The sequence below is a fragment of the Mugil cephalus genome, chromosome 8 (assembly GCF_022458985.1).
Source record: "Mugil cephalus isolate CIBA_MC_2020 chromosome 8, CIBA_Mcephalus_1.1, whole genome shotgun sequence".
NCBI classification, from domain to species: domain Eukaryota; kingdom Metazoa; phylum Chordata; class Actinopteri; order Mugiliformes; family Mugilidae; genus Mugil; species Mugil cephalus.
Window position 1 is genome coordinate 18,723,482 of NC_061777.1, and position 139,023 is coordinate 18,862,504.

The 139,023-nt window shown below is 43.0% G+C and overlaps 12 protein-coding genes across 15 annotated transcripts; 5 read left to right on the forward strand and 7 right to left on the reverse strand.

Annotated features, from left to right (window-relative positions):
• Positions 1–1,936: 1,936 nt before the first annotated feature.
• Positions 1,937–23,237, reverse strand: mfsd3 (major facilitator superfamily domain containing 3). Of its 2 annotated transcripts, XR_007113311.1 has the most exons (7): positions 23,152–23,237; positions 21,849–22,671; positions 12,179–12,326; positions 8,419–8,519; positions 5,907–6,016; positions 5,535–5,655; positions 3,490–3,636 (listed from the first exon to the last, which is right to left on the reverse strand). XR_007113311.1 is itself a non-coding variant. In XM_047592778.1 (6 exons), exons 2-6 carry the CDS (start codon positions 22,546–22,548, stop codon positions 3,430–3,432), a joined length of 1,266 nt encoding a protein of 421 aa, XP_047448734.1. In that variant the 5' UTR covers positions 22,549–22,671; positions 23,152–23,237; the 3' UTR covers positions 1,937–3,429. The 2 variants fall into 2 exon arrangements, 1 of the variants encoding a protein (XP_047448734.1); XM_047592778.1 differs by lacking the exon at positions 5,535–5,655 and having other exon boundaries at positions 1,937–3,636.
• Positions 23,238–24,126: 889 nt separating this feature from the next.
• Positions 24,127–28,603, reverse strand: anxa1a (annexin A1a). Its single transcript, XM_047592661.1, has 12 exons — positions 28,457–28,603; positions 27,809–27,889; positions 27,115–27,205; positions 26,775–26,869; positions 26,576–26,689; positions 26,222–26,312; positions 25,969–26,048; positions 25,345–25,489; positions 25,137–25,232; positions 24,969–25,027; positions 24,765–24,887; positions 24,127–24,654 (listed from the first exon to the last, which is right to left on the reverse strand). Exons 2-12 carry the CDS (start codon positions 27,866–27,868, stop codon positions 24,595–24,597), a joined length of 1,014 nt encoding a protein of 337 aa, XP_047448617.1. The 5' UTR covers positions 27,869–27,889; positions 28,457–28,603; the 3' UTR covers positions 24,127–24,594.
• Positions 28,604–34,487: 5,884 nt separating this feature from the next.
• On the forward strand, positions 34,488–40,729 carry LOC125012384 (kinesin-like protein KIN-14E). Its single transcript, XM_047592311.1, has 18 exons — positions 34,488–34,638; positions 34,715–34,837; positions 34,975–35,067; positions 35,189–35,249; positions 35,338–35,483; positions 35,737–35,913; positions 36,010–36,170; positions 36,596–36,708; positions 36,815–36,918; positions 37,100–37,199; positions 37,291–37,483; positions 37,684–37,864; positions 37,954–38,191; positions 38,544–38,704; positions 38,784–38,888; positions 39,044–39,141; positions 39,229–39,307; positions 39,407–40,729. The coding sequence occupies exons 1-18, from the start codon at positions 34,558–34,560 to the stop codon at positions 39,455–39,457; spliced, it is 2,265 nt and encodes a 754-aa protein (XP_047448267.1). The 5' UTR covers positions 34,488–34,557; the 3' UTR covers positions 39,458–40,729.
• Positions 40,730–41,436: 707 nt separating this feature from the next.
• LOC125012274 (cytochrome P450 1A1) lies at positions 41,437–46,693 on the reverse strand. The gene is made up of 8 exons (XM_047592129.1): positions 46,519–46,693; positions 46,099–46,406; positions 45,389–46,006; positions 44,591–44,714; positions 44,393–44,482; positions 42,601–42,724; positions 42,423–42,509; positions 41,437–42,309 (listed from the first exon to the last, which is right to left on the reverse strand). The coding sequence occupies exons 2-8, from the start codon at positions 46,387–46,389 to the stop codon at positions 42,027–42,029; spliced, it is 1,617 nt and encodes a 538-aa protein (XP_047448085.1). The 5' UTR covers positions 46,390–46,406; positions 46,519–46,693; the 3' UTR covers positions 41,437–42,026.
• A 4,464-nt stretch (positions 46,694–51,157) lies between these two features.
• Positions 51,158–59,528, reverse strand: tmc2b (transmembrane channel-like 2b). Its single transcript, XM_047592315.1, has 20 exons — positions 59,391–59,528; positions 59,218–59,259; positions 58,595–59,000; positions 57,261–57,407; positions 56,438–56,528; positions 56,262–56,343; positions 56,059–56,165; positions 55,852–55,950; positions 55,399–55,541; positions 55,158–55,305; positions 54,730–54,924; positions 54,463–54,642; positions 53,988–54,146; positions 53,731–53,859; positions 53,209–53,276; positions 52,768–53,007; positions 52,410–52,535; positions 52,046–52,124; positions 51,829–51,958; positions 51,158–51,736 (listed from the first exon to the last, which is right to left on the reverse strand). The coding sequence occupies exons 1-20, from the start codon at positions 59,434–59,436 to the stop codon at positions 51,513–51,515; spliced, it is 2,841 nt and encodes a 946-aa protein (XP_047448271.1). The 5' UTR covers positions 59,437–59,528; the 3' UTR covers positions 51,158–51,512.
• A 2,943-nt stretch (positions 59,529–62,471) lies between these two features.
• On the reverse strand, positions 62,472–70,468 carry tmc1 (transmembrane channel-like 1). Its single transcript, XM_047592409.1, has 20 exons — positions 70,432–70,468; positions 69,369–69,392; positions 68,756–69,200; positions 68,459–68,662; positions 68,279–68,369; positions 68,105–68,186; positions 67,817–67,923; positions 67,610–67,708; positions 67,368–67,510; positions 67,145–67,289; positions 66,867–67,061; positions 66,003–66,182; positions 65,773–65,925; positions 65,000–65,128; positions 64,823–64,890; positions 64,427–64,666; positions 64,228–64,353; positions 64,038–64,116; positions 63,421–63,556; positions 62,472–62,835 (listed from the first exon to the last, which is right to left on the reverse strand). The coding sequence occupies exons 1-20, from the start codon at positions 70,466–70,468 to the stop codon at positions 62,615–62,617; spliced, it is 2,904 nt and encodes a 967-aa protein (XP_047448365.1). The 3' UTR covers positions 62,472–62,614.
• A 9,002-nt stretch (positions 70,469–79,470) lies between these two features.
• On the forward strand, positions 79,471–86,208 carry zfand5a (zinc finger, AN1-type domain 5a). 2 transcript variants are annotated; one of them, XM_047592091.1, is made up of 6 exons: positions 79,471–79,789; positions 82,545–82,706; positions 83,246–83,348; positions 83,462–83,547; positions 83,993–84,121; positions 84,248–86,208. In XM_047592091.1, the coding sequence occupies exons 1-6, from the start codon at positions 79,777–79,779 to the stop codon at positions 84,394–84,396; spliced, it is 642 nt and encodes a 213-aa protein (XP_047448047.1). In that variant the 5' UTR covers positions 79,471–79,776; the 3' UTR covers positions 84,397–86,208. The 2 variants fall into 2 exon arrangements, with proteins under 2 accessions (XP_047448047.1, XP_047448048.1); XM_047592092.1 differs by having other exon boundaries at positions 79,474–79,721.
• A 3,044-nt stretch (positions 86,209–89,252) lies between these two features.
• On the forward strand, positions 89,253–101,374 carry snrnp200 (small nuclear ribonucleoprotein 200 (U5)). Its single transcript, XM_047590813.1, has 44 exons — positions 89,253–89,536; positions 89,757–89,920; positions 90,397–90,568; positions 90,669–90,861; positions 90,957–91,012; positions 91,126–91,224; positions 91,346–91,498; positions 91,601–91,700; positions 91,791–91,927; positions 92,013–92,090; positions 92,217–92,390; positions 92,554–92,691; positions 92,784–92,939; positions 93,053–93,223; positions 93,311–93,504; positions 93,613–93,736; positions 93,862–94,011; positions 94,100–94,342; positions 94,423–94,611; positions 94,701–94,898; positions 94,993–95,145; positions 95,249–95,329; positions 95,475–95,558; positions 95,763–95,869; positions 95,958–96,076; positions 96,178–96,332; positions 96,415–96,604; positions 96,701–96,874; positions 96,967–97,127; positions 97,261–97,488; positions 97,601–97,792; positions 97,898–98,076; positions 98,181–98,332; positions 98,425–98,533; positions 98,622–98,730; positions 98,820–99,009; positions 99,111–99,275; positions 99,393–99,514; positions 99,628–99,771; positions 99,863–100,039; positions 100,131–100,291; positions 100,390–100,471; positions 100,557–100,649; positions 100,748–101,374. Exons 1-44 carry the CDS (start codon positions 89,492–89,494, stop codon positions 100,895–100,897), a joined length of 6,411 nt encoding a protein of 2,136 aa, XP_047446769.1. The 5' UTR covers positions 89,253–89,491; the 3' UTR covers positions 100,898–101,374.
• Positions 101,369–103,789, reverse strand: ciao1 (cytosolic iron-sulfur assembly component 1). The gene is made up of 7 exons (XM_047590814.1): positions 103,302–103,789; positions 103,018–103,166; positions 102,819–102,930; positions 102,646–102,734; positions 102,367–102,568; positions 102,211–102,277; positions 101,369–101,840 (listed from the first exon to the last, which is right to left on the reverse strand). Exons 1-7 carry the CDS (start codon positions 103,438–103,440, stop codon positions 101,606–101,608), a joined length of 993 nt encoding a protein of 330 aa, XP_047446770.1. The 5' UTR covers positions 103,441–103,789; the 3' UTR covers positions 101,369–101,605.
• Positions 103,790–103,951: 162 nt separating this feature from the next.
• On the forward strand, positions 103,952–106,488 carry tmem127 (transmembrane protein 127). The gene is made up of 3 exons (XM_047590815.1): positions 103,952–104,714; positions 104,810–104,974; positions 105,064–106,488. The coding sequence occupies exons 1-3, from the start codon at positions 104,480–104,482 to the stop codon at positions 105,372–105,374; spliced, it is 711 nt and encodes a 236-aa protein (XP_047446771.1). The 5' UTR covers positions 103,952–104,479; the 3' UTR covers positions 105,375–106,488.
• Positions 106,489–107,122: 634 nt separating this feature from the next.
• gatd3l (glutamine amidotransferase class 1 domain containing 3, like) lies at positions 107,123–111,101 on the forward strand. The gene is made up of 7 exons (XM_047592293.1): positions 107,123–107,346; positions 107,427–107,479; positions 107,558–107,671; positions 107,762–107,893; positions 108,005–108,097; positions 110,208–110,373; positions 110,483–111,101. Exons 1-7 carry the CDS (start codon positions 107,230–107,232, stop codon positions 110,615–110,617), a joined length of 810 nt encoding a protein of 269 aa, XP_047448249.1. The 5' UTR covers positions 107,123–107,229; the 3' UTR covers positions 110,618–111,101.
• Positions 111,102–112,337: 1,236 nt separating this feature from the next.
• On the reverse strand, positions 112,338–138,386 carry igsf9b (immunoglobulin superfamily, member 9b). 2 transcript variants are annotated; one of them, XM_047592291.1, is made up of 22 exons: positions 137,835–138,386; positions 132,625–132,720; positions 130,542–130,748; positions 123,768–123,914; positions 122,568–122,719; positions 122,260–122,377; positions 121,796–121,937; positions 121,363–121,508; positions 121,073–121,215; positions 120,181–120,321; positions 119,962–120,078; positions 119,729–119,879; positions 119,531–119,642; positions 119,273–119,448; positions 118,940–119,178; positions 118,762–118,846; positions 118,513–118,683; positions 118,384–118,420; positions 114,752–118,141; positions 114,414–114,583; positions 114,029–114,242; positions 112,338–113,838 (listed from the first exon to the last, which is right to left on the reverse strand). In XM_047592291.1, exons 2-21 carry the CDS (start codon positions 132,683–132,685, stop codon positions 114,043–114,045), a joined length of 6,105 nt encoding a protein of 2,034 aa, XP_047448247.1. In that variant the 5' UTR covers positions 132,686–132,720; positions 137,835–138,386; the 3' UTR covers positions 112,338–113,838; positions 114,029–114,042. The 2 variants fall into 2 exon arrangements, with proteins under 2 accessions (XP_047448247.1, XP_047448248.1); XM_047592292.1 differs by lacking the exon at positions 114,029–114,242.
• Positions 138,387–139,023: the final 637 nt, after the last annotated feature.

Genomic DNA, 139,023 nt, shown 5'->3' on the forward strand with positions numbered 1-139,023 from the left:
ACTGTGGAAAAGAAGGTGGCCCCCTAGACACGCACTCTCTCCATGGGGGGTTTCTGCCAATCTGGCAACCACAGAGGGAGGTCTTACTCTCATCAGCACCGTAGGAGAGACCACTTACCTTCCATCCCTCAGTCTACACGGGCTTCAAAAAAAAAAAACAGCTGAAAAATGACGTAGCTGCAGTGAACACATTACCTCATTTTATTTTGTGTATTTTTCTGGAACTCTTTTCTTCACATGGAAGCAATGTAAACGGCTTACAGTGAGCTCTGAGGATCAGCCTAAGTAGTAAGGTGATTGCCATGTATCAAAACAAAATGCTTTTTTCTTTCTTTCTTTTTTTTTCAGTTCAATTCAGTTCAGTTAAACACACTTTAAATTATTTTACCACGGAGCAGAATTCAGTAGACCCCTTCATGGTTTGTAAACAATGTGACGTTTTTTTGAGGGGCGGGGCTTAACTGGATGCCAAATATCTCAAACACTATAGCTTGTAAACGGCGGTTAGCATACGTTAGCGTTAACATGTAGCAAGAATCCCCTAAATAATTGTCACCTTAACGTAATTTCCATCCAAATCATCCATTCAGTGAGTGATGGCCGATTTGGCAGGACAGGACATGACATTTACCCACACCTAATTGAGAAACCCAGTGTCTAAAGGCATGCAAATGTCTTGAATGGACGTGTAAGATTTGCAATTTGAATGATGACATTTGTCCATGCTATCACAGAGGGTCTGTCTTTATCAACTGAAGCCTGTCCAACAAAATATATTACAAGATGCAAACGGAACCACTGTGGAGAGTAACTTAGAAAATGCAACTTCTGCTTGGACACCAATGAAACATACAACTAACGTTGTAATTACCTAGTGGTTAGCATTAGCCTTAACATGTAACAAGAATCCCCTAAATAGCGATTAACTTAACGTAATTTCAGTCATGATTTACTCTAACCCATAAGGTTATCCAGGCTGAAACTGATGATGCATTAGATATTAATCTGACCTGATATGAAATGTGTCCTGTAACCACTGTTGATGATCGTCTCACTCCAATCCTTTCTTTTAATCACGCTCATCAAAGTTTGCTACATCTGGCAGTGGCTGTTATGTGATGAAACTTCAAGTTACTGTTTTTGATTTTTCGGTTTTGGCACCAAAATAATACAGCAAGGAGGCGTGACGTCACACAGACGTAGGCCATGAAGGAGTCCGTTCAAACTGAATATAATATTATATCACTTCCCTAAATCCCTAAAGAACTGAGCAAAGGATCTGCCGAGGAAGATGGAATATTTTAAAAGCACAAGAAAAACTATTAAATTAACCTTGTGATGAGTCAAAGTCACCAACATGTGGGCAAAACAAATACTATTAAATATTACATGTTTAGACCCAAGCATTTCAAGGCATGATTCAAGGATCTTTGAGATGTTGAGACTCTGAGACAAAGTCTAATTTGCAGAGAGAAAGAAGCTGGAAAACTTTGAGCTCGTGGACCCGCTGCTCCTGGTGCTCAGTCTGACCTAAGAATCGGGGAGTGGGTAAAACTTAAGCCTCTTTTCAAGCCCTCCCTCTCTATGCCGCTACACAAACAAAATGCTCTAATAATGAGGCTGGGTGAGAAAGTGCAAAGTGGAGGTGTATTGAGGGGCCGTGTAAGCTTGCCTAATCCTCCTTCACAGCGTTTGTTGTGTCATTAGAGCTGTATGGGTTGTGGATCCTGTGACACAGGCCCTATTCACTCCTGTAGCCCTCAGCCACTACACTGCTGAGAGCCAGCGTTGTGTTCGCAGCAGCTATAAGCCACGTCGGATTCTCAAAGGTGGGAGTGTCCTAGAGGACCACACAGGACCTCTCCCCTGAGGAGAGAAAATGTGGTAAAATCAGCTGAGAAGAAGTAAATACCACACAATGAACCAGACTCCAAGATTCACTTAGCAGGTTTATTTTTGTGCAAATCTCAGGCAGTAGCTGAGGGACAAGAGACTTTGTAAGTCTTGGCATGACAGAGGACCTGGCTACATGAATAAACCAGTAACAGTGTCATATGGCATCCTTGTATTTATTATGGTCTTGTAAGCGGGGTGACCAGCTAACTTAGTCAAAACTTACTTACTCACTCACTTTATTTAACTCAGTCACTCCTCGTCTTTTTGCGCTTTCTGTCAGAACTAGAATCGGTTTCACGACTTAATTCTATTAATACATTCACCTACATGGAGGCCACGGCTTCATTCTCACAGAGACTGGCGAATAGAGAAACAAAACAAAACACTACGCTGCCATTTCATTTATATTTTAGGCCTGGAGAAAAAAAGATGTTCTATAGGATACAGTACCATGGAGAGTTACAGTACAGTCTATAATACATACTGTATTATACTGCAGATGACATATTTTAAACATAAAACACAAAAGTCATACGATAATAGCAGGAGCCCCAGTCTCCCAGTGGTATTGATCATTCAAGTTTTATCGAAAACTGGGTTTGTAAATGAGATAAGATGGCACTGTGCAGTATGTAAGGCTGAGGTTTCCTACATATATCTGGGTTAACCTATTCAGTTACACATGGATGGGGACTGTGCTGTGAAAATAAGTGTTCAATGCTCCTCAAACAAGAGCTTTTCTAAGCCCTCGTAGCTGCAAACCCACTTTGGCCGCGTGTTTTAGCGTAAGTAACATAGCTACTGTACATTCGCCTCCCGTGTATCGTACCATACAGTGCTGATACGAGGTAGTAGAGATTTAAACATTGACACCTGTAAACCATACAACTGAGAAGAATGACCAACAAAATATACAGTACAGTATGACAGAACAAGCATCATAATGCAGCGGTATTGCTTTTGGCTACAGCTCTTATTTCTGCTGTATAACAATATTAAAATGGCTCAGATGATTAAAACAGCTTTGATTATAGTTCCCTTTGATCCTAAGCACTCAATACCTGACTATATGTCACTGTCTGACAGACCTTATTAAATACAACCAACCAACTAGATCCAACTATCCCATTCTGCTCAGATTACTCGACACGCTACTCTTTATCTACACAGTATTTTCATCAAGTCACTGTACATACAAGTTAAGACTTCCGCAAACATTTCAAAAGCAAAATGATATAAATGTAAGACCAGTTTTGCCAGTGAAGTTACATTTGGAAAAAAAAAGCTCACTGCAGTAAAGTACTTAACCCCATGGCTGATTGCTCCTTTAAGAAAATGGCTAAAAGTCTTATTTAAGATCTTTTATATTGAAATGATTTGCTGATGTCATGAGTATTACATTTAAGAGGATTTAAGAACTTACAGTGTGCTTAAATACTAATAGTATTATCAGTTTTTATATTTGACCCCCTTTTTTTTTTCTTTTTTTTTCAGCACCTTCATATGCCCTAAATCAGACTTTTCATCCTGATCTCATTTGGGCTGCTCTTTGAGCTGGTGTTCCCTGAGGGCACCAGTGAAAGTCGCCGTCCACACATGCAGGGCCGTTGCAGCGGAGAGGGTGAGGAAGAAGAGGAAGGCAACTTGGAAACCAAACCAATCCACCACGCCTCCAGCCAGAGCGCTGAACGTCAGCTTTCCCAGCACCTCCAGAGTCGCCAGGAAACTGTAGTGGGTCGCCTGGAGGGAGAAAGGCAGCCGGGACGTCGGATGAGTGAAAGAGAGGAGGAGGAACGATGAGAAAAGAGATTAAAAGGAGAAGGTAAAGGAGAAGGACGTGAGAGGAGCAAAAAGGACAAGGGGAAAGGAGAGAGTTTGGGAAAGAAAGGGACATTGTGAGGAAAAGGAGAGTGTAGTAGAGTGGAAAGTCGACGTGGTAACAGGGGTAGAAAAAGGTGACACACACTAGAAGAACTTAAACTCTACCAACTCTACGACATTAAAACGGAAGAGTTAGCCACAGCAGACAGAGACACGAGGGAAATGTGCGACTCGAAATCTTCAGGAAAAAGCCCTTAAGTGCCAAAGAGAAGGGGAGACTGGAAGTCTGAAAGAGAAAGCGTGAGATCACGGCCTGAGACGATGGAACGAGGCCAAACGAAGAAGACTATCTGATCTCAGCCATGAGGCTTTCAGGACGGAGTGAGAGAGACGGAGAAAGACAGAGACGGACATTACCTAATGTAGCCAAACCTCCTCTGTCAGGAGCGGGTAACTCCGACAAGCACAGGACTCTAGTGAGACCTAGGCCACTGACTGGACAAATTAATTCATTAGACTTCTTTTCTTCATCGTAACAAATGCTCTCAGCCCTGCCACTAAACACAGTCTTAATTAAGCCGGAGAGACATCATTCTCAAGGGAATTTTCACCTAATGACTCTTCTGTTTTACTGACAAACAGGAAAATAAAGTTAAACTTATAAGAAAAGTATTTTGTAAACTCCGTGTTGTGAATTCTACCTACCAACACTACTACATGCTTTCCTGTGTAACAGTTCTATGACCATTTAAAACTAGAACTGCAGCAACTACTCAAGTAATAATTAGCTTGGATGTGCTTTTCTCTGGTATACATCATTAATTGTGTAACTTTTGACTGTTGGTCAGGTGAAAGAAGACATCCGCAGGGGACTCAAGGTTGAAATAACGAAACGGTTTAAAGATAATCTGCAAATGAATCCATATTGAATCGTAGCCCACATAAATATCGATTTGTCAGTTCCCAAATTTTATGGGAAATAAAAACAATCACACTGAGTTATTCTCACAGGAAAACGAAGGGGATGACTGACGATGAAGTGGCGAGGAGCTACCAGGGAGCTATTGCTGTGGTCCGTGGGCTGAGTGAGAGAGCTCTGAGAGCCTGTGTGACCACAGCTAAGTGGAGTGTCTTTATTCTGAGCAGCTTGTTTAACAGATTCGGTTTCTATCTCCTGGGGATCGTTAACAAGCACTCACACTATCAGCTTTCTGTTACTGGATAGTGCTACCTTCAATAACACACACACACGCACACAACGGGCACAGGAGGGCTAATGCTCTCCCCATCCGCGCACGCACACACACATAATGATTTGCTCGCAGACACACTAAAAAGCAAACGGTATATGTGTCATGAGAACCTCTCAAATTTACTGTTGTTCTCGGCCTAGCATGTTGTGATTGTTCTCCTCCTATCATTTTATTTCATTCAGAGCCCCGTTCCCGAAAGCTGCGCGCGGGTTCTCCCCACTTTATTCGGCACTTTAAGACTGACAGCAATTTAAATGATAATTTGTCACCTTCAGAGATTGACATCTGAATGACTGTGTGAACAGCGATCACCTCCAGGCAGCGATGGCCCAGTTACGACGGGGACAAAAGGAGTTATGTCAAAGAGGAGAAAACGAGGGAGAAGACGGAAAAGTCGGTGGTGGAAAAGAGAGGGAGCGTTTAAAGGGCTACGGAGTGACAAAGGAAAAGAGTGAGGTGGTGGGTTAGACAATGCCAGTGGAGAGGAGAAGAAACGGAGGGAGTGGGGGGGGGGGGGGGGGGGGATGGGGGGGCACAGTGAACAGAAAATGGGTCTGCTTAGACCTTTGAGATTTTCCAGGTGGAAACAGCTGATGAGAACAGACAGGTATAGGTGGCGCTAGGTGTGGCTTGTGTGCCGAGGATTTCCCTCTCCGGCCTCCTTTTGACAACCAAAGGAAATGACCTAACATTACGAAATAGCACAGTTAAACCAAGACAGGGGAGAGAAAAGACGGGAAGGATTTAAAGGATGCAAAGAAAAGAAAAACTGCGTTGTCTGTCTGTTAAGCCACAGGAGATGACCTAACAACAAAACAACAACACAATTAACACACACAAAAAAAAAAGAGATAGCGACAAGAGACACGAGTCGTTACGTAACAGCAGCCTGGGGTCACTACAATGAGCCGGTTGGCTGCTGGAAGTGAAGTTTACCTGAATGCTTTCCTCGGCCCGCTGGGTGCAATGCATCATGGTAGTGAAGGTGAGCGTGGTGATGAGACCACCCAGGAAGTGTTGAACGCTCATGCTCAGGACTGCCATACCTGAGGAGGTGAACACATGCGAGCAGAACGAATCAAAACCAGTCAGACACATCTGAGTCCGACTACAGTAAGCTGTCAAAAAGCCAAGGAGTTTTTTTTTTCTGAGGGAAGGCAGAACCCATCAGTTTTACACTGTTTTCTGCTCTGCTACATTTCTCACTATAATATTCTCTGTAGAATTCAAAGGGGGAAGACAAAGCAGTGAGAAACGGTAAGCAGCTCCCAGTCCCAGTCCCCAAAACACATGTAGTGTATCCTCTGAGGGGAAGTGGCAGAGCAGTGTTAGTGGGGGAACACAGAGGAACCACAGAGCCGATCTATCTCTGCTCCCCGCTAACACTGAATTATTCACTCAAGCCGCCAGAGTTTTTGCCGAATAAGACTCTTCAGTCAGCGACACAAGGCTGTCGGAGTCACACAGATGCACCGACTGATGAGCGGGAAGCGGAGGGTTATCATGCAATATTGAAAAATCTGAAACTGAATGTTTTTCTGTTTGGGTTTTTCTTTATTGAGTTTTCCTGAAATCTTTGTTCTGGGTTTAAAATGGAGGGGAGAGAGAGAGAAAGGGAGAGAGAGAGAGGCCTCAACTTTCAGTCTGAGAGGTTTGATATGGGAACAGACAACTCTGGAGGAGATGAATGGCATCGATGTGAATCCCAAATGCTTTGAGACTGGCTGTGCGAAACAATCGGATGTGTCATTCAGATATTAACAACAGAATAGCTCTCTGGAGAGACACCTCTCCTGTCTATCAACGGCCTTTGCGTTGTGCACTCTTGTGCTGTATAAATACTGAACATCCCGCACAAATGCTTGTAATTTAGACCACTGGTTCCCAACTTTTAGGGTTTGTTGGACAGTCTAACAATGATTTACTGCCCTCGACTGTGTTTTTGCACCATGTTTACAAGAAGAGTCCATATAAAGAAATGTTCAATACAGTGCCTATTAAGCTAATATATTTCAGGTTAGTTGTTTTGTTTTTTTTTATAATATAGTTTTATAATATGTATGAGTAAAACACGGATATACAACGGCCTCATCCTCTCATCATGCTTTTAAATTTCCTGGGCATAAGCCTGTGATCTGTTAGCCTTTGTGGCTCCTCGATGCCAACAGTTGCCTGGTAGCAGTGTTTTCACGACTAAGTCAATGTTACCACTTGAAACCAAGCATTTTGTGTACACAATTTTCCATGTTGTAACCATGTTTCATTCAGAGGCAGAATTAAATTGTATTGCATTGAAATAAAACCACTTCCTGACCCGGAGACCGTGATATGATTCTTTAAATGCTATGAAAAAGTGCTTAATTTCTTCATATCTTTTGTTCAGCACAGGACACACAGCGAGAAGAGATAACGCCATTGTGTGACATAATATTCAGTCATTCACAAATACAAACGATCAGCGTGATCAACATGAGACACAGATCATGAAAGTTATTGCTGGGTTTTCCATCTTATTGTTTAACACTGGCATGTTTACGTGTTTTGAACCGACACCAGTATATAGTTGTCTTATGTGAAACACCTTCTGAGGTAGATTTAAATAGTCAAACTGTCAAAGTGAAGTCAACATTTTTGAATAACCTATGCTCAGATCGCATTATTTGCGAAGGAATGTCCTCATTTTGAGCCTGGTTGTGTTGCCAGCCCTTATGCATATCATTAATTACTCTCTTGTCTTAAAAAGGTGAAACATTTCTCCAAGTTTGTAGAACGTGGATGAAACAAAACCGTAAGAATATGTCTGGGATGTATCCAAGATGTGCTTTTAGTAGTCCAGACACATGTGGCTTATCAGAACAGAAATAAAAACTTACCTCAACCATGTTAAATATTGTGCATAAACTGGTTTACCAGCACCTTAGGAAAGCAAACTAAATCTCCTCTACACATTTGTTGAATAAAGACCCCAAAAATGTTTTTGTTGCTCTAAGATTAATTTATAGGCCTCAAAAGGTAAAGGTTTACAGGAGAAGTCCCATCCCTATATTAAAAACATACATACGTTATAGTGTCGACAAGTTGTTTTGCTGTAGGTCGATCTCAAATTGGACATTGAAAAGTATTGATGATGACTGCACATCTATGACCTAGAGTGTTGCATTAACATGTTCCTGCATGTTAGTCAACGTGTTCTGTGTGTTTATTCAAGGCACTAGAAGGTCAAATCAGTGATGTATGTGTCTGGGATCAGGAACATTTAAACATGTAAATCTGAAGAACTGAATAAACAACAAGTGGTTCACTCATTCACCAGCATGGACCAGTGGATTTCCAACTAACAAACTGGACTGTATTCAGCAGAATAAGAACAGCTGGTAAAATGCAACTGGTGAATACAAAGTTTATGACTGCAGCCTTGTCTTGACCGTGGCCGACTCCTATTTCTCACCTTTCATGAGAGGTGATGGTTCCAAAATGGTGAGCAGTGAACTTTGGAAGACCATGCTGACGGTTCGCAACACAAACACGCGTCGCATCAGAGCCCCGATGCTGAGGAGAGAACAGCAAACAAGCTGGTTATCAGAGAGATGTTCACTAACTTTTAGGTACGATGAGCAGTGTGATATGTGATGACAGCGACTCCTGGGTTCATTAAATTTAGAGATGTGTTTCTTTTCATGCCGCACACAGTTACACACACATACACACACACGCGCATGTTAAAGTTACATGCGTGCACATGCTTAAGTAAACAAGTCTCCAGACGCTAATTGATTCCCTGTTAGTGCAAGAAAATCATCCCCCTGTGGGTTTGGTTTATGACGTAATCAATAACCTAAGGAGATCCCCAGCATGAGGACGATAATTAATCACTGTTAACATACAGTACATGCAAACACACACACGAGTGCACTCGCACGTTAGGGATTAAGAATGCCAATCACTCAGAGGACGCCTGCCACTCAAAGGGTTCTGCGTGTTTGTTTGTTTTGTTTTGCTTTTTTTACACGTAATTACTTATGCGTAAAAAAGGTTGCGAGGAAGACGGGGTCCATTACACAAAGCAGGATGTGTGGTTTAATCAAATAAGTGAAACACACCTAACGAAACCCTTTTGAGCTGCTATACTAGGTTTTACAAAAAGATCCCTGAACAGTCTTGATTCCTCTAAACAATGTTTAAATATGTCTGCTCACATTTTTGCAGGTGGGCAGTAGTGATGTGAAATAAGGAAAAAAAAGATGTCAGAGAATTTATTATGTCATGAATTTGATTCATTTAAACCGTTTCATTTTTAGATTTAGAGTAAGACGTTTCCCTCTCTCACCCTACCTCACCCTCTGTCTCCTCTCTGCCCAGCCTTCCCTTACCCCTTTACAGGAAAACCAATCCTGCATCATTCACATGCTAAAGACATTCTTCTCTCTGCTGCTCCTTTAGCTCCCTTCTCAATGACAGCCTTTCATATCACGCACTCTCAAGAGATGCTGAGGGGTGTGCGTGTGCCTGTGCGTGCATGCGTGTGTGTGTGTGTGTGTGTGTGTGTGTGTGTGTGTGTGTGTGTGAGGGAGGGAGGGCTGGTGGGGGAGAAAGAGAACCTGCCTGGCTGCCACCTCACACGGGCCAGGCCCAGATAAGAATAGCCATGTTCTCGGGTTGACAGTGGCGGTTGTGGAGGGGATCACTCACTGACCACTCAGGCGTTTCTGATGGAAGGAAGGATAAACCTTCCAACCGAGCTTTTAGAGGTGGGACAACAGCCTACTGGACAGCCCTTTCTCTGTGTGTGTGTGTGTGAGATGCCGTGCTGTAATTTAGCACTCTTAAGCACTTCATTTGGCTTCTTTCTAGCCCTATGCAATTAACTTTGACTAATATTCAAAACTACTACAAAAACTGTTCCTAGTTTATCCCTCTTCTCTGACCACATGACTGTCGGGCCAAATCAGGGCGAATTTTGATCCATCATAAATATGAAAATCCTTAAATTAGTGTCTTCACGCTCTATAATTACTTATATTACACACACCAGCCAAACAGAGGCGATCCACTTACAGTTCAAGTAAGGTGTCAGACGTCGCGTTCCATTTTACTGGGGCTGTTTTTTTTTTTTTCAATGTATGGATCTCATTGTATCATGTGTGTAAAAATGATCCATTGGCAAGAATCCAACTAGATCAGGGCATTACTTCATAAAAAGACTTAGACATTAAGATGACGCAGCCCAGGGTGTTCTCTCCGTGTGTCTGTCAGCGTGTGAGTATTTTTCTGCCTTTACAAGTTACAGAGTCTTTAACATGTGAGACAGAGAAGGAGAGTGAAAGATCAAAAGCCACAGAATGACAATGGCATCTTTTCAAAGCGCTTTCACCTCAACAAAACTTTTGCCTTGGGAGGCTCCTTCTGTGTTTGTTAGTGTCACTAGACGAGAAAGAAAAAACCTGGGAAAAGAAGAAAACAAAAGCACGAACGGACTGACATCAGGAAGAGCACTAAGTAAATGAAACACGTTCGCAAATGAACAACTAAGTATTGCACAGGTAGCGACACATAAGAAAAACCTCACCTTCCACTACTAGACATTGGCTCGATAGCAGAAAGCCTTCTTCAACAAATGACATGAAGGTCTGAGTACAGGAACGCACACAGTGGGAAGTAATGCACTGTCCTTCATGAAGGCATTGTTGTTATTTATAGTTCTCATTACATCACACTGGCCATAGGCAGGGCTGTGCTATAACGTGATCCTGGTATTAGCAGACGGAAAGCTTTACGCAACAATGGTCAGGTGCAAATATCGATTTGCTGGTGGGGAAAACATGAAAATGTTGAACACAATTATGTTTAAAAGACAGAAACGATTTATCATTATTATTTATCAAAGCTGGATTCCCATCCCAAAATTACTTTGTATCGATTGTAATTTACTAAATTTTTTTTATACAGATTGCAGATTTGTGATAAATTATTCTTAAAACCCTAAAATCTCCAGAAGTTCTGAATTTGAATTTGTCTCAAAATCCTGCAGCGTTTACATATCAACTGCCTTATTCTCTGCCTTTCAGTCATCTGTGAAGCACCAGTGTAAAAAGTGCTGTGATGTCTGATCTGCCGATTGTTTGATTTATATAAAACAGAAATGATCATTTTAGTTTTCACAAAACTTCAACATATGCGACATCTATGTCGTGTCCCTATAATATTTCAAACATAAAATCTAACATATTATTATCCGTCTGTAAATGTGACAATTAAATTCAGCTAGGTGCATATTGATTCAATGATCAAACCTTGAGGAGCATGTGTGTGTGTTTGTGTGTGTGTGTGTGTGTGTGTTATGTGTGTATTAATGCTGCTCATGCTGTTCTCACACCACACACCACACGGGGGGTCCCTGAGCTCTCAAACAGGGCTGTGTTTGCGTAAATTGCCGAACACTCAGGCAGACAGGAAACAAAGACACACACACACGCAGCCTCTGAAGATTAATACTGTAAAACAACAACGGGAAAAGAGTGATGGAGAAGAGGTGAAGGAGAAAAACTTGGAAGGTGGAGGTGGGTGAGGAACATGATGACGATGATGGTGTTGGTGATGACAGTAGATACCCACAGCACAATGTACCTTATTAGTCTTATTTCTTATTTTACTCTGCTGAAAACTCACAACCACCCTCACAAACAAATGCTGGTCCCATTAACTGCTTTTTATATTACTTGTCGCAATTATAATAATGCCAACATTTTCTTTCTGTTTAAGACAGGATGTACTCTAATTTACTGTAATGATTCTGCCAAGGGATATCACAAATCATTAATGACTGGGGGCCACTTGGCTCCATTAAATGTTCACATTCAAGCGTAAATATTACAACAGAAACAACCATTCTATATATAAGTCGGCCCTGAAAGTCAGTTTTGGGAAATAATGGCCAAAGTTATCCGATTCCAGCTTCTGAAATGTAGTTTTGGTTGGATAAAATAAGATATTCAAAGACGGCTTTGTGGACTTGGAAACTAAAGCAGACAATTTACTGAACTTCTTAAGATTCTCATATGTAAAATGACTTGAAAGAATGTGAAGAATGAGGCTGTGATGGCATTTTATACATTTTTAAGAGCTTTTTACGCTGTGCGCGAATTGAATTTAAAAGCCTGCAAAATGACACCATTGACAAGCCTTATTATTATGCTGTTGATAAAGGCTACCTGAACTGAGCGAGCAGCAGGCCTCCCAGGGACGACCCACAGATGGAGAAGCCCATGGCGATGACGCCGTTCCAGAAGCCGAGCTCCCGGGCGGTCATGTGGTGATCCAGCAGGAAAAGAGGGAACATGGTCACGGCACCCTGCTCACCTGTACACAGCAGAGACAGAGGAGAGAGGAGGACAAAGAGGAAGAGAGTGCATATTAGCATATTAGCAAATAAATGTTAAATGGTTACGTGTCTCAAACTTCCCAAACCAAGGACATAATACATTAAAAATAATGCTTACACGTTCTGGCACAGCGCCTCCCTCAGGGCCTTATATACACATACACTCACTGGCCACTTTATTAGGTACACCTGTTCAATTGCTTGTTAACACAAATAGCTAATCAGTCAATCACATGGCTGCAATTCAATGCATTTAGGCATGTAGAGGTGACCAAGACAGTTTACTGAAGTTCAAACCGAGCATCAGAATGAGGAAGAAAGGGGATTTAAGTGACTTTGAACTTGGTATGGTTGTTGGTGCCAGATGGGCTGGTCTGAGTATTTCAAAAACAGCTGATCTACTCAGGCTGGTGGTGTAATGGTGTGGGGGATATTTTCTTGGCACACTTTGGGCCCCTTAGTACAAACTGAGCATGGTTTAAATGCCACAGTCTACCTGAGTATTGTTGCTGACCATGTCCATCCCTTTATGACCACAGTGTACAATCTTCTGACGGCTACTTCCAGCAGGATAATGCACCATGTCACAAAGTTCATATCATGTCAAACTGGTTTCTTGAACATGACAATGAGTTCACTGTACTCCAGTGGCTTCCACGGACATCAGATCTCAATCCAATAGACCATCACCTTTGGGACATGGTGAAGCGGGAGATTAGCGACTTAGATGTGCAGCCGGCAAATCTGCAGCTACTGTGTGACCAAAATCTCTGAGGAATGTCTCCAACACCTTGTTGCCAATGTATGCCACGAAATAATTAAGGCAGTTCTGACGGCAAGGTGTACCTAATAAAGTGGCCGGTGAGTGTATGTCCTGGATGATCCAATGATAAAAAAACAAAAACAAAAAACGTCTTGCACCCTTTGCCGGCAACAGAAGAGGAAAACACAGGTGCTTCTGTGAGTGATGGACGACCAGAGAAGGCAAAAGCAAGATATGTGTAATCCCATCATAGAAATGAACAGCATTCTTGTAGTTTCCTAATTAGCCATGTGTTCATCTTGATGTGTGCAAAGATGCCATGGGAAGTGAAGTTGCCGTATTTTCTCAAACTGACTTTTTTTTTTACCTTATTTCTTCCATTTCTATTTTTACCTTTCACTGCTGTAAACAGCGAGCGAAGCAGTAGCATTATTGTGCAAATGGACGACTCTGGGGTTTCAAGTTATAAACCGAGCTTTGTGTGGGTCTACTGTCAGAGGCAGAAATAAACAGATAAATTACCCTAACAGGTGTGCTTTCGGAAACTTTACCGCTCATTTTGTTTTGCAACACTTTCCCAGCAGCCATTTGTAGCATCATGTCGTTGCAGTGTGCTTGGCTCCAAATCACACAACAGACAACAGAGGTCGTGGTTCTGAAACAGCGGTAGGCAGCCATCACTTCAAGACAGCCGAGGTTTGTCCAGTACTCTAATCTGCCTCTCATGACGTATGCGTTTATTTTATTAGCACGAAATTGACCTGGTCACTTGAGACTCAGGTGGAGACGCACTAATGTTAATGTCCGCAATGTGATTGTAAAAGACAATCACAACACATCATGTACCGCGCGTCTCTGACTAAGCATTACTCTTTCTCCCCTACAGTAAATAAGCGTATAACCTCCTGAATATACACGTCTGTTCCAATCACACGACGACGGTGTCGTATCACACGGTTTAGGCTGCAACACCGAACGACATGGTTATCCTGAGATGACGACTCCAGAATCAAATGGAGCGCGCCGACATGCGGCACACCTAGGCCTATTCCTGGAAAGTGTCAATAATAGATGCCTGACAAGAAAAAGAATACCCTCAGTCACTTTATCAAACGGGGGCCTAGCACTTTTCCTAAAGCGCAAAAAGGAAAACACAACAAAAACACAAAAACTTCCACGGATGAAACAAACCTCGCAAAGACCTTTCAGTCAAAATAAAAAGTTTCTGTCAGACGGTAAGACTTTCTCTGTGTGGCGTTGAGTGTGGGGGTAATGTTCTGCTGAACATTACAGTAAAATATTCAGTGGCGCCGACTCTACGCCATTATTATATTAATGGAGACTGACTTCAGAAAGACAGTGGGACCAAGGAGCTGCGTGAGTGACAGCTTGGCTCCCAGACTGCTGTCAAAGACGACGCAACACAACCGACGACTGACTCACTCAGTCAGTCAGCCAGGAGACAAACAAAAATAGAGGAAGAGGAAAAAAAGGCACATGAAACAGACTGAAATGAAAAAAATAATAATAAGAGAAAGCTGAGAAGCTCCCAGTGAAAGGCACTGCAGCAGCAGACTCAGAGTGTCACCGCTATAACAGTGGTGTGACAACTCAACAGAAACGTGGGATAAGAAATGTGGATTTGTGCGTAGGAAACACTTGTCCCTCACTTGTGCCACTCGTGTCTGGCAATTTACACGTGCTTAATACAGACTGTGTTCAAGTTCCTCATGAAAATTAATTTAAGTAATCAGACAGAATTCCCTACAAACAATGTACTAATGGATAAAAGCTGGGAAACAAGCTAAATGTACTGAATTATTATGACTCTGCCACCGATATATTTTGCTGTTATTGTGAATCTGTACAGACAGAATCGCACAAACTGAACTCAGAGCTTTTTACCGACAAATAACAGTCCACCAGACATTCAGAAATAAAAGATTATTAGGAAAAATGCATTCTTGCACATTCTCCGATCACAGCTTCACCAGTGTGAGAATGGAAGCTTTTCTTTGTCGTGAACTTTCTTTGGTTTTTAAACTTCTGTTGTTAAATATGTCGGGCATGTTCCACTAAAATGTTACTTTAAAAGCTAATTATGAAAAGAACTGAAAAAAAAACAGCACATCTGTAAATATGGATATTATTTTCTGTTTACAGTCCTACAACATATATGTCTGTGACCATATCATTGATCCTGATATAATGAACCCAGTGACATAAGTAAAAATGATAAATGACTTAAAAGAGTAAATTCATGTACTAATGTGAATCACTGCATCTGAGCCAACGGAGTAAACACGAAGACTTGTATTAATCTTCAGTGTCTGGTTACTGGTTCCACAAACACTGTAAAACAGATTTGTGTGGGTGAACACCGTGTTGGACGGTAATTTTACAACAAGTAATATTTCTCTGTGGTCAGCTGATGCTTATAACACACGCTCTCCGTCATCCTCTGCGCTGAACGGTTCTGAGATGCATCCACTGTGGTAACCACATTAGTCATAATAAACACTGGCAGAAGCAGTAGCCACGGTGCCAGGGTTGTTTACCCGGGGAGCTGTGCTCCCGTGCTCGTACGTCTGTTGTTTAGGCTCTGAGCTTTCACAGTCCTGCCTTCAACTAATTATTTCTTTAAAGAAGGGGTGGGGGAGGGCACGCAGACAAACACAACAAGGCTGATTATTCCTTACTATAAATATTCTCAAAGCAACTATTGTCCATTTCAGCTGGGATTTCATTAGACATCTACAAAGATTAAACAGAGGAGAGTGTAACGAGAACGGAGGGGAAGGAGAAAAAGAACAGAGCGGGGAGGAAAAGGGAAAAGTGATGGCGCTCGTGGTAATGACAATGAAAAACAAAACAAAACAAAAAAAAAGCTGTAAAGAGAAAGAGAGCGGGTGGTGAAAAGTGTTCAATGATCATGCCGTTGCGAATAAAACGGCGCGGGTTAAACCCGACTGGAGACACAGGACAGCAGCCAGGGAGCCGGGGATGGAGACAGCTAGAGACAGAGGGGGGAGGGAGGAGGGGCAGATGAACAGAGACATTGTTAGCGAAGTGGAGGTTAGTGAAGAGGAAACAGAGGAGGGGTGGCAGGCTCAAAGGAAACCCTGTTTACAGACAGCGCGGAAAGACAAAACTATTTATCATTAACAGGGAAAGTGAAAGACAAGGCAGGTGGTTGTTGGTTGATGGACAGTTATTTAAAGGAGCTTGAGGACAACAGACCTTCAGCTTAATATAAAAGGTCCTGAAAAGATTGATTCTTTAGCACCGGGGTCAGTATTAGTGTTTCCAATAATGTCACAACAAATCTAAAATTATCATTATACAGGAAAAGTGAAACTTATGGCAGAGCTGTTGAATTAAATGTGAATGGATTTCACAGACACACTTAATAAAGTGGCTACTAATTGCATTTCTGTGTATGTTTCTGATTAGTTTGATGTTAATTTAGCTGGACAAATATATCTCTCGTCTTGACCAGTCTCAATTTAACCGGTCTGAATTAAATTATTATTCTATAACGCACCATAGTGATTATATATGAGAGCTGATTCTATAAAGTAAAAAAATAAATAAAAAAAAAACTGGGACAAACCCACTGGCTAATTATCAAGAAGTTCTGATTCCTTCGTTCTGGGTCTTTTAATACATAACAACAAATCCATACGCTCATTGGTATTTTTAATTAATTACTTTCAACAAGAAAAACAAATGTGTAGTAAGGTAAGATCTTGAGGTTGAAGCAGCCATCGTCTAGTGGTCATTCAAGCTGCAACTTGTAATAAATCCACAAACGTAAATTAAATAATAATCTGTTTAAGAAATGAAGAAATCCACTCACAGTGATCAATTCGACCCGGACGAACGTGATCACTGTTAAGCGGTTTCCAACGCAACAGAAGGAGGCTGCGGCGTGGAGCGGGATCACAGCGGATGAGGTCGAGCTGAGGGTGAGAGGTCAACAGGGGCGGGGGGCTGAAACCCTGACGTCCCTGAGGTCACTGAGGACACGCAGTCGCCTCGTAAGAATGACATTATCAGCCCCTGCTGAGAGCGAAGTAAACAGAGAGAGGTTCAAACTGTCTACACATCAGGGCTCAGCACAGCACACACACCTATGTGCATACACATACACACGACTGCACAACATCCTATAAATATTAGTGTACTCACAGACACACTAAGTGTCCCTGCCAATCACTGCACATGTCAAGGAGTTCTCTGTGGCCTTCATGAACATGAGAACACACACTTCATGACTAGGCAGACGGACGACAATCACCATCTCCATATGCACTGGAAATCTGACACTGGGATGACTGATCCCTCATTTAGGGATTTTTAGCAAATATTATTTCACTGCAGTATTTTTACAGAAAACACATCAAAAGTATCAAATAATGCACAAACCAGCGTTCTACATTCATTTACCTGCGTGATGTTTATGTAGGTGAGGACCACAATGATCCTGAACCTCGATGCATTAACATGGATTAACATGGTTGTTGGATCAAATGTTAGATCCATTTTGATCTTTGCTTCTCATGAGCTGCCATGTGGTGGATGTTCATTAATTCATCCAGTCCTTCAGCCTCTTTCCCTTCCTGCACTGATTTTTCCTTTAGGAAAATATTCCCCACTTAGCATGCAGGTTTTGTCTAAAACTGTCGGATAAACTGTGAAACTCTAGAGGTCGACTTTGTGGTTCTTCTGGATACCAGAGGCACCATCACCTGTGCCATTGAGCCCCATTGCTTTATAGTTTATTACTTTGCTTTCCACGTTGATATAGTTTATTTAACCTCCATGCACCTGGTTTATTCCCTAAAGAAAGTCACCATCAGGGTCCACCTGATGTTCTCAGCATCATTTACATGTCAATGTCAAACACAGAGGGCTTCTGACTCAGAACTTTAATAATGATAATGAAATGTTGCCCTAATGTGCACACAACTGCACCACTTCCATCAGACATGTGCAACTTCTTTAACAACAGCAATGTGGCAAAACAGAGCATCTCAATGTAAAGAAGCCAGTGTGTTGACACAGATAGCAAAGATGAAAATGAATGACAGTATGTTGATCAAAATATGAAATTACAGTAATTACGACTTAACTTAGTTAACTATACATCTGTAAAATTATTAGTGTGTTTAAATAAAGATGAAAAAAAAATAAACTTCTGCTTGGCTTCTTGATAACTGCTTCTCTGGATGAATCTCCACCATTGATTGAACTTGCCCAACCATCTGAAAAGTGCGGGACTCACAGCAAATACTGGGGACACAGACACTTAGTGATTGTTCGACACCAGCCAACCGTCAGCTCGACACAAGCAGCCACAGCTAGGCCTGGGTGGTGTGACCAAAAATGGATTTCACAGTATTTTTTTCATGCATAATCACGTGTTCACAACATTTCCTACTGATAGACAGGAATTAATGCAGTAGATTGACTAAGGATGGAGTATGTTACTCTGATGATTAGTATATATTGCAGAATAATCCCACTCTAGCAGTAAAATAGGTTTGCATGGCACCAGATTAGCAGCTCAAGAAAAAAATTTTAAAAAATTAAATGTTATCAAGATGAAATGAAGAAACGACAATTACAGCTTCATTTATTTTGACATATTTATTCATATTTAAACATATTTAAGCGTGACCGCCTACTGTCATAATTGTGGCCTACGCGCAATATTCCTTTTTCTCATTCATAAAGCTAAAATTGGGGACATTTTCGGGGACAGCTTTTAGCCGCGGGGCACGTCATCCAAAACAGGGACTGTCCCCAGAAATCGAGAGTGTCTGGTCGCCCTAAAAATAAACACCCAAACAACCGACGCGGCACAAGTCTCCTCGCTCTGCTGCTTCGTTATTCTGACCTCTCCGTCTTCACCACACCTCGCAGTGAGTATTTAGAAGCGCTACATTGAAAATGGTCCGGTCTGAAACAGTGTCACGTGGCGCGACGTTCCAAATGCTGTGTAATCAAATGCACCGGTATGTCAGTATATTTAAAAATTCATATCATAACTGAAAAAGATACCAATATTTGGTATGAACCGATATACCGCCCAGCCCTGGCCACAGCCCACTACGTTATTTTCACATGGGCAAAATATTCTTCCATCAGGCAGCTGGTATGCTTTGGATTACCACCTCACAGATTCACTTGGATTGTTGTCATCTAAGTCCTTAGTACCTTTCAGTTTTCATGACTCCAAACGCTACTTGAACAATACCACTGGAAAAAAAAAAGCCTCAAACTTTGACATTCCCATCTCCATTTCCATCATCAGACCCGAGCAGGTTAACATACAGTATCTAACACACGTCTTTAAAATCGTCTGTTGTTTAAAATGTAATCGCAATTGAATTAATTTCTACTCAGTAGTATCATGCAATTGTCTTTATCTGTTTAATTTTTCACACAATTACCTCGTTTCCTGTGCCTGCTGCGTTTATTTATTTATTTATTTTACTTTTAGACGATATACAAAACTGTAGAGGATAGAGAAGGTTTTAAGTGCCATTAACATTTCTCTTACTCTCACTTCACTCGCCTTTGCCAGTTTTGCTTTTAGCCAACCAGGTCCAAGGGAATATATAGCAGATGTATGAAGTCAATTAGCCTCAGGTTCACACAGGCGCCCCTGCAAGAGTAACTATCGGTGTAGTTCATCACACTAACGATGGAGATACTCCACTAAGATGGCCTGTCTCTAAATAATTTATTGTTGCCATTCAGATGTAGCGTATGTTTTTTTAAGTGACAAGATGACCGTGCTAAATGTTTATGTTTCTATGGCTCAAATACAAACTCATCACACATTTTATGAAATAACCTCGGAACCTCGTGGAAGTTTAACCGGAAAAATACGTTTTTGGGGAGAACTGTATGAGCACGGGATTTTAAAATGCTTCCATCCAAGAAAGATTTGAGCTTATTTGCAATTTGCAGCCTCCATTGTGTGCCCCTTTCCTGGCTTTTTTCCCATTTTCCACCCCCTCACGTCCCCCGTCCGTCCCTCTGAGTTTACCCAGACAGTACTCCCATCATGCCTGTAGCCTCAGATGGCACAGAGGGGTCACGGTTCAGACACGAGGCACCCAATGATTGGCCCCAGTGTTGGATGCGGTGGAAACTCGGAGTTCATTAAGGATAGATGAGGGAGAGGGGCCTGTGCTCGTGCGTGTGAGAAGTGGGGGGTTCAGACAGGCAGATTACCGGTCTCACACAATCATACCCACATACCCCGTGAACAAAAACAATACTGTCTCCCATAGGCAATTATGGTGACACATCTAGGCCTGATCTAAAACATTAGAAAACCTTTATTTTGCCGCAAAGGTGGGAAATATTTCACTTACTAACAACGAGAAAAGCAAAAAACTGACATGTATCTACAGAGCTCAATCGCGTCACTGAAACATGAAAAGTAATTATCTTTGTAATTGTGGGCATCAACCAATAGTGTATGCGTATGTGTGCTCATGTGACACAGAGAGAGAGAGTGTTGTTGGGGGGGTGCTGCCTAGACAGATTAGGGGGTCCAGCCAGCCTTCATATTTTGTCTAGTAGTGTTGTCTGCTGGGGCTTATCCGATTACTGAGCCACCCTTAACACTCTCTCAAACACACACACACACACACACACACACACACACAATTTAAAAAACAATGGCATATACATTCATGCACGCACACACGTAAAGACAATAACATACTTCCCGCCACCCACGTAAACACAATCATATAAACACACACATCAACAGGATGCGCCGTCTTCCATTTCAGTTTCTGAACGCCACAGACACAAAGACACTCTAATCCTTACATAATCCCCTTCTGCTACCAAACACCAAACTATGGTCATATCAACTCTCTCTGCCCACACACACACACACACACACACAAACATCATCAACTATTTCAAAACTACTTTAAAATTTTAGCTTTTTTCTGGAACAAACCTGTTCTTATGCAAAACTTTGCGGATGAATTCACTGTATTGTCATGTAAAAGCCTTACATTTGTACTTTAGTTAGACAATAAAACGAGTGATTTATGGGCCCAAAGTTTTTATTTTCCAGCGTCCATACAAGATGTGCAGAGACACGATAAACTGCCTCGTAAGGATTACTTCCCAAACTTCCATTAACTCCTTCCAGTCCTTATGGAAAAACCAACAGAGACATCTAGTGGTGATCTCTGGGTGCTACATGCAACTAAACATGTTCAGTGTTTTAAAGTTTCAAGAAATACAGCGCTTTATTGCTTCTTATTTTAAAATAGAAACAAATAAAAATAGACAAGATGCAAAACTGGTGTCCCACGTCTAGGTACATGTGCATCAATTTACTTTTCTTTCTAGGGTCCACCATGATGATTTGAACTGTGCAAGTATAAAGTCAGTCCAATATGAGGATTCACTTCCTTTCCGTTTTTTTTTTTTATACATGAAAACCTTTTGCTTTTTGAAAGTTGCATGGACGTTTGTTGTTGGATCAAGGTAAAACAATTAGTGACAGAAGTAACTGACAAATTAATTAAAATTAAAATATCAATTGTTGAAAAAACTGGTAAAAAAGTTATGATAAGTTGTGATAAAAAAAAATGCTGTAGCTTTCCACTTACTACTTCCCTACTGTCATTGTTTAATTTTGAAGTCTATACATTTAAATGTAAACAAGTGCTCGTGTATTAATCACACTTACCCAGTTTGTATGTGAGCACATACAGGACTGTCCAAGATGTGCCGGGTACTGCCAGCAGTTTCCTCCACACCCTCCATGGCCTCAAAGCGTCTGCTCCCTGCCCTCCCTTCCTGCTGCTGTCGGCCTGCTGGCCCCTGACGGTCTCCTCATCCAGCACAGGAGCCCCCCACACAAACAGAGCCACTCCGACATACACGAACGTCAGCAGCATGAACATCCAGCTCCATCCAGCCACGTCGATCACAGCCAGGAGCCCCCCTCCAGCGAACACCGATCCGGCTTTGTAGCCCACGACTTGGGCGGTGTTCCCCAGCCCCAGCTCCCCGCGCCCTTTCAATAACCCCACTGCGGCCCCGTCTACGGCGATATCCTGAACTGAGGCCAGGCTGTTCATGGCCAGCAGTGTTCCAGCTACTCCCCAGATATGCGACTCCGGGGCCAGGGCGGCACTGGAGAGGCATGTCAGAGCCAGCCCCGACACTGTGGCCACCAGCCAGCGCCGCTTGCTGCCCACTCGGTCCACGAAAGGGGCCCAGAGAACCTTGAGGACCCAGGGGAAGTAGAGGATCTTGGTGAAACCGATTCGGGTGAGGGAGTGACCAGCTCCACGCAGGTAGATGGGAAGCAGGGAAGACTGGAGACCATAGGGGATGCCCTGGACAAAGTATAGCAGGCCCAAGAAGACTAGTTTGTCATTCATGATCAAAGCCCAAAAGTAGCCCCGTGGTTGATCTGGCACTGCAGTTGTCCATTGGTCAGGTGACTTTTTTTAGAGGAGTAGGCTACTTCAAATGTGCAGGTGGACCCAGGTGAGCTGACTGAGCTGAAATGAAAGACAGGAGTGCGAAATCCGTGGTTATTGATAGAGGCATTAGACTCTTGTTATATAAATACTGTTTAGCTGAATACTGTCACAGCCCATACAAGCCTAAAGCCGAGCCTTAAAAGGACGGTCCCGTTTTATTGCCTACCCAGCTCAGTTACCAGTGGCATTAACCCGGCTAATGAAGGCCCACTCAAAGTCAAATGGCATATGCTCACCAACATTATCATTAGCGTTGTTAAAACACGAGTTGTCCTGATTTATTTTGTATCAAACATAAACAAGCGTTGACACTTAGCAGCAACTACAACAATTCTACCTGTCTACCTAGCTACAGCTAGCGACCGAGCTATTTAGCCATGCTAAATAGCTTTTAAAACACATTTACGCAGCATGCCATTATTATCTGGAGTTATGTCGCAATCCGGTAGTGATAAACAGTAGTTGTGTTTTTGCTGTGTGCGAAATCTTTACACATACCGGGGGTAAGAAAGTTGGTTAGCCTAGCCACGGCTAACCTGGAGGGCGCTCCGCTTGTTTATAGTTGGGGTCTGATGGTGGGGACGATACTGAAATATCGATACTTCCGATACCAAGACTTTATACTGAAATCGATTTTCAAATCTAAATATCGATAGTTTCGGACACAGTGGATGGTAACTAAACTATTGTGTTGTGGCAACGCAACGCAACAAACCTCAACACAGAATTAAGACGCAAGATTTCATTTTATAGTAGTTTTTAATGGTTAAACAATCATTTATTTTAATTGTCTTATTAGTGTACTTGTTTCTTTTTCAGTGTTTAAAGCAGAATTTTCACGTATTTTGTATGACTGTGTTCTCTGTTTATATTATTAGCTCGATATATGGTAAATGAGGCCGTTACTTTGATATACTTCCGTGTTTAAAATAAATTGCTCTGATGACTTTTTTAAAAAAAAAATTTATGAAGCTATGTTCTGAAATACACTACTTTTATGTTTTAGGTTTACCAGACACATTAGGGTGCATTTACACAAAGTATCCGTATCGGATCAGTATGGCCGATACCAGCCTGAATTTTACTCAGTGTTGGATCGGACAGGAAATCGGTGGTATCGAACATCACTACTGGCTGAAAGGTTGCCAGGTTCCGAGACATAATCCGCCTTTTGTAGATGGCAAACCAAGAAAAGTTTCTCCTTATGACATTTGTGACGAAAAGCTGAAACGCTTTCTTTATATTGATCTAATAAATGAAGCACCAATTTAATGTGCAGTTAAAAACTTCTATTATTTGAATGCAGAAAGGATGCAAAATATGTACCAACCTGCCAACACATATTCCTCTAATCACACATCAAAATGTAGCTATTCACTCTGCTTCTAACATATTGTTCAGTATTTAATACGGTATGTATAATTATTATATGAATTTATGAATTTGTGTTAATGTGCAAAGAAACCAGTCAGATTCATTATAAAATGCTTTTATTTGCAGAATTTCAAAGCTCCTTCAAGGGTAACGCAACCAGTTTGTTGTTGTTTGGCACATATGGATTTGCATAGATGAGCTGCACTGTGATCTCTGACATCAGCTTTTATTTGAGCATCAGATAAAGAATCTAGTGACCGCGACGCAAAGTGTGTATAAAGTGATGGTCCCCTGGAATTATGTTATCAGATCTATGCTGAAAAGTGCTGGAATGGACAGGAATTACTTGGAAAGGAAGTATTTGCTGAAGCAGTATCAACTCTCTTCACTCTTTGCTGCTGATATTTTCTAAATATCATGACACTCACAAAAAAATGACAGTCTTGTCAGTTCTGTACTAGCACATAAGGTACAGCACATGTCGAGAAGTAACAGGCTATTTTCCACAGATCACATTGCAGAGGATCTTCGGCTGACATGAGCTTCAATCCCAGTGACAGTGAGCTGTTAGTTTTCACCTCCACAGAGAGCGAGCAGAATCTTCTCATAATCTCCTTTTGTGTCATCCTAAAGGGGGGTGGAAAGTTAGTTAACGTTTAAATGTATTTATTTGCTTTTTTTGTGAATATGCACAGCCCACATTTGGGAAGAGCCATCACCATCAAGTGTTCACTCACCAGAATATCCTGGTAGAGAGTTTTTCCGTAGGTCTTCTTGTACTCTTCTTTGATCCGTTTCAGGTCAATTTCAGAGCGGCTCACCATGATGCGAGTCAGGATGTTTTTGCGGGTACCTTTACCCTGATGGGCAGAAATCAGTCAGTCAGTGAAGCCCTCTGGCAGCAAGCACAGGCTCACAGTTGTAGCTAAGACATACTCTACCTTCATGGCCAAGTTGAGCTTCTCAGCGAAGAACGCAGTCCTGCTCCCAGCACACTTCACTGTGGTTATTTAAAAAAAAAATAAATAAAAAAATTAAATCTGGTCTGCCCGTAAGTACCAATTTAATCCTCAAATAAAACACACTGAGACAGATATTTGTGCCTTTACCTACTGCTGTGAGACAACTTTCAATATCTCCCTTCATCTCCAGGTCGATAGCTTTGGCCACATCCACTTTGCTGTACTTTGAGTACCTGTCAAATACTGGGGATAAAAAAAAAAAAAAAAGTAGAGGGAGAGTGTTAGATCTGAAAGGGATAAAAGGTAAAAAACAAGTTTTACTCAAGATGAGCTTCAGTAAAACCAGCTAGCTTACCTTTGCGGAGATGAGGGGCACTCCTGGAGGTCAGGATGTCAATGAAGACAGAGCAGTCTTTGCCCTTCCTCCCCTCCCCAGCCTCGTACAGAGCCCTGGCATCACTGTCAACCAGCTGTTCACTCACTCCTTCAGTCCTGCTGGCCTAGGACATACAGAGACATGGGAAGGTCACTGCTGTGAACCAAACCTTTTTTGTACGACACTGAAAAACTGCTATGAAAGAAAGAGTTGGCAAGCTTTAACATGCAGGACAATAACTGAACATTTAAATAATAACTCGGTTTCTCAGAATGTATTTATCTCTATTGCGTCAAACTGCCCGAAATGCGTTGAGAGAGACGTTCACAATGAGCTGACTGCACAGCCTGTTGTGATGATTGAGCAACATGCCTAAATGTGCGTGCACATGCCCAAATTTGCGTGCACATTTGGGCATGTATCACAGCAGCGAATCTATTTATTTTTCATAATCCACAAAGCTGAAGTAGGGAGTGTTATGTTGCTCCAGAGATTATGGGTGTCGTGTCGCGAGAACTGAAAAATGGATTGCTGTAAATGTGCGTTTCACCACATAATACAAAACAGAGTGTAGTATGGAGAAATGGTGTGGAAATAAGGTACCTTGCAGAGTGTAAGGAGGGCAGCCCTGAAGTCTCCACTGGTGTCAGACTTGATGTCGTCCTCCAGGTCCTTCTTGTAGTCTTGGCAAAGAAACCATCAAGTTATTATTACTGATTATGAAATTATCATTCAAATTTGAAAACTGTCTTTTCTCCATTTCTTACATCTGACCAAATTCCAATTTACTGCTTGTATTTCCAAACACTTGCGTGCTGAAAGTGAAGTTTGTTGCTCAAATGTTTTTGCCACGTACCTTCCTTGTAGGCCTTCTTAATGTCCAGGATCTGTCTGTTGGTACGGGAAGCTAAGATCTCAATGAGGGTGTCCTCATCTGTTCCCAGACCCTGAGAAACGGATAACGGTTGGATGGATTAATTAGAGCCCTTATTCTTTACAAACCTAAATCAAACAAAACACAGCCTTTAGCCTCCCACTAAGAAAACAATGGATGAATGTGTGGAAGTGGGAGGAGATCAGTGCACAGAAAAAGCAACAGATGTTGGAAAACCTAAATCATTGGCTACCGATGTTTTTTTTAGTATCGAAAGGTTTGAGGAGTTGATAGCTTTATGCCTTTATTTGTGTGTGCGCGTGTGTGTATGTTCACCTTCATAGCCAGTTTCAGCTGCTGGGCATCGTACTGGGCTGGTGTTTTCAGCAGAGCCAACACCACATCCTCCAGATCTCCCTTCAGAGCGCTTTTCAGGGCTGATTCCAGAGGCTAGAGGCGAAAAACTACCGGTGAACATCGCGAAAACCGCACACCTATGCATCTTTCTCCTACACGTGTATGTGATTGCCTTTACCTTGCCGCCGCTCTGCTGGTAAGCCTCTTTGATCTGCTGCCTCTGCTCGTTGCTCCTTTTGACCAGAATTTCAATAATGGTGTTCTCATCCACACCTGCAGAACCGGTTTAAAACAATAAATATTTCTCCGTATCACAGTACAGGCTGTACTTGTACCTGAGAGTGAGGCGCCCACAACCGACATCAGCCCCATATGTAATGCTGCACAGTGGCCAGCAGAGTGTGTTAAGTTTTTTTTTTTTTTTAAACACAAGAGCCAGCACTTCAGAGAGACACATTGCAAAACCAAAACATGTCCACACATGCACCAAAGCATCCCTGTGTCCATTTTAAGTTCACCTTTTGTCTTGATGGCCTTCTCCAAGACAGCTGCATCTCCACTGGGGCTGAAGTTAGTCGCTGGGGTTACAGTTCCCTCATTCTGTAAGACCTAGGAGACACACCAAAAATTATCTTGTGTTTGGCAAATACTTGACACTCAGAGGTTAGAACGATGATTTATCCTTTACACATTCCCTACATCTCTCCTTAAGTGACAGACATTAAAAAAAGAGATTTGTGACTGGCTGGACAAGCCTGAAAGTTGACCAAGAGTTGAAAAGCACAGACTTAAGTCATGCAGGTTAAACATGAGTAATTTTCTCTCAGTTCACTTAAAGAAAACAGAGAAAGGAGAAGTAGCATTTTGTTCAGTTTGCAGAGTTTATAAAGGGAGGGGCACAAATTCCTGCTTCTGTGAGTCACACACTCGAAAGACTTAGTATGGTCATCTTTCTCATCGCGCATAATCTTTACAGTCTAGCGCCGTTTCACTTTAATGACATCTTATCTCCGCGCTCTGTCTCACTCCCTTTCCTTCCCCTCCTTCACCTTTAAACTCATTCATTCTGTTCCCTCGCCATGTTCTCTCCTTCTCTCACTCTAAACACCGCCTGATCATTTTTTCCACCCCAACATACCACAGGAAGAGAAAAAAAAGGAAAAGCAGAGTGGTTGGCCTTAGCAACTGGAACATAATCACAAAGTTACGTACTGACTCATCGGGCAAGCCCAGATAGACCGTCTGTTGGAGAAAGGCTTGGATGAAAGACATGTTGGGTCTGCAGGAGTCAGTCTGGAGGGGAAGAGAAGAGAATGTCAGGACTGATGTGATCCAAATACGAATGTTTAATATCTCAAGTAGCAAGAGTTTGTCACTTTTAAATGAATAAGTAATAGTTATTTTTATCCATTAAGCTTGTCAACATAACAAAGTAAGAACCCGTATTTGCTTTTCCTTATTCTGGAGAGCACAAACGCAACTCTGCATATTTACAATAGGTTTATATTTTTTCTCTAATGGCAACCATGTGTGAACTGGCCACACCCACACTCAGCTCTGATACGGACACATAGATTACCGTAGCCTACAGGTATTACAGACCCAATCTCCTTTCGTGACATTTAATACTGGTGCTGAGCGTCAAATCCGCTGCGTAATCTAACAAGCTCAACACTTTGGTCAAACGCAAAAAAATCCCCAAACCTTGTCTCCGTTATTTTCCCAACCACACCCTCATAAGTTGCATCAACACACTCAAGAACAGAAGACGCATATAGTTCAAAGCTCAGCTGACCTGGAAAAGGTAAAAATCGGAGCAGAGACGTGTGTGATTTCTTTCAAAGAAAGCGCAGGACTTACCGTGTGGCCGTAGAGGAAATAAGTTTGTTTCACCGAGTGTTCAGGGGCGTTGCAGTGACAGACACAATATATTTATACTGCTACTAAACCCCACCTAGTAACGCGCCCGGCCCATCTTCCCCACCCTCCACAGCTGCCATTGGACTGAAACGATCCGTTCTTTCCTCTACGGCAGAGCGCAACAGATTTACGTCGACTACGCAACGCCAGGATTTGATGCGTAAAAACTAGGAACAGCTTGTCCGCTACACCGAAACAGCTACGACGCTTACTTGAAAGCATATGCATATGCTGATCAAGCGCCAGCTCGTAATCTTCCTTAAGAATGTGGATCTCATGGAAAATCACTACTGTGTACACCTCCTTTACATCTGGGACTGTAGGAGTATGCGTTAGTTTAATAGTTTGATTACTCATCTTATTAACATCTGGGAATTGTTAGTTTCTCTTAATTCTCTTAATATTTCTTGGGATGGTTTAATGTTTTGTTTCCGATACACTTAATTGTATAAAAGTTGAAAGTTTAAGCACTTAGTGTTGTTATCCTTCTATGTTTGTGCATTGGTTTTTATTGATGTGTTTGATGAAAGCCCACTATGCTATTCATAATTTATCTTTAATCAACCATTTAAATAGTTTGGTGCTCCGGGTTTTATGTAGAGACATAACGCAGGTAATTTCAGTGGCACCGATTCGTAGTGCAGTCAGTTTGGGAATCGTTTGCATTTTCACTTGTTAGACTGACGTTTATCTATCTTTTCACATTCCTGCTGTTATCTATCTCTCTTGTTCTATTATCGGCAGGTTGCTTTAATCACAGCCTAGTTCAGTGGATCGACTGCTGCTACTTCTGTCTCTATCTACTGTGTACTTTAGTTTTACAACTACGGTTCAAACACCACCTTAAATAAATCCTGAAAAGAGTCCACCTTTGCTCTGATGAGGTAATGAACTGTCTTCAGGGTGTGGCGTGTTGTCATTACAGCCCTGAGCTGGGCCTGACTCTACCTGCAGGCTACATGTCAGGACAGGTGCTGGATGCTTTCACACAGCTTGGGCTGGTGACACATTAGTTCAATGACGACCACACTGGTGAACACAGATTTGGTCATCACACTAAACAATCAAAACTTTGTGATGTACATAACAACGTATGTGTTAGTGTTTTAATGTGCGTCTTTCTTTCCATTGTGTTTCTTTTGCAACTAGTTCACACCTGTTTAATGACACCATCTATATTTGACAGACTGACACGTTGTATGGTCAGAGTATGGTTGGGATCGTAAGAAAAGGAAGGAGGAGGCAAAGCTGTATTTTCATTAAAGTGGCATCATGGCTGGATTTATCCCTAAGGTGTGTTAAACAGATGCTGAAGCTGTGGTCCAAATGTTTCAAATGAGTCGCTTGGTCTGAAAGACAAAGGAAATCCTCATTGAGGGGCCTGGCCAAGAGCAACAGGGCAAAAGGTTGAAATATTTTTAATCAGCAGAAAACAGCAGTGACCACGTATGCATCACTGCAGTAAAAAATATAATGTCTATACGGTAAGCTAGATGATATGATGTATTCTTCATTTCAACAAACCTGCGTATGCATGGGAGCTGTGGAATAGTGGTTAGACAAGCAGCTTCGGATTGGGGTCCATTTCTCAAGGCTTAGGTGCCTTGATCAAGCACTTGGCACACACAAATATGCGGAGAAATCATTTCCCCATGATCGATCAATAATAGAATAATTCTAATTTTACATGTTCCTGATACTCCTCTGAGAATGGGTGTAAGCATTTTAAGTTTTGTTCCCCTGACCCCGAATGTGTAGTGTCCAGGAAAACAAACACAGACACAACTAGTGTGTGTATGTGGTGTGTGTATCAGTGTGAGAAAGCATCCAGTTACAATCTCAATCTTACACACGGGAAACCTGAGGACTGTTTGGGGCATCTTTTTACCAACAGCAGCCTCTGTGGAGTTTCAACCAGTACCTGGTGAAACTCCATCTCTGTGGGTTTAATATTTAAAGACCATCGAGAGTTTGGTTCCCCTTAGAGATCAGGATCAACCCGTCCTCGTCCTCCTGGTCAGCATAGGGGCTCCCAGCGTGCACTGAATCACACTGAAGGCATCTGATCTACTCCAAGAACCAGGTAAACGTTTCTACACTTTTTGAATCACATATGTCTGATTCACTTATGTGTATATTTTTTATTTTTGTGTGCTCATTTTCTTTTACAATTTTGCAGATGATGTTTCAGAAGATTCAATAGTAATCAGTAAAAATAGTGCCTGGTGTCAGTTTCTGCAGTGTGGTGGAAAATGTATTTTCACACATCACTCTGAAATAAGGGGCAATTGAAAAAAAAAAAAAAAAAAAAATCAAAGTTAGGGATTTTCATTTTTTCCTGTTCAGAATCATGTAGCTTATAGTAGCTTGGGGAGGCTGACAAAAGGATTGCGCTCCCTGAGTGAATCTGCTGTGTGAGCTTTTCGACATCTGCGGATAGTTTGAGGGTTGAACGAGGCTCCATAGAGACGATTAAAATATTTGGGGATTTAAATTGTATTTAAATTAAAAATTTTCATCTTTCTCGGCTTCAAAGTGATTTCGACCATCGTTTCCCTGCAGATTTTGAACTGGTCGAGTAGCACGTGCTAACTTACCGAGAACAGCGACAGCCAACGCTCAGTTACAGACAGGATGTATGTGAACCCCTCTGGAGCCCATGGATCTTATTCGCTGACCTTCCTGGGAAAGAAAGTGGGGAGGCATCACTCTGTGGCCCCTGCAGTCAAACAACGTGAGTGTCAGGCAAAGTAGCAACCAACAAACAAACATACTTTTACTCATCATCATGGTGATGTCACGGTGATTATAGCAGTGTTTTTACGCCATCTCATATCATATTATACGTCCCAGAGGAGGCTGCTCTATGTGCTGAATGCCTTTCAGGCAGGCAGGTGAACGTAGACAAGGTTTAAATATTTCAGCTGCTTCACTGCTCCGTTTGTGAGGCAGTGGAGCAGACAGTGTATCAGAACAAACACATGCTTTCTGGCAAGGTCTGGTTGGAGATCTGGATATGAAGGCCAGCTGGGGCCCACTTGAACCCATGAAAATTACAAAATACTTAGAGATAAAGTCACCGTGTGTCTGTCATCTGTAGAAGAAATAGAAACAGGGCTGTGTTTATGACTTGAGTGCAGGGACCTTTAGGTTCATACAAGGTTTGCAGTATTATAATGTTGGTTTAACGTCACACTGAACATCTGAATCTTATTTTGTCTCTCAGTTGCCTGGGAGACAACTGCCAGGTCTCCTTACCCTGAGGACAATGCAGTGTCCTTGAGGGCTGGTCAGGTCCCGCTGGAAGCACAGGTGCTAGAGGACCTACCAGGCAGCGTGCCGGAGCTTAAAGACGAGAGGCCACGTCCAGTCATTCATAACACGCAGCTTGACCATCACGCGGACAACACAGCAGGTCAGACCACAGACTGATTCGCTCTCTTCCGCCTCCTTGTCTCCTTCGGCCTACCCTCGAGCCCTGTCAGAAGATAACCTGCTTGTGTGTGTGTTTTGTGATATTTCTGCCATCCTTTTCCCTAATTCCTGACATGATTTCTGTTTCTCTGCTGAAAGGTATTTCTGGGAGGAAAGTAACAGCATGACGACACGCCCACATTCCTGTATGAGGAAACACAGAGGGGAGAGGGCGGGATGGGTGCAAGAGACAGGGAATGATGAAACAGGGCCATTTTATGCAAGCCTCAGTATTTAGATATAATGAGTTCATGGAAATAAACAGGGACTAACTACTCTGTTAACTAGAATACAGTTATTTTAATCATCTACACTATGTAGAAGTGTAATAACCAGAAATGTAAATATCTATTAAACTGCATGTTCATCGTGATAATAAAGATGTAAGGCATATCTTATAAATAAATCAAATGAAAGCAAAAAGATTCAGATTTATGTGTTTTCTTTTCCCTGATGCTAGATCCATGTAAGTAATTAAACAATCATGAATGTATTATAAATAAATGCACTCATAGGTCATTTTTTGTCATTGGCTGGAAAGGGACTGAGTGATTTTCATTTTGAATTTGCTCTATGATTGGACTGATCAGTGAAAATCCATCTTTAATCTTGACTTGAGCAAAATCCCACATCTAAACCAAGGAAGCAATTGATAGAATCTAACTTCTATTATGCAACTGAATCTTTGCAGCTTTAGTTACGGTATCTGGAGTTTAATTTCCCCTCATTGCCTAATTCTTATAAAAACCATCTCAGCTATAATAACTTAAAACTCTCATATCCACTGCGGTGTAACGTAACACGTACAATCTGAGGTTTTATCTGTCCTTGATGTCTCCTTAATCTGATTCCAACTGGCCACCAACATTTGCTGCGTCGTTCAAGCCATCAAAAAAACCCTGTGGATGAGGAGGTGGGCGGCGTTCAGGCGCTGGATCAGCACAGACCGGAGGAAGAACACAGGACAAGAGGTCAATCGAGGTGCTGTAAAAATACAAGGAAATAAAATGTGGAGGAGGAGGGGTGATAGTGATGCAGCATGAGTGGAGGAAGTGTTCAGATTCTGTTGTCCACTAAGTGGCAGTAATGTACCAACGCAAGAATAGTACATAGGCATGTATTAACACATTTATCTAAATCAAAGTCATAAAATCACCAAAGTGAAAGTCCTGAAGAAGTTCTAAGTTCTCAATGCAGAGTCATTTTATTATAAAGTGCATAACATTATCAGATAGTTGATCCTGATCCACTGGGGTTTAGGTATTTAGACATTTACTGTTAGTAGTTGGTAAACTAGTCTTAGGGTCCGCACCTCTAAAATGTCACAAGATAATGCTCATCTAATCTAATGGGTAAAGAATGATGAAAAGTCAGTGGCTACTTTTACCTCTGTGGGTCTTAGATAAAGCCTACAGTTTGCTAACACCTTAGAGATATTTCAAACCTTCCAAACGGACACCCGAACTATGCAAGAGGTCAAAAGGTAAAATATTTTGGAAGGATGTGTTTTAAACATTTATAGTACATTGTGTCCAACCATGTTTTTGTTCATTTCGGCAGCCCAGTGGATTTAGATAAGCTCTAAAATGTACAAACAGTATAAAGAAAATTCAAATAAGCAAAGTAAAAGCACCACAGATCTATTTAGTTATTTGTTCCATGCATATTTGTGGTCATGACTGAGGTATATACGATGCCATGTGGTGGGATTTGACAAAGATAATGCTGGTATTTGAAAGCTGCGCCACAAGATGATTTTAGTTAATCAAAATATACCCTAAAGGCTACAAGTGGGTTTTAAGGAAGTAAATCATGACGAGGCAGGGGAGCATATTTATGTGAGACCAGGATGTCTACATGACTATGAATCAACTGCTGTGAAGTTTGCATTGTATTAAAAAAAATAATAATAATAATTAAACATGCATAATAAAAGACAAGACAACAAAACTTTACTGTGCAAAATCCTCCTGAAAGCTTGCTAAAAATAAAACACTGAATGAGTCATAAGTAGTCTCCTGTGAGATAAACGATAATGTGCAGCATGTTATTCCTGCAGGCTCTGAATCTCAGCTGCCACACAGTGGTGATGCAGATCAGGCAACAATAGCTGAGAGGTCGCTGGATGCCAAGATTTACATCCCATACGAGGCAGCTGAACTCTGCATTGCTCAGGTAAAAGCTAATGAGCATCATCACAGGAGGAGGAACGCACCGCAAATGCTTCACGCAACAACACACTGACAGAGGATCCGAATTTACATCATTAGACGCAGCCTCTAGGTCTACATCAGCGTAGCAGGGCGACATGTTCAGAGCGGATAACAGCGAGCGGTAAACATTTTTCAGACATGTGACTTATTGCTGTGCCCAGCGGTTCAGTGAGAGGACAAGTAGACACACAATGAAGTCAGTGTCAGACACTGTGTCTCACCAACACTCACATGCTGCCCTCATGCTCCTGCTGCTGTGGACCTAGAAGGCATCTGATCAGCAGAGTAATAAAATGATAGCGTTTATTGCATCTGAGGTCTGTTGGTGCATGTGTCAAACAGATAGCTGAGGACATGGAAGCAATGAGGAAGAGACACCTGGAGGTGGTCCAGGAGCTGGAGGAGAACTTCCAGGTCACTGCGCGGGAGAACCAGGTGAAGAGGTGTGTGAGAGGGAGAGAGTGCACAAAAATATACTGTAGCGGTAAAGCAAGTTCTGTTGTGTTTTCAGGAATGGACTGTGCAGAAGATCAGATCTCATTACCAGAACAAGTTAAACACTCTGAGGAGGTTTCTGGACCTGTACCAGGAGAAAGTGGAGAAGAAAAAGTCAGAGTGGGAGAACAGAGTTGAGGTCAGAGTCAAACACAACCACCTTCCTGTCCTGCTCTCTACTATATTGTTTTCATCTGAATTATTTTACCTGCTGTTTTCACGTGGTGCACTTTTATCTCTTAATTGTCTCTCCTTGACTGGTCCTGTTTTCTAAAGGGCTTGACAGCACAGTATGAGCTGTTGCTGGAGGAGCAGAGAGCCGAGAAGAGGAGAAATAAAGAGGAGGCCCTGCAGTGGCACAGGGAAAAGGTTGGAGAGCAATCTGGCCTTCATTCACAATCTCTCACAGCTTTTGTCTTCAGAGCTGGAGAATACTCTTGCGGCCTTATCGCCATAAGGATTATGACACAAACTTTGCTGTGTCTATTAGAGCAAAATGCTGGAACTGTTCTCCACCAGGCTGGATGTGCTCCACACCCACCAGGCCTCCAGTGAGTCAGTCTACAATCATGAATATTTAGGACCTCAAAATCACTGACCTATACACATCAGTTATTAATGCTGTATTACACTAAACAGCTTTACAGGAACTTCAGATGGCCAGACAGGAAATAGGGAAAGTCCAAGAAATGATGATGGTTTCACAACAGGAGCAGCAACAGGAAGCAGCAGGGGAAGGTGAAAGCCCAGAGGACAAAGACCTTTCAGCACAACAACAGACCTCTGTGAGTTGGAATCAGTTACCATAACAAACTTCTGATCATGCACATTTTATGTTGCACCATAGGCCTTTGAGGAAGGGAATTTCAGTCCTGGATATGTGTTGCACATGTCAGAATTGACAATAACTTTGACTTGATCTGATATTAGTACTGCTCTCAAATGACAGTAGATGTTTCAGAACTTGGTGTTTGGTTCATTTTGTGTGTTGTATCCTTTTTTAGCTCTGGATGTCTGACCATTTCACTTTATGCACAGGACTGCAGTGACATAGATCGACCACTTGAGGGAGCTAAAGCTCGTCTAGAGGAGCTGAAGGAGAGTCTGTACCAGAGGGAGAGGGAGATCACTGAGTTGCTGGAGGCCGAGAGGACACCCATCCCTCCTGTCCCTCAACCACCCTGCAGCGTTCTGCTTCCCTCTGTCATACACAAGGTATAATGTGAAAAATGTCAACCCATTGCGAACTGTGTGTGTGTCGAGTTATTTTAAAGTATGACACCTTCTGTTTTGTGTCCCTTTGTTTTGTAGGCTCATGAAATTTGCAGTGCCGTGTTAGAGACCAGAGCTCTTTTGGACCAGATGATTGAGGAAAACCGTGTTGCTCTGATTGAAGCCAGAAATAAACTGGAGTGTCTGCAGAACGCTAAAGAAGAAAACAACGACACGGAGACGGCTGCTGACCAGGAGGGGTTAGAAATCATGGAAACATTTTTAAAAAAATAAATACATGACATATGCTTTCTTATTAGTTGGAATAGTCAGTTAATATCAAAATATAAGGTTAAACTGAACTACCTTCGGGACAGCCAAGAAATTCTGAGTTAACGGTATAAAGATTTTATTTAATATTGTATGTGAGATGTGAGTCTTGGACAGTTGTAGCTAGTGTTAACATTATCGCATTAAAGGCTAAGACTGAGCTCAGTATACAAAACCCAACTGGTGTAGCTACTAGTGGCAGTGAAAGAATGCTGGAGAGCTGTTTGGGATGAGGAGTGTCATGAGTCTTACAGAATCAGGAATGGAGAAGGACTTGGGAGTGACAGCGGATAAAGATAGTCTTACTAACTCATGCTGAACTTAACATGTAAATTCTGTTTTTATTATGTTACAGGTCACATAAATACGAGTCAAGTCTGTCTCTCCAACAAGAAACAGTGAGGAAGCATGAGGTCTGTCAAATTGCATTAGACTGCATCAGAACAGGAGAGAGCCCTGTTATAAATGGTAAATGAACATCTGAAGTTGCACTGGCTGCAGCTGTCCTTTAAAATGTAATCAAACATGTAATCAATCTAATCAAACATCAAACAAACATTTATTCTCCGAGCAGACTGTGCAATCTCTGAGCTGGAGGCCATCCTGGGACAGGGGACGATCCAAACCACAGATGGAGTCAAGAGTGTTGGTCAGCAGCTGCTCCTGCTGCAGGATCAGGTTAGCTTTTAGTCACACGGGTCAATGACTCAGCTCAGATCCTAGAAGGTCGAATACAGAAGTGACAGAAAAGAGAACAAAGCATTAGTGTCCCAATTATTATAGCACAAACACAGTGCAGGACCAAAAGTGGAACAACATTATTATTATTATTTTTTTGTGTGTCATGATTTACTTCCAGCTGAAGCAAGAAAAAGAAGAGAAAAAGAAAATAGTTGAGAACTACACCTCGGAAAGGACACTGAGGAAGAAATATTACAATTTGGTGGAAGACATGAAAGGTAGACCAAGACTGTTGTACAACACACATTTTCAGATTTGGGCTTGAGTCTAGATGCATTCAATGTCTGTTGCTTTCAATGTTTTCTCAAGGTAAAATAAGAGTGTTTTGTCGGATTCGACCAGTGAGCCGGGCCGAGGCTGCTCAGGGTGGAGTCGTTGTTGTGGATAAAATAGATGATTACTCTGTCACCGTGGAAACCCCTCGTGGGCAGAGGGAGTTTCAGTTTGACAAGGTGTTCAGTGCTGAGGCCTCTCAGGAAGAACTGTTTCATGACACAAACAGGTGAGGGCGGATACGCTTCCAGTATATGATACAAGACGTAATGTGACTGAAATGTGTCCTTTTGAGCCACTACTGAACATTGGTACTGGTTCAACCTGAAACAATGTTATTTATGTTCTATCATAATCAAGTGACTGCCTGCGATTAAAAAATGTACAGACACTGTAATCTCAGCAGCTTTGAAAATATGTTTGATGCAGGCTGATCCAGTCAGCCATGGACGGCTACAATGTCTGTATCTTTGCGTACGGCCAGACGGGCTCAGGGAAGACCTTCACCATGGTCGGGGACAAGGAGCAGAAGAATCCGGGGATCATGCCGAGATCTTTTAATGCTATATTCGATATCATGCGGGAGAACAGCTCTAAATTCAACTTCAAGGTAGCGGACAGCAAAGCAAGTTTTCTTTGATTTTACCGCCACTGAAATGTCCCCCTCTCCTCCTCTGTTTCTTCATCGTGTTACCTCAGGTTTCGGCCTACATGCTGGAGCTCTACAATGACAAGCTGCAAGACCTCTTTGTGAGCCAGGTTGGTGAGGCCCATGCACAGCCTCAATCCCATGGTCAGGCCAGGCGGGTGGAGATCAAGAGGAACAGAAAGGGGGTTGTGTTCGCCCAAGGAGCGGAAACAAAGGAGGCTTCCAGTGCCCAGGAGCTCTACGCTCTGTTCCAGCAGGCCTGTGCCAACCGACACATCTCAGCCACCAGTGAGCTCTCTATGTCGTGCAATACCACTCAGTTCAAACAGGGCCCTGCTAAATGGTTTGGATTAATCCTGTTACTTACAGTTAGTGAGGCGGGTGGCAGCTAAGTGCATCATTACTGTGCATTGTGTGATGAATGGCGGAGTAACTCAGCTGTAAATCAGCATACTGTATGGGACCAACACTTGTTTGTACAAACTGAGGCTTAATCAGTTGTGAACACTGTTGTAGTCCAGCTACATTGACTGCATGTGCTGTTCCGTGGGGCCTGTTTGAGAGAAGCCTCAACAAGACACAGCGTAACAAAAGTTGTTATTGTTTTTTAAGCTGTGTCTGTTTGCATATTATTCTCAAGAGATGAACGTGGAGAGTTCCCGCTCCCATCTCATTGTTGGCATCATGGTGGAGAGCAGGAATCTGACTAATGGGAGTGTGAGTAACGGGAAGCTGAGCCTCGTAGACCTGGCAGGCAGTGAGCGAGCTGCAAAAACCGGTGCCAAGGACCACCAGCTAAAGGTTCAATGTTTTAAATGTATATTGTCAGATATCTATCACATGCTTTTTAAAGTCTCTCATCCACTCTGTTCATCTCCAGGAGGCAAACTCCATTAACAAGTCTCTGAGTGCATTGGGTGACGTGATCTCAGCTTTATCTGCTGAACTGCCCCACGTACCATACAGGAACAGCAAACTAACACAGGTAATCATAAAAAAACACTCTCACAGGGAAGGAATTAAAAATACAAGAACAGTAAACACTGCAGCACTGATCAGTAACCTGCTTGTGAGTTCTCATGAAATGTAACCTCGCCTCCTTTAGCCATGCAGGTCAGTCACACTGTCCATTTTTCTTAGGTGATGCAAGACTCTTTGGGGGGAAATGCCAAAACTCTCATGATCGTCAACATCTCCCCTTCAGAATTCAACCTTGAAGAGACTCTCACATCTCTCGTGTAGGAAACAGAGCAAGAGAAATTGGTGTTAAATCATTTTAGTTGGAGAATCTACTGAATTTAAGATGAACTTCTTGAATGTTCCAGCTACGCAACAAGAGTGAAGGCCATAACCAACAACGCTCAGAGAAACGTGGAAAGCAAAGAGATTGCCCAGCTGAAAGAGGTGCATAACAAAATCCCAGCCTACATCGAAAAACTAAAATAAAAAGTTGATCTCAGCAAAGGTCAAAGTAACTTATATCTGTTGTTTTATTTCTAATAGGTGATCGTGAAGCTGAGGTCGGGGCAGACAGTGGACGAGGAGGATGTTTGAACCGTGGTGAACTTTGATTGTTTGGACCATTTCTTGGTCTCACGTGTGTATGAACTCGCATATGTTTCATCACATGGAGGGATGTGGGACATCCCAATGGGGACACTGCGTTCAGAGCATTGCGTGCGAGTTTCTTCATGGCGGCTTCGGTCAGAATGAGGCCCCCACATTACAGGACAACTGAAGAGGCACATACAAAGTCACTTAGTCATTCAGTCTGCACTTCTATTGTCCACAACCCATAATCTGCCCCTATACTCACACATCGATTGCAGGGAATAGACACTCGTTAGCACGCAATGTTACATTATTATATGGTATATGTGGTTTCTCATCAGAGATGGGCTCAATAAAATTACAACTTCATGAAAAAGGTAATCACTGTAAACAGCTCTTGGAGCTTATGTGCAGGATTTAATCAATCAATTAAACTCTATGGTTTTATTTGCTACATAAATATTTATATCACGGTTTCTTATAGACTTATATCGATTGTGGACAAGACAATAATTGGATTGATTCTGGTGTTTGTTGGTTTGTTGGAGTCGCGGCGCAAACCAGTTGAGTCAAGGTGGCATTTCCGAGCAGAGGGAGGGACACCGGGTTCTATAAGTAGACTACTGCTGGTTTTGTCTGCGCTTGGACTAATTATCTGTGCTGCAGACCTCACAAGTGGTCCTCTTTGTTGCACCACACTAGAGCCTGGCTTTGCATGCTATAGTTCACTGGCTGCTTTAGATCAGAGCATGCTCAGCACATGTTGACTCTGGTTTGTTATTCCTAATGACGGCCACAGTTTAAATCATACTGTGAGATCTGTGCACTCGAACAAAGTGAGGGACAAAGACACAGTGAGGTTCATGAAGCATATGGAGAAGGAACGGGGGCAATGAGGGCATTATCTCATCCTATGGATGTGTTTTATTAATAAATCATCATCAGCTTACAAAAGATTTGTGACTACATAGAGAAAGATGCCTTTAATACAGTAATGTATGTCTTTCTATATTTGTGTTCCTACAATTACTAAACTATAGACCAACTTATCTGTCAGTGGGTCTGCTTAGGTGAAATGTGGCCGGGTGGTTTGAGAAGTGGATTTGGAAAAGCTGGTTCTCTACACCCATGTCTGGCCTAACTTTGAGCAAGGCACCGAACCCCTAAACTGTTTCCGTAGGTGATGATGAGGCTGCCCACTGCTCAAGGCGTTCCCTGCTCTCTCTGTGCACAAATGAACCATTCTTTGTATTCTGTACACGTTTGGTCAATAAAGCTGATCTGGATTTAAATTATTTATTTTTTTAATGAGTATATTAATAAATTCTGTATAAATATAAATATATATAATATAATCTCATCTCATCTTCTACTTCTACCACTTATCCTCACTAGGGTCACAGGGTTTACTGGAGCCCATCCCAGCTGGCATCAGGCAAGGGGGCGGGGTTCACCCTGGACAGGTCTATCGCAGGGCTTATGTATATTCATGTTTATATGAAATTTCTGAAGAATACTGAGCATAATATTTAACAAAACTGAGAAGATATTGTCTTTGGGGATATTGACTAGCATCCTACACTTTTTATTGATGTCACAGGTGAATTAATTATTAACTCTCTAACAAGAACCATACCTCAGTTGATGCAAGGAAAGTTTACTGGTTGACTGGACCTGAGTAAAATAGATGAGGGGCGAGACTGATTGAGAGGGTGGGGGTCAAAGGGATGAAGGAACCCGGGGAACTCAGGGTGGGAACGTGTCTCATGGAGCTTTGGCTCCTTGTCCTCAAAGTTCTCATTCTCTCATCTTCTATAACTGCGTTGCTCAGCAGTATAACTCAGTTTATAAGTTATTACTGTTACAAAGATTAAGCAGCAACAACAACAACAACATATAGAGGAGTGTGTGTTTAGTTCAGTCGCTGACTGAACCTTTAGGTAAATATGACTTGAATAAAAACAGCAGTTCATTCATTCATATTCAGAGATTAAGCAGGTTATATTGTTTTATTTTCATATTACATGTTTTCACCAACATTATTTTACACAGCGTGATATTAGTGCTTTTATGTGAACTAGATTTAGTTTAGTAAAACCTTTACATGGGTTAGGCTTTACAGTATGTGCCATTATTTCACTAATTACCATTTGTTCAATAGTTTTTACTTCAAAATAAAAAAAAAAAAAATAAATAAAAAGCACTGTATAATGGCAGTGTGCTCAGTGACATTTAGTAGTCTAGGTTAGTCTGGGTTAATATTTTAAAGAGGTAATTGAAGATTTCTGAGATTCTAAATGAATGAAAACTGAATACCTGAAGACCTATGACAGGTACAACAGAAAACAACTTAGCTCAAAGTCAGTGTTAACAGCACTTTACAACATTTCAGTTCATTCACTAATTCAGGATCCACACGACAAACAAATGAGCAAATATAAACCTTTATCGTTAAGCTGAGAAAACAAACTTCTAATGTCAAAGTGAAAATGCAAAGTTTAATTTCTGACATTTTTTGAACTTTTGAAAAGACGGGGGAACTTCTCTACCTTAATACGGGGTTTCAGAGGGTCTAAAACCTTGAGGAGACAGTAATCCTGTATGGACGTGGTTTCATAGTCAAACCAAAATCAGTGCTGAGATCCAGCTCCTGCCCTGATACATTTTCAATCCGCAGCCCGTGGAGCAGCGTGGTGAGAAAAATAAACATCTCCAGTCGTGCAAATCCATCACCAAGACAGCGTCTCTTCCCCATGCCAAAGATGAGAACCTTCTCTGTCAGGTCCTTGTTGAGGAGTCCTGATGGAAGCAGGAAACGCTGTGGGCTAAACGTGTCCGGATCACCCCAAAGATCACTGGGAGTGAAAAAGATACAAAAATAAAAGCAGGAGATACATTCTTATGATCTGAAAAGCAGAAGTTGAACAGACAAAGTCATAATACAAAGTCGTTGCTTGTGGCTACTCACACATCATGATTGACTTGATACTGGTTAATGAAGACACATGTATCTTTGGGGATGAAGTATCCATTTAGGGTGATGTTTCTCGTGGTGCTGAAGAGGGCGAAATCAATGGAAAGCTTTAATAACACTACACTAGTAACACTGTGGCATGAATTGATTGCAAACTAAACTTGTGCCTTACCAGTGGGGTATGGTGAAAGGAACATATGAGGCATGACGGAAGACTTCGTATATGAACGCCTCTGTGAAGGGCATCTTGGGCTTGTCTGAAAACCTGGGTAACCTTGCTGAGCCAATGTGCTCATCTAAAAGTCAAAACAAAAAACAAGTCAACGAGTCATTTTTCACTTCCAAAATCAGTGTCCTTTGCACAGATATTAAAACAGACTGACTTTGGCACCCCTTTGAAACACAAACTGCATTGCGTATTTATTTATTTTTTTTATTGGAGTACATGACATAAGAAGAATATGTAGAGTATGGCAAGACAGTGTTTGACCCATAGAGCTCTCAAGGCTGTTGTCTGACACAATATCTAGTTATTTTGTTGATAGGTTTCTGATATACTTGCACAATTGCTAACTGTTATCTAAAAAACAAAGATAAAACAAAGGTAACTGTTTCACCACTCGCCTAAGTGTCTTCTTTGCTTCTAAATGACTGGAGGAGAGTTTATTTTTTATTATGGAATATAGGTTGGGCACCCTTGAAATGCACATGACTAGGTTTCTGTTGACAACCCAATGCTGATGTATCAGAATATTATGCACTAGATGACGAAAACACATTTCTCCAATTATAGGTGAGTATGTGGTCATGAACACATCTTAGCCATGAGAGTTTAAGGCTGGCACCACACCTACACTCCCCACCAGTCAGTTAAAACTGATTAAACTATGTGGATGAGCAGTCATTAAGAAAATCCAATAAGTCCTGCTGCCTTGGTTTCATCTTTGTTTTTGTTTTTTTATATACTGTGATCTGGATGACTGTAAACTGTCCTGTTCATCCCAGGAGACTGGTTCTCTAACCTCCCTCTTATTCAGAGGGGTTGTCTCATTTTAAAAACAAATTTGGAAAGTTGTCAGCCACAAGACAAGTTTCCTTTGAAAATTACAGCAAGCATTGCATTCTTTAGATTAGTTTTACAGTACATGTTATTTCAAAAATAACATTTTCCATAAAGTGTGTTTTTTAATAATAAAGAAAACAATAAACACTTCTAAATCCAATAATTGCATTGATGTTTTGTTCATTTAAGTGATGCCTAAGAGAAGATTGCTGTGTTGGGTGCGTTCACAGACTTGCGTGTTACTGCCTTTGTGTCTCTCAGGAACTCTCTAACCCCTTGTTCTGGTTCATCCCGTCTCCTCCTACGATCTCTGCCTCTCTCTCTCTCTCTCTCTCTATCTCTCTCTCTGTAAAAATGCTACGTGCCTCTGAACAGACAGCACCAGTTCTGTCAGCTGGCTTCAAAAGTAGTTCTAGCGTCAGCAAATTCGTCTGACCTTCTGTGAGTTTCTCTCTGTCTGCCCAAAACGGACACCCAGTTTAGCCCTTGTTGAGGCTTTTTCTTTTTTTGGTTTATTCTGTCTGAAATTGTCCCACTACACAGATGTCACCTGTTTGTACTGTACTCATTTGTTACAGGCATCTGCATTTCCATCTGTGCGTGTAATTTTTTAATTAGTTTAATATTTTGAAAGATCTACTGTACAAAAAGAAAAACATCCTCTTTTAATGTTTTTAGTTTTGCCCAGCCAAAAAAAAAAAAAAACTACCAGCCACAATTTCATACTCTTTGAATGATGTGTGACGTGTAATCAGTGAATACTAATACTTCTCGTAGGGCAGTGAATTAAACTGTTTTCAGTTTTTAGAAAAAAAATTAATCAGGTATTATAATAGAAAGCAGAATAAGTGGATAAAATGTGGATTGGAGAGATATGACACATTAAGATGTAACACAATACCAATCTCCTGGTGTATTCTGTACTGGATGTCAGGAAACTTGATGAGGTACAACAGGCTCCACTGTAAACCAGCAATGATGGTGTCGAACCCTTCAAAAAAAAAAAAAACAAAAAAAAAAAACACAGAAAAACAGAGCAATCACTGTGATGTATTAATCTCAATACCTGCACTATGATAATATGTAAAGTTTGTCTAACCGGCTCCGAAGATATCTATGACGGTGTGAATGATCTGAGAGTTGGAGAGCAACGATGTGTCCTTGTTTTCTTCTCTGTCTTCACAGAGCGCGATCAGAGCGTCTGTAATGTCCCGGATACAGTTCTGACACATAAAATGAAAGACAACATTAAGTGGTTACGGGATAGGTAGATAATAGGTTTGGCATTTTCAGACAATGGTTGGGAATGAGATGGCATTCATATGTTCAGCAGGCAGTATTCATAATTTTAGTACGACGCGTGTCTTCCAGTGTGTTGCTAATTCCTAATTAGAGTGCGTGCGAACGCTTAACCACTCTGCACAAGAACAAAGGTCCATCCCAGGGAACTTGTTTGTTATTTTTTGGCTACAGTTATGTTCACAGTTCCTTCTGTATGAGTGCAATGTCAGATTAAACAGTGGGAAGCGAAGTCGGACAGATCTAAAGACAACAAAAAAACAGAGGCATCATCTGGGGTGTCCTGAACATGTTTGGTTTGTCGTGTGCTTCACAGTAGGTTGGCTGAGAGTAGACACCATTACAAATCACTGTGGTGGCATGATCGTGTCAGATATTCTTATTCTCTTAAACACTTGTGCATTGAAACTTCACAGAAATATTCCATAGACTTGCTCAGACTTTAATACAACGGTTTAGATTTTAAAAACAACAAAAAAAATGTGGTACTCAGACAAACAATCAAGGTTTCATCATGCACGGCTGCAAAATGAATTGGGTAATTAAGTGTGATTAACTGTCAATTCTCATCAGCAAGTGCATTTGCCTGACACTTTACCTTATCAAAGGTGTTGATGTGTTCCTCGATGCTCCGTTCCATGAATCCGTTCATTCTCTGAATGTGCTGGACCATCTTTCTCAGAGACGGACTCGGAAAGTAGCGAAACACAGGGAAGAAATCAGCCAGGTTCCCTGCTGCAAAGATCCTCAGGACCTCATTGTTGATGTGAACAATGGTGAGAAACTCCTTGTCATTGTAGTCATACCTTTTCCCAAAGCAGAGTGCACAGACAACATTTGCCACCGAGGTCACCAGGGGCATCACTGGATCAATGCCCTCCACGTCACCGGCCAGTTCCCCTTTAGCAGCTTGCTCTCGCATCACCTCCACCATCTCAGCCGCCTCGGCACATACATGTTCCTCCAAAAGGCAGGTGGCACCGGATCCCCTGGGTTCAGCCTGCGAGAAAGACCTCAGGGCATTCTTGCACAGCTTCTTATGGAGCAGCAGTGCAGGTCCATATTTCTCACTGAAGGTCATGCTGGTCCCATTGGCAATGGCAGAAAAGGTGAAAAGGTCGGGCCGCCCCGCAAAAGCATCCCCTTGGCGAACCAGCGCCTGCCTGATTGTGGTGTACCCACTCAGGACAACAACAGTCAAACAGCCCAAACGCAACTGCAGCAAAGAGATAAACAAATGACTGAATAACTACACAATTGCTTGTTTTGACTATCTTCACATAAGTCCCGCAAAAAAACTTTTTGTACCTTGAAAACATCACCGTACTGGAGCCTCAGACGGGTTAGGGAGAGATGAATTTGGTCGCCCATCTGGAGCAGATTCCCAACAACGGGCCATGGTGTGGGTCCGGGAGGAGGAGGGTATTTGGAGTGGTCCAGCCGGGAGTCACGCTGGAGGTGGAAGAAAAATCCGCTCTTTTTTCGGCCCCTGAGGGCCATCAGAACGAGGGTGAAAACGCACAGAGCGACAGTAACACTTGACAGAGAAGCACAAGAGTTCTCATTGATGGGCAGAGACCAAAACAGGATGGGCCTCATGATGAAAGAATAAAATACTGGGAGAAAGAGAAAGAGAGGAAGAGGGGGAGAATTAAATTAGTCTGAATGAATAAACTGTGGTGGGTAGTGAATGCAATTAAAAATCAAAGGCGAAATGATAAAACTCACCATTCAATGCCCAAGTAGACACCAGTAATACTCCGCAGCCAGCAATTTGACGTCTGAATTTAGGGAACTTGTAGATGAGAGTATCTCACACAAGATACAGGACGTCCCTCTTAGCCGCAGAAGCCGGGCCCCCTGCAAAGGGATCTGCTGCCAACTCACAAGAGAGAGGCGCACATGCCCAGAACCTTGAGTCCGGCCCAGCCAGCCGGACTGACTTAGCTGGCTGGTGACTTCATCAGTCCATCTGACCAGAGTCGGGAACCGTACATGGCAGGGGCCCCTCCTCTCCTGTTCTTATTGTCAATTAACAAAGCTGCAGCACACAGATTGTTAAAAGCTGTGAAAAGTGTTTGGAAATGTAAACAGACAAAAGAATGGTGATACAACAAATAGTATCAAGTGAAAGCAAGGAATGTTGATCCATTATTAGTTAAATGACACAAAACATCATAGTGAAAGTTCTTTCTAGTTCTGTAACTGGTTTTATAATCAGAGATTTTTAAACTAAAAATTCAAAAATCCCTAGCATTGTTTTAAGAACCAGTGTAATTCCTACAATTTGTCACAAGGGAGCGCTGGTCATCTGTTTAGGATGACTTAATGTTGCCTTTAGCTTGTCTGTGTGGGTCCATTTGAATAATAGGTCAAACATTTTTAGCAATGGTAATCAAACATCTCACAAAGAAAGTCAGACATGTCTAAAGAATAGCATGAGGATTTCTCTACTGTCACAAGAGATCTGAGTCATCTGATATGAACATAATATTGGCCTAGGTCTGCAACAGGGGGTCTGTGGACACCCTAGGGGCTCTTTGGTTGATTAGACATTTTTATATATTTTTTAAATTGTTCCCAAAAATTTACCCCCACAAACTTAAATGTCAATAAAAACAGAATCACTCAATACTCTCATTCAGCGATGCAGGAGCTGTGTCTACAGTGCACTGTTTCACACAGAGTGCCACACTAGACCTGTCAATCTAAGCCTCCTGTACACAGTAGGCCCCGCCCCTATCGCTGCTGAGCAATCACGAGGACATTAAAGACTCTGTTCAGGTTCCCTGCAATTGGCCTATTCAGTTCTCAGGTGAAATCCCAGACGCACACTGCAACATTATAATAGGACAGGCTAACAGTGCAGCTCACTCCCGTCCGTCAACTACAAGGCCAAAACAGATCACTTTGTTAGTAGGACAAAACAGTCCACAAACACAGGAGTGATACCCTCCAGCTCACAAACCCCCTTTGAGCGGTCTGGTGGCCAAGACCCAGCCACTGCAGCTGATAAGTTGGGTAAACAAAAATGAGAGAAGACCCAAACATACTCAGATAATTATCTTTATCTGAAGTTTGGATTCATTAAGGATGCAGGTGTCATTGTGTGTATGTTTACAGCAGTTGCACGGCCACCCTGCTGTTGAACATGTTTGAAATTAAATAGAAAAAGAATATTTGAACAGGTGTATTATTTGAATAATTTAATATTGAATGTAAAATAATGATAAAGTTTATTTACAAATAGCACTAGGCTGAGTTTAATATAGAACACATAATAGATAGGGGGTCCCTACTTAATGTCTCCATCAGTTCAGGGGTCCTTGGTCTGACATACGTTCAAGACAATGCTTTAATACCTAACGGTCTATTTCTCTTTTGTTCCACCACCTTTCATTGTTTTATTTGTTATCCTTGTGTCTTCATCCCTTACTTTCACATGTTCTTCCTTCAGTGTTCTCCTGTTCCCTTATTCTCTCTCCGTCTTTCATTCCCTTTTCGTCCTCACTCTTCATACAACAGTCAGTTTAGTTCAAGCTCAACTGGGACACCGGGCGCTGTCAGGCCAAGCGACAGCTCCTTTGACCTGGTGGTCCACATCCTCTCCAGGCTGTCTGTCCTGTCATTAGGTTTGGCAGACTGATCCCATGGAGCCAGACAAGATGGTAAAGTGTCTAGACGTAGAATGCGTTGCTTATACTGCATTTTCAAACAAAGCTAAGACCATGGTTGACGGCCTAACACACACACAGTTTAAAACTCTTAAACAACAATGTAGACAAGGTTCAATGTGTTTAATGTGTTCAGTATGTGCAATATGTCCAAATGACGTCAACTCTACTGTTCAGAGCCAAGACCAACTTTGTGGTGCCAGTTGCGACCCTTGACCATTTGGCGTTACCCTGCTGACAATGCCAGTGACAGTCTCTGTTCACTCACTGGGCGAACAGTGCGCAGGGTCACACGATAACTATTCTTGCTCAGTGATCCAGATATTCACTTTTCACCAGTGTCCAAACATATATACACACATGAATGTCCATCTGTTCTTTTTTTCAGAGAACACACCTTCAACTCCTAGGCTGATACTGGCCACGAGTCACAGCCTGGTAACAGGTGCAACCATCAGGGTTTGAATCAAGACCATGGATCCCAGACCCCCTTAATTGTTCACACTAAGGTAAGGACACAAGCAGACAAAAGTCAAAACAATCTGGACATTTTGCATACACAAAGATTAGCAAAGACTAGGCCAAAACTCTCAAAGAGTCCTCTGTGTTTTACAGCAGAACAGTGATGACAATTAAATAGAAGAAAACTGCTTCATATGTTCTGATTGGAGGAAACATTCTCACTGGTCAGATTGTAAGCTTTAACATCTGCTCTGTATTTGACCAAATCCAAAGTCTGCTGATAATGCTGTATTTATGGTTTGGGGAAAAAGGAAATGTGGTTTCAATGAGATGAAACATTACAGGAAACCTTTTAACTGGTCCTTCATAGGATACAGTAATCACCCGGAAGAGCATGCCGATCTGATGACCAATGTCAGGAGAATATCTGAGGAGAGCTGATAACACCACATCCAGCACCCAGACTCTCAACACTGGCGCCCCCCAGGGGTGTGTTCTCTTCCCACTGCTCTTCTCCCTTTACACTAATGACTTGTTCTATCTTTTTTATTCATTTACATGGATATAGCAGAGGTTGTACTTCCTGAGCTGATGCAGGAAGTTCAATCTGCTGGAGCTGCTGATCATTTTCTACACGGTAATAGTCCAGTCTGTCCTGATCTTGTCCATCTTGGTCTGGTTTGGCTCTGCCACCAGACACAATAGAAAGAGACTGCAGAGAATAATCAGGTGTTGGGCAGTAAGCGTCTGAGGTTTTAGTTTTATAGATCTGATCTGTATGCAACTGACCACCTTAGTTGCAAAGAAAGGCGTACGTGTCTAATGAATAGGCACATGCTATTCATGTTGCTCTCCCATCCGTGGGTCTTAGAGCCAAAAATAATTATTATATAAGAACTTTATAAGAACAGGTCGTTACTTTTACATATGTTTGTATGATGAAACATGCCTAGCTTAGCTAACATCAGTAGTAAAACAGTAATGTCTCCTGTGAATTCCAAGAAATCCTGTAAAATATTTAATTAAACCAATTTACATTAAAGTTAAAATGCTTTTCTCATAGTAAATTCAACATCATATAGATTCTATTTTGTGTGGTTACTTGAACCTTGTCTTTATGGTGTACTGCATCTCCAGTGATGATGCTCGTGTGGAAAACTTTTATGATGAATTTAGCTGTAAAACAATAATAAAAAGATTAATGACTTGGTTAAAGACGATCTGTAGAGCTCTATTCAATCTGTTCAACTCTCTGTGTTCAGGCTGGATGAACGTTGTGCCAGATTATGGTCAGACTGCAGGCTGTGCTATTTCCCACCACATAGACATAGACAGAGTAGCCTTTACTGGTTACACCTGGTGAAGAAGGCCCAACAGAGTTTCTTCTCCCTCTGCTGGAAAGGGCTGGACTCTCCTGTCGACAACTTCTACAGGGCCACAATAGAACCTGTCCTCTGCCGTGTAGTATGGGAGCTGCACAGCACAGGACAGGAAAGACTTAGCTTGAACTGCACATGGGATCAAGGGGAGTCCTCTTCCAGATTTGGACTCAGTCTCTGCTGACCAAATGTCAAAGATGAAATGTGATGAATCGCCAAAGAGGAAGTACTCACAACCGCCAATAGAACCGGTGGTCTGTGTCTTTATTCCGCCACTGACCTTTATCCTCATGCAATATCTTTAACCCTGCCAACACATTCCCTTTTGTTACTCACTCAGATTTTCGGTCCAATGCATCAGATTGTGCCTTTCAGTACAGTCACAGAAGTCACTCAGAGAGCCAATACCACACACCACGGCCTGGCAGCAGTTCACTAATGTTCACTAATGACATCAAGTTCTTACAGTCTCCTCTGCTCTCCAGGCTGGCATCGTCTGGTATGGATCAAAACCTTCCACACAAGCAGCTTGAATACAAAGTAGTGAATGACCAAATAAATGCCAAACAACCTTTTATTTATTATACTGTTGTCATTTCAGCTAGGAATGTCCACATTTTCATCATCATGCCACTGTTATGCCACTTTCGATTGTGTCTATTCTTTTCTCTGGTGTGTAGTGAACACTGTGTTATGTGTCTAGTAGTTTAAAGAACCCGTTTCTATTCAAAAATAAGAACTTAAATAGCACTTTGTCAGAAATTCACATATTTTAATGGTCATTATACAAAAAAAAGACAATTTACAAACTGTTCACATGGATTTCCAAATGAAATCAATAAAAGGGTCAACTCATACTGTTAACCAGTAAACCTCACACTGATTTCAGTGCTGTATGATCAAACCCATGTACACCCTATGTGCAACAGTTTCTGTTCAGAGGTGTGACTGCAGCAATTGCACTACTTAAAATAATTATGGATTAAGTAATTACTACATTTAAGGGATACATTTGAATGCTGTTCAGTGATGAAATAAAGTGACTATGAACAAGTTAGTGAAATATTTAGTTTGTTTATTTTAATACATCTAACAAACATAAAAGTCTGTAATTATTCCAGCGACCTGTCCACTGCAATATGACTGCAGTGTGCCAGCACCTTATTGTCTGTGATGAGTTATTGTCTGGTTTTGAGGTCTACCTCTGTCATTGCCTGTGAGGTGCACCCCGACCTCTGCCTCTGCCCCTGCCAGGCCCAGGCTGAGGACTTCTGGCATTCACAGGAGGCCCTGCTCTCGGCCCCGGAGCACGAGTCACTGGCCCTCTTGGGTTCAGGGCAGCCAGCGACACCTCCTTTTGCAGGTTAACCCCTTTCCCTGCTGAACCAGGCTTCGTCTTGGTAGACTTGCTTCCCTTCTCAACTACGACATCTGAGAAGACAGAACAACAACAACAAAAAAAAACTATTTGACGACAATTGGGTGCATATTAACATGTGCAATAAAGGAATATGAGAGTGTACCAGGTGGGGGAGGTTCTTCCTCAGTGGGAGGAGGTATTAGAGATTTGTCCGGCAGCAGGTCCTCCAAGTCTTTCATCACTTGATTAGTGCTGTCCTTGTTGTTCCTGCGGTTCTTCTCCTCGTCTCGAGCCTGAAGTGTTAACCATTAAACCACAGACTCATTTGATTGAATCTCGAACAAAGGATAATTTTAAAAAAAGGGAAACAGGACACTAACCATTTGCATCTTCTTTTTAAGATCCATGTTTGCTTGCTGGTATCCTTTTGACACCGCATTTAGGTAGTAAAGTGCCAACCTGTTTTACACAGAGGAAATCAAATACTGTAGCTAAAAGTCAATGTAAAAAGGACAACATCTCAAATGTAAGGCAGAATTGTTCTTTACACCTAAAGATTTGACTTTCAGTGATTAACATATAATACTTCCTAGTGAGAGAGAATGTGGTGTCCCTTGTGTTTTAGTTAAAAAAAAAATGCATATCATTAGCACACTAACAATGTTGATTTAGCAAAAGTTAAGGTCATATTTGCACAAGCACTCTTTAACATACATGTTTCACTTGTATTTAAATTATACTTACACCATGAGGAGGACAGCAGGCATGATGAGTCCAGGGTTAGTGGCATATGTGAAAATGTTCCCTATAAAAGCAGGCAGGTCCTGTTCTATGGTCTCCATAACCACATCATACATCTTGTCCTGACCACTATGGGAAACATAAATCAAACACAGTACTGTTTGACATGCAGTTGGTTGTAACTAATCAGAGGAAATGATTACCAAACTAAGTCATTTTGATATAAATAGTATTTTAATCCTATTTCATTAACTGTAATAAACCAATTAAGATAAGTTACTGACAGCATAGTAGCATAACAATAACATGTTACATGATATTTCATCTTTATGTGATACTGCTGTCTCCCTCTCCCACTGACCTGAATGGCCCACAGTCAAAGGACGGGGGTAGGGTCATGATAGTGTAGACGACGGGCAACAGGCTGAGAAAAAGCACAAGAAGCAGCAGGCCCATGTAGAAGTTGTTGGAGCGTGAGGCCTTGAAAACCCGTTCATGAGGAACATTGCAGGACATCACTGCCCAGCACTGGTAATACATCGAGGTCAGGAGACGCAACACGTTCAGACCCACCAGACCTGGGGCATAAAAAGCTCCCATCCTGAGGAAAACAGCACATTTAAGAATATTATTTCAAAATGACTCCATACTCTACTTTAAATAATTTAAATACATGTACTGAGCAATTTTGTTTTACCAATTTGGCTTCAGTGCCAACAGTCAGACATAAAACATAACCATTCACTACAAAATGCACAAAAAAGACAGAAAAGAAAATCAACCATATACATGTGTAATATACCATATCATCCCTTGATTGAAGACCAGCCCTAGCACATTTCCGCTGATATCAAACTCTCCATATGATGGCTGGAAGGAACACAACAACACTGTCAGGATGTTCACCTGAATTAATAAAAAGCAGGTCAATACACTTTGCATTTGTCGTTATCTTTGTATCTCTCTCTCTCTCTCTGTAATTAAGCTCTCACTGACGTGTATTGTTTCTTTGCGTGCTTGGGATCACCTGTCTTGCCAGATGTCGTTGTATGGTGTCAGGTTGACTTGGATTCAGAAGAAACGGACACTGACTCACACAGTGTTCAATAATTGCTGAATGACATGAAAGCTACTGTGTACACTGATAAAGAAACTGACTTATTCCTCTCAGTGGTACAAATGTCAGCCATGGTAATTTATAGGCAAGGATGGTTAAAAAAAAAAGATACATCACATCTTTATTATTTTAGGTAATCAAGGATAAATGTGTGTAATACACATGCAGACACTGTGACTTACTGACACATGAGCGGTGAGTACTCACAAATCCAGCCTCCAGGTCCCAGCACCAGCAGTAGTTGAGGAAGCGGACGATGACAGCTCGTGCAAAATCACCAATCAGGATGGTCAAATAAGTCACCTGCACGTCTGACACGATTAGCTTCACAAATTCCTGCACAGAAGAGAACATCACTAAAATCAGATTTGTTTTTTTCATGCTGGATAAATTGGAGTGGTTATTCTCCACAACCACAATTTAATTTAATTTACAACAATGTGCTCTACTACGTCACAACTGACTCTTCCCACTCCCGTCTCCCAGCAGGGCCCTCTGACGACGTCGGCTGGGTGCACATTTTGAGGAGGCACATCTGTCGTGTTGAAGTGGAGGCTGTAGTTGGCGTAGTACTGGTCGAAAGCCCATTCAGTGGCATTCTTGATTGACTTCTCTGCCTCCAACTACAGAATAGAAAATACATACAACAAGATACAACCTGCTACGTTTTAGGAGAGCTGGGAAGTTAATTTTGTTATCTTCTACAAAGCTGCTGTGTGTTACCTCCAGCACCTCCAAAATTCACCAATTATCACACTATACATTGTTTAACCAAGGTTCAGGTTCAGATTACTTTATTTACTGTCAAAGTAAAAATAAGTTGACCTGGAGCACAGTGAATTTGCAAAAGTAGAAGTGGACCCAATTACAACTTATATAAACACAACTGCACTATAGAATCTCAGCAACGCTAACAAACACAAGGCCCATCTGTCATACCTTGGCGGTGACTTCGTCAAAGAGAGCAAAGAGGAAGGTGTAGAGGTTTCCCAGAAAGAGGGCAAATATCCGCCCAAGCTGCCACTTGAGGGCAATGCGAGGATGATAATCTTCGAGCTCTGCGATGCTTTCAAACAGAGGAGGACACACCAGTCCCAGCAGAGACATCACAAACTCCACCTGATACAGTGTATGAGACCATGAAATTACTTCTTCCAGCCTTCTTGTGTTTGGCAATGTGACAAATAATGTTGAGTGTAAGCCTGCCTCGTTCTTTTCGAGCCACGAGAGTTCGCTTGAATCCATATCAGCAAACTCCTGAGAACGTTTCACCACATAGTAGATGAGGTACCCACTGCCTCCCAGACAGCACAAGATCAGAAAGTTTGCAAGAACCCTGAGGAAACGTCTGAGATGGATGTTCTCGTCTTTCTGGTTCTCCTGTTCATCCACGATGGATTCCTACAGTACAGGTACAAAAATACACAGGGGAGGATATCTCCTCAGGTTGCACCATGTTGCAACCTGAAACCTGAAATTTTGAAACCTGACTTAAGGAAATTAAGCTTTTCATACTGTAAACTGATGCTTCAATATTATTTACAGTGTCCCAATATTCAACTCGTTACAGGTGGACCAACAGTTTCATAATGATTTCCAAACACAAACATATGGTCACACATACACCGGCGAACCTTGAAGCTGGTGGTAATTGAGGCAAATTTATTGTCTGCAGTCTCTGGGTTTCCTATGAGGTAGTCCCAGCTAGTGAACATCTTCCAGCTGAACGTGAATTCTCCCTCCTCTGCACCGTCTCCTCCTACATTTGAGTTGCGAGCCATCCTGCAAAGGCAAATTTGAAGTTCAAAATGATCATCAAAAATCCCTATCTGATAAATTAAAATCTGTTTGTGGGTATTTGCGCGTCTTGCCTACGTTCTTATGACAACCATCAGGCTGTATCCGAAAATTCCAACACCAACAAGCAGGTACGACAGAGGGAGCCTGAACTGCAGGAGCCCGATCGTACGTTCACAGTTGTAGAATCCGTAGAACAAAATAGAATACTTAAGGTATCCCTGTTGATGATATATAGAAAGTAATATCGAGACGTACAAAAAGAGGTTAGTGCAGAGGAACTTCATGAATCTGTTTCAGCTTCTTAACAAGACAAATTTAAAGCTAAAATAACATTATATCTTCTTAAAATACATAATTATTAAGGCTTTGTTTTTATACCCAAGAGAAAGTACAGTGAAAGGGGAACAAAACTGAGATCTATCTGAATGCCACTTCAACCTAGCATCCTGTATATTGTATAGATTCTCAGCCATCCACAGGTATTATCACATGTTGAGAGGGAGTGATGAATGAAGCTAAGATCCTCACGCCAAAGTCAAGGAGCACGGAAAGGTCCATGGCCGTGGCCTGTTCGTCTCGTGGCACTGTTTTCCTGGGAATGGAGCCATATGGAAGACCCATGAGGACCTGAAAACACAGAGGAGGGATGGAGGTGCGATAGGTAAGAGCTGAACATGTGTGCAATGTATGACATCAAGTAGCACCTGCTGGCATGTATTATGACAAAGGCTGTACCTCAGGCAGCACAACCAGGCCAAACATCAGCCCAAACAGGACCAGATTCAGACCGTACATCCACCTCAGAAATATAAAATAGGAGGCCACAGATGATCCAAAGTGACCTATGATTAGAAAACTTGACTTAAAAATATGGAAACAACTCATTAGAAATATTGCCTCTGTGATTTTACTTCAAATCATGTCATTGTGGCACCAACTTTCTACGTCCTTTATCTTCCTCTCCCAGGGTATGCAGGCCGTTTTGAAGTTCTCAAAGTCACGTTTAAACTTGATAAATTTCTGGTTGGGGAAAGATTAAAAAATGGTTATTTCAACATTATGATCCACTGTGAATAAGAGCGGCGTCAACACACTTGCAACATGAGCCGATTACCTTGGTCATCATGACTTTGTAAGCATACAGCTTTCTGCCTTTTCCCTTTCCAAGAGCCCCCTCAAACTTTTCGACAAACTCCTGAGACTCCCTGTTTGACCAATCAGAGAAAACATCTCACAGTGTAAGGAAACACAACACAGCACCCGACTGAGAACAACAACACGGCCAACCGCTGAGTGTATTAGTTAGAGTGAACAGGAAGCTCAAACAACAGCTTTGGGATGATTTACTGATTGAAATCACACTGCGTACGTTAAGAGCTTTGACACAAGACTTGGCGAGCAGGGGCTCAGTCAGCCACAACAACATGCATTAAACAGTGTGAAGCTCATGAAAAAGTCAGCTCACCTATCATGTTCCCCACCCACATACAAACACACTGAGCTTTACATGGAGAAACACACTATCCTCTCCTGTCTAGATTCTTCTCACGTTGAAAGGGAGATGTTTAACAGGGTGAACTGCCGCCAGCCTCTGTGAGCTCCCCTGAGACTGATCATGCCTGTCCAAATATCTGCTTGGAACCGATCACTTTCACAGGCTTTTGTGATTCTGTGTTGTGTTTTTCCAACTCTTATCGCGTGTGGAGCAGGAAAGAGAAGTACCAAACAGCTAAAGTAGCAGTTAGCAAGTTTTAATAACACATGAGAAACACATCACATGCACAATGACGTGAGTGATGGCAGGCATTAAAGAAAACACAAACAGAATAAATGTCAAACAGCTTCATGAAGGATAAAGAAATCCAATTACAGTGTGCACAAGCAAGCAGGCAGAGGATGGTAGTTAAAGTAAGCCACTGTTTTGTTTTTGTCTTTACTTGAGCACTATGAGCCTCCTCTTCATGCGCCAGGGTTTGTTCCTTAATGTACTGATCAGCTTCTTCTTTTCTTCTACCTCTTCCTTCAGGGCTGCAATCTCTCCCTCCGACAGCGAATCTTCGTCAGACGAAGACGAAGAAGAGGAGCTGCCAATGGGAAATAGCTGTCACTTGCCGTGCTACAGTCTGAGTCTGAGCTAAACATCAGGCAGTCACATCTGTGTATATCATAACATGTGTATGATGGTTGTGGGCTTATGTCTGTTAAGAACTACGACCACCATCAGGTCATTTTATTTAAATTTGTCTTCTGATCATAAAACTACCAATGATATTCCAGTCAGTCAAGGCCAAGCTACAGGCCCACTTTGTATTTAGTGATAATTAAGGTAATGGTCAGAGATTCGAGGTTGTGAGTAACACAAGTGACTGTCGTTCATGTGGACTCTTCTCATGAACACGATAAACACAAGGCCCATTTGAAGGCAACAAGTATATGACCTTTTTGTTAGCTTGATATGACACCCTCATACAGTATCTTTACACCAAGGCAATGGTAGGTTCTCTTAGATGTTTGGAAGATTGAGATAAGTGGTTTCAGCTCGTTGCAAACTGCACCCTCGCCACTAGATGCCACTATATCCTACACATTGTACCTTTAAAATGAAGGGTAATGTGGCTTTATTGCTACTGCATGGGTAAATAAACACAAGTTTTGTAACAGGTTTGACATATTAACCTAAAAGGTGGTGATACATTGCAAGACTAGTTTGATTTGCTAAAGGAAGGCACTTTTGTTTATCTTCTGTAAGGCACGATATTTGAGTTCTATACAACATATTCAGGCATGTTTTCACGTTGAGGTAAATTCTCAAAAACAGTCTTGTCACTGTACAGCTGGACTTGGTCGGTTAACCTGGTCAACAGCCAACTCCCCAAATGAAACAGTAGGAAGATGTTCTGTCTGATGATTGTTCCATTGTCTTTGTGTTATGGCAGCAGTAAATAAATAATGGATGAGCAAATGAGCTTACACCATCCATCACAGCAGCAAACATCAGTGTTTACACACACAACTGAAAATTCTCACATATAAATGCAAACATATGCCATATATTCAGGGAATGTTGTGTTGCAATAACACTGATATAATTTACAGTCTTTACATTGTTTTTTTTTTCCATCCCTCTAAATATATGCCACATACAGTAGCTTCATAGCACCAGCCTGCCAGGGGTCTGCATCAGGCTGCATGGAGACAGAAGCCAGCGTGGGTGCTATGTGAGCATGCAGGTAGGTGAGAGACAACATCTTTCTCTTAGAGAATACTACACCTGCTCAACTTCCCATTCTTCTTTTTCTTGCCCTTCTCACCACCTTTATTCTCCCCAGCCTTCCCTTTAACATTTCCCTTCTTCTCCTTATTCTGCGCCTCTTTCTCCTTTTTGGACTCCGCTCTCCCTCCTCTTTTCTTCTTCTTGTCTCCTTCATCACTCTCCTCATCGCTCTCCGCCTTAGCTGCTTTCCTCCTGGAGGCTTTTGATCCTTTGCTTCTCACACTTTTTTTGTCCTCCTCGTCGTCCTCGTCGCTGTCCTGGGCCCTGGCCTTCTTCTTTCGCCCCCTTTTCCTCGGCGCCTCGTCCTCATCGTCGTCCTCCTCCTCATCATCATCATCATCGCTGACCCGTTTGACTCTACGTTGGGGTTTGGCTCTTCTGTTTCTTCTCTTCCTGGCTTCATCTGAAAAGATTAGATAAGGTACAGATATTTGTAGAAAAATAGATGAAATTAATATCCAGTCACAACAAAATGTAAATTACTCACTTACAACAAGTGCAAAAACTAAAAGGGGAAATGTGAAATTTAAAATTTTATATAATCTTAAATAAAACAGACTATAGTATATATTTCTATACCTTCTTTTCTAGATAGCAAAACATTTTCCGAGAACACTCACCTTCGCTTCCTGTGTCTATCACAGCATCAACTTCCATCCCAACTGAAACATATAAATGAAAAAAATAAAAAAAAACGCCCCAAACTATTATAATTACATATCAGACATACATACTACAGTAACTTCTACAGTCAATAAAATATATGTATATTCCATAATAACATAAGACTCACCATCTTCCACCTTAATTACAGCATCATTCTTTCTCTTTGGAGGCATTTTTCTGAGTTTCTTCACTCTTTTCCTCCAGGTCGTCCTTCTCTGCTCAACTCAGACTGCTTCATCTCTGTCCAAGAGTCACATCAGTGGCGGCAACTGATACACCTTGAAGTTACAGTCTTGAAAAGTCAGTATACATGACCACACACACACACACACACACACACAGAAACAGGTGTGCCTATGTTTTGGCTGTTCAAAGACTGGGCTCCTTGACAACCGTCGAAGAAACGAAGTCCATTAGATAATAATCAGGAGCCTGAGGGGGAGGACAGAATCTCCCACACAATGGACATGCCAGTCAAAATGCTAATTGATAGTATCCTGGAGAAACAAGAGAACGTACACATTCAGATGCGTTCACAGCCTTTATCATTGTAATAACTCAACGTACAGTTGTCTTTTTTAGGTGAAATTTTAAGTGACCATGACTGTAAAGTTAAACAGGTTCAGATAATGTAAAAAAGTGCAATTATCTGTTACTGTCAATTAGTCTATATTGTATTTTATTAGTAATTATTTTATAATTGTGGGTCAAATGTTTTTTGTTTGTTTTTTTTTTTGGTTTGTTTTGACATTATGTAATATAAAAATATTACATTATATAATGTAAAAAGTGCAATGTTGCAATACATTGCCACTGTTACTGTCAGTTAGTCTTTTTTATATAAATTGTGAGTCAAATGTTTGTCATAATATTGTCTGTTTTGATACTGTCTGTCTGTGTCCTTTTTGGTTTGTTTTGACATTGTCCATCCGTGTCTGGTTCTGTAATTATCTATTGTGTGATTGTTGTTTTAGAGTCTGCTCTGTCTGTGTTGTGTACGGCTGAAAATTAGCGAGTCCAACACATTTACACTGATGACTAACGCATCAGTGTTGATTAATGTGCATTGTCCCAGCTCAATATACTAATAACAATTATAAAAAGTAATAACAATATAAGTTAAAGTCCTTTAAAAAAAATAATTAAATTGAATTCTTTGAGTTGGGAAGTATTAAAAGTTGCTTGATTTGACAAATAATGTTGAAGAGCGCTGAAGCCTCAACCAAACATGGAAACCCAACAGACACGGGATATTTGAAATGTAAGCCTATACCTTCAAGGAGCTTATGATAACACAGAGGTTTCACAGAAAAAAAATAATAAAATAATGCTGAGAGTTTAAAGCACAGACTGAAGTATCCCCATCATGTGCAATGTCCTCTAAGCTGTAGCTGCCACTGGTGTAATTATTGTCAAATGTCAGATGTGACCTTTTGAAAAATGCAGGAGGAAACAGGAGACGCTTAACCGCTATACAGGTAACAGAGGGCAACACACTTCCGGGGGTTTTTAATAATGCTGGCTTGAAGTGTTGCACCTGAAAGAGAAGCTAGGCCCTCTGGGTCAGAGCCTCCTCACTCCTTCTCCTAACTGTCCTCTCCGCTTTCTGCAACTATTCATCACTCCTCTCCATCAGTCTTAGTCTTTTCGTCTCACTAGAATGTTCTTAGGCTCGAACAAAGTCTACATGCATGCGGATCTATTAACCAAACAGGGTCTCTGCTCAGGCTCAATGCCAACATTTGCCCTCAAAGGCAAAATTAAACCCCAATCCGAGTGGTCAAATCAGTGCTGGTAGCGCAGCAGTGTCTCCTCCACTTATGAACGTTGGTGATAAGAGATGTCCATTGTCGGATAAAGGAGATATCCAGTAATGTGGAACCCGCCATGGCTCAGTTTTCTGACACATTGTTCTAGCGCTGAGGGAGACTGGGATGGGGCCAAAACACCACTCCAGTTGGGAGAGTGAACAGGGGGCATTGAGAGGTTGATCTTACCTTCATAAATAAAGAGTGAGGCAGATTATGACTCCAGAGTGTAAAGAATATTACTTATCAGAGCCACCTCAGTCCTTATTAAGAAATGTTGTTGGTAATCTGTGACTCCTGGGGGGTCACTGTTGGTTTCTGGATCTCAAATAACTGCAGAATTAATACTTAATGCTCATCTGCCATGAATTGATCATGAGCGTCAATGAAAGTGGATTTGAGAGACTGTAATTTAATGTTGCGACATTATGAGCCCGCTGACTTGTTGTTGTGAATGATTTAGACACAACACAGATCTTAAATTTCAGTCGAATCTGCTCAAGAATTCTAATGACTGGTTGTGTATGTGTAGACTTTCATGTTGATGAGGTTTAACTAATGACACAAGACTGTTACTTTTAGATTTGACTGACAGGAGGATCTCAGCACTCGGTGTCCGGAGCACGATCAGCTGTCGAGACATTTGATATGGCCACGCAGTTATCAGGTGATGCATGTCAGACTCTGCCACATGATGAGGGTCAAATCTGAGTTTGTTAATTACATATTTGGCACAGATTATATCATGTATTTATGGATGCTAAAAAATAAAAATAGTCACAATCTGATTTTGCATTTATTTATTTTTTGTTATGTTGAGACCTCACCCACTTGGTTATATCCGCATTTTATACTGAAGGGGAAAAAAATGAAATTGATTGTGTGTATCTAGCCAGAGTTGCGTGAGAGATCCATTTAGGCCTTAAACTGGGTTAAATGGTCTCTGTGTCTAATGAATTGTTTAATACTTTGGCCCCAGTCACAGATCCAAAGAAAGCTGCCCTCAGTGTTTCAGAGACCAAGCGAGAAAGCAAATGTCACTGTGGTTTGAAAGAGTAAATTTTCATGTACTAAACTAATTTCTTCAGAAAGATTAAAATATCATAAAGATTTTCAAAACATGTCATATTAAAGTTGATGTGATATGAAATTATTAGGACAAGCACAACAAATAAGGAGCCTCTTATAGCCTGTAAAGATTAAAAGCAAGCAGCACTGTTGATTGCTGATGCGGCCCAAAGACACACATGTCCCTTGGTTAGTTTGACTGAAAACATATTGAAACTACAAATCAAATTACAATTTTCTGCAGATTCAGTTGACTAATTTATTGAGTAATCTGACACTGCTTGAGAAATTGATACAAGAAATGGATTCATTTGGTTAAAAAAGGAGCTACTATTAATTAATGTTATCATAAATACTCACTGCAAAAGAGAAAATATATGTGTACTACCTGTCATTGAGTAAGCCTACTCTTTACTCGCAGGTCAACACACATTTCTTAGTAAAGTGCGTAGTTCGGGGGTTTGTTTTCATTTTGTCAGTGTCTCTGGAGGCTCGGTGCCCTGTGCATCCTGGGTTCACCCGAGAAACCAGGCAGGTGCCCAGGAGCCCCGTGGTGGTTGCCATGGTGATATGTTCTAGGAACGGGGCCTCTGGTGGCCAGGTGTCGCTCTCGCTCTCCAGCAGGGGGAGGAGGGTTGTGTCTGTTCTTACCGTGACACAACCTCTGAGTGCGGCCGTGGTTTTCTTCAACATCAGCTGAAGGAAAAAGTAGAAATATGTGAAATTTGTGAAGTGAGGACAAGATAATGATACATCTCACTAACAAGTGAAATTCACTGAAAATAAATCAGAAACTGTGTGTGTCAGATTTTGAGGTGATGAAAACACTGTGATAGATACCCAGCTCCAGCTAACTTTTATTGCAGGAATTAATGCCGGTAATATTAATAATCTATTAATATAGATTCAAAATATTCAAAATATTGAATTCTAGCATTAGTGTATAAAAAAGCATTTCACCCAGCCAGCAAATGAAAATGCAGCATGGGGAAAATATGGAAAAACAGGGCATTATAAAGTATAACACTTTTTGATATGATAGTGTGGTGCTGCTACACTAATAACCAAAAATATATATATATATTTTTTTTTTTTTTTTTTTTAGTATTTGGCATTTCATTTATTTGTATTCATTCATTCTTTTTGTTGTTGTTGTTGTTGTTGTTGTTTCAAGCCTTTATTATTTGGGCCCAAATCAAAATTGTCTGAGAGAAATAATAGTAATCTCTTTTAGTTTCTCTCTTCTCTTTGTCATTTTAGTTCAAATTTCAAATGTCTCACACTCTCTACCTTGTAAGGAAGCGTTGTTGTTCTTTTGTTGCTCTGATGACTGTGCTGCTGCTTTTCTTGCTTCCTCTAGATCCATTTGCGCCTTTAGTGCTGCACGTTTGTTCTTCTTCTTGTTTTCCTCATTTTGCTAGGGAAAAAAACAAAAACTATGCACATCTTTTTATTTTACTTTTCACTCTGTGCATAACATTTAGAAATGTACAATTACATTTTTGGTAAGTTTATTAATCTTCTCATCTTGACAAGCAACACAGCGATGAGTGATGAAAAAGTGACAAACCCTAGGGACTTTTGGAAAGCAGAGAACTGTCGCTGTGCTGCTCTCTGCTGGAGTGACGATACTAATACAACTACTGTCTTAACGAGCATACAACACAGTGTGTGTAGTCTATTTGTGCATATACACACGTTCTGGAAGCTTCACAACTGCTTAAATGATTTGTAAAAGAAAATCTGAGTGTGTCTTCCTTATAGCCTAAATTTAACTTATTATAGTCATATTATTAACATTTTCTCAATTTTCCAAACTTATCGCTTTCCAGGTGGAAACTTTATTGACAAAAAGCACACACAGTTACTAATGTTGTCCTATATATTGTAGATGTTACCGTTTGTAGCTTTTTCTTCAGCTCAACGTTAGCTTCCTTGTAGCTTTTGGATGTGGATTGCAAATAATAAATGGCCAGCCTAAAGGTGAAATAACAGTGGATTACTATCAACAGATCCAAATACTTTCCGCTGAAAAGAAGTCAAAATATATTTTATTCACAGTGTATTCACAATCTGCTGTTGACTCACACCATAAGCAAAATGAAGGGTAGCACCAGCCCGGGGTTAGAGGCGTAGCTGAACACTTTACCAAACCAGGCAGGGAAGTCGGACTCCAGAGTCTCTTGTATCACATCAAACATACGGTTCTTGCCACTGCAGAGAAGAAGGCACATGTGACAGAACCCCAATGGATTATTTGTTAAAAGCCTTGAGCTAGCGTCATTACCTGAACGGTCCACAGTCGAAGGAGGGGGGGATGGAGACGATGGTGTAGATGGCAGGCAGAGTGGACAGAAAGAGGATGACTAGCAACATGGCCATGTAGAAGTTGTTGGAGCCAGAAGCCTTGAAGACCCGCTCCTGGGGCACGTTACAGCACATCACTGCCCAACACTGCAGGTACATGGACACATGGAGCCGGAGGACATTCAGAGCAGGCAGACAAGGGGCGTAGAAAGCACCCATCCTGGAGGTAAATGTTACATAAAACACTGAGTGGAGAACTAAAGGGTCACATTAGTTGGGGCTTGTTTTATTATTAACAGTGCTGCTGGTCCAAAATAAACCACAAAAATTAAAGTGGCTTTCTCCACATCCTTAATAAAACCCAGTGTTTCCTTACCATATCATTCCTTGATTAAAGATCAGGCCCAGAACGTTCCCACTGACATCAAACTCAGAGTAGGAAGGCTTTTGTAATTGACAACAACAAAAAAAGACAATTACTCAGTGCTTTTATTGCCTTGTTATTGCCAACTTTACACTTTTAAACAAACAGATAATGTAAGGGGTGACTCACAAATCCAGCCTCAAGGTCCCAACACCAGCAGTAGTTGAGAAAACGAACAAGAACAGCTCTCAGGAAGTCACCAATCAGCAGTGTGATGTAGGTTGTCATGGTGTCAGATATGATCAGCCGGACAAACTCCTGCCATGGAAGACATAGTATTGTATTGTCATGTCGTATCATATCGTATCGTATCGTATCGTATCGTATCGTATCGTATCGTATCGTATCGTATTGTATCGTATCGTATCGTATCGTATCCATACTTATTTTGTGTTTTTAAATCGTCACTCTTTGTATTTCTCTTCTTAAGATATGTTAAAGTAACAATGTCTAGAAAATATTATTCTTACTCGAGGTGATCTATTTGAAATCATTGTTAATGCCTGTGCAGTCATTCTGACCAAACAACAGCCAGTCGTGTAGCTGCCTTTGTTGTGTTTGTGTTGACTGACAGACAAACACTTAGGAATAGAGTAGCATTATGAATTAAAATTATCACTGGGGTGAAACATAAACTGTTTTGGAAGACGTTACAATAGAAACTGCAGGGTTTAAATACAGTTATCTGTACAATTAACTTAACTGAACTCTGTTACTGAACAAAAAAAGCATGAAAGGTCATAATAAAAACTCTGCGACAATAAGACCTTGAATGAGGCATTATTTCCAAATGTCCTACATTTTAATTAAATATTTTTCGCTTTTTGTATCCACAGTTTTATGTTGTCACCACGGTTACATCAGATGGTTATATAATCATGTACATACTCATGCACACTGACCTGCCCCACCATGGTCTCCCAGCAGGGCCCTCTGGGCACATCAGCAGGGTGGATAGTCATGGGCGGTGCGGTGCTGTTTTCCAATACTGTGCCATTATAAAAACTGTCCTCCCACATGGTTATATTAAACTTGACTATCTTCTCTTCTTCCCTCTGACACAGGCACACCTCAGATTAATTGTACTGTAACATTATGACATTACTACACGTGTGCATGTGTAGGTTCTCACTTTAAGGTTGATCTCATCCATGAGTGCGATGATGAAGGTGTAGAGGTTTCCCAGGAAGAGGGCAAAGATGCGACCCAGCTGCCACTGCAGGGCGACGCGGGGATGGTAGTTTTCCAGGGTGCTGATGACGTCAAACAGCATGGGGCAGAACATCCCCAGCAAAGACATCACCATATTCACCTGACAAACACATACGCTCAACAAAACTCATACAATAACATGAGAGGATACCACTGATCTAATGTGGGTTTTTCAATGTAAACATTACATTTCATTTTTATCCAACATGCCATGATATAACTGGCAGTAAAATGGTCTAGATAGCCCTGTAATATGTGCACTGAATGTGAGTAACAGAGAAATGAAATAACTTATACAATGCATGATGAAACAAGGAGAAAGGAAAATTATGCAGTTCTTAAAAAAAATTCAATATGCAGTTGTGGTATAGAAAATAACATTTAAGTGTGCTTACCAGATAGAGCCACAAAACTCATTATTAGTTTTGTAGGACTTTCTGAGTAGGAAAATCACATAAAAAATTTTCATTTCCATAGGTGAGTTAGGCTGAGGCTCTGTTTCACCATGTCAGTTTAACGGAACCAAGCCATCAGTAATAAAAATGTACCTTCCCCTCATGCTAACGCCAATAAATTGAAACAGTGAGTGATATTGTGCAATTACGGGGAGCTGGGACACCTAAATGTAATATGTCTTAATTAGCGTTATTCATTCTAAAAAAATAATGAGTGTTGCTAATAATTGAAAACATTATATCACACAGCTCTGTAAAACCTGTTCAGCAGTCTTGCTTCTTGCCCGCTGCTGAAAAGATTCATACACTTCTCCTCCTCTCATTTCTACCTCATTCCTTTCCCACCAGGTGTGATTATCCAGTCCATCTAGGGCAAACTTCTGAGAGCGGCGCACTACAAAGTAGATGAGGTACCCACTTCCTGCCAAACAACACAACACCAGGAAGTTGGCTAACACCCGCAGGAAACGAGTCAGGTGGATGTTGTCATCTTTGCGGCTCTCTTGCTCTTCTAAGATCGCCTCCTGGTGAGGCGGAAAGAGGGCACGCCATAGTGTGAGAAATGTAATGTATTGCATCACGCCAGAATCACATCAGCTGCACTGACCTTGAAGCTTGTGGTGATGGAGGCGAACTTATTATCTGCAGTCTCAGGGTTTCCTATCAGGTAGTCCCAGCTGGTGAACATCTTCCAGCTGAAATTGAAGCTGTTATCATCTCCAACCCCAGATTCATTTGCGTTGCGGGCCATCCTTTGATCATAAAGAATTACACATCCAGCAGGGCATTGCAAGGGATTAATTAATTATGCACAATTTCAGTAAACTTACGTTCTTATGACCACCATATAGCTATAAGCCACTGTACCCACACCAACCAGGAAGTACGACAAAGGCATACGGAACTTAAGCCAGCCAATGGCTCGCTGGTTGTTGTAGTAGCCATAGAAGAGGACTGAATACTTAGCATAGCCCTGTGGATACACATTTTTGTTGACTTTTTAAACCTGCCACATGTGACAAAGCAAAATATAATGCTGTGGAGGAGAGGTGCATAAATGTATTCAGCTGACCCCAAAGTCCCATAGAACAGCAAAGTCCATAGCGCTGGTCTCCTCAGTCCTGGGGACAGTCTTTCTTGGGATGCTACCATAAGGACGTCCCATTAAGGCCTGTTAGCAATATGCAGTGAAGAGAACAAGAAATATGAACTGACACGTTTAAGTAAAAGTAGAACTGCAACTGCAACACAAGAGAGAATAAATAAATAGACGGCATACCTCTGGTACCATAACGAGTCCAAAGGTCAAACCAAACAAGATCATGTTGATGCCATACATCCACCTCAGGAAAATAAAGTACGAGGCAACCGATGACCCAAAATGACCTGACGAGTCGAAGGAGTCAGTGAGAGCAGGTTTATTATAGTAATAGCAAGGGAACTAAATGTGGGCCTGCATTGATATTCTTTAACCCGTGGGAAACATGGTGCCATTAAAACTTGATGTGAAACTTTGTGAGGCTAGGTTTGGAAAGTATCTTGAAAAAACACAATGAAGCAAACCTACTTTCAATCTCTTTTATTTTCATCTCCCACGGGATGCAGGCAGTTTTGAAGTTTTCAAAGTCCCGTTGGAACTTCATCCATTTCTAAAAACAAACAAACAAACAAAAAAAAAAATGAATCATACATTCACTTACATAATGATCATGTAAATAAGTGGAAGCCAGGAACTCCTTGCCTTAGTCATCATGACTTTGTATGCATAGAGCTTCCGGCCTTTCCCTTTGCCCAAGGCTCCCTCATATTTCTCCACAAACTCTTGAGACTCCCTGTAAGTAAGCAGACGTGTGATTGGCTTTTGTGATTCATCACTGAAAACCCCTCATATCCTGCTCCTGTCAGTAAGAAATGAAAGTACCGTAAAGTGACAAGTTTCTTTTTCATTGGCCAGGGTTTTCCCCTCAGACTTTGGATCAGTTTCTTCCTCTCATCCACAGCCTCCTTCAGCTGCTCCAGCTGCTCCGGTGTAAGACACTCTGGCCTCCACTCTTTGTCCTCATTGGGTTGTTCCTTCTTGTCTTCTTCCTCGTTGTCCTCTTCTTCACTTGTTTCCTGGTCTGAACTGAGGCGTTAAAGAGGGCTGAGTTAAACATCTTAGTATCATTCTTATTTGCATGACATGGTTATTTTCTGTGTCTGATAAGATGGGATTTACCTTGTTTCAACAACTTTCTTGCTCTTTTTCCTCTTCACTCCCTGAGTTTTCTCCTTTACCTTATGTTTAGCTACATTCTCCTTCTCCTCTTTTTTGGTGCTTCCACGTTTCTTTTTTCTCTTTTCAATTCTCTCTTCTTCCTCATCCTCTTCCTCCTCCATTTTTCGAGTTTTTTTATTTTTGATATTCTTCCCTTTTTTTGCCACCTTGCCACTCGTTTGCGTCTCCTCCTCCTTCTCTATTCCTTCTGCTTCATCGTTATCTTTTGCTCTTCTTCTCCTGCCCCGTTCTCTTTTCTCGCGCCTGACCTCTGATCTCTCCTCTCCATCTCCTGCTCTAGATGCACCTTTTCTTCTCGCTCTTCCCCTCTTCCTTTTCTCTCTGTCACTGTTTTTTCTTTTCCCTTTGCGTCTTCCCCTTTCATCTCCCTCTTCATCCTCGTCGCCTGGAATGAAAATGTTGATGCTTTAACCACTTCACAGTCAGCGTTAACCTACAGAATCCTCCGTCTCTTTAAGACTGTAGTCATTCTTCATCCTCGTCTTACCAGTAGAGATTTCCAAAAGAATGGGAACATTTAGTTATTGAGGAAATAACACAAGAGACCACTCACCTGTGAAATCCAGTCCAATGTCAACTGTAGGAGAGATAATTTCATTGTAAGGATTAAAAAGTGTATTATTTTAGATTATTTTAATTTCTGCCCTTTAATGATGCCCTTCTATTCACTGAGAACATTCTCTTTCTTTCTTTGTCTTTAAACTGACCAGCTGTTGTATTATAAAGTCTTTTTCAAGACATTATATGAAACTCTTCTGTAGTCGTTAATTTAAAATAAATTTTTTGTCCCTATTAAACCTAATTTATGATTTCCTATGGTTTGTCCCTTATATGTTTTTCACATTAAGTGTATGTTATTCCTCTACAATATAACCAACCTCATCCCCTTCTAATGAACTTTATGAATCCAGTTAATGTTTTTATAACTTCAATGCCACACTGACCCCTTTCACTGGCACAGTTTAACCTTCCTTATTGTGTACCTGGCATTATTATACTGCAGCAAAGAGAGATAAAGAGGTAAACAAAGAGGACCACTGACAGACTGAACAGATATTTATGTAGTGGGCCTTTTGATGTGTGTCCTTAGTGTAACCGGAGTGGCCAGCACATGGGTCATTACGGCCGGGTGCAGGAGAGGGGCACAAAAGAGACAAACAATGGCCTAATGAAGGGAGACGGGGTGGCTAAACCCATGAGGACGGGGGAGACAGCCGAGGGCCAGAGGCCAGGTCCCAAATATGCAGTCGACTGGAGGCAAGAATGTAACGGGTGAATGTGCTTTTAGTGGCTGTTGGTTTAATGATTTTATTGATTAAACCCAGAAATCCGGTGTAAACATCTGTGCAGTTTTATTTATCTTCACTTCCCTGAACAGTCTGAGGGACTCAATAAATATGTGCCCAAAATATGTTTCAATCAATCGTCACAACAATATCCCCAAGACTAAAGAATGTCATTAATTTAGTCAACATGCTGACATAAAGCTTTTAAAACATGATTTAGGGAAGTAAATCTAACCTTTAATCTAAATAATGCAGTCCTCTTTTAAAAATACATAAAGCACTATTCCATACAAAAGTCCAAAGTCCATACAAATACAAACATGGTCTTACTGTCATCCTCAGAGGTGATCAGACTGTCTCGAGGCATCTTCCTCTCATGGTCCTGTATCTCCTAGACCATCCAGAGGTCGTGGAACGAATGAAGCTGCAAGGTTTCAGTGGTCTCTCTCCTTGTGAATCCTCCTGCATCCCAGTTCAGGATGCAACTTGTCATGTGTGCGGCTTGAAGGGCTGGTGCATGATGAGAAACTCGCATGAGAAGTTCACTTTTTGCTCGCCACCCATCGACCCGAAACAGGGACAATGATAGCATGGAAACCCTAGAGCCACGCAATTTCACTAGCAATCAATTATTCAAAACAGTTATGACTGCCTTTATGCACCGGTGTGTGCGTTTGTGAATGTTTATGAGCATGTGTGTGTAATGCTAAGTATGTGGATGGAGAGATGAAAACATGAGGGTTTTGTGTGCAGCAGGCCAAAGTGAGGATCAGGGGCAATCGACAGACACGTATTATAATAAATGACTAAAAGGTTCTCTGAGAAGTAACTTTAAAAAAATCACTTTGTCTTTCAGTAGCTGAATGGCTTTTTGGTGAATGACTTCCTTTTTGTTTATTAATGGTAATGACTTGTGTCTAGTATTTCATTAGGTTAGAGACAAGCCCCCCCATATTCAACTACATGAATGAATAGTAAATGCACTGTTGCCAATCCCTGACCCCTTTATTATGTATTGCATTATTAAATATAAACCAAAACGTTTGTGTAAAAATAAATCAGAGGTTTAATTCCTAAAGTATTGGTAACTGGCAATTAGTTGTGTGGATGCTTCTTGATTTAAAACATCTCTCTTTATCAAGTTTACGAAAATAAAAGGCATGGCTGACGTTTGACAATATGAAACAGATCATACAGTACACGATTGGTTAAGTTAATTAAAGTGTTGGCGTTATTTATGCAAAAGTCACATGTTACAGCATCAATTATTTGGAGATTAACAGCAATTATAAGAGTTATGTGTACCTTTAAGATGGGTGGGTGTGTGTGTGGGGGGGGGGGGGGTTGTGGCCTGGGAATTGGTCACATGACACTGTTATGACTATACTACTAATAATAATATTAATACATGAGGTGAGCACACTGAACATAAAATGCAAAATGAAACATCAAGAGGGGGAGAGTTCACTACACATGAACCTGTAGGTGGTAGTGTTGCTCCATGTTATATTAGATTAGATTCCTTTAATTGTCGTTCTAAATCATACAACAGAATTTAAAGTACAAAGATAAAAATGGAGCAAAGTATAAAAATATAGATAACTATAGATCATTTATATAATAAATGATCCATTTCACATGTGTTGGAGTAGTCCCGGCTATTTCACAGGCCTCATGGTTTTAGTGCATTATTTGGTATAGTGATGGCTTGTGGATAAAAACTAGTAACAGTCTGGTGGTGTGTGTTTTAACTTTCCAGTAGCGAGGAGAAGGTCAGACGGGCGTTGGGCAGGGTGAGATGTGTCTCTCAGGAGGGTGTCTGTTTTCTGGAGACAACTGGAGGTGAAAATGTGTCCAGGGGTAAGTAGGGCTGTGCTCGTTATTTTCTCAGCAGCTTTTAACACCCTTTGCAGGAACTTTTTGTTTGCTGTACTGATGCTACTATACCAAACCAGGATGCTGTAGGTCAGGAAACTTTGGACAGAGGATTGGTAGAAGGACAGCAGCAGATGTTGTGACAGGTTGTACTTCCCTCAGAAAATACAATCGCTGTTGTGCCTCCCTTACCAGGCAGTTTGTGTTTTTCTCCCCATGTGAGATCCTCTGAAATGTGTGTGCCCAGAAATCTAGAGATTGACATCCTTTCCACAGTTTCCCTCCATTTCTCCAGTGGCTGATGGCCATTCTTTTTCTCCCTGGTGTGTTCAAGGTCGGGTTGTTTACTGTACACCACTCTGCCAGCCTGTGGACCTCCTCCCTGTACACCACCTCGTCCCCTCCGCTGATCAGGCCCACCACTGGTGTGTCATCTGCACATTTAATGACGACATTGGCATTGTCGGTGGGCGTGCCGTCATGGGTGTGCAGTGAATACAGGAAACGGCTGAGGACACAGCCCTGTGAGCCCCTGAACTCGGAGACAGGGAGGTGGAGTGGTGGGAGCCCATCCTGACTGACTGTGGTCGGTTGCTTAAAAAGTCCTGTATCCATAGGCAGATGTTGTGGTGGAGGCCTAGGTCTGACATGTTGTCAAACAGTTTGCTTGGGAAGATGGTATTAAAGGCATAACTGTAATCCACAAACAGCAACCTTGCATATGTTCCTGTTTTTTATAGGTGGAGCAGTACAGTGCGGAGGGCGATAGAGATGGCATCGTCTGTTGATCTGTTGGTTCTGTAAGTGTACTGATGGGGGTCCGGACTGGGTGGGAGAGCATCTGAGCTCGCCGCTTAACATGTATTGATGTTCCAGTGTGTGCTCTGTAGCTCAGTATTCGGCAGAATGAGTGCATGGTTGTTGGTCGCTGGTGCTGGTTCCACAGCAGCCTCTATGTTCTCCGTCTCAATGCATCTGAAGAAGAGGTTCTTCAGCTAGTGCAGTGTTGTTGTTGGTGGGCAGGTTGGTGATGTTTTGGCCTATGATGTGTGCGTCCTGGGTCAGAGCTGCTGAGGTGGCCCTCTATCCTTCTCCTGTAGGATCCCTGATGCCTTTCTTCACTTCTTTCCTGGCAACACTGTATTGGTGAGTGACATGAATGACCATGTTGCTGGCTTTAAGGAGTTGGACTTCCTTAGTCCAACTTTGCCTTGTGGTACTGACTGTATCCACACAGCTCCTTATATAAAAGACTGCAGTGGAGAGGTAGGTGTTGATGCCATCACCCTTAAATATGGACCAGTCAGTGCAGCCAAAACAGTCCTGAAGCTATTCAGATACTCCCTCCTGGCCACATTCATATCACCCTAGTAACTGGTTTCACTGAGTTAATGAGTGGTCTGAATGCAGGACATAGAAACAGGGAGATGTGGTCCAACTGGCCCAGGTGGGGGAGAGGTGTTGTCTTATGACCATGGTTCATGTTACTGTAAACATGGTCATTTGTGTTCTCTGTTGTTGTGGGGCACTGGGCATGCTGGTAGGATTTGGGGAGCACAGTGTAAAGCAGCACCAGGAGGAGACAAGAAGCTTACTCAAGCACAGTATTTATGCGGCTTGTTTTCTGTATGTGGGTATGTTTTTGGATGCCCATGTGGAGAGAGGTTAGAGTGTCACTGACATGTAAGCATATTTGTGTACACGTGCCCCATCTCATGTGTGTTATGATGGAAAGTGGGATAGGTATCAGTTTCCTGGCGCTAAAGTTAGCTACAGCTACAAGGGAGTCATTGAGCAGGCCAGTGGACGGAGGTATTTGAGGCCACTTGAGCAGAGAGAGGCAACGAAACACACTGCAAGATTTATCTAAATGAATAAAACAATGCAGCTCAGCAAAGATGATCCTTTTGTGAATTAATTAAAAATTCATGCCCATAGGATGCAAAGACCCCCACTAACAACATCCTGTTGTTAGACACCACAAATTATAATTTTATAATATTATGTCCATTATCTGATGAGTCACAGCTGTTTTGGAGGCATGGGGGAGACCTACACAATATTAGGAATGTGGTCATAATGTTATGCCTGATCGGTGAATACTTATACAGTATTTGATGGAGTTAAATGGAATCATATGTGTCTCTTTAAAAGTAACTTCAGGTTTATTTACAAAACAAGGAGTCTGAGCAGATCTCAGGAAAAAGAAGATTGGAGTTGTAGTACGGTACACTGAAAATAATCTGCAAAAGCTGACACGTCCATAAAAACAACTCTTTAAGGACTTAAGTAGTATTTGTGGCTAAACAGGAAATGTGATGTGCGTGTGAGCATACAAAACATACTGTCTACTTTTCTGGTTATTCAAACACTAAATTATTTGCAACTATAAGTGTGCAGGTGTCAGACAGTGAATCATCCATCTGTCGGCTTGATAAAAGACTTCTGTGCCCTGCAAACTGCCTGCATGGGCCGTATGAATCAGGCAGCAGCTCAGTGACACAAGATTTGTCTGTCACCAAGATCTCTTACACCTAATGCAAGCCAGAGAGGCAGGAAAGCAATCCAGGCTTGGAAGGAGTCTGTCTAGAAGGCTCTGTGCTGTACAAAGATAAAAATAAATACAGTAGGTACATAAAAAAATATTTGCCAGAGGAGTTATCAATGGGAACACCCTCACAACATATAATATAATATATATATATATATTATATATATATATATATATATATATATATATATATATATATATATATATATATATATATATATATATACATATATATTCCCTTATGTTCTGCTTCTTTTTAGTCGGCTGTAACAGTCAAGTGTGCAAACACTGTCTCTGTGGAAGCCGCTGCCTGTTTTTTCTCTGCCAATAACAATCCGCCTGTGAACTTTGTATAGCATTAACGTCTCTACAGTTTCTCAAATGTTGACACTAAATGTAAAGCAGCAGGGGAGGTTTGGCCCAGAGGGTAAAACATGGCTGTTTTTGTCAGAGACAGAGTCAGACAGAGGGGAGCTGAGAGGAGAGTGCAGGTTTATCCAGGTGTGACTCAGACGATAAACACATTCTTGCCAGAGGGATCAAAAATGATAAAACATCTCTAAATCACAGAGAGTGATGTACAGTTTCGGTGGCACTCGGGCTGTTTATCAGTATCTCTGTCTTGGTGATTGATTGCTCTTAAGCAGAGGTTAAACTAATTTTTCAGTTTAAGGCAATAGAAAAACAGATTGTTGTTGGAATGTACTTTGAAACCTGGGCCCCACATAGCTGGATCTCTCCCTCCCTTGTTTTTCCCTTCGCTAAACTCCTTCTTCCTGCTTCTGGCTATTTCTGACAAGGAGAACTAACAACTGTCCCAATATGGAAATTAAAAAAAAAGAAGGGTTTACATGGATGGAAAAGGAAGTGTTGCTCAATTTTGTACACTGTGTTCAAAGCCGCAGATGGTGCGATAGTGAGTGTAGGTGTGAGTGAGAGACACACACACACACACAAAAAAGAGCATGGTAAGTATGCGTGAGTAAAACGCCGTCATCAAGCAAGGAGGTGGGCCCAGTGGGCTGAGCTTGGCTGCTGCAATTGACAGATTACAGCGGCGGAGGCGTGGCTTGTTCTTGCAGTCAGAGAAGCACGTGGCTGGGCCCGTCTGCACGAGGGAGCAGCAACAAAGACCAGCCAGTCTGGGGAACAGAACAGATCACAGGACATCTGCTGCACACACATGTATGCACACACTCCCTCTCTTTCACACACATGCAGGGGTTCACATTCGATCGCCACACGCATGCATGTGGTCATACATGCAGTCTCATGTATCAGCCGCAGAGGACGAACCCACACAGACCAGGTCGTAAATGTAAACAGTGTTTTTCGCCATGAAGACAGCATTAAATGCACATGCATCTCTGTCTGTTGGTTTTCCACAAAATCTTTCTACAGGAACCACATGTGCACACGCACACGCCATGTTAATCCTACAATCACCCACATGACGACGACGCCTGTGTGTGTGAAATGGAGAGCATGAAGTTTAGACAGAGTGTGCGCTGGGAATGTTTTAGGGGACTCCTCCCTGGTCAGGAATAACAAGAAACACATTCATGAGGGGTGCAGAGGGGTTTTGTAGAAGCTCAAGTGAGTAGGTACTCAGCAGACATATTCACTTGGTCCAATTATTGTTGTTTTTCCACTTTTAGTCTCTTATTTTTTTTCTCTGAATATCTGCGTTTCGGCAGTGTTTTCTTTCTCTCTTGCTCCCTTCAGTGTTTCATCTGAAATTTCTCCAACAGTTGCAGAAACAACAATGTGAACAGAAGTGAAGGGTTTATGGCAAAGTTGTCCCAGATCTTCCCAGACATTCACCTTGTGTTCATGAAAAGTCTTTTTAGCTACACCATAGACTGTAAGTCTGAACACATGCACGCACTATATATCGTTGCTCCCTTTAAAGGGGCTGCATGTGAAGCTAGATGCAGACGGAACAGGGTGGGGGATCAAGTTTTGAAGCAATGGTTTAGTCAACCTCCGTGCAGAGCTTATCAAGCCCCACACACAGCTTATGTAAATGGATAAGCTGCCATTTCCACCACTATCCCCTTTATCAACAGTGTCTCACCACACCGACGCCAGACACAAGCAAGCTGTGCCTGTGCTGTGTGTGTGTGTGCGTCTGTGTGTGTGTGTGTGTGTGTCGGGTGGGCCGATATCTGCCTAGTAACTACAGACTGGCTGCTCCAGATTCACGCAAGTAATCCTCAAAGACTCGCACACAAACAGCGAAACACAACATAAAAAAAGCTGTTAATTGTACACATCTGTTGTCACGGCAACACGGCCACTTAAAGCCTCTCACGTGTATCCCATCATGGCCGTGGAAAAGAAGGTGACAAACACATAAAAGCACACACATACAGAAGCGAAAGCTATGACAGCGAGGGGGATGGGTAATGACACTCAATACTCAACACCTCCCACTCTCCTCAGCTGCCCCCTCCTCTCGCCGAAACCCATGAACCTTCACATTTTAAACAGATATATGCTGCACAAACACACTCTCCTCGGCTCCGTGCAGGGTTGTGTTAACACGACACTTACACACAAAGACCTCAGTGTAAAACACAGACGAGGTTTCCTGGCCTTCCCCGCCGTCCCTCCCTGTGCTTTCTTTACTCACATATGAAAAGCTTTTGAGCTTATGTGTGCACAATAGAGGAACAGTACTACTGGTGTGTGTGATCCACAAAGGCTATTTACATGAAAACTGTGAAATGAGCTGCCATAAGCATTATTCACGTTTAACTCTTGGCCCTTCGATGAGTATTTCACCCATCTGCTCTTATTTCATTACTGACACTCTAATCAGAGAAGGGCGTTCCTGTTTTAAAATACCTTCCTTGATACACTGGTTGGAAATGATGTGCACATTGTCATCATAGCTTGCCTTTGAAAAAATCTATAAGGAAATTACATGTGACGTTATCATGTGCTCTTAAATGACTGAAAACTGTGGGTGTTTTGGCCCCTGTGGTAATGGTTAAAGTATGTGGGTGAAGATTCTCAGTTGTCCATGTCACAGTACATCTAAAAGACAAAACTCAAACAAGTCCAGTTGCCTTTGTTTTTTTTAGCTTAGTTTTTAGATTCGTCAGGTAAGGACCTTCTCAACTCAATTTCAATGAATAAAGAAGTATTTCAATTCAAAAAAAAAAAAAAAAAAAAACTTGCTGCTGAGTACAGTGTAATATTCTGGGGCTAGTAGAGGACACATTTGTCATAAAAGCAGCAGTGTAAGTTTATGGGTGTATAAACGAACACACTGACAAGATGTCTTTTGTTCATTTGTATTTACGTTCAAAGCCATCAGTGTAACCTAAACACTGTGTGAATGTGCGAGTGTGTAAGACAGGGGGTGGGGATTCCCTTGGAAAAAAGTAAGGTGAAGTCCAGCAGCAGCACGCACTTTTGCTTTCACATAGTTACACCTCCAACACATGAATTCTGGTTTGAACTGGATCGAGCAGAGTGAGCAAATTGCCCAATGGCTTCCAGACAGTCCTGACCTCCTCGGTTTCTACGAACCCATTCACTCGTGTTCCCTCAAATGCACACTAACACCGTGCTGCCCAGCTTGAAGTGTTTGTTTTCTGCCGAACGTGAGCTGCAGTGCCTGGGGACGTGTGTGACGCTGCACTGACAAGGTGGGGGAATATGTTGAGGCTTGTCAGACCTTAGGGCAAACTATAGGCTACAGCAGCACACATGACACACTGATAGGGAACAAAAATCACATGTTTTCATAATAAGCAAAAAAAAACCTTTGACTAGAGGATATGCTGGTGGGTTGTTGTGATAGAGGTTAAAGTAAAACTTCCTCAGGAAAACAAGGCCGAGTCACAATCATGTCTGGGTTAAAATACTACCTGTATGACTCAGTCTGACGAACCGATGTGTGATTTGACCTCATATCAGATTGGTCAAGAAATTAAGAAATTCTCCCAAGAAGTACTGAGTGTTCCCAGTAGTGGCTACAACCTTGTTTACTAACTGAAACAACCCAAGATAATTTCACAACTGTTTCTAACAGACCTGCATGTGAAAATAGCCTGAACTCTTGGTGCTACTGAGCCCTTATCTTTTATAACCTCCCACATGACATGTCTGCAGTCCTGACATCAACACAAGTGTGTTTCAGGGTGTGTGTGTGTGTGTGTGTGTGTGTGCTCTTGGATATCTATATTTGCGAGAACTAATTTGAGATACTGACCTTTTTGAAGGGTTTCATCTGAGCGATATATCTTTTTCTCACTTCAAACTGTTTTAGGGTTAAGATTTTAGGATTTGAATAATGTTTAGATTAAGTTAATGTGAATGATTCGTATTGGATAATTGTGCTCATGATTAGGGCCATTTTTGTTGAAAGAAAAATAAGTACTGCTGTCATTGTGACCCAGGGTTAGTGGTATCAGTTTGGAAGAGTATCTATCAGCCAATACCGCTTGACTCCTGTTTGTTGTTACCTCCTGGAAAACATGTTTACAGTCTCCTGTGTGTGTGGAAGGGGGGGCAGCCTTGTGTCACCCAGAGCTCCCCCATAACAAACAGGCTCTATATTTTTCAAGTTATAAATCAGCTGTTGTGTTGTTCCTTCAGCGTGGGGCGAGGCTGCTTTGACAGCAAAATAGTGCCTTCTCTGTTGGATAAATGAAGCCTGACTATAACCCTGTTAATCATACGGGGTTTTTGTTTTAGTCATGTCAGCAGCATTATTCATTCATCCTTTCTTTTAGGCGGATTACTCAATAAAAACTAGTCGTGTCCTTGTAGGAGGATGACGAGTAGATGTGTAATAACGCAATCCGTCTACGCGCATGCTCAGTGTGGGCTGCTCCCCTCCCGTACATAGAGCTCGGGGGGCTCCGCGCGCAGCCAATGGGCACGCGTTGTTTTAGCCGTGACATCATCCGCCACTCCTCTTACTAAAGAAGGAAACAAACATCCATCCAGAAGGAACGGGAGACGGAGAGAGAGAGAGAGAGGAGGAAAGGCAGGAGGCCGAGGAAGGGAGCGTTAAGCCCGTATAAACCTGTCTGACACCGAGGTCGACGCATAAAAAACACAACCAGGTCGAGAAAAGGACCCAAGGACCCGAAGCCGTCGACCTTTTTCCTTCCGATCAGACGGACGGCCACTCTTCCTGTCATCTCGCGAGAAACTTCGTCGATTTTTTTAGCAGGTGATGATCTTGGATTATTGATTTTTCTTTTTCCCTTTTTTTCTTAACAACAAGGATGAATTTTAAAAGTGAGTTTGTCGGGGTTCTTAGATGGGGTGTTTGACTAAGATGATGGTCGGTCATGGCGACCTTTATCGGCGGATTGAAAGGTCAGGTGGTGTGTATGCGTGATGTCTCTGTGTGGTAAACAAGCTTTGTTTCCCTTTCTTTTGCTCTTTAAAGTTGTCGCCGCCGCCAGCAGCGGTAGCAGCAGCTCGGTGTCCTCCTCTTGCCTGGAAGTAATCACAAGCCAACAAAACGTGACTCGGTCTGGTTCACGGGGAAAAACAAGGGAGGGAGCTAGCTAGTACTGGTGGTTGCTGTTTTTCTGTTTGCCCCGAGCTGGGGGATGGGGAACCAAAGCCACCTAATTCCTGTCTAGAAATAGAAAATTCATAAGCCGAATAGGCAAGTGAACCGAGAGGGTTTCTCTGAAATTATTAGAGAACATTTACTCGAATATTAAACGAGGTGCCAGCACAGCTTTACCTGGTGTTTGCGGTAGTTTCTACGGGGGCTAAGACGAGGTTTGGTCGATGTTGAGGACTGTGTGGCACCACCAAGTCGTTTCTAAGTACTTAAGTGTGATTATATAATCATGGTCGTTCGCATTGCTTCGCTGGAAACGCGTCGAAAATGGTTATTAGTGTAAATGATGTGATAGAGACGAGCTACAAACAGATGTCTAAACAGGAAGCAGGGAGATTGCAGACAAAGGAAGAAAGAAGAAACAAAGGGATCCGAGACCACACTGTCTAGACTGTGGGTTATTTCAGAAAACGCCAGTGGTGCTGCCTTCCTGTCGGCTTCTGTTGATTATTCTCAACATTTTATCCATCTTAAGTTATTTCGCCGCTTTTAACAAAACACCTCTGTGCCTTTTCTGTTGTGCCCTTCAGTGTGACTCAGGAGTTTTCAGCCCAGCAGGGCCTGAAATATGAGCAGAGCTTGCGACTGATACAGGAGCACAGTCTTCCCCTTTTGTTTGCTGGAGATAATCACACATATGCCTTCTCACGGTGGGTTCAGACGTCCACTGCATCGAAACCCAACGACACCATTTCGAGTCGGACCAGTTTTTTTTTTTTTTTTTTTTACAATTTTACCCCTGCGAGGCTCTGGATGTTTTGTGTGAAGGAAGTTGTGTTGATTGATCTTGACTGGTGATCTGCCTTGTGCTGGAAACTCCCTGACTTGCCCAGTCAGATTTATTTTACAATGCATGACGCACGTTATTAATGCCACATGTACGGCTCCTCGTGTTTACATTAAAATGCTCAAAGGTTTTAAGGAATTGAATGACTCGATTTCAGCCTTAACCACATTCCCGTGCCGGAGAGGTAAACATCGGGTTAATGCATCTGCTCCTGTTGGGTTTAAAGAGAAACACACAGCCGATCACATGTAAATAAAAAAAATTCCTTTTGAGGCTCCACGGTAGTTTCCAGCCTCTGGTTAAATCCTCCTGTCTGGTGTTTTTCAGCAGTCAGCAGTCGAACACGTGACACAAATGGTAGAGAAGGTCTTTGTGGGCTTTTCCAAGGAAACCCTTTGTTGACACAGCGGTGATAGCATGCAGGGCTAGAGAGAGAGGGAGAGAGGGAGGTGGAAGGAGGGGTCGCTGGTTAGCTTAAGGGTTAATGGTGCTCATTAGTTCAGGACACATCGAGCGAACTGACAGGACGTTCTGAGACGGCAGCCGGGGTCTCCGGGAACATTGCGCTCACCTTGCTTGTTTGTGCCTGCGACCAGGGTTTAGGGAAGCTTCACACAAACCAAAGCAGCTGTTGTGTTGCAGCAGAACGAGGCCAAAGGTTCTTTACAGGGGAAATGTGATACTGCTGCCGTGTACAGTGGAAGCTGTAGTGGGAGGGCTCGTTGTCATATGTGATCAGACGAATCGCTCAAGAAGAGACTCTGAGACAGGATGCTTCTCGCCCGCTTAATCTAGACCTTCCTGCCTGTTCATTCATCTGGTTGTTTTTGATCTGTTGCCTCAAAGTCAGTGTCTCCCATTACACAACTTCCTGCTGTGTTGCAGTGCAGCGAGAGGCAGGTGACAACGTCATGGGGCTAGATGGTTTGCCAAGTTACGCACATACACGCTGTATTTTTGGGGGCGTATGTGTGGTGAGAAATGACTCGGGACGTTTTGAAATGCCTCGTGTGGCAAGAAGCGGGGGGGGGTGAGGGTGGGGGGGAGCTTATTTTTTATCTTCATTTGTTATCTTGTGTCCTATGTTAAGAACAGATGATTATTTGGGCTGATATGTTTGTTCTTTTGTGGACGAGATACTGTTATTGTGTCTAGGTGGGGGAAGAAAATTACTTACATTGGCTAAGCAGAAGGAAAGGGTTTTCCCAAAGCAGTGTATAAAAATGAAAATGAAAAATGGCTTGAATGAGCTGGGACACAAACGGTGAACAAGGCTGCGAGGCAGACTGGAGTCTGGCTTCTGCCAAAGGTGCTCAGCAAAACACAGCAAGTGTTGTTTGTTCCCTGGACTTCCTGTGGAGAAGCGTTCATTATTGTATTCAGGCTAAAGGTCAAGACAAACAGACACATTGTTCATGAATTTTCATAACATGTCTCTCCTGTTATCTGTCAGCGCGGTTGATACTGCAGCTGGTTTCTCTGGAACCAGGTCGACAGGCAAAGCAGCAGGAAAATGTGTCTGTGGAATCACTTTAGCGTTTATGAGCATTTCACACCGAGTTCTTCATCTTTGTCAGAAATGTCAGGCCGACAGGCGTCCTCACTTTGTCTTTCTCTCATCCTGTTAGCAATGGCTCAAGAGACGAACCAGAGTCCGGTGCCCATGCTTTGTGCCACAGGCTGTGGTTTCTATGGTAACCCGAGAACCAATGGCATGTGCTCCGTGTGCTACAAGGAACACCTGACACGGCAGCAGAGCAGCGACCGCATGAGCCCCCTCAGCCCGATGGGTAAGTCGCCACACGAGAACACACGAAAAAAATTAGATTTTGCTCTTCCATCTTATTTCTCACAAGAGGTTAATACAATTTGGATTGATTGCAGCAGCCCTGTGTTGTTGTTGTCGTTGCTGAGAAAACATCGCGAGCTAAAGATAAGGAGCGAGTGTTGAAGTCTAGCCAGTTCTGGGCCTCAGCTGTATTTTCCCAGCAGGGGATGAAAAGAATCAGATTCCTTCATGTCGGTTTACAAAACGTATTTAAGGTCAACAAAGAACTTAGTCACGCAATGGAGCACACTTGTGAACTTGTGCTTCAGACAAGACCCTCGAGTCTTTTTCTTTAATTCACTTTCAAGTAGTGACTGTCAAACAGTGCTTGTACAACCCCAAGGCTGTTAGAGAGACTTTAAATTATTCATTTGGAATAGAGGAGATAAATTTGTTATTATTTCAACATGTTATTAAAAATATTTCTTGGCACACACAGTGTTTTATATCTGAATTCACAAATGTTCCTAGTGTTATTGAGTTCACTCTTATCTCTTCCAGGCTCAACTGCTAGTCCTACCTCAGAGGCCTCGGCCATCCAGAGACTAGAAGCCAGTCTAGCCAAGGTCGACGCCTCCCCTGCCTCTTCACCAGATATGTCTAGGTCAGTATTGATTGTGAGCGACAGTAATAGGCGAGCTTTCACTAAATTAGACCTCGTATGATCTGCTGGCTGACTGACAGACCGATCTCCTTCCCCCCGTCTCAAACCCACAGAACCATTCAAGGATCTCTTCCTGTGACTCAACAAATGACAGAGATGAGCATTTCGAGAGAGGACAAGCCTGAACCACTAGAGCCTGGTAAAGCTCGCACACCAACACGCTCGTAGTGGCAGAAATAAACTGGAAAACACAAAAGCGTGACTTCACAGGACTCGCCGTCGCTTCGCTTTATTTTCGATGCTTAGCGCATACCTTCAGCTCGACGGATGGGTTTACTTACAGCCTCCAAGAAATAGAGGGCGCCTAAAATAAACCTGTTTAAAAATACCTCCACACCAGACAGCATTCTCAGATTTGATGCCGTCTGCCAGAGGCTTTCTCCGAGCGCTGTGCGCCGTTTTCTGCCAAAACAAGTGGGGCAATTTAGAGATAAGGAGCGCGCTGATTACTATGATTTAGGGAGAGAAAGTATACGGTTTTAGATGCCAGTAAGTCTTTATTGTAGATTTTTTTTTTTTTTTTTTTTAAAAAGAAGGCTTTTCCTAATTTTTTTTTTTTCCCTGTTGTCTTTCTTTATATCCAGTTGTAAGCCAGCCAGCTGCTTCTAGCCCTACTCCTGTAGCTTCTTCTAGCGGTGACGAAAGTAAGGGCGACACCCCCAAACCCAAGAAGCAGAGATGCTACATGTGCCGCAAAAGGGTGGGCCTTACAGGTGAGTGGACGAGCAGGAACGACACGATATTCTTGCCAGTGATGTGATAATGGATATATTTGTCACATCATGGAAGGTTGTTCGCCCTCCTGCATACGTTTTGACCCTTGACCTTTGTGTTGCCAGGGTTCGACTGTCGCTGTGGTAACCTGTTCTGCGGCATCCACCGGTACTCTGACAAGCACAACTGTCCCTACGATTACAAGGCCGAGGCTGCCGCCAAGATCCGCAAAGAGAACCCGGTGGTGGTGGCCGACAAGATCCAGAGAATATAGATTTGGTGGAACGGCAGCGGTGGCGGCGATGACGAAACACCTTTGACAAAAGACTGGAGTATGAGTGCGAACCTTTGACACGAGCACTTTCACGAGTGTCTCAGTGAGGATCGAAAAGGACTTGATTTACAAAATAACAACCTCAAGAAAAAAAGAAGAAAAAAAAATGAAAAGATCCTGTCCGCGGGAGATGCATGAATGATCACTTTTCTCCTTTTTTTTGATTAATTCATTAGTTTGTTTTATCCTATTTTCTGTGGTGTGACTTTGCCGCTGTTCAGTCCTCTTTTTCTAAGAATATGTATCGTCTTATTAAGAGCAGACCGGGCGAAATATTCGGGATGTGCCGTGCTCCTCTCACCCACACCAGGCGCCATTTTGTGCCAAACCGTGGACAGCCATTTTACTCGAGACACCGGCGCGTGTCTCTCATCGCGTACAGACTACAAAAAAAAAAAAACGTGCACACGAGTCGCGTCCCTCAACCTTCCCGTCCTGTGCTCCATTGGTACTGAAGTCAGTCGGTGTTCGCCGCCGTGCACAAGGAGATTTGTTACTTTGTCTCTCTTTCCCAGCTTCACCTACCTCACTGCTGCCGTGTTGCGCTACGTTGTCTTCACTTGGTCGTCATCAGCTTTGACCCACGCGGTGCATCGTGTAGATTGTCGGTGTCCGTGACCCCCCCCCCCCCCCCCCCCCCCCCCTCCCTCTGTTCAGCGTGCCAGTGTTGGTCAGTTTGTGGTGAGGCTGTTTCCATTAAACCTGGAGGTATGCTAGACAGGGACAAACAAATCACTGCGTGTCTCACTGAGTCCAAACATTTGCAATGGAGTACAGGAGTCCCCCCCCCAACAGGTCCGAGTTCGGATTGTAACCGCAGTCGCCTGGTGCAGGGCTGTGTTTTTAACCAATGTGTGGCCTGAGAGGAAGGATGGCACTCCTCCCTGGTGGGTGAAATTAGGCTAAGATATCGTAGGGGTGTGAATGAATGGAATAAGCGCACGAGTTGCTCTTCATCCGCGTTAGTGTTTTCGGAAATATCACTCAACTTAGGGTTTCGGACATTTTATTTGCTGAGAGACAATTATCTGTTATGTTTTATTAGCTTTTTTTTCCTCTTCCATTGCACTGATGTTAGCGCATGTATTCAGTGCATTTGTGGAATTAGGGTATGTGAACCATGATTTTTATTTTGTTTTTTTGTTTTTTTTTTAATGCGCTAACAGAACATTCGTGTGAGCACAGTGTGTATGTGTGTGTTGGGGTGTGTGTGTATGTGTTGTTCTCCCATCCCTGTGGAGCTACCCGGTTTATCAGCACATGTTTACAGAACTACAGGAGCATGCCAGAGCTAGATTTATGAAAAATAATAGATACCGAGATTAGATGTAACTTCTCATCTGTCTAACAGCTATTGGTCCGTGCGTCTGCTATAGAGCACCATAGAGAAGTGAGTGTGTGTGTGTGTGTGTGTGTGTGTGTGTGTGTGTGTTTATTCGTGCGCGTGCATGTGCACATACCTGTGCAAAAGTGTGTTTTCTTGGCTGCCTGACACATTGAAATCCATGTATGTCTGTGACTTGTGTTTTTTTTTTCTCCCCTGCAAGGATGTGTTTTTTTTTCTTTTAAAAGATAACTGTATGTATCCGTTTGAGTTTTTCCTTTCTGATTTCTGACTTAGTTATATGCAAATTTGTACAAAAATGAAAAAAACAACAAACTGTGTTGATATTTATGTATTACATATAATCTTGCTATCCAGCATTACAACAGAATAGTATCATGTAAATAAAACTGTACAGAGAGACATTACTCAGCCTTGTTGTGTGTTGACTAATGCATCCTGCCGTGTCTCGGTGCTGATGGAGTTAAGTCTGTTTACTTTGTGCCCGTGTATTGAAATGCCACGTAGTCTCCACTCATATGGTGTTTTTCTACCTTAGTATTAACCCAGAGCACTTAACAAAACTTCACAGACGGAGCGGAGGCTGCCACGCAAGGCGCTCGCCTGCCGCTGACAACAACTTAGTTTTCAGTGTTTTGCCTAAAATTTCTTGTGCAGAAAGAAAGAAATAAATTCCAAATCCAAATGGGAACATTAATAAGCTATTTTATTATACCTGAGCAGTAAATAAATAGACCCTAGCTCCCCTGGTACTGGGAGCAGCTGCGCACACAGATGGTTCCCAAATCTGCTTCACTTTATTATCACATTTATTATTGCTTACTCTTACTCAAACACATAGTCTGATTCTTACATTTATGCTGTAGTCTCACAAGTCTGACATTTTATAATGTATTTATTATACAAATAAATTCCACTTGAGTATACTGTATTTTGTTAGATAGCACAAGATGTTAGGAGCGAACATGGTAGAATAGTAGCGTAGGAGCCACATATGAGGAGCTGCAGCATTATCCTGTAATACGTCACCTAGTTTAACCTGACCTCAGTCTGACTGACTCAAAGAGACTCATTCACGCTCATCTGGGTCAAACAGGAAGTATTAATCCCTGGAACTAGGAAGACCGCGATCTTGCTAGACTCTATCTAGGCTAATGCCACACCTGCAGGACGCTCATCATCATGTGTGTTACGCAGACAATGTGTTTTCTCACACTCCTTTTAGGAACTCCAGGGCAAAGTGTGTTCACAGATGGTGTCACGGCAGCAGCTGCTCAGGCAGCTGAGGTGTCCTTGTGTGGTATTCCTGTGACAGGACGCTACGAAGCCCACGCTGACTGAGATACAAATGAGGATTCCCACTAAATCACACGAGGAGAGAACACACCAGATACTTAAGTGTGTTTTCATTCTAAATCAGCCAGCAGCAAACGAATCTCTGACCTCGTGCCTGCATGTCCTTTGGACCAGCGAGGACGGCAGGGTACACTTTGTAACTGACACAGCCAGTGACGAATGGAGGAGGATCAACACACTCCAAATATGACCTGGAACAACTGCAGGCATCCTCATCACTCTTTTTTAATGTGTGAGCGTGCACATGTGCAAAAGATTTGAGCACGCACACACGCACCAGACTCAGACCCCCTTTACACGCACGTTAACCTATGATTTGTTTCACTGATGTGTGGAGCTCATTTATCTCCGTCCCCTCTCTGTCTGTCATTGGGTGTGACCGAGGTTAAAAAGGTTGGCTCAGTACATGGAAGACATCAGAGACTCTCACTGGCGGAAAACGACAGATGTTGTTGCCAGATGCGTAAAGGGGCTGGAAGTTAAATGGGGCCACAGACAGTAAATACAAACAGGGACACGCTCCTGTTTCTCGAGGGAACAGTCACACCCACATTAAAGTAATGTTTCTCCTTTACTTGTTTCCACGGGCTCCTGCCTCCGTTCCGATCTTGTTTTCTTCATTTTATCCTGAGAGATTCCTGCCTTTCACACCACGTTTTAAGTATAAAATGCATGAGTACATGTGCACAGACACACATGAAATACTAACACATGCTGTTAAATCGCTTTCACATCCAGGCAAACTGAGTACTGTACAGACACTGTATGTGAGTGGAGGTGACTTGGGAGGTTGAGGTGGTGCTTTGATGATCACTTCCTGTCGACAAGTGGAAGTGTCTTTGAGCAAAACGACGAACTTCAAATTGCTGTCAATGCTGCCACCTGGGTGTGAAAGTTGGAGTAGCAAAGCCTTTGACCACACATCTGCAGAGCACTTGTGTCCTAGTCAGGCTACTTTTTGCACCGCACATCAAAGCAAGACGCTTTATGAATGTAAACAACAGGTAAATGCACAGATCAGTGTGTCCAACAGTTGATTTTTACATTGATTTTACATGAACACAAATGGCTTCAAAAAAAAAAGTCTGTAACTGTTCTGGCACGTTATTTAAGCTGTGATTTTTTAAATTTAATTTGTTTATTTTTGAAAGATGGAGTGCAGGTTGCACTTAAGAACTGTGTGTGCTATGAGCCCATCTTTTGTCTGTATTGTACTTTGTGTCTTTGCACTGTTTGTACAGTTTTGTTTTGTCTGCATAATCCCATGTATTGTACTTTGTCCTATGTCTTCATGTAGGCCCATAGTCATGGAGAAACATCCTCTCATCTCACTATGTACTCCACCTACAATATATGGTTGAAATGACAATAAAAACCTCAATGACCTTTGACTTTAGTATAACAAGAATCAAAATCCAAAGACTGTTCAAGGTCTTAAACATTGTCATTCATCTTTAAATTTCACATGTCTTTCTCTATGCAGACTATTTGCAAGATTACAATAGAAACAAACACAGGTGTATTAGTAAAGGCTGCATTCCACTCTGGGGAGATTATGGTTTTGTGCCTATGCTATCATGTCTCACAAAGGAAATAATGATACTGAGCCATCATCAATAGACTGTACTTTGCCTGCAAAATGTCTGCTGTGAACAGGGTTTACTGTAGATGAGAAGAGAGTGTTCTAGTCAGGCTAAAGCAAAAAGATAAACTACACCAGCCTCTCAGTTTTACTATATTATTTTCAAATATGTCTCTATGAATCCCCATGATTTAACGAAGAGAACTGCTGTCTGACAATTTTCATTCCTTTAGTGTAGTTATTATCAATTTAAAAACAACTATTTGCATAGCACATCTTAGTTGTTATACACATTAAATAAACAAAGTGGAGCTAGGAAAGTAAACGAATAAACGATTAAAGGAATATATTTGTTACAGTATGAATAAGAACCCAAGACAGGAGTTAGCAATTGCGCTTTGCCTATCACCGATTAATGACAATTGTGAACCTGGATGTGAACATAACCTGCAGGGGGCGCCACACTGTTTTCCCGCTGTGTTTACGGTCTGACCTTTGATACCGGAAGCGGAAGCGGCAGCGGCGGTTTGTTGTGCGCTCGTGTTAGCTGTGCTATTGTAACGTATGGGAAACGCATTTTGTTGTACAACACTCGGTCATTTCGGTAACAGTCTTATGCTGCAAGTCTGCGCACAGCACCAATGCGCGCAGCGTTTCCATAAAAAGACAGAGTGAAGTCAGCTCTGTGGATATTTAAAGAATCAGCGGGTTCATTAACAACGTGCGCTAAAACCTAAAAGAAAAGTGGCACCATGGCGGATGTCACCGCTCGTAGCTTGCAGTATGAGTACAAAGCGGTGAGTATTGAGTTTGTGTGGAGTTAAGCCTGTGAATACCGGCACATCGGAAATGCCAGTGATTGGTGTACTCTTATATTACCAGGCTAACTGTCTTTATGTTTGTATTACATGCTAGTCATTGATTAGCTAGCCGACCGGCTAACTAGCGGTTAGCCTAGCCGTAGCAGCACAGACTGAAGTACTGACTGGTCACATTGTGTTTGTATTGAATTGTTAGAACTCAAACTTGGTGTTGCAAGCTGATCGCTCTCTGATCGACCGCACACGGAGAGATGAACCCACCGGAGAGGTCCTGTCCCTGGTGGGAAAGTTGGAGGGGACCAAGATGGGTGACAAGGCTCAGAGGACCAAACCTCAGAAGCTGGAGGAGAGACGAGACAAGTCAGTGCATCAACGACGCATTTTTGTTTCTGTTCAGTTAAACTGCACTATTAATATTATTACTATTTTGCAGTGGGATGTTAAAATTGTTTGACTAGTTTATACGGAAGAAGACATTTTTAATCAGGGCTATTAAATGCATGAGTTGTGTGTTGATCAAAACGCAGTCAAATCGAATAAATAAAAATTAGGTACATTTTATTTAGTTTTATTTTAGATAACTAATGATTGACTAGCAGATCAGTGGTTACTGTGAAATTTTTAAAATAAAGTTGAGCAGTTTTACTTGTGGTGGATTATCTGTCATAAGAAGAGAAACTACAGATATCTTTACTCTGCTTTTGAAAATATTTGGCAGTGATGCACTTAAAGCATTTGATGTGTTTGTTTTTGATACCCCTAAGATGTGTTGGCCCAGTTTCCATGTAGTGGCACTATTCTCATTCTGTTTATTTCCTCGTGTTCTGTCCGTCCAGGAGAAGAAAAAGAGACGAGGACAGACATGACATCAACAAAATGAAAGGCTTCACCCTTCTGTCCGAAGGCATTGATGAAATGGTGGGCATCGTGTACAAGCCTAAAACCAAAGAAACCAGAGAGACCTACGAGGTGTTGCTTAGCTTCATCCATGCAGCTTTAGGAGATCAGGTAAGTGAACCCTACTACAGCTGCAGCCTTTAATAAGTCAGTTTGTCTATTTTATCACTGAATAATACCTGATGTGTCATCTTTCTTGGTGACTCTGCAGCCACGTGATATTCTGTGTGGAGCAGCTGATGAAGTGTTAGCGGTGCTGAAGAATGACAAAATGAGGGATAAAGAAAGGCGGCGTGAAGTAGAGCAGCTTCTCGGACCTGCTGATGATACACGCTACCATGTGTTGGTCAATCTGGGCAAGAAGATCACCGACTATGGAGGAGACAAGGATTTACAGAATATGGGTAAGTGTTCAGTGTCAAGTCAACATGTAAATATACAGTTTCTTGTGTTAGTTTACTTGACAATGTTCATGTTATTGCATGTCTTTTATTCACAGATGACAACATTGATGAAACATATGGTGTCAATGTCCAGTTTGAGTCTGATGAGGAGGTGAGAATTGGATTTTTTTTTCCCCGGTAGAAAGTACAAAACTCGTTTTAAAAGTTCTAGACTGAGTTTCATTTGATACGACTTTCACTCATTTTTTTTTGCTTGTTAAAAAGGAAGGGGATGAAGACCAGTTTGGCGAGGTACGAGATGAGCACTCGGATGAAGATAGTGAAGGAGAAGAAGCAGAATTGGGCTGCACCCTTTCAGCTAATGTAAGTCCCAACAGCTGGATCAGTATGAGTACTTCATGTAGGCTGTTGCCTAACACATCCCTGTGTGGATTATTGCTCACCATACTAGGTGAAAAAAACTAATGCATTACTTTCCCTTCAGCTCGGTGTCACCGGTGATGTGATGACAGTGAAGAAAAAAGATTTGCATCCTCGAGACATCGATGCCTTCTGGCTCCAGCGACAGCTCAGTCGTTTCTATGATGACGCCATCGTCTCACAAAAGAAAGCGGATGAAGTGTTAGAAATCCTCAAGGTACATTTTGTCACCTTGCCTTTGTTTGTTTTTGTCTAGTGCAGATACACTATGTATTTCTTTATATATCTGGTAATATCCCTTGTGTCTGTTTTTCCACAGACTGCAAGCGATGACAGAGAATGTGAGAACCAGCTGGTGTTGCTGTTGGGCTTCAACACCTTTGATTTCATTAAAATCCTCCGTCAGCATCGTCGCATGAGTAAGTCCGTCTGGTAGAATGACACTGTGCCAGATTGTTGTGCCTTTTTGAAGTTACTAATGTCTTTTTTTTTCTTCTCCTGTCCCATAGTTCAATATTGTACCATGCTGGCAAGTGCTCAGAGTGAGGCAGAAAAAGAGCGGATCATAGGAAAGATGGAGTCTGACCAGGAACTGTCAAAGATTCTCTACCAGCTGCAAGAGACGGAGAAGGAAGATATCATTCGAGTAAGACCTCTTGATTGTGACACTTTTTGCATGAACATTTTATCCTGTTTTGTTAATCACGTCTGTTGTGCTCTGGTATCTTTAGGAGGAGCGATCTCGCAGGGAGAGGGTGAGGAAGTCCCGTGTGGATGACCTGGAAGCAATGGACATTGACCATGGAGAGGTAAATCATAACGACACATCATGTTATGGGTTTCTCGCGACTCAACTAGTATTTTTACTATTACGTAGAGGAAGTGTGTGTATGCCCTAAAGGATGACATGTTTATCACTTCTTCTTATCGCACAGTCAATGGCCCCTCGACAGTTGCTAGACCTCGAGGACCTGACCTTCACTCAAGGGAGCCACTTCATGGCCAACAAGCGTTGCCAGCTGCCAGATGGTTCTTTTCGCAAACAGCGTAAAGGTTATGAAGAAGTCCATGTGCCTGCCCTCAAACCCAAGCCCTTTGCTGATGATGAGGTTCGTTGGTTGTGTCTCATTAGAAAAAACATAATGTTGCCCTTGTGTGCAGCAGCTAATGCTGTACCTGCATTGATATGGAGGGAGGAAATGCGTTCACATCCATTCAACATTATATTGTAAAGACGACTGTATTATATTATATTATATTATATGTCATCAGGTCCTTGTTGCCATCGAGAAGTTGCCCAAGTATGCTCAGGCTGGATTTGAGGGTTTCAAAACTCTTAATCGCATCCAGAGCAAACTGTTTAAGACAGCCATGGAGACAGATGAGAACCTGCTTGTGTGTGCGCCCACGGTGAGAAAACGTTGCTCAAGACAGAACATTGTGACAATTTTCCCAAAAGCGTATTTTCTCCTATAATGTTGTTTTTCTTGTCGTGCGCACAGGGAGCTGGTAAGACTAATGTTGCCCTGATGGCAATGCTGAGAGAAATTGGAAAGCACATAAACATGGATGGAACAATCAATGTGGATGACTTCAAAATCATCTACATTGCCCCCATGCGCTCACTAGTACAGGAGATGGTGGGAAGTTTTAGTAAGGTGAGCTTTGTTTGTTTCCTCCAGGGAGTTTTTTTTTATCACTTACTTGCAAGATATTTAGAACCTTGAGGTGCACAGTTCGTGCTGTAAAATCTTTCCCTTTCTCCTCTCAGCGTTTGGCGACTTATGGCATCACAGTATCCGAGCTGACAGGAGACCACCAGCTCTGCAAAGAGGAGATCAACGCAACTCAAATCATTGTCTGCACCCCAGAGAAATGGGACATTATCACCCGTAAAGGTGGAGAGCGTACCTACACGCAGCTTGTGCGGCTAATTATTATTGTAAGTGCTGTGACTCCTCCTGTAAAGCAAACACAAACATTTATTTGACATTAACAGTTAAAATAACAGAGTTGATGTGTTGCGTAGGATGAAATCCACTTGTTGCACGATGACCGTGGGCCCGTGTTGGAGTCGCTGGTGGCGAGGACCATCCGCAACGTGGAGCTGACCCAGGAGGATGTGCGTCTGCTGGGTCTCAGTGCCACACTGCCCAACTACGAAGATGTGGCTACCTGCTTGCGTGTTGATCCGGCCAAGGGACTTTTCTACTTTGACAACAGGTGCGTTACTTAAGAATGACGTAAACGTCATCGTTGGAAGATGAGGTCTAGAACTCGCTTGCAGTTTTTACATAATCACCTCTGATTAATTTATTTTTTCTTCTGTAGTTTCCGTCCGGTGCCCTTGGAGCAGACCTATGTTGGCATCACAGAGAAAAAGGCCATCAAGCGCTTCCAGATCATGAATGAGATCGTCTATGAGAAGATAATGGAACATGCTGGAAAAAACCAGGTGAGTCCTTGTCTGACTTGACCAAATTTCTGTGTAGAGAAACTTTGATCCACAATGATTTGGAGGGTTACAAATATAGTTGCAACAAATCTAAGATACTTATGATGTTCACTTGTCCCCCATAGGTGCTGGTGTTTGTCCACTCCAGGAAGGAGACAGGAAAGACTGCCAGGGCCATAAGAGACATGTGCTTGGAGAAGGACACTCTGGGTCTTTTCCTGAGAGAGGGTTCTGCATCTACTGAAGTGTTGAGGACTGAGGCAGAGCAGTGCAAGGTGAGCTAATGTCAGCGAATTGAAAAGTTTAAATTAAAATCCCGAATCCTGGATCATAATGATTGATCGATTGAAATTTCTCATCTAGAACCTCGAGCTGAAGGACTTGCTACCTTATGGCTTCGCCATCCACCACGCTGGTATGACCAGAGTCGACCGTACGCTGGTGGAGGATTTGTTTGCCGACCGACACATTCAGGTTCTGGTGTCTACAGCCACTCTGGCTTGGGGTGTCAATTTGCCAGCACATACTGTGATCATCAAAGGAACCCAAGTGTACAGCCCAGAGAAAGGCAGATGGACTGAGCTGGGAGCTTTGGACATTTTACAGGTTTGTCTGTACTTGATTGCTACTAAGCTGCAATAAAGTCTGCTGCTTCCACTAACAGTGATAAATCAAATGAATTTCAGATGCTTGGTCGAGCTGGTCGTCCTCAGTACGACACCAAAGGTGAGGGAATCCTGATCACGTCGCACGGAGAGCTGCAGTATTATCTGTCCCTGCTCAATCAGCAGCTGCCCATAGAGAGTCAGATGGTGGGCAAGCTGCCGGACATGCTCAACGCCGAGATCGTCCTGGGGAACGTGCAGAACGTCAAGGTTAGTGACTGGCATGTTCACAGACTAAGAGGTTTACGGAGCCGCATCCTCCATTCATTTCCCTTAATGTCTCACATTTGCTGTGTCAGGATGCCGTGAACTGGCTCGGCTACACCTACTTGTACGTGCGCATGCTCCGCAACCCCACCCTGTATGGGGTTTCTCATGATGACCGGAGCTCTGACCCCCTGCTGGAGAGGCGCAGGATGGACCTGGTGCACACAGCGGTCAGCGTCCTGGACAAGAACAGCCTCATCAAATATGACAAGAGGAGTGGAAACTTCCAGGTACAGACACCTCTGCTGAGCATGTGTTTTCTTCTGAGTAAATTGGTGAAAGGTTGTGATTTTAAACTTGACTTTTTTGCCTCGTTTCCTAAAGGTCACAGACTTGGGACGCATAGCCAGTCACTTCTACATCACTCATGACTCGATTCAAACCTACAACCAGCTGCTTAAACCGACTCTCAGCGAGATTGAACTCTTCAGAGTCTTTTCTCTTTCCTCAGAGTTCAAGAACATCACAGTGAGAGAGGTATGTAGACTCCAGACAGACATTGTACTTTAAATATAATCTTCTGGGAAAAAATCATTAATCTGTCTAAATTTAGTTGTAACACAAAGTTTTGTCTTTTTAGGAGGAGAAGCTTGAGCTTCAGAAGCTTCTGGAAAGAGTCCCTATTCCTGTGAAGGAAAGCATCGAGGAGCCTAGTGCTAAGGTAACGCACATAACCATGTTTTTTTTTTAAATTGAAACAATTTTCAGTTTTTCTTGGAGTGTCATTTTTACTTGCATCCATTAATTGCCTTTTCAAATGACTTGTTGAATCCCATTAAATAATGCTTTCTGCCTTCTTATTCCAGATCAATGTGCTGCTTCAGGCGTACATCTCTCAACTCAAACTTGAAGGCTTTGCTCTCATGGCTGACATGGTCTATGTTACACAGGTAGAGCAAGACCTACTTTCATCACAGTTTATGGTTTTCATACATGCCTTAAAACTCCTTCTGTCTATTTAGATTTTTATAATTTCAAAATGGAACATAATACAATATTGCATGGCTTGGTGTAATACATGGAAATATCCTTGTATGCATTTAGTATTATTATTATTTTTTTTTAAGTTGTAATGGTTATCTTTCTTCCCTCAGAGCGCTGGAAGGTTGATGCGGGCCATTTTTGAGATTGTGCTGAGCAGAGGCTGGGCTCAACTCACAGACAAGACCATGAATCTCTGCAAGATGATTGACAAGAGGATGTAAGTGTGTTTTCTCACCTACATTAACATAGGCTGTCTGTTTGTTTCAAGACAAGCTGCTGATTTTCTGGTTCCTTGCTCTCCGCAGGTGGCAGTCGATGTCTCCTCTGCGACAGTTCAAGAAGCTGCCGGAGGAAGTGATCAAGAAGATTGAGAAGAAAAACTTCCCCTTTGAGCGTCTCTATGACCTCAACCACAATGAAATCGGTGAGCGTACATCCTGTTAGGTCGTGACATAGTTACTTCATCATCTCCGGCTCCTCAGCCTGAAGACTGACTGGAAATCTGTCATGTGCTTAATTCTTCAGGTGAACTGATCCGAATGCCAAAGATGGGGAAGACCATCCACAAATACGTCCACCAGTTCCCCAAGCTGGACTTGGCCGTCCATCTGCAGCCCATCACTCGCTCCACACTCAAAGTGGAGCTCACCATCACACCTGACTTCCAGTGGGATGACAAGGTCAGCAGTTAGACCCATAAACGTCCTACTCCCAAACTGTCCGTCTCTAAGCCCTCTGACATATTTTCTTTTTCATACTTAGGTTCATGCATCATCTGAGGCTTTCTGGATCCTGGTGGAGGATGTGGACAGTGAAGTCATCCTGCACCACGAGTACTTCCTCCTCAAAGCCAAGTACGCCCAGGATGAGCACCTCGTGACCTTCTTTGTCCCGGTGTTCGAGCCTCTGCCACCGCAGTACTTCATCCGCGTGGTCTCAGACCGATGGCTTTGTAAGTAGCTTGAATGAAATGTGTTGCTGAAGTTACATATTGTCCATGTAAGCATTTCATCTAACACTATTTTTTTTTTTTGTATTAATCTCCCAGCTTGTGAGACTCAGCTCCCAGTGTCTTTCCGTCACCTTATCCTGCCAGAGAAGTACCCCCCACCTACCGAGCTGCTGGACCTGCAGCCGCTGCCTGTCACTGCTCTCAGGAACTCTGCCTTCGAAGCCCTCTACCAGAACAAGTTCCCCTTCTTCAACCCCATTCAGACTCAAGGTAGGGAACGGAAAAAACATTCATACTTTTCTCCATGATGCATTTAAAGGATTTTAAAAAAAATTTATTTCATTTTTTTTTTGTTCCTCTAGTTTTCAATGCTGTGTACAACAGTGATGATAATGTGTTTGTGGGAGCTCCCACTGGGAGTGGAAAGACCATCTGTGCTGAGTTTGCCATTCTGAGAATGTTGCTGCACAACGCAGAAGGTCGCTGCGTCTACATCACCCCAATGGAAGCACTGGCTGAACAGGTATGACGTCATATACCCTGCAAGGATACTAATGCCAAATTAGCATTGCTAACATCTTCTTTATTAAATCCTGTTATAATAAATAGAAGCCTTTCACATATTCTGAACAAGTGCCATAATCCTTGTCTCTCAGGTGTTTGTGGACTGGCACCAGAAGTTCCAGGACATCTTGAACAAGAAGGTGGTGCTGCTGACAGGAGAGACGAGCACAGATCTGAAGCTGTTGGGAAAGGGAGACATAATTGTCAGTACCCCCGACAAATGGGACATCCTGTCTCGTCGCTGGAAGCAGAGGAAGAACGTCCAGAACGTCAGCCTTTTCATCGTGGATGAGGCACACCTGATCGGAGGAGAAAATGGAGTAAGAGGAGGAGAATACTACTTTGATTAGAGCGATTTACTTTTAGGTGTTTACTGCTGTAGTCATTTGTAGACTGTGCATCATATTAACGTCCCTTGTTTCTTTTCGTTAGCCTGTGTTAGAGGTGATCTGCTCCAGGATGAGATACATCTCCTCTCAGATTGAGCGTCCCATCCGCATCGTGGCCCTCAGCTCGTCTTTGTCCAACGCCAAAGACGTGGCCCACTGGCTGGGCTGCAGCACCACGGCCACATTCAACTTCCACCCCAACGTCAGACCCGTGCCCCTGGAGCTGCACATCCAGGTGTGTAAATGTTTTACCAATTAACAAAAACACAAAGACAATTTGTCTCATTCCTGGTGCCGATGCTTGTCAGGGTCCTGATTATTATTTTTTTCTTTTGTGTAGGGCTTCAACGTTAGCCACACTCAGACTCGCCTGCTGTCTATGGCTAAGCCGGTGTATCACGCCATCATGAAGCACTCTCCCTCCAAGCCGGCTGTGGTGTTCGTCCCATCACGCAGACAGACTCGTCTCACAGCCATTGACATCCTCACCTTCTGTGCTGCTGATGTGGTTCCTCAGAGGTCAGTCAGTACAGAGAGATATGTGTGTAGAAGGGAATAAGATTGAAGCTGGGATCAAATTCCCATCAACACTGGTCGTATACTAACCATTTCTCTTTCTGTAGGTTCTTGCATTGCACTGAGAAAGACCTGGCTCCATTCCTGGACAAGATCAATGATCCGACTCTTAAGGAGACTCTGGCCAACGGTGTTGGATACCTGCATGAGGGTCTTTCTGCAACTGAACGCAGAATAGTGGAGCAGCTCTTCAACTCAGGTAGGACCAACTTCTGCTGTGTGCTTTCACCTTAGCGGTAGTAGAAGTTGTGCAGAAATCTAAATATTTTTGGGGTCGTTCTACTTTCACAGGTGCCGTTCAAGTGGTGGTGTCTTCTCGCTCTCTCTGCTGGGGCATCAACATCTCTGCACACCTTGTCATTGTTATGGACACCCAGTACTACAACGGCAAAATCCACGCGTAAGGCTCCCACTATTGTGACACTTTTTGAAAAGGACTATAAATAATATGTACTTTGTTATTGACGTTCTCCCTCGTTTTCTCTCAGATATGTGGACTATCCCATATACGACGTCCTGCAGATGGTGGGCAAGGCAAACAGACCTATGCTGGATGATGAGGGGCGCTGTGTCATCATGTGCCAGGGCTCTAAGAAGGTAAAACGATGAAATTGTTTCTGTCTTGTTATCGTCAGTCTTTAACTGTACAGAGCACACTAATCTGTTCCTCTGTCTTCTCTTGATAGGACTTCTTCAAGAAGTTCTTGTACGAGCCACTGCCAGTGGAGTCTCACTTGGATCACTGTCTCCACGACCACTTCAATGCTGAGATCGTCACCAAGACGGTGGAGAACAAGCAGGACGCCGTGGACTACCTGACATGGACATTCCTCTACCGTCGTATGACCCAGAACCCCAACTACTACAACCTGCAAGGTGAGTCCTGCCCCCCCAAAAGAACAGACTTGACCTCAGACTGAACCAGGCCTCGGAAACAACTTGATTTTTACTCGTTTCATTCTCTCTTAACTCGTCAGGCATGTCTCATCGTCACTTGTCCGACCACCTGTCTGAGCTGGTAGAAAACACGTTGCATGACCTGGAGCAGTCCAAGTGCATCAGCATAGAGGACGAAATGGACGTGGCGCCACTCAATTTGGGCATGATCGCTGCCTACTACTACATCAACTACACCACCATCGGTTTGTGCCAACACTTTTAACACTTATTATATTATCATGCTTCCCATAGATTGTCGCTGTGTAGAACCATGTGTTGATTCAAACTCAATTGTGTCTCTTTGTCCTTGTTTTGGACAGAGTTGTTCAGCATGTCCCTTAACGCCAAGACAAAGATCCGTGGCTTGATTGAGATCATCTCCAATGCTGCCGAGTACAAGAACATTCCCATCAGGCACCATGAGGACACACTTCTCCGACAGGTAAACCAATCAGGATTCAGTATTTTATTCCCTGTGTGTTTTACAGCAGTACATCTCTCTCAACAACATAACAAGGCACCGTTTAATTTAGTTTATGTATTTTTTCTTTTCAGCTGGCACAGAAGGTGCCCCACAAACTGAACAACCCCAAGTTCAACGATCCACACGTGAAGACAAACCTGCTGCTGCAGGCCCATCTCTCCAGGATGCAGCTGAGCGCTGAGCTCCAGTCGGACACTGAAGACATCCTAAGCAAGGTTCAATATTCAGAGCATTCAAAGCCTAACACCATCATTTTTGTGGATCTGGCATCACACTTTATATTTCATGTGTTTGTTGTGTTTGTAGGCGATCCGTCTGATTCAGGCCTGCGTGGACGTGCTGTCCAGTAATGGCTGGCTGAGTCCTGCACTGGCTGCCATGGAGCTCGCCCAGATGGTCACTCAGGCCATGTGGTCCAAGGACTCGTACCTCAAACAGCTGCCCTTCTTCACCTCGGAGCACATTAAGCGCTGCACAGACAAGGTAACTGCTTCATTAAGTCCGACTCCTGCCTCAGCACTAGATAATCACTAGATAAGATTGAAACTGACTGTTAACTCTGCTGTGTTCACAGGGTGTGGAGAGCATCTTTGACATCATGGAGATGGAGGACGAAGACAGAACCGCTTTGCTGCAGCTCTCGGATGCACAGATGGCCGATGTGGCTCGCTTCTGTAACCGCTACCCCAACATCGAGCTTTCATATGAAGTGGCAGAAAAGGACAACATCAAGAGGTACACGTTCATTCTGTCAGCAGCGTTGTTTGATGTAATCACTGGAGTTTTTTCTTCTTAATTGGAGTCTAACTCTGTGTTTCCGTGTGTGCTCACAGTGGCAGTCCAGTTCTGGTTCAGGTGCAGCTGGAGAGAGAGGAGGAGGTGACTGGGCCTGTCATTGCCCCGCTCTTCCCCCAGGTACGCTGTGTTGTTCTTTTCTCCTATGAGTATGTGTAGTCATTATTAGCACGTACTTACTGACTCTTTGTTTTAATTGTTTCAGAAACGTGAGGAGGGCTGGTGGGTGGTGATCGGAGACCCCAAGTCTAACAGCCTCATCTCTATCAAGAGACTGACCCTTCAGCAGAAAGCAAAGGTACGTCCATCATCCACTGCACATTTTCAGTTTCATTCATGAGAAATTGACTTTAAGCCACCTGAGGCCTCATGTTGTTAATGTGTCCTTCTCTGCAGGTGAAACTGGACTTTGTTGCACCAGCGATGGGCGTTCACAACTACACCCTGTACTTCATGAGCGACGCATACATGGGCTGTGACCAGGAGTACAAGTTCAGCGCAGATGTGAAGGAGGCCGACAGCGACGGAGACAGCGACTCAGACTAATCAACCAGAGCATTTCTTTTTGATAGAGGGATCAGTAGGGTTTTTTGTTTCCTTTTTGTTTTTTGTAGATATTCACTCTGATTTATATACCTTCACTTTTGACCCTGTCATTGTCATCTCTACTTTTGTGAAAATGTTTGAAATTGTTTCTCTCCTCAGTCTATATTACCTAAATGATGTTCACCAGTCCAGAATTAGTGTACAGGAATCAATCACTGTTGACAGCAACCAAGCACCATTCTGGGTTTTAAATGTAAAAGTTTATAATGTTTTGTAATCTGTAGTCTGGGATCTACTTAGAAACACACAAGTAGAGGATGATACAGACTCATATTCTGAATTGGTTATTTGAAGATACTTAGATACTTTATGTTCTGTTAGTTATGGAATCTAATTCTTGGACTGGTCTTAATGTTTTTAGTATGATGTGCTGTCTGAAATGTTTTTTGCAATAAAGAGAAGCCACATACGTTTTTATATTATGTTATATTTATTTACATTAACATGAAATTTCAATCAATTCTCAGCTAAGCTGTTACAAAGAAATATGTAGACTCAAAATGCACTAAAGCCGCATTCAACAAATTAATCAAGACGGTTGACATGTTCATAGAGGTAATGTCAAGCAGAACCTGCTGAGCCATCAGTGTAACTATAAAAGATGCTGTCAGTGTAACTTTCAGTAAGGAAAACGTGTCGACTCTAGAGTCAGTGCTCTTCTTGGAACTTCCAAATTGCGATCTCTCCATTGTCACTGCAGGAAGCCAGGAGTCCTGCCTCCTTCGGGTTCCAGGTGACGCAGTTAACATCCTGGGTGTGAGCTCTGGGCACCTGAGCAGCCAGCGAGAACCCAGGCTGGGCTGGGTCTGACCCCTCGTCCTCCTTAAACACCCTCACTGCATCATCACCACAGGCGGTCGCCAGGGCACCAGTCAGTCGACACCTGAGTAAAGAAAGCTAGATTGTTAGATCAGTTCGACATGTGAAGACGACACTGCAACTGACAAGAGAAATCGGCTTTCTCATATTAATTTGGTGACGAATTAACATGGATGGTGCTTTCAGATATTTATCTTAAACATGCAGCGAGCAGCTGAATCAGTGTTAAAATACTACATATGGATGTGTTAATGCTGGACTAGCTTCCATCCACTGTTTTTTATGGAAAAATAATAAGAACGATTGTTCTCTGTTTACAACAGAGCCATAATATAACCTTAATGATTTACAGATGTCTGCAAATATAACGGTCAAGACAAGGAATGGGCCAAACTGCTATCAGACATTATATATAAAAACGAGACGCATCATACCAGGCGATATCATACACGGTTCGTCCATGGTATCCTGTCAGAGTGCACACACACTTCCACGACAAGTCTTTTAACAAATGAAGCAGAAAAAAAATTAATGAGATTATTTTCATCGACTTTACTGATTAATACCAGCGTCCACCACTGAAAACTCACCCTGTCCACTCTCTTCTGGGTATTCTTTCCAAATCTTCACAGTGCGGTCATCACTGCAGGAGGCCAGCCTCTGTCCGGCCGCATCAAAACACAAAGCCCACACTGTTGACGTGTGTCCCTGTAAGGTGGCCCGGCACTCCCAGTCGTCATCCTCTTCCTTGTAAATACAAATATTGTTGTCGTAGCTGGCTGACGCCAGGAGCTGTGCAAACACATAATTAGTGAGACAGTAACACGACACACTGAGAAACCATCCAGCCACATACACAACAGACCTACCTCCTGGGTCGGATGCCATACAACATGCTTGACATCTTGTGTGTGAGAGTTCACAACGGTGACACACTCATATTCGTCTTCTTCGTCCACTGTGAAACACAAACAGAGCATGTAGTGACTTGATGTATTCCTTAGTTTCTCTGCAACATTCTGCACAAGCACTTAACACAAACCTTCCCAGACCCACACCGTCTTGTCCCGGCTGCATGTGGCCAGCAGATTCCCCGACGGGGCCCAAGCCACACATTTGACTTCATTTTCATGTCCTTCTAACACCGTCAAACTCTGAAAGACAGATCAGGAGTCTGGGTAAAACCTACATAAGGTAAAGCATTTCCAATCACAGACTGAATATGAAACGTCTCATCCAACCTCAAAGCCATCGTTCTTCTTTTTCCAGATGCATGTGGTTGCATCGAAGCTGGCGGAGGCCAGATAATTCCCACACGGAGACCACGCCACTTTCCTCACAGTGCGCTGGTGTCCGTCCTCAAGCACACTCTTACATACCCAAGTGTCACCTGGAAACAGGGAAGACCACAATGACAGTTGTAATTGTAGCATGCTAGATATTATATTTTGTAAATGTCTTTAAATTATTTATTAGTGAAAAGCAGTTGAACTGTTTCTGCTAAGTTATTTTCTTGAAAGCTCACCCTCTCGCCCCCATATCCGGATGGCCTTGTCGCCTCCACATGACGCCAGCAGTGTCCCGTTTGGGCTCCAGCTGACGAACCAGCACCGAGAGTCCGGGTGTGCGCTCAGTCTCTGGACCAGGGACAAAGACTCCTTCATCGTGAGCTGCGCTGAGCTGCTAAGTTACAACAACAGTTGTCTCTTCTTCTGTCTCCTTCCGCTTACCGCTGACAGTTAACCGAAATACCACACAGGAAACACCCTGAAATGTAACACCGTAAACAAGCCGCACAAACAGGCTGCTGCTTGACAGATAACTGACTTAAACTGCAGTTATCTGCCAACACGGGAAGACGGTGAGAAAGAGGGGATAGTATTTACACTAAAAACCAAAGTCCAAAACAAGTTCACAATAACAGCCGTGCAGGAACTGCCGCCATGTTTGAGTACCAGGAGCTGATGCTCGCGGTGCCTTGTGGGACTTTTCTCAATTTTTTTTTTATTTTTTGTCTTTTTTATATATATATAATTCTACCATAAAATTATAATAAAAAATATAGATTTATTACTGTAATACAGAGTTCTTAATGTAATGTATCCGTGTTGCCGTTTAGCTGTCTTTGTATTAGTCACCAGTAGGCGGCAGTAGTGATCGCCCCTCCAATTGAAGCCACAAAGAAGAATGACTTGAACAAGGAAGTCAATAATATTTTAGAGGAAACGACCGTAAGCTTCCTCTTGTTTTGTTTTGTCTTTCTTTTTCTCGGGGCGAATTGGTTGTCGTAATTATTAGTGTGTTTCGATCGATTAGTTAATTGGGTTTAGTTTGTTTAATTTGTTTCAGTTGAGTTTATTTTGTGTCGTAATCATTGACGACATTTGGCGTTTCCTGTGAATTAGCTTATCACGCTAACAACAGAGCTAACAGGCCTGAAAGCCATCGGGTTGTTGTATGTCCGTCAGTCACATACTTATCCCGTTTTTATCAAGTAGACACGTTTAAGCTCGTACGTTGTTTGAAAACATTTGTTAAAACGGCGAACAAAGTTTCTCGGCCGCTGTCATCCGTTCGTCGCCGTGGTGACGTTAGCTGTACCGGCTAACTTGTTTGAGTCAGATTATCGCTATTAAAGGGGCACTGTCAGATTTACTGACATTAAAAAGAAGCCAAGACTACAACAGGCGATAAAGATATCGGATGACCATGTATGCCCCGCCGGGTCCAGCTGTCCGGAGGAGGAGAGGGGGAAGTTCCCTGCCCAAGCAGCCGGAGCGAAGTCTGGTGTCTGCTCTGCCCGGAGCTCTGTCCATCACAGCCCTGTGTACTGCTCTGGCTGAGCCAGCCTGGCTCCGTGTTCATGGAGGCACCTGTCCGAGACAAGAGTTGGGGGTGGCAGATGTCCTGGGGTACATTGACCCCAAGCTTCTGGATGGTAAGAACCAGCATTGCACAGTCCCTTTAAAAGCCACAGCAGAAATTAATCCAGTCCCTCACTTGTAATACTTGTATTGTCTGTGTCTCCCCCAGATTACTGTGTGAACCCACAGACCATCTTACTGCTGAGGGTAATTGCTGCCTTCTGTTTCCTGGGTATCCTGTGCAGTCTGACTGCCTTCCTCTTGGATGTGTTCGGACCTAAGCACCCTGCCCTAAAGATTACACGCAGATATGCGTTTGCACATATTCTCACAGGTATGTTTTTTTCAGACATTTTACTTTTCCAAAAAAAACAGAAAGGTGTAATTTTTGGTCGCTTATCTATTTTCTCTTTGTCACATCAGTGTTGCAGTGTGCCACCGTCATAGGCTTTTGCTACTGGGCGTCGGAGCTGATCTTGTCACTACAGCAGCAACACAAAAAGTACCACGGCTCTCTCATATACGTCACTTTTGCCATCAGCTTCTACCTGGTGGCGGGGGCGGGGGGAGCCTCCATTCTCGCCACAGCTGCCAACCTCTTGCGCCACTACCCCACCGAGGAGGAAGAGCAGGCTTTAGAGCTGCTCTCAGAGATGGAGGACAGTAGTGAAACTTTTCCTGCTGATTATGACATTGCCAATCAATTTCAGCCACCGCCTGCCTACACACCCTAATGCTGCCAGAGTGGCTTTGCTGACACACGTCTCTCTCTCTGTCTCTCTCTCTCTTTCTCTCTCTCTCTCTTTCTCTCAGCACAGATATTAGCTTGATCTTGATCTTTGCAAATACTATTCGCATTGAACAAAGCGTGTGCACAGTGTGTGCACAGATTCCTTCAGTGACAGTGCTTGGGTGCATGAAAGCTTTCTTTAGTGGTGACAAAGATTTAGAAGCTAATTCTTACTTTCTCCACTGAAGTGGTTAGTGATTTGCATGTAAATGGCTTCTAGGAGTTGGTCCTTACATGTAAAGAAAACCAAACTACAAGGAGTCCCCAGCACAGGTCATCACAAGTAATTGATGAAACAGCCATTGCCTGATCAGTTCCCGTTACTGAATCGGGGCTGCCAGCGGCTGTCTTGCTCTTAATTGGACGTGGAAGAAGCTTTGACAAGCAGCGTTTTTGATTTGATGTGATTGTGTGTATGATTTTTACTTTATTGATACATTATAGATGCAGAAATACACTGACATGATTGTTTTAGACCTTTATTTTGTATGAAATATCAGAAAGGACCCTATTTATTGTCTGTTCTACGCATTTTTCTTTTGCTTTATACTCATCTGTCACTGCTGTAGTCTTCTTTGTTGATTTCTCTGCTTCAGATAACAAGAACATTGTCAAAAGGTCTTTGTGGTGTGTCAAAGAGGATTGTGTTGTGTGTTAAGAGCCAGCAGCCACAGAGACACGGAGATTCAGTTAAGGGCGACATTTAGTGACAAACCTCACCACGCAGGTTGGTTATGTCATGTTTCTCGTGTTTGATTTGGAAAAAGACACCTTATTTGTATTTTGTGATTACCTTATGTGACAGTTTAAGTGTCTGTTTCTTATGCATGAGTTCTTTTGTGTGCAAATTTTGAAATGTTCATTCTGAATCTTATGGGAACGTCTCGCATGAGGTGCCAGCTAAGGCCTGAAATGTGATTCTTGTTGGTTGTATTTTGTTTTGTTGATGCCATTTTCTGCATTTTTGTTCCTCAAACTGTCTCTCTACTTTCATCACCGGTATGTAAATATTGATCGTTTATACATAAAAAGTGGTCATAATAAACAAAATGCCATAATTTGCCTCACATTACTCATCTGTGACTTTAAATTGGTTCTTCACTATCAGCCACTGGCTGCAGCAGGAGATGTCTTTTTGTTTTACCTGTATTATGACGCTGATTTTTCCGTCTCACCGAGGTTAACTGTCTAGACGTAGACGCAACATGGCATTACACAGAGTAAGAGCCTTACAACTTAATGGACTTTAAAGGGCATACAACATTCCTTGCACTGCATAAAGGCATCACATACTCTGCTACCCTACATTAACAACAATGGTAGAATCATTCTCAAAAACTGCACGCAGATTGTTGTGCAAAAGTAGTATATTATCAGTCCAAACATAAAACTACGTATTTTTTTTAATTATTTCTGTAAGTTGCAACATCTACGCTTCCTACCAAGAGTTAAATTCTAAATGGGTCGAGATATTTCATGGGTCAAAGCGCTACACATTTAGATCACTCTCCAAAGCTCTACTGTCACTCTGTGGCCAAATGACTTAAAGCTAATCAGATGAATAAACAAGGTATTATAAGGGGGGGTGTTCAAGAGGAGAATCGGTCATTCAAGGCAAAGAAGTAATGACTCCTCTCAGAACACAGAGCTTACGTGGTAACGTCACTTGGCCGCACTCTGGCTCTATATATACGGATAGGCTCGGTAAGATCAATATCACGCCCATCAAAAGTCTTTGCAGGCTCGTGGCATATTGTGAAGTCACATATTCCTACAAACAGTCAGACTGAAGCTAAACCATGCTAGCAACAAGGACTTTGCTGTCAAAACAAACCCTGGCTGTTCTTTCTCGTCAGCCTGCCTGCTTTGTGCACCACGGTGACTATGGCAACTGGGGGAATACCAATATTGCACTGGTAAGTGAAACAGATCGATATAGCAACAAGTAGGCAGATCAGCGTGGACAGTGTGTGATTCGTGAATTGCTGTATTCCAGGTTTTCTCAGGATGTGGATGGTGGGATGGGACTGATGTCCATGAGGGTGTATAGTGAGTATCGCAGGAATTTAACCTCACTGACTTAACACATCACAATGCAAAGATGGTAATTCACAACTCTGTCTTCAGCACCATGTACCACCTGAGCCGCAATGGCGCTCGCTTCCAGATGTTCGCTCCGAACCAGCAGCAGATGCATGTGATTGACCACATGAGGAAGCAGCCCGCCTCTGGCGAGAACCGGTAGGCTTGTCAGGAACCGCTGATACTCTGATGGGTCCATTAAATTCCGTTTAAAAGTAGCATTTCTGATTATTTCTGGCTGTTGCGCAGGAACATGATGATGGAGTCAGCTCGCTTCAGTCACGGTCAGGGAATGATGCAAATGCAGGATCTTTCCAAGCTGGATGTCAACAGCTTTGATGGGGTCATCTTTCCTGGAGGCCATGGGGTCACCAAGAACCTGTGAGGAGCAATGACACGCGACATACTTCTAGACTGGATCGTGTCAAATAGAGTGGAGTTAGATATACGGATGTTAAAATGAGTACTAATATTAAACTCTCAACTCTTTAGATCCTCTTTCATTAAGGATGGCAAAGACTGCAAGCTGCACAATGACGTGGAGAGAGTGCTGAAAGATTTCCACCGTTCACGCAAGCCTATTGGGTATGTATCATTAACTATGGACAATTATGCACTTAAAATGTTGATGTTAAGTGAGGCATTATTGCTTTAAATCAGATTAGATTCAATTAGATTATACACATTAAACAGTCCCTGTAATGGAATTAGGACACAGGAGAAGCTGTTATTGATGTAGATAAATAAAATCGGAACCACATCTTTGCTGCAGGATTAAGTGTTGCAGACCCAGGCGGGCGTTAGTTAGTTAAAAGCAGTACGTTCAAATGTTTACATGCTTTCACGTTGTAAATTTCCTGACGAATTAGCCATGTCAAACATATGAAATGGACCATTAATGGGCAAATTTGTTTGTACTACAACAGATAGATACAACAGATAAATAATAAATAATGGCTGTACAGTTTAATCTATTTGTAAAAATATTCATGATAACATTGAATAACTATCAATAGAATGTGGAGTAAGGCTAGGAAAAATGTAAGAGTGAAACAAACTACTTATTCCTATTCCTAAATCCTATTCTCATGCCAATTGTTTAAGCTGCAGCATCAGGTGAGAGTCTCCACATCAACTCTCACAGCAGGATTGCAGGTGCAGTGAAAACCTTTGCACTTTTAAGCGTCCACTGGCAGACAGGGGCAGACACAAATCCTAACTGTTAAATCAGCCAAGACAGACTAAATACTCAAACAGATGCAGCGTTTATTTACACTGTCTCTGCACCGAGAGGCAGAACTGGTGTGGGACCCCTGGTGGCCAGGTGCAAAACAGCAGGTCAGAGGTGACGGGAGGAGATGGAGGATTACAGCTACCAAAGTTGATTAAAGTTGGAAGCAGAGGATGAGGAAGTAGAGGCTGAAGCAGCTGTCACTATGACAGGACTTGTGGTATGTTGGTATGTTTATTTGTGACCTACAACCAAAATCATTCTTCTCTACTGCCATTAATACATATGAAGAGTTTGATCCATTAAAGATTATTTTTATCTGTGAAACAATGAACTACTGAGAACAACACATGCTAAAATTAAAGGCCATTGTTCTGTTTTGCCAAAGCTAATTGGTGAGGCTAAGTTTGAAACTGATATGTAGACAAAACAGTACATGTCCGGAACCAGATCATCCTTCTTAAAGCAAGAGATAAGCCGCGGGTGGTAAATCCAACAATTGTCTTCCTGTTTGATTTAGGAGTGTTAAGGACAAGTTTGACATTAAATGAAGTTTCTACCACGGTCCCTCAACAGCCAATTGAATTCAGTTGTTTAAATTATTGTACATACGCTTCATATTCATGCTGTAATTTACTTGGGTACATCTCCCTCTGAGTTCCTGTCGGGGTAGAAACAGATAAGTCTGCACTGAGCAGGTACATTTACCTGATGGATTATGATGATTTGGTGATTTTCAACTCCCCAATGTCACAATGACATTTGAATACAATGTCAAGAGAAATGATTTGCTTTATTTTTCATGATAAATAGTTGAACTCAGCTTACTACACATTCTTTAAAAGTTGTAAATAATGGAATTAATGCTCAAGTATGAAATTAAAAGGAAAAAAAAAACACACCACTGCCTCAAGGTTACACCATGTGTGCCGTAATGTTCAAGCTGCTGTACCGTTCAAAGATGTGTTTCTTTCAGGTGGTATTTCATCTCAAGTTGTGAGAACCTGTAGTCATGTCTTTGTTAATCCCCGGGCTGATTTGGATCTGTTACATCATGTGTGCTTGGCTGCCACTTTGCAAATGTTTTGACAGCAACTCCTTTTCCTGCACAAGAGTCAGGGACTGAAATCCACTTGGTTCAGGAATTCCTACTTTATCTTTAAGACTCTCTTCCAGGAAGCTGTCTGAAGCTGATCAGTTACAGACTTACTGTTTCTTTGAATTAGAGAGGCCTCCAAGTGAAACCTTGCACATTTTATTCCTGTTTAAATCTGATGGCATGTGGTGATCTGGTAGTCTGTAAACTGCCCTCAATGAGTGACTGATGTAACCAGTGCTGTGTGCTGGGAGAGACGTTCTTTTTCACGGTGCTGAATCTCTCCTGTCTGACACTGGTAAGGCAATTAACCTCACACTCAGATCAATCTCTTAATCTCGATTTAATAGTAACCTCCTCTGTTTCAGACTGGCCAGCATGGCTCCTCTGCTGGCCTGCCGTGTCCTGCCCAACATTGAGGTGACCATGGGCTACGAGCGGGACGAAAACACCCGCTGGGGGAATTGGCCCAACACGAACATGGTGCAGGCTGTGAAGGGCATGGGAGCTCGCCACAATGTCCGCGAGCCATACATATCCTTTCAGAGGTCTCTGTCCGCCGGAGATACTAGTTTAAAGTAATAATATCTGTTAATTGGTTTATGATCCCAAATGTAACTTTGACCTTAACCCTTTCCCTCACGAAGTCTATGTGGATGAGAAGAACAAGGTGGTGAGCACTCCATCCTTCATGTGGGAGACTGACTATCACTATCACTACATCTTTGATGGCATTGGAAACATGGTCAAACACGTCATGCGCATGTCAACCAAGTGAGGTGATGCGGGGGAAGAAACACAGGAAGCTGGTATTACAACATACACGTCTGTGCTATGATGAAACCACTTTCCTGAAATCTTTTAAATGTTTTAGTTAAAGAGAAAATGGTTCGTTGTGTGTAATTGATGGTCGTTATGGGCAAACGTGTTTAGACGAACCAAATTATGTGTGAGTATAAAGTGGAGAGTAATAGGAGCGAGTACCCTTCACGAGGCGACTCGGAAAAAATAGTCATGGGATGGCAGTTGCTTCTGATCTTTTGTCACAGTTCTGGGACATTAGTTCAACAGTTCATTACACCCACACACCTTACATAAACAGTAACTGTGTATTTTGTACCAGAAAGGCTGAATCAGTGTTGATCCACTCCTTATATGGCGATGTGCAGTGGCCTAAATCATGTATCACTCTCTGATCCAACTGAAATAATAAAATGTGAGATGTTACATCCTTGAAATAAACTAAAATCCTATGGACAGCCGATGGGGATCTTGTGTTTGTCACACCCACCGAGGCGTGAGGTCAGACTGACTCACCCGACTACGCTGAGCAGACAAAATACAGAGGGAGGAGGATTCACGTGCAGACAGTCAGATTCCAGTACAACGGCTGAAAGAGTCTCCTGTGTGATCCTGATGTAGTTCAGTATTAAGGTTGGCTTGATTGATACATTATATTTGACATAATTAGATGATCACTCCACTGTTTGGTGGAGCTGTTAAAAATTTTAGTTTCACTCTGACAACACACTGATCGTAAGACATGAAGCCACTGGTTTAATCTTTAACAGTGTGTTTATTGCAAACGTCCAGAGGACAAACGGTTGCAGAAAATGAATATTTTCTGGCGGCAGCAGCCTCTTTACCCTCCTGAGACCCCGAGTCCTCACATGGAGACGTCAAGTTTTAGATTTGCAGGAGCTTATTCTTATTCTATTCATTTAAACCTGTCCTCTTAAGCGGGCGCTTTAGTCAGCCACATAGTGGTAGCAAATGATCAACACACCAGTCGGGGTAAGAACATGATTCATTCTGTGGCCGATCACAGGACAAAAGTAGACATGGTACAAAACCTCATCCAATTAAAACTTGTCTATTTAAGCTTATAAACTACCATAGTTTGACATAACACATAAATTTAACAAATTCTACTAATAGTAACACGCTACAATGACACTAATTAGCAAGTACTCATTTGAGGACGTTGGGATTTCGTTGTTTGTAATCCTGTTTTTGCTCAGCAGTGTTTAAGATTTGAAATAAATTGTTTTATAATTTGTTACACACTGGTGACTATTGTATAACGCAGCCCTTTGTCTACATATATATTTTTTCAAAACTACTTCTTGATCAAAGATAGTTTTTATTCTTCTTGGGACCTACTAATCCCAAATACCATAGAGAAATTCAACATGCATACCAAACTAAAGCTCAGGTCTCGTGAGGTTAAGCAGGATAATGCCTCATAACTGAGGAATAAAGGAACCGAGATTTGAATCAAGTTGAGGAACAGTCATGTCCGGTCACATTTTCAGACTTTATGCAGTGAATGTAAGACACTTTGAAAGAGTGACCGTTTCACCAGAGAAAGAAGCAGTTATGGATTAAAATATAATAAATAAAAAAGAGAGATGACTATGGATGAACAAGCAGCAATTACCACATTTATTCGCTGTGGAAATAATAACGCCATAAATCAATACACTGACTCTGGAACATTCGGAATAAAACAATTTATTTGTTACAAACATATAAAAATGACAAAAACAACCAGGTGGCAAGATATAAAAGTTTCCATTTTGTACAAAGTTTCCAAAGCCATGGTCAGAAATGCATACTCACTCCACATGAGGATCTTAATCTGGGGTATTTAAGTAAATATAATACAAGCTGTGACTCTTCCCAAAGTATAGCTAAAAAGATACTCTTCAAATTTGTTTGTCAGGTGACGTATAAAAACTGTCTGTCGTATGTCAGTTAAAAAAACAAAACACATACGGGCACAAAATTCATAACAGACTGGTGATTCATACACTGAATCAGAAGTTGATGACACATTCACAGTGTTGCCTTCACATCAGCGATGTGAAATGTAAACATTGTTGCATAACTCACCTCAATAAATATACAGACATATTCATAACGTGAGCATAACTTATATAAAAAAAAGGTTTACAATAACTTTTAATCCTCTGATCAGTTCTGATTAGCTCAACCTTTAAACTTTATGACAAAAATAAGGCAAAAAAATATTTTCCCTGTGTTTCTTATCAAGTTCTGCTCTCTGCGTTATTCAATCACAGAGTTAAGGTCAGACCGATTCAGGTGGAGTAAAGTAGCATTTGTTCGTCCGATGAAGTGATGACGAGGAATATACAACAGCAGGACTCTTTCATTTTAAACTATATATAGACATCTGTACATTTTCAACAGACACTGGGAGGCTACAGGGGAATGTTAACGGGACAGACATGTGGACATGAAGTGATTTCAGGCAGCAGGTAAATCACGGCAGCATAACAGCAAATTATTCTTTTAAATAAAGTGAACTTGTTTTGGGAGTTATGAAATTTGAGGAAGCTTCTGTGTGAACTTACAGTCGTCAGAGTGTCGTCTCTAAGAACTACTGTTATAAAATGTCATATTAACAGGGAGATGGTAGTGAAAATGCTTCGAGCACTGTTTGATTGGCATCACAGGCAACATTACAGACACACAGAGCTACATAATTGTCATTAGCATCCCTTAATTACTAGGGGTGAGTCTCGGATGCAACAGACATTAATCTTCATTATGTAGCATGCTGCTGCTATCACAAACGAAGTCTTTCTCAACACTCTCTACTGTCAACCTTTCCTAGTTTCCACAAGCATTTCATTCCTTTGCGCCTGATTGTCAAGGTTCAAAAATGCACCAAAATACAGTTGCACAGGCTTCTTAGAAAAATAAAAAATAAATAAATCCATCTCAGATTCATTATGACAAACTCAGTGGAACAAATATGAGAAAGAACGCGTCATCTGAAAACACCCCAGAAGATGCAATGTCACATCTGATGGCGTAAAGTAGTACCGTCTCTTTAAATGTCTTAACTTTAACTTCCTGTAACGGGATAAAAACTTTAAACATGACACAGTGTCAGTGAGGTGTGTCTGTTCAGAACCACAGTGCTGTCATCTCTCCATTAGAACTGCTATTTGGTATCTGTCTTGGATCCACCTGTCAAAGAGAAAGAGAGAAGGCATTATAGAACGGTCCTCAATGAGCAAAACTAAGAATTATAACTTGATGTTGGCATGCAGAAATTCACAGTATTCACAGCAGCAGGCAAGAACGGGATGCAAGCGGGCGAGTAGGGAGAGGTGGAAAAAAGGAGGAGAGAGGTGAGAGGGCAGTCGGAGCGACGGACCGAGTTGGGGGCTGCTAGAGAAGTGCCGAGCTGGAGTCAGAGTCTGAATCGTGACCGGGGGTGAGGCAGGGCTCACGGGAACAGACGGATTCCTGAGCCCGCCTGTACTCTTGATACTCCAGGCGGAGAGCGTTGAAGCGTGCTTCGCTTAGGGAGCGGCTGTAGCGGCAGCGGGGTGGGTTGAAAACTGGCGGGCTGACTGAGGGAGACGGGCCTGAGGGGTGCATCGGGGACAGGAGATGTGTGGGTGGGTATGTCATGGGACAAGCTCAAAATAATCACATCACATGGGATGACCACATGCAGTACCATCACATCAGGCATTACACTCACAATGATACATGCAACAGTTAAGACACGGTGGGAATATAAAAGGAATGATTACCTTTCTGTCTCTGGTCCTGGAGGCCAACGGCTTGATCAGACCTAAGTTCCCCTCTGCCTCTCCGATCACCCGTTTGTGGCTGATCAAACTGTGTGGCCTCCAGGACCTCCGAGTCCACACAGGCATCAGCAGAGTCCCACTCATAACTCTCATCTACTGATGTGTTCCTTCTAACGGGATACATAAAACAACCGGTCAGATAACAGTGAGATCATAAGAAACAACAAAAAAATATATATATTTTGGCAACATGAATAAAGCTCTTTCCACCAGGAGGACACTCCAGTGTGTTTGTTATTCCAGGTGTGGTGGTGGTGGTGGTGGTGGTGGTGTTTCACCTTTTCGCTCTTCTCTCAGGATGCTCCATCTCAGCTCTGTGCCGCTCGTTTTCCTCTGTGGTTTCCGGGGAGCTGAGCAGAGTGGGAGTGACGGACAGAGACTGTCTGAAGAGACCAGCGCTACCTCTGCCGCTGCTCTGACTGGCGTAACTGGCCCTACCCCCATCCCTGACCTCCCGCATCTCTGTTTCCCCTCCCCTCCCCATCATCCTGTCTGGCTGCCTGTAGCTCTCCACCTCTCTGGGCGGGAAGGGGGCATAGTAAGGTGAGGGCCAGCTAATGCCCCTGGGCAGGTAGGACCTCGGAGGGCCTCTCCTGGCGTCCACGGGTCTCGGGCTTTCCCGTCTCGACCCTGGCCAGTGCTGGTAATAGGGGACAGGGATGGAGGAGGGCATGGGGATGTATTTATGCTGCGCAGACCTCAGAGTTTCGTGGTAGGAGGGAGACCACCTGGAGGACTCTGGGAAAACGGCGGCTTGCCGTCGAGGATCAGACGGTTCTAGCAGGGGGGAGGTTGATGTTGGTCTGGGTGGGTACATAGGGGTGAGGTAGGAAGGACTGGCTAAAGGTCTTTGTAGGTGATGAGGCCTCTCCATGCTCTCCATGCTGGGGCGCCTGAATGGGACATACTCCCTCCAGGAAGGGCCTGGCCTGGGGAAGGAAGCTGGCGTGCGGCCCAAACTGTAAGATTTCACTCTGACATCTGGGTTTGGGAACTCGTCCCAGTAGCACCTTTCAGATATATAAGTCCTCGGGGTCTCAAAGTGCTCCCACCTCTGCGAGCCTAAGCTGATGGATTTCTTTAGGAAAGGCTGAGGCTGCCCCATGCCTGAGAGGGTCCGACAAGGGCCTATGCTTAAGGATTTCCTTAAAAATGGCACAGGCGCTTGAGTTATTCGCGATGCAATGTTATTAGCTCTGCTGCCCTGAGAAGCATGTCTTTGGGATTGCTCGGAGGAAAGCTCACTGTTGTCTACAAAACTGTGTGTGTGTTTCGACACTATGTCCGCCATGCCTTTAGCTGCGCTGAACAAGGTGTGAGCCGACCTGGATCCAAGTCTGGATTCAGGCATGTCTGGGTTTTTATGCCCAACTCGAATTTGTGTTTTTTCATCATGCAGCTGCTTGCTAGTTTTTTCTGGACCGGGTGAAAATGGTCTTTCGTCGTCAGGAAATCGTACTCTAGCTTCAGCATGGAGGGAACGTTGGCAGCCTTGTTTTTTACTAGCACCTAGGCTGACTTCTGCAGCACCCGCGAGGCGAGCCTGATCGAAGGAAAGCTCTTGTTTTGAACCAGGTTCCTGGTTTTTCTGAACGTGAACCTCCCAGTTTTTAGGAACAACATCAGGCTTAGCCACCACAGAGTTATCTGGCTTCAGCTGTGAACTTTGTCCAGAGGTGCCTGTTACTTCAGCTTCTTCAACCGGTTCATCTACGCTCATTTCGATGAAGCCTGGAAGACTGAGGTATTCGAGAATTGCACTTGTCTGTAGTGGGGACACACTGGGCGAGGGTGCTGCAGGTTTTTCCTTGAAGGAGTCAGACATTCTGGGGACCAAAAATTGAGACTGGTCACCGTTATCTTCTTCAACAAGAGTTAAGGTGGTGATAGGACTCGGACTGTCAGAGAAAAGACACCGGTCACTCCTCCTGGATCGTGTGCGGACGCCTTCTCTCTCTAACTCAGGGTAAAACCCTGAACTTCGTCGGCCGTCCTGAGTCTCACTCTTTCTTGTCTCTCTATCTTTGGCCTTTGCCCCCACTTCATGATGTTCATAGGGTAAGGTAGAATAACTAGAGGGGCTGGGATGCCTTGTGGCCATGGGGTCTACGTCTGCAGTTCTTTCAGGCTGATTATATTGTGCAGAAGCTGAACTTTTAGGTCTCTCGTCAGGACTTCTGGCAGATGAATCCCAGGGCTGAGTGCTTGTGTAAGCATACGAATGTCTGGACCTTGAAGCAACACCTCCACCCTGTGTCTTTTCTGTTAACCCCTGGTCAGTGATAGCTGTCACGCACATGTCAGACGTTCTCTGAGGACTCAATGACCTGGCTCTGTCTGGTGTTTCTAAACACAGACCTGGGGTTTCAGTGGTGACGTCAGGGGACAGCATGGGGAGGGAGGTGTTCTGGGTGACTGGAGAGCGCGATGAATCAATAGCAAGAGAGTCTTGTGTGGCTTCTCTACATGTGCGGGGATGTGGTGACCTGGGCGACGTGGCCTCCCGAGGACTCTGCACAGGAATGAGGCTGGTGATGGATGAAACGGGGCTAATGTCCCATTGTATGCGAGACGTAGGGAGCCGGTCCATGGGACTGCTGGTGCTGCCAAAGTAGCACGCCTTCCTATATTCAGATACCCGACTTGTCTGACCTGAGGACCTGTGTTTCTGTCTTATATTAACATCTAACGGCTTCCAAACAGGCTCCTCCTCTGACTTGGGTGAATCCCTTTGAGGGCTTTGTGTTGTTTTACACTTATGCTCATCTCTCCCACGACTGCGGCTTCTTTGATCGGCCGTGTAGATCTTCAACTCTCTCTCCATTTCTTCCCTCTCTTTCGCTAACTGGACACACTTGTTAATACTGTCCCTGTCCAACCCACTGTCAAGTTGTGAGACCAGGGTGCTGTTATCAGTCAACTGACTCTCCATCGGCTGGTAGCCTGAATGGTGTGCTCTCTCTCTGTCTCTATCCACGAGCTTTGTTCTTCTCCCCAAACTGGGGAAAAGGTCTTCAGCGTGGCCTGGCATGCGATGCCTCCTCAGAGAATCACTGGGCTTTTTCTCACTGTTGTCCGAATAAAAGCTGGCTCTTTCCAAAAGAGCCTCTGAGCCTTGCTCATCGTCCGAATAAAAGCAGCCGTGACGGGAGAAGTTTCTGGCCATGGCCCGCACTCTTCCAGGGGAAGAAGGAGGCCTGCTCAGCTCTGGGACGTCCACGGTGAGAGGAGAATCCTTCCTCTCATCCTTATCTGAGCTCAAAATGCTTGACTTCGGAGAGTCCCGGAACGATGTCCTGGCGCTCCCTGAGCCACTAGCCCCACCGTTGCTTTGCAGGACGTCCTTTTTCGCAGTTTTCCTATTGGAAGGACTGGAACCCTCTGGCAGTGGCTGGACAATGAAGCGGCCATCTGGGCCTCTGGAAATGGACTCCAGAGCAGTTGGTGAGGGCGCCTGTGACCCCAGGTGACTCTCAAAGAGTGTGTAATGAGGTGGTGGAGACGAGTTGGACAAGAGCTGCTTCCGCTGGTCGTGGTATTCCCCACGGCTGCCTTTCTCAAAGGAGGATCGGTCAGACTGTGAGGACGAGTTGTTGGGAAAGAAGGGAAGCGGTGGACAAAGCTTCAACTTCAGGACACTGTCTGGGCTGCGAGGAGGTGAGCGAGATCTGAGAAATGCATAGATGGGGAAAAACAGCTCAAATTAAATGGAGTTTGTAACTTTACTGTATGTGAAACAGGTGAAAAAGCTCATTTCAAATATCAAATAACAAATAAATCAACTTTTTGTTTCAGAGTGTGAGAATGAAGCTTTTCGCATTAATATTAAGCATAAATTCCTTTAGAAATAAGATATTTCATTGTTTATGAATTATTACAATCAATGTATGAAACAAGCAATGAGACTTACTCTTCAGAAGTGCTCTTCTGGAAGGCAGACGGTAGATCTATGACAATGTAAGAATGGAATAAAATGGGTGAACAACTCCAATCATTCATATAACTTTAGAAAAAGAAGTGAAGGCAAAACATGGCCCACCTCGTCTTCTCTGTTTGCGTCTACGCTGCCGGCGTTGACTCATGTAGCAGGCTGTCACCAACGAGAGGATGATGGCAACAAAGAGGAAGCACACTCCTGCCAACACACCGGCTAACAGCGGCTCAGGTATGACCTCCAGGAAACTGGGACGTAGGGGGTAAATCTCCATCCCTGTAATCACACCCGGGTCAGTAGCTGCTAACGGCTGCTGCTCATGTCATTTTAAGTTAAACAAAGCTAATCACTCACCTGCAGTGGATATATTGACGGACTCGCTCGGTTCACTGAGTACTTTGTTGCTGCGAGACATCAACCTCAGATCATATGTAGAGTCCTGAGAGAAGGACAGATTAAGGGTTTGATGTATATATAAACCAACATGCTTGGAAAGTGCAGAGGCCAATTTAAAGTATCTACAAAACCTTACCCTAAGCAGTCCTTGTACAAGTATTTCACTCTGGTTGGCGTCGATATTGCTGTTGAGGATGACCCACTGTCCCAGATCCCTGCGGGCCTGCAGCACATAACCCGTCAGTGAAGACAACAGGACGTGAGGAGGCATCCACTGGAGGACAACTCCTTGTCCAGTCCGGTTGGCTGACAGGAGTGTTGGAGGATCCGGGATTGGGGGAGAGGTGACAACTGTAGGTACTTCTGTTGGCACAGCTGGTAAGAAAGCCCAAGATAAGTTCACACTGATACATATTCAAAGCAAAACAGAATTATAATCAAAACGGGACACATGTCCATTTCGACAAACCTTGTGTTCGCACAGATACGATTTCACTAAAAGGTCCAGAGCCAAGTTTATTCTGAGGTAGGACGCTGAACTGATAGCCGGTGCCAGCAATTAGCCCCGTCACCAGCAGGTAGTTTTTGGATGTTGGCACAGGCAAAGACGCCCATTCATGTTTCCCCCTGGACGCCTGCTTGACCCTGAAAAAAATCACAAAAGCCAAAATGAAGACATAGTATGTGAGTCATGTTGGTAGGTGAGAACGGATTGTTTGACACTGACCATACAGTGAACTTCTGGGTGAATCCACCATCGAAGCCAGGCACCCAGGACACGTTCGCCTGGTTCATCTCTGTAGTGACTGACACTGAGGATGCAACGTGAGGACTAGTGCCTGAGAAACAGAAAACAAAACACTTTAAATTTTAACTGTTGACAATAGACCCAAAGACATTCAATTTCAGGGGCTGACCCACTCACCCAGCACAGTGACCACAGTGCCTGTACTGACAGTCGCCACACGATTAGTGGCCAAGCACTCCCAGCCCCCATGGTGATCTTTGCTGAGGGGCTGCAGCAGGAGGGAGCCGTTAGCCAACACAGCGTACGGCGAACGTGGAGTAGGGCCAATCTGTGAGGAAGCACAGCAACAGGTTATAATGAGGGATCAGTCAGGCATATCGCCATAGCTCCTCTGTCCTGCTCTCCTGTACCTTGCTCCAGGTTATGTTTGGAGGAGGGTCTCCGACGGCTTCACAAGGGATGATCAACTCTCGGCCCACCTCTTGGAGATACTCGGGCCGGGGAGGCACTCGGAATGACGGTGGGTCCTAGAGGAGGGAGAGACACTTTTCACTTGTGCCCGTGAATATGTGTACGTACACATAGGTAGTTCTCTGTAAATAAAGAGAGTTGAGTTCAGAACACTTTACCTTTAAAATGACCTGGGTGGGTGTAGACTGACCCATGGTGCCATAACTGTTGTAGGCCGTACATGTGTACATGCCCACAGCGTTGTCATTGGCTGTAGCTATGAAAACAGAGCCCTCCGAGTTCACCATCCAACCTGGAAACTGGACAGGGAAAAGGACAAAACAGATAAACACATTAGCCAGGTTTACATGGAGACTTTTCTCTCATTACGATTGAAGGTTTCAGATCAACTGTTTACATGTGAGGTGATCTATTCTGATCTGATGTTTACATGTACGTCTACTTTTAATTAGAACGGCCGTTTTACAGACGTGTGACATGCGCAGATCAATGAAAACAACCCTAATTAGCAGTAGTTGCTATTGTTTTTACATTTTTACTTATTTTTATATTAAAACAAAAGCTTGATTCGGAAAGTGTGTGGGGTCATATCCACTTTTGCTATTGTGTTAGCCTTATTGTAGCCGGTCTTCAAGGTTTCCTAGGTTTCCTAGCTGTTCCAAATTTGTTCCACTCTTCGGTCTATCCCGGCTTCAATGAATTGTTGTTGGACCTTTATAAACAGTTCAGTATTTTTCTGCTGTCTAAGCGTGTGATAATGTCTAGCTCTTTCAGAGCTGTTATTAAAAGTAAACTCTCCTTGGCACCGCACACCCGGTTGAGGAGACGCCCCTCGAATTTACGTCAAGACAGAGCATGTGCAGACAGAACGGAGCCTAACTTCGTTCTGATTCACCATTTACATGACTTTCGATTGACAAAAGGAATATGTTGTTTGGGCCTGTTTATTCTGCTTGGAGGTGTTTATATGGAGCATTTTCATTCGGTCTGGGCTCAGGGTTTAGTAATCTCCGCTCGCTGATATAATTTATTTCCATGTCCACAACTTACATTATCAGGATTCAGATCGTTCCCGTCTTTGGTCCAGTTGACATACAGCACAGGAGGATCAGCCTGGACGGGGCAAACAATGACTCCCTCCATGCCCGCAGGCAAATATGTTTCCCGTGGCATTCGGCCAATGCGTGCAGGATCTAAGATGAAGGAAGAAGAATTAATCAGTGTGAAGTAAAGGTTCTTGGGCAGGACATGCTGGGAAATGCAACTAATCACTGCAACCCGGACCAGCAGGGTTACCAACGAAGCAGGAGAACAATCTGAATGTTGTTTCACCAACTAACGTTTCACTTTGAGATGTGCAGAGGCTGAAGGCGGCGTCAGTAACCCATTAGTTGGAATACAGGTGTAGTTCCCAGCATCTTCTGGGATGAGATTAGGAATAAGAAGTGTTCCATCTACCAAAATCTTGACTCTGGACTTCAGCGACCTAAAAATAAAAGTCATGAAATTGACTCTGACACACAAACTGTTGTCTGCAGCAAGAAAATAACTTTATTTATAAAGGTTATTTAGCTGTACATGTAAGAAAATGACACTTTAATAACAGATGATGACCTCATGATATAATTGTCTTCTAATAATTTAGTTATAAGTTAATTGGAAAAACACTGGATTTATTATTTTAAATATTGTACCTCGACATATATTCCAAATTGTGTCTGACTATTGTTTAACTATGCTTTAACTGCCATCACTGATATTTTGAAGACTCACTCAATATGGTAAACGTTCTGTCCTTGTTTCATCCACTCGTAGGTGAGGTTTGAAGGGTAGGCATCAGCCTGACACTGCAGGACTGCATCCTGGGTCATGTTGAGCGTGGTGTCCTCAGGGGAAATGATGATGATTGGAGGACCTTTTTGACAAAGTAGAAGAAAATGTAAAACATCCTAATTTGATATTATGACTATGTCTACAATGCAGTCAGTGATGGATAGATCAGAGCTCAGTATTAAATCATTGCAAAGCAGGGAATGGACTGTAGGGGGCAGTATAGCCTACTTTAAAGTCAAGCCTCAACTGTTAGTTTCAGTATCACGGCAGGATAACACAAGATTTGGGGATGAGAAGACAATTTAATTTATCTTGAAAAAAATGTTATAGGAAAACTAGTGGTGTTACTCCTTTAAAAACATGAAAGCTGTGTGGATGATGGTGGCTGACAGTCCAACACTGACCTTTGACCTGCAGCTGCATATAGTGGGTCAGGTTCCCCTCTGAGTTGGACACGTGACATTTATACACTCCTGAAATATTTCTCGTGACGGAGGCCAGAGACAGAGTACCATTGAGCACCTGAAATGAGGCGAAGGTTAAGAGTCAGAAGATCAAAGACAAAGAGAAAAGGTGGATTGAGGCCGCGAGGCGAGATGACAACAAAGCAGTTTCCTTCAAAGAAACATCAAAGCTACGACTCCTGCAGAAAATGCTAATTATGAAGTATTTAATTAGAATACTGCAAATACCATCTGTTAATCCTGCTCACTTTTATTTTTTCATGTTTCTCAATTGGGCTCTCATCTTTATGCCAGACAACCGTTGGTCGAGGGTTGCCATGGGCTCCACAGCTGAGAGTCAGCGAGTCCCCGAGCAGAACCTCCACAAAAGTCGGCGGTGTCTTAATAAACACGGGAGGAGCTGGAAGAAAGACAGAGCAAGTGGAAGCATTATTTTTATTTATAAGCTCCAATGGGAAATAGAACTCAACCAGAGCAACTTTAAATTGGACAAATTCTCACAAATCCACATAAATAGCTTCGGAGTGATTTACTGTGGCTTAGAGCTGCAACCTGTACATTAGATCTCAGCGGCCACCGGTTTGATGCTTCTACTTGAGGAGATTAGCTGTTGGATATAAATTACATGCTGTTTCAATATATTACAAAAGTGACACTAAAACTAATATCACTGAACAGAAGTAAATCCCACTGAAACTGCACTGACTGGCAGACACCGTTTTCTATTTTGTAGCACTTTTGCCAAACACTACCAACACTACCAGGGTTCATACTGAAAGAATCCATAAGCAATCATTGAATTGGAAAGTCCTTTGGGAACACTGTCAAAGAACAATGCTCTGTGCCAAGTTTGGTTTTGGAATAGATTCATTTAGTGACCATGTATCCACATTAGCTTGACTCACTTCTTATCACAATATGAGTTTGGTAACACGCCATTTGGATTCCATTATGGGACATGCGTCAACCAGTAAAGACAAAGAAATATCTCTACAAGCAACTGGCTTGTCTTACAACCAATCAGAGTCCTTTTGTTCAGGGACGCTGGTCTGGTTTCCAGGATATATTCATAACATATCCATTACGTGCATGATGTAACGCTGGTATGTTCAAAGAAGGTGTCGTGTGTAACTTGATGCAGTCACTGTGGCTGTACTACAATCAGATTAAATCACCACTTCACACTCACAGTGGACGGTGGGTTGAAATGCTTTGGGGGTTTAACCAGAGTCACGTTATTCTTAAAACAAACATCAGCTCACAGCAGGTGAAGCACAAACATAAGATGAGATCACCGTGTGCACAGAGCCAGAACACTTTCTGCCAGGGCCTTCAGAGCCAGAGCCACAGCCAGGCCCCATGCTGCAGCCGTTCTAAATACGGACGGCGCCGGCGATGAGCAACGAGAGGAGCGGCTCCCAATTCCCCAAAACCCTGCGGTGCTGCACCTGTGATGGAGAGAAAGGTCCACGTCCCGTTCCGAAAGTCGTCGGTCTTGCTGTCCAGGAGGAGGATGCGACATTCGAACCAGCCCTCGTCCTCCAGGGTCAGCCGTTCTAGCCGCAGAGAGGCACCCCGGGTCAGGGACACACGGCCTGTGGGGAGGAGGGGCGCACACAGGCAGACAGGCAGAGTCAGCACATGCAGGAAGGGGGCTTATCACGCAGGGGACACAGGCATCCCAGTGTCACAAAGGCCACAGTCAAAGTTACAGCCTTTCCACGAACAGACAAATCCGTGCGCGGTGTGAAGAAGCGCAGCTCTGATGTTTGTTGAAAATAACAAACCACACAATTGAGATTTATGAAAACAGTGTGGGTGGACACAACATTTGCAGCTTGTGGATGAAACGTGAGTGGCCCTGAGTTGGAGTGCAAACGCATGAATCACTAAAGTGATGATTATAATGATCTACAAGATGACAGATGAAGATGGCGTCCTGTCATTTGGGGTTTGGTTGGAGGAGTGGAGAGCTGGGATGCCAGGAATACTTGAATGCAGCTTCATTAAATCACTAGAATAGAAAATGTTCGCAGCTTAAAAAGGAAATCAACAACAACAGTCCAAAGTAAAGTAAGACACCTGCTTTTGTTCGGTGGAGGAAATGGACAGAAGACAACAATGTGAGGCAGATGCACACTACGCACAAGTGTGTGAATGCCCTCAAACACAGATGGACGAACAAGCGCGCGCACACATCTCACCACAACACACACCCAAAAACCCCACTCCCTCTTTCCTCCTCTCTGTACTTCTTACAACTCCTTGTCAGGCTTTGAAACTTGATCTGCTGGTTGCCTGGTGACTGCTGCCTGGTTTTCAGGGTATAACCCCCCCCCCCCTCCTTTTATTCGCTCTCTCAATGAACTCTTTTTTTCGCCCTTCAATCTCAGGGCTTTAAACGGCAGGAGGATGCGTGTAGGAGGGGAAACACACACGTTGCTCATGCCAGGCTCGGCCGCAGCAGTTTGAAAGTAAACAGGAGAATGTGGGGAAGTTTTCCTGCGTTTCGTCATACTGGTTTGTTATTAACATGACGTGATCGTAACATGTCTCCTGAAAGTACACCGATCAGTCGTTACATTATGACCACCATCCTAATATTGTGCAGGTCCCACTCCAAAACAGTGACTCATTAGAGAATGGACATGGGTCTTCTGACGTGTCCTGTGGTGTCAATGTTATTTACTTCACTACTGTTAGTGGTTTTAATGTTGTGGCTGATATGTGTATATAAATAATAAAGCACTGCAAAAGAAAATCATTTAATCTTTAGAGTAGCCTCGGGAGTTATTTACACCAGCTTAGACATCATGTATAAAAGGAGAACTTTCATGAATGTTCTGCAACCTTGACGCAACAACATGACGAGAAACACAACTTACTCCCACATTTCACGGTGGTCTCCCTCCAGACAGCACAGACCGGGAGCAGAGCCTGAGAGCTCTGAAACTCACCTAACCTCTGTAGACGGCCTTAAGACAGGGTGAAACACACACTGAGAGTAAAGACGGGCAACAATAGGTAACAATTAACCCCACATTCCTGACCGGGGCTGTTGCCGTGTCTAATAGTCAGGTTTAATGATTTACTGACCTCTTAAACAACAGACACGCATTTGATGGGCCGCGCTCACTCAGAGGCTCCATAAAAAGAACGGCTCTGATTCCAGGTCAGCATCTTTTAAACAACTGGGTTAGGCTCGGAGAGGGGAAAAGTGCAGGAGGCAGATGATAACAGGTGTGCAGACCACTTTAGGCCTTTTTCCTCTCTTATCTCACCGTGATGGCTCGTCCATTTCCTGCGCAACCTTTTCTGATCAGACGTGGAATTAACTAGTCGGCCTCAGCGCGCTCAGGAGGAAAATAGTTCCACGTGCGACATCACACTCTTGAGCGTAATCCTCCTGTGAGTAAATGTTATGGGATGCTTAAAGATCACTGTGGCTGAAACTGCGGCCTGTGGAAATCCCACTAACTTGAGCATGTGCACCGATCTCGGGGACTCAGGAGCACGTGGGTATGTATATGTGTTGATTTTCAAAATGCACCGAGTGCCCTGCCCCCTGGGTCAACACGGGGTTTTGGCTGCCGAAACACTTAACCCCTTCCCGTAGCCTCCCTCTTGTCCGTCGCTACAAAGAGGCGGCAGCCCCCCATTCCTCATTCTCTCGGGTTACCATAGTGACGAGGCCAAGGAAATACCCGGGCAGTAGGTTTAGATTTGAATTCAGTTGCTGTAGAAACACGCCGTAGCCAAACGTGGCGGGTCGATCGGGTTCTACTGTCACAGATTTGAAAAATTACAAGGGGGGGAAAACATGTTTAGATAAAAAAACTGTACTGTGCCACATTCAAGAACCCATGAGGCAATGATGGGAGAGTGGGAGAAATTAATGAAAGGAAGGATAAGAGAAGGCTTTTCTTTTCAGCCTCTGGACAGACAAAAAACGGAGACTGTGACAAATGTTGCTCTATTTAAATTTGAATGTTGCATCTCAGGACTGAAACACTGGAAGCACTCGGCAGGTGCTCTGCCCCAAAAGATGACTTCATGCAAGGATAAAGTGTAAATATACTGCATCAACTGGACATGAAGGGAAAAATTATGAAACCATATCAGGGAAAAGGCACCGTGCTTTAAAATCAAAGAGGAACTTAACAAGGGGTTACACAGAGGTTACCCGAATTATGTGCATTGACAATCCACTGACAACTAATGAGAGGTTGACCTTCCTGACCTATGCGCTCTAGCAGACACATCCATCACTCCCCCTGATCCTATATAAGCACGATGTCCACGAGTCTTCCTCAAGAGACAAACATCATAGGACTCTATGGCAGACAGAGAGAATCGCTGCAACAATAGCTGCTGCTCCTTCCTGATGTCGACCCTCCTCCTCCTCCTCCTCCTCCTCCTCCTCCTCTGTTTTTCTTCCAGCAGCTATCACATGACAACTCCGGTCTATCTTGAAATGAGCCCTTGTTTCCAACAGGTTGAGTGCAGCCAAGGGTAGAAAATGGAAACGCTAATCCGCCAGTGCTGTTTGAACCTCTAAGACGCACCCTCTTCATATTAGGGAGAGTCGGGTTCTCGCCCAGTGGGTGGCAGGTTAGGAACAACTCAGCTTTCAGAGCCGGTAGCTGGCCTTGTCTCACTCATCTCATCTCCAATATCTTTCTTTTTTTTTTTTCTTACACATCCACATGTACCTCTGTCTGCAGTCAAGCTGAGGGCAGTTTACATCACATACTTTTTAACCATATAAGTCATTTGTGTGTTGTGGTTGCATTAAAAATGTACCTTACTGGCATTTATATTTTATTTTCTCACTTGGCTACAAGGGCTCTAGGATCTTATTGTTCCAAATGATTGGCATCAGCGTGTTTTTTTTTTTGCATCGCAAGTTCCCACTGATACATACTGACAATGTAATACATGGAGTATTGTGATTTTTATACAATACAATAGCAGGGGTAAGTATGGAGGAAGACAGATTATTCTGTTTGGAGAAGCATCAGCGCTGCTTTTCTTTGTCCATCCGTATGTGCATAAGGGAGCCGTGCAGAGGTGCATTGTGGGATGTGTTTTGATTTGAATACAATCATAAGTCTGGGTCCGGCCCCCTGCCTCTGACAGCTCACCCCTCCCATTCCCCCAAATTTCTCTCTTCAATCCTCCTGTCCCCCTAATCAGTTTAACCCTCTTATGAATAGCTCTTTGTCGTGAGATAGATTACAGTTAACTCTGTCCCTCTCGCTGGGTCCAGCTCCAATAACCCTCTGAAAAAGCAAGTGCACGCAGCTCACGTGCTGATTTTTTACTACAACTAACCGCAGGAATTAGCTCAAATATTAAATCTTTGGTGCAGGGAGATTACAGAGGTATTTGAACTCTTTCTCCTGTACAGAGCTTGAGCTTTGTTTCGGGTCAGGACGAGATAACACCGATGTTAATGATTGCCAGAATTTATGCTTTAGTTGCTCAGTCGGAGAGACCTTCAGGAAAACGCTCCTCGTCATTAATGGCATGAATGTCAAACCTGCATCTCTTCAGGAGAGTCAGAGACACGCCTCAGGAATGAGGTAACAAAGCCTTTGTGACGTTCTGCTGCTCTAAGCTGGAGAACGTGAAATTCCCAAACCGTGGCCGTCTATTCTTCTTTCACCGTGTCATTGTTTGCTGCACATCACCCAGGTCTCGTTGTAGCAGAAAAACAGGTTGGAGATGATGAAGTGATCGGTTTCACATTTCCACTGGGCTGTGTTCTGTTTTTAGACCGCTGTCTGCGAAAGCTTAAGTTTTTCTAGTTGAAAGGCCACGGAGTTCGAGGTTTGTCTGTGTGTGCGTACGCTTCGGTTCAGTCGAGTATATAAACGTGTACGTGACTTGTGCATGTGTGTGACTTTCTCCGGTGATCAGACGACTCGCTGAGAGAGTGATGGAGCCCTGCTGAGATCTGTGGGCTTCCCCATTGTCATTCTAACCTGAGGTCAGAGTCCCCTGCTCGCAGTCCCGACTGATTTACTTCACCGCACGGGAGACATGTGATCTGACCCTGCAACAGTAAACCATCCTGACAGCGCAAGGCTTGAACATATTGTCTATACGGATATAACTCAAACCAGCTATAACAGCATGTCAGCTAGAGTTTATCTTGCTGTTTCCTCTTTGTTGTGAGCTGACTAATGTTCAACTGTCCGAGGCGTGCTGGGCGTGAAACGGAGAGGAAGAGGAATGAGAGGTACCTACATCTCTCTGATTCATCTGGAGCACACACGAGAGATGGTCTCTGAGACGTAGGAAGGCTAGCGTCTAATGGCGTCGACAGAAGGATGCGTCATTGTAGTCGTGACACTCTTCAAATACAGAGTGCGATCTCAAGCACACCTGATATCATATCAAAAAAATGATGGTTTAATGGACTGACACAGAGGTCCGTGATATCACTTCACTCCAATTCTTTCATCTCAGTTACCAAAAATTGCTAACAGCATCAGTGCACTTGAGACATAGCAGCAGAGCAGACAGAAGATATCTGGGAATGCTTTTTTTATGTTTTATTTTAACCTGCTTTCTTACGCAATGAGACCAACAAAGGAAGGTCAGAAAAAACTGCTTCACTTTAATGCTAAATGCTGACTTACCGGTAGTATTAATATATTCATGACGGATACATCGCTTAGCTTTATTGGTAGAAGCCATTATGCTGTGAAACCACCCAGTGATGAAAACAGTACAGGTCTGTGCAACGCTCATAATTCTTTTCCATGATCTTCGAGCTTACCATGAAAATCAGCCCTGCTCTCCGGTTCCTGTCCTCAGACAAGCTGAGACAAAGACCAGGAAACAGTAGCCCCACTGTCTTGTAGTTAAATCTGAAATCCAGCGAGATTTTAATTTGAGGGTAGCATACATTAGACCCACTGCACTGACACGCTTCACATGCTGCCATCTGCCTCCAGTGGGAGGGGAGATATGAGGATCTGCGGCAGACAGGGGCAAAGCCCACACCAGACAAGAACAGTCAGGGGATAAATATGGAAAAACATCAGCGCATCACAAACGCGCTTCTACTCTGAGCTACATCTCTGCGGTGTTGTTTACTTCATTACGGCTGCTTATGTATCAGATGACTGCTCCTAAACAATGACGTGGTTAACGGCCTACAAGAGGGTTAACATGCCAAACACGTGCAGTCTAACTGTGATGGTGGGAGACTGTCTGTGTCTCGGTCCCTTTGCAAACCTTCAGTGAGGTTCCTGAGTGTTACGGTGCTGAAAATAGATGTTTCAGACTCGTACGTTTTCCTGCTCTGACTCATCTCTTAAATGGTTTCTTACAACGAATGGATTTTCAGAGAGGTCCCCCTTGCACCCATCCACAGTGACCTAGTTGGGACAGTATGGGATTTGGGGTGTCCTAGTAGTCCTTTTGGCTTTGGTGAAGCAATGGGAGGTTGTGATACCCCTCTTTGTCTTTTGTCCTCTGGTAGACAATGACAGGATTATAGGGCTCCAGCAAGAAAACTCCCATTATTCCCAATGCTTCATCCATCCTCCTTCCAGCACAACAATCTCCCCTTACTGGGTCACCACTCAGCATACTAATAAAACACTGTCATCAGACCACCAAGCCCCCACCTGCACTCCTAATCCCTCCGTGAGCAGCGTTACTGGAACCCCCCTCTCCTTCTAGCGCAGCTACCCCACCCCCCTTTAACTGCCGCCATTAAAGCACATCCATTCTCGCCCATCCCCTTTTCACTGCTGTACTCCAGAAACACACAGACCAAACGCTAGCTGTAATTACAGGGTTTGTGCTTTGGATGGATTACCTATTTGGAGTAGTGTTTCATCCAAACTTCCCCTTCCCCTCTAAATATCAGTGTAACCTCCTCATGTCTACCTTTGTTATGGACACCTTGGCTTACCTCAAATAACTCTACTGAATCATTTTCCGGGGAATCTGTCAGCGGCCGGTGGTCAGAGACTGTCAGGTTGACAGCTCTGAGCTCAGCTCTCGGAAATGTTTTTTAAGTTCACTCGAGAGTCTGGATGCTTTGAAAGCACAAAGGCAATGAAAGAAGGAGTCATTTGAAGCCAGGTCTCACTGATCCACTTCAAGAGAATGCAACTCCAGCTAAGTAACAAGTCTCTCATCGTTTTTTTTTTTTTTTTTTAAAGGCCTGCCAGACTAAACACACCTGGAGCAAAGCTTACCCTTATAGTTTGGATGAACGCGAGGAGCGTACACTCCAAATTTGATGAGGATGGGAACGCTGTAACCGAGACGAACCCATTCCACAACGTGCAGTGGAAAGAGGTTCGGGGTGGTGGCTTCTGTGGATGTTGGCGTGAGACTACAGCCGAGCTCCGCAGTGGCCCCCTCTCTGGCACGAACCACCGACTCCACGCCTTGAGACACACCTGTAAAGACAAACAGCATACCGTCAGGATAAAGCACTTGATTCACTGTGCTGCTGATAACACAGAAGGCAATAAACAGCAAAAAATGTGGTTAAACACATAAATCAAGGTCTATAAGGCATTTTAAAGAGAGTTATGGGTGCCGAAGTGGCCGGATTAACCTCTCTGGAATTTCCTGGTCATTTGTTCCTGTGAAAATTGTCTGCTGTGCTAAGAACTGTTGATAAACGATGATCGCAGAGGCAGCAAGAGGTCAAGAAAAGCTGGTGAGACGGAGCTACAACAAGCAATGGGAACAACTTGGCCTATCTATGTTTCATTGAGCTGGAGTTTGATTCAGCCACTGAATATGACTTGCCCAGGCTGTTAAAAGCCGGACCGTCAGAGGGCATGAAAAACAGTCACGGGCCATTTGGTCACAAGATAGTATAGCTACAAAGCCTGCAAACACACTGCAATCCCATTAGTGACACCTGGAGCGGTGTCTCCTCTCTCTGCCATGTGCTCACGTGGGTGTGTGTGCGACTGAGTGCCAGTGTTTGCTCTGCTACTCATCTGGCCCGGTGATTACTCTAATCTCAGATGGGAGAGGGGGCGGGTGGTGGTGGTGGTGGTGGTGGTGGTGGTGGTACTCTGATGCAGGGCAGCAGGACCCTCTGTGCTTGCTCCGGCCGACCTCCCACCACCCCCTGGGGTGCGCACATGGTCTGCAGACCAGCTCAATCAATCCCACCACCACCCCCCCGACAACACATGCACGCACATGCAGAAGCGTGCCTAGGGTTGGGGGTAGCACAAATCCAGGATTGATCTAAATCCACACCCAGAGATGCCATTTAAGTTGGATTTTGGCCCCATTCTCTCATGCCCACTCCATGTCTGATGCGTAACCCCTCCTCTTCACTCTCTCCAGCATAAGGCAAATGGATCTGTGCCAGATGCAGCGGGGTGTCACTGGAACTGTATGCAGGCTGCTAAAGAGCAGCATATGCCAACTGCTCTGCGATGATTTGCAATAACGAGGGATGCAGGTCTTGTTGGTGCTGGCAAATGAGGTAGAGTAGAAATTAAGAAAGCCTCACGAAAACGTAGATGCAGTTAGATACATGCCACGGCAACACTGCACAAATCAATTTCTACTGCATGCATGAGTTCACCTTTCAGTATCGCTGCTCATAATCTTTGAGGACCAGTAGACTGTTTCCTATTGACGTGGAGCCAGTTGAATGTGCAGAAATGTATCATTTAAATTATTTGAAATGAAAGTTTAATTTAAAATCTTGAAAAGTCGCGTAGATGTTTGAATAATAGTGCGTGTCCATATCTTGAAAGCGATTTGTGAAGAAAGACAATCACAGCCATGCAAGAAAGATTTGCATTACAGATAATCCCTACTGTTTACACGTGTTAAGTGAATTTTCTATGTCAGTGTTGCATTTTTCTGCGGTTTTAATCCGTTTTATTTGTAGTTAAAGAATTAGATCTGCAGTGTTGAGCAGCCTTGAATGCAGCAGCTCTCCATGGTCTAATTCGCCCCGCCATAGTCTCATAACAAACTGGAAATAGCTTTACGCGTCTCAAATAAACGTTGTTGTGGTGGTGTTGTGTTCTGCTCTGTTGCTCCTGCAGGTCATCTCCCTCCACTAGTTATATCTCCCCTCTCTGCCCAAAGCGAGGTTTTGATAATGTCAATGGTTTGGTAAATGAAGCCAAAAAAATAAATAAATAAAAAAATTACTGTTAAAATATAGTACTGAGAGACAAAGACAAGTTAGTGAGAAACATAGAAAGGTTCAACGGGAGAAATAAATAAAAGAATGATGGAAATGCATTTTTAATGAATGCATTGGATCCATATCTGCATTTGCATACTTACTTAGCAGACAGATGGCTACAGCGGTGGTGACAGCCTGAAGCCACCGTCCCTCCAGTCCCATGGCCGTCCGTCACACTCCTTCACACATCTCCCAACCTGAAAGAGAAGACCACACATCCCACTTACTCCTCAGCAGAACACCGCTGTGGCTACCCGCACAGCTGTACGAGGACCCCCCCCCACCTCTCCACCCGGACGATGTAATCCCTCGAGTTTACATCGACTCATTATCCAGCAACTACGCTACATTCCAGATGCTTCCGGGTTAATACAATACTGTACATTTTAAATAAGCTGATTCACGAAAAGCGAGTGTACTTCGACAAAGGCAAAAATACAGCTAACTTCCATAGAGCGTGCATCATGTGGAGGTTTGCTTGCCTAGGCCCGAGTGTGTGTATGTGTGTGTATTTGTGTGTAGCCAGAGGGAAGACCTCTGCAAGGCTCTAAGTGTACGTACAGATTAACCTGATACTTGTGATTGGTCCGGCTCATGCAGAAGGTCTCGTCTCACACTAAATAGGCCAACGGCAATTGACAGGTGACGCGGGTAACATTGAAAAGTGTGTCTCGGGACTCCAGATGTTGTGTTAATGCCGACGCTTAAACTTAAGTAGCATAAACAGACTGCCATTAAGAGACGCGCTTACCTTAAATCTATCGACAGCGCAGCATATGCTAAGGAGCCCGTGGCATAAGGTGCACTTCAAACAAATGGCAAACGCACAAACAATCACTCCAGCGCAATTAAATCATCTCCTAATGAGTCACATTAAAGAGGACTCCACGTGGACAAACTGCAGCTCGCCACAACTCATGAGGCACATAAACTGGATTGGAGGCACAAGTTTACATTGATGTCCTTCAAAGTCTATGGGAGCCCTCACACACTTCATTCCGTACCCCTAATACCAGCTTATTACTTTAATAATTGGTGATATAAGAAGGATACAATCAGACATGCACTCCAAAAACATGGGACAGCGGAATTATATGATGGGGACTTGAAAAACCAAACAGCAGAGATTAAAACAGCAGGAAGATGCATTTATCTCCTTGAACTGGACCAACGCAGAGAGTGTCTTTGGTGGGTCTGGCCGAGGAGCATTGTAATTACTTTTCTATTGCACCTTTCCTAAACAATCAGAGAGATGAAGGAGTTGGCTTTACAGCAAAAGCCGATGAAATGTGGATGGTGAACACTTTGCAGTCGTGTTTGCCCGTTTTTGCGAGACACAAAAGATTTAAAATGAGCTGGAATAAACAGAACTATTATTATAACGGATTCAGAAGCGGAACAGACGAAGCTGCTCACTGTAATCATTTTTTTGCGTCACCTCCAGCAGTCAGAAAAACGATGGGAGTGATTGCAGGTCGCTGCATCATTTCGGCTGCCGTCTTCGCAGCCATGAGGAAATACTGTCACGCTTTTCTAGTTCCAGCCCACACGTAGACCTCAAGGAACCGCTGGCAACCTCAAGACAGGAAACATCGCGCCTTTGGTCACCGCCGTGCTGAGCTGCGCCTCCGCACCAGAATATATGGGGCGTCTTGTAAAAAGAGACAGACAGGGGAAGACTGGAGGGGGCCTTTGTCTGCAGGTGCAGGAGTGGGAAGAGAACACCCAGATTATTTCCCTCAGACAGCAGAGCACAGCGAGGCAATTTAATTGGCATGTGCACGGAGAGCAGCTCAAAACAAGCCCTAAAAACAAAGTCAGAACACTGAATCTAAAATGAATACCGGTGGTTTTTGCTATTTATCTGTCATTTACACGTCAGCATTAACTCAGCTCACAGGTTCAGTGACACTTGTGCACATCAGAAGTGTTTACCTCTACACACTAATCTTTTCACGAGGGCGTCTGAGGGGAATGTAGACGTGGGATTTTGTGAGGGAAAAAGTTACAAAAAGTGGTGCGGTGCCTTCGTGAGTTGCGAAAAAGCCGTCACTGCAGGTAGGCAGGGAAAATAAATGAAACTCAGCTCACTGTGCAACAGGCACGTGGGTGTTGTTCAGCGAACCAGCGTTTCTCAGGATTTCACTGACACAAATTGCTTTGGACCTAGTCATGACTTAGCCTTCTGGACGGTACATTTGTAACACCCAGTCTAATCCTGCCTTGCTGCTCCGCGTGTTAATAGTGTAATTGAATTAGAGATCAAATTGGTGAGACAAATCAAGGACACTCATATCATCGAGCTGCGCGTTCATCAACCACTGGTGGATCAGGTGTCTGGAGTCCACCTGCTCCCACTCTCCAGTTTCTGCCGGTGGAGAACACACGGAAAACGACATCCAGTTGTGTTTTTAATAGAGGACACGTGTGACACTCTTAATTCGGGTCATTTCTTGGTATTATGTGCTGATCCTCTCTCCTCCTCAATTACCTCAGGTTAAGAGATGAGGTGTTTGGTAGGTGTTTGGTAACACTTACTTCTACTTAATTCAAAGGAAAATCACAGAGACGCACGCTCAAAATGATCTTGTCATAAATTCTAATCATAATTGTGAGCAGAGTGATGGATGTTTGAAGGCTGTTTTAATGATTTCTTGTGTGAGTAAGAAGCTGTCTCCAGTCTGTCACATGTAACAGCTGGTAAGCCTGCCCTCTCCTTATGCATCTCTATTATATTATTCAAACATGAACTGAATAATGCAGAACTTAAGGTGCTCTTACTAATGGGTGACATTGTGCAGGTGTTATGGTGTTATAGTGCAGCAGTCTTGTCATCAGTCTTGTACACTTTGCAAGTGACAATAAAACCATCTTACTTCTTCGCGGCCAAAGAGGAAACTCAACAACGAAAAAGTGAACTTTTGACCTAACGTGTGTGTCATCCCTCAGTACCTAAGCAGATCTGTCAGTGATGCTAGCGACAGATACAGGCCTGATAAGCAGTAGCATTACTCTCTTTTTAATCCTCCTTAATCCTGACAGGCCGTAGCCTCAGCGCAAACCGACCTGTAGAAGGACCCACTGCTAAGCGACACTCAAACACAAACTTTGGCAGCTGACACGGTCAAGTAAAAACATCACGCAGCCACGCAGATCGAACACAACAGACCTGCACTGACCATACATGTCAACCACGGTCGTCAACAAGGGGAATGGTTAAAAACCATCATTCCAAACTCGACTGGTTGGACCAGCCCGCACGGCGAGCCAATCAATTCATGGATTTTGTCCATGGCACAGCAACCCAGATTAGAGACTGCATTGACATTTACTTTAACTAAAGGAAATGAGCTGGGCACACACTGGGCACGGGAGTGGAGTCCTGGTCCGTCGGGGAAAGCCTACTGTATATGGATTAACGCTGTGATTGTTGGTTAAGCCAACACTTGCTACTAGAGGGTATAACAGTATTGAACGGCGATTGAATGTTTTTAGATTACAACACAACACGAGCACAAATAACGTTACCTTTACTGTGCACTATTTGCAGTAATTGGACACTGTTGCGTATTACACAAATAAATCAGCCATGTGCTTCACACATGAGTGGACTGCTTTAATGTGGAGTCCCCCCACCACCACCAACACCCCACCCGAGGATGATCCACATTCATATAGCTCAGCCGTCCCAGGGGAAAGGAGAATTACAAGTGAAAGGAAAGCAGTTAACATCATCCTTGTAAACGCTCGGTCTGGGTCAGTCCCATGAAGCAAAGACCGAACGCTGAAGGCAACCAAGAGCCATAAGACAGAGGTTACGAACTCATGTCTCCAGTGTTGAAGGATGGCACTGGATTTATTTTAAAACCTGAGAATCAATGAGACACAGAGGACAAGTGCTTTAGTATGGTTCTCACGTCTTCGCTTAGGGACAGCTGTTAGTGCCCAGATGCAAAGAGCTCTTTCAGACAGGTCAAAACTAAAGAGACGTAAAACAATGCTGTCCATTTATGGCTGTCGTCCAACTACTTGGGCATTTTTCTGCGTTTTCTTTATTGCACCGGCAGCGTCAGGACTGTGTAACAGGTCTCAGTTTGCTGTGGACTCAATCTTAACCACTAATAACAGTAATTTGGAGAAACCACTTTCAACTCGTGAATTATTTGTGTCCCGCTGCAATCAACTTCCTCCAGCATGAATATGTGCCCACAGGGGACAGTTAGCCACATAGGGTTTGGAACAATGCAATGAACGAGTTAAATGTCGAGGCTTTCAGTGCGTTGAATGTGTGCCAGCCGTGTGCAGGTATCTGACACACACAGACTTTACGCTGCAGGGCCTGGGTTTCGGGTGGAAATGTCCAAAATTAGCTGCTTCTTAATATGGCTGTCACCTTGTTAATAATGCAAAGCCAATCAAAAAACTCATTTATAATTAAGTTCTGACTAAGACGGGCAGACCGGGAGTACACATTTTTCACTGGAGCGCTTTTATTTTAAACAAAGAAACATTTTAGAATATGGATTCCTGTGGAAATTAAACTGTGTTGTCTTGCTGATACACAAGGGAGATACCAGCAGTCATGTGTGGCCCCACACACACCCCTCCGTCTCTGATCCAAACCGGCACAGGAAAAATAAAGACACTGTGCTCTCCTCCCGTACAAAACAGTTCAAACCTGTTTCCCTCCCTCTGCACCATTCGGAGCAGGGAGCTGATAGACTGTCTGGTCTGTGTCAAACAAACACCGAGCCACAAAGCATTTATTACTGCACCACTACAGCGCACATTTTGACGCACATCCGTTTCTGTCACCAAACAAAACAGGTGCATCTTTTGTCTGACTCCAGGAGTCTGATGGGAGCCAAGAAGAGGAAAACCTAAATAAAAAAAACCACGATAAAAACACTGCGTTGTTCTCGGCATTTTGATCCAGGTGACAGTGTTAAATCAAGGGTCACCACAACAAGTTATTTAAATGAAGAGGAGGGGAAAGGAACCCCTCATTAAGATAGAAAGTGGTGCATGTGATACCCAAAATATAAACAACGGTTTTGCAAAAATAAAGCAGTGCAACGTGCTGAAAACCACCGGGAAACAATGGTCCCCTAAAATAATATTATAATTAGAAACCAGGGAACAGTAATGTAATTATCACTCAAAAGTCTCATTGTGAGTGGTTATGAGAGTACAATAGAAATGTCAGAGGGATTTCTAGGCTGCCAGTAGATAGCAGTGATTTGTTACAGACTGGACGCTGCACAGGATGTTTTATGTGTTTATGTTCAGGATGTCTTGGCTCAGCTCCTACCTTGCTTGAGGCACTTTTCACTTGAAGCTGAAAGTACAATCCATCAATCCATTGATGCTCTTCTTTCAGGTTCGTCTTGCAGCAATAATTTAACCTTGATACCTTTCTCCAGGTGGAAAGTGGGGTAAAAGAAAGACTTATTATAACAATAATAAGAGGGAGGAGAAGAAGAAGGCGGTGTTGAGCAGAGCGCAGGTGGTCACATTTTTTCCCCGAGTCCGTGCGCGGGTTTCAAAAGAAAATCAAATTAATCCTGGACGTCCATAGAAATCAGACCTTTTATCAAAACTTCTTGAATAAAATCCATCAACCGAGGCCGCTCATATGAGTCCAACACCAGTTCATTTAAAGTCCGTTTAAACTTTCCACGCACTGGCTCCTGATGTCCGCAATCTTCTTAGTCCAAACTTGCCGAAAGTGCCTTTAATCGTGAGAGATAATTTGAAGTTGACTTTAAAAATGTGTAAAAAATGGCTCCAGTGCGCATTTCTCATCAGAGAGAGAGCACACCACACGTTTTGTCGGAGCCCTGCTGTTGATACTCCCCCATGGTGTCCCTCCTCTCATTATCACCATTCCCTCCTCCTACCACGGCTACAGCTGCTGTCAAGTCAGAGGACAACCACAGCACTTCCTGTCACATGTTTCAAAATAAAGCTTCGAAGGGAAAATCGGGTGTAGGCGTCGATGGGTGAAGCTGAGTCAGTTAAGTGATATAATCATACTTTAAGTGACTTAGTGATTCATTTTAGTCATTGATTTGTTGCCTCACGCTTCTCACGTGTAAGACTGTGGTATTTTGTCAGATTTTTAACCAATAAAGTTAGCTACAAACTGTAATGTCTATTTTCAAAATGTCTTAATTAATAATTAAGGGTGCAAATAATAATAACAATACAATAATACATAACACAAGTTGATTCGTTGTCTGTGTTTACACGAGGCATTTAGAGAGTAGGATCTTGACCTGGGGTAGCCACACTCAGTTCTCATCAGAGTATGAGCCATTGTGTTGTAAACAAATTCAGCTCCAAGGTACTTGGATGACTTAAATGACAATGTTGTATTTTCACTGCATAAAGTCCACCCAAATGACCTGACAGGCCCTGCAGATGTCAGATCATAATCAGTTCCCAACAGATTAACTGCAGACCAAACTTTACACCACAAAAGGGAGGATGAGGGAGGT

Coding starts and splice junctions, on each gene's coding strand:
- mfsd3 (XM_047592778.1), bottom strand. CDS start 22,548: ATGAATGACAAACTAGTCTTCTTGGGCCTGCTATACTTTGTCCAGGGC. Junction 12,327..21,848: donor TGTGCTCACATACAAACTGG/GTAAGTGTGATT, acceptor TGCTGTGTACAG/GTGAGCAGGGTGCCGTGACC. Junction 3,637..5,906: donor GGGCCGAGGAAAGCATTCAG/GTAAACTTCACT, acceptor TTCTCCCTCCAG/GCGACCCACTACAGTTTCCT.
- anxa1a (XM_047592661.1), bottom strand. CDS start 27,868: ATGTCTTTCATCCAAGCCTTTCTCCAACAGACGGTCTATCTGGGCTTG. Junction 26,690..26,774: donor ACCAGCAGAGCGGCGGCAAG/GTAAAGGCAATC, acceptor TTTCGCCTCTAG/CCTCTGGAATCAGCCCTGAA. Junction 24,888..24,968: donor AGCTCAACTTGGCCATGAAG/GTAGAGTATGTC, acceptor TCTGCCCATCAG/GGTAAAGGTACCCGCAAAAA.
- LOC125012384 (XM_047592311.1), top strand. CDS start 34,558: ATGGAAGCAATGAGGAAGAGACACCTGGAGGTGGTCCAGGAGCTGGAG. Junction 36,171..36,595: donor ACGGCTGCTGACCAGGAGGG/GTTAGAAATCAT, acceptor ATTATGTTACAG/GTCACATAAATACGAGTCAA. Junction 37,200..37,290: donor TTTGGTGGAAGACATGAAAG/GTAGACCAAGAC, acceptor TGTTTTCTCAAG/GTAAAATAAGAGTGTTTTGT.
- LOC125012274 (XM_047592129.1), bottom strand. CDS start 46,389: ATGAGGCCCATCCTGTTTTGGTCTCTGCCCATCAATGAGAACTCTTGT. Junction 44,715..45,388: donor ACATCAACACCTTTGATAAG/GTAAAGTGTCAG, acceptor TTTATGTGTCAG/AACTGTATCCGGGACATTAC. Junction 42,310..42,422: donor TATCAAGTCAATCATGATGT/GTGAGTAGCCAC, acceptor TTTCACTCCCAG/TGATCTTTGGGGTGATCCGG.
- tmc2b (XM_047592315.1), bottom strand. CDS start 59,436: ATGCCTCCAAAGAGAAAGAATGATGCTGTAATTAAGGTGGAAGATG. Junction 55,542..55,851: donor CCGTGCTCCTTGACTTTGGC/GTGAGGATCTTA, acceptor TATCATCAACAG/GGATACCTTAAGTATTCTAT. Junction 54,147..54,462: donor TTGACGAAGTCACCGCCAAG/GTATGACAGATG, acceptor TCTATTCTGTAG/TTGGAGGCAGAGAAGTCAAT.
- tmc1 (XM_047592409.1), bottom strand. CDS start 70,468: ATGCCTCGAGACAGTCTGATCACCTCTGAGGATGACA. Junction 67,290..67,367: donor TATATGGTGGTCATAAGAAC/GTAAGTTTACTG, acceptor TTATGATCAAAG/GATGGCCCGCAACGCAAATG. Junction 64,117..64,227: donor CCCTTCATTTTGCTTATGGT/GTGAGTCAACAG, acceptor TTTCACCTTTAG/GCTGGCCATTTATTATTTGC.
- zfand5a (XM_047592091.1), top strand. Junction 82,707..83,245: donor GAGCCCCCTCAGCCCGATGG/GTAAGTCGCCAC, acceptor TATCTCTTCCAG/GCTCAACTGCTAGTCCTACC. Junction 84,122..84,247: donor CAAAAGGGTGGGCCTTACAG/GTGAGTGGACGA, acceptor TTGTGTTGCCAG/GGTTCGACTGTCGCTGTGGT.
- snrnp200 (XM_047590813.1), top strand. CDS start 89,492: ATGGCGGATGTCACCGCTCGTAGCTTGCAGTATGAGTACAAAGCG. Junction 95,146..95,248: donor AGAACATCACAGTGAGAGAG/GTATGTAGACTC, acceptor TTGTCTTTTTAG/GAGGAGAAGCTTGAGCTTCA. Junction 95,559..95,762: donor ACATGGTCTATGTTACACAG/GTAGAGCAAGAC, acceptor TTCTTCCCTCAG/AGCGCTGGAAGGTTGATGCG.
- ciao1 (XM_047590814.1), bottom strand. CDS start 103,440: ATGAAGGAGTCTTTGTCCCTGGTCCAGAGACTGAGCGCACACCCGGAC. Junction 103,167..103,301: donor CCGGATATGGGGGCGAGAGG/GTGAGCTTTCAA, acceptor CCCTGTTTCCAG/GTGACACTTGGGTATGTAAG. Junction 102,569..102,645: donor TATGGCATCCGACCCAGGAG/GTAGGTCTGTTG, acceptor GTGTTTGCACAG/CTCCTGGCGTCAGCCAGCTA.
- tmem127 (XM_047590815.1), top strand. CDS start 104,480: ATGACCATGTATGCCCCGCCGGGTCCAGCTGTCCGGAGGAGGAGAGGG. Junction 104,715..104,809: donor TGACCCCAAGCTTCTGGATG/GTAAGAACCAGC, acceptor TGTCTCCCCCAG/ATTACTGTGTGAACCCACAG. Junction 104,975..105,063: donor GTTTGCACATATTCTCACAG/GTATGTTTTTTT, acceptor TTGTCACATCAG/TGTTGCAGTGTGCCACCGTC.
- gatd3l (XM_047592293.1), top strand. CDS start 107,230: ATGCTAGCAACAAGGACTTTGCTGTCAAAACAAACCCTGGCTGTTCTT. Junction 107,672..107,761: donor CCCGCCTCTGGCGAGAACCG/GTAGGCTTGTCA, acceptor GCTGTTGCGCAG/GAACATGATGATGGAGTCAG. Junction 108,098..110,207: donor CGTTCACGCAAGCCTATTGG/GTATGTATCATT, acceptor CCTCTGTTTCAG/ACTGGCCAGCATGGCTCCTC.
- igsf9b (XM_047592291.1), bottom strand. CDS start 132,685: ATGGGACTGGAGGGACGGTGGCTTCAGGCTGTCACCACCGCTGTAGCC. Junction 121,938..122,259: donor TATGCAGCTGCAGGTCAAAG/GTCAGTGTTGGA, acceptor TTTGTCAAAAAG/GTCCTCCAATCATCATCATT. Junction 119,880..119,961: donor CAAACATAACCTGGAGCAAG/GTACAGGAGAGC, acceptor GCTTCCTCACAG/ATTGGCCCTACTCCACGTTC.